The sequence below is a fragment of the Engystomops pustulosus genome, chromosome 5, assembly GCF_040894005.1.
Source record: "Engystomops pustulosus chromosome 5, aEngPut4.maternal, whole genome shotgun sequence".
Classification (NCBI taxonomy): domain Eukaryota; kingdom Metazoa; phylum Chordata; class Amphibia; order Anura; family Leptodactylidae; genus Engystomops; species Engystomops pustulosus.
Window position 1 is genome coordinate 172374638 of NC_092415.1, and position 144179 is coordinate 172518816.

Sequence of the window (144179 nt, forward strand, 5' to 3'; positions counted from 1 at the left end):
GTCGTCTGCTCCATTCATCTCAGGGAGTATAGAGGGCTGGGACCCCATCGGACCTCCCATTCTTGTATTCTATGGGGGTCTCATTACTGAGACCCTCTTGATCAGCAAGTCAAGCCCTATCCTGTGGATAGGGCCTAACTTTTTGGGTGGGAAAACCCCTATCAATGAAAAGTGGAGTGGGTTGCCGAAAAGTTGCAAAAAAGTCAAACATATGGCAGATGTGACAATTATTATACAATTTTGAAGACAGAAAACTGATGTAACTGAAATGATATATACGTCCTTATGTGTGTGTTGAGTTATCACAGTAAATCTTTGTCAGAACTGAAACCGAAGAACTGATTTAGAAAAACTCCTTGTTGAAACCTTGTTGCAGTGGAGTCACATGTGAGTCATGTAGACCATTTATTGCAGCAATAGAAGACATGCTTGCTCACATTCCTTTCAATGGACATTATTTGGGGGTTGACAAATAACTTAAACAACTGAGTATACTCCACACATCCGGCTTGCGTCCAGATTGTTCTAAAATGATTTCATTCTGTTGACAATTCCTTTTTAGACTGTGGCTTGTGGATGACAATTTTACTCTATAGTGGTTATTAGTCATTTACAGACATCGCTGTGAATATCTGCATTACAGGTTGAGTCATATTTCCCATAATGAACATTGATAAATCAGATATAAGATCTGATGACTCCAAATTTAGACAAATCTGCTGGGAAAGACCAGTCTCCTTCTTCTATTATAAAACACTTATATATAAACACAGATATTGAAGAGCCTAAAGGTTTGAGCATGAGTTTGAATTTCCTCGGGGATCATTTATTATCACCTTGTAAATGGAAAACTGGCAGTGGTTTTTTTGCCTTTTTGGCATCTTGTTCCTTAGTTTATGAAGTGTCAGCGCCACAATATTGGTGCAGTGACTATGGCGCAATTCTAGGGCAGATAGAAGAGAATTCTTCTCATTGGTTTTGATGATGATGAATACTAGTCTATAGCACAAAATGGTTTAAGCATAATACATTTTATTATCTCAATTTATTAGGGCTGGTATCCTTTATTTAATGTTCTTATATATACTATATATATTTTTTATATTATGTTGTTCTTAATAATCTTAAAGAGAACCTGTCATCAGAAAGTCATTTTTACCTAAAGACAGGTTCCAATAGCTTATGGCATGTTCACTCCAAAGAAGCCTTTGGCAGAAAATCTAATGTTCTCCCCCTTTTCCTTTGAGCATAACAGCGAACATTGATAATTATTTTTTTACTCATTTTTGGCGTTTTTTTGCACAAATTACTGGCACAGTTAATAGAGTTGTCTCTATTTTGTGACTTTTTGGGGTACAAGCAAAAGTCTGGGACTTTAGAGTCTCTGTACCTTATCTGATATAGTGAATGGCTGTTGTGCAGATCTTTGCACGGCATCTATCATTATTTTGCCTGAAAAGTTGCAAAAAAGTTTCAAAAATACACCTACTCTGAGCAGCTGCTTTTACTTTTCATTACTGGAAACAAAGGTCTTGGCTTCCCAAACGAAAAATTAACTGAATTCAACATGAAAAAATACTTCACCACAGTTTTAAAATGTAAAATGTCATCACCTTTCCATTAAAATGGCCTCAGGTAACTATTTTATCATTTTCTATAGGATGTCATTTTTTGAGTGGGATTATTGTCAATCTTTATGTGCAGGCTCAATTTCCTATACATTATAACAAAAAAGCAAGAAATTTTTTTTTTTACATATTTTTAACTTTTAGGGGGACATAATCATAGTGAGGGGCATTTATTAATTTTGTTGCAGGGGGGTGCTGGAACCGTGCTATATTTTTCATTGGGATATAAGTTTCTGGTGCAAGGGATAAACGAATTGGAGCACGGACTAAAAGTTTTAGAACTCCTGATGACATTTTACATTTTAAAACTCGGGTAATTTTTAATTTGGGAAGCGTTGACCTTTGTTTTCAGGAATGAAAAGACTTTAAATGCAGCTGCACAGAACAGGCATATTTTTGCGACTTTTTAGGTACTAAATAATGATAGATGCTTATTGACTACGGATTTGGACTGAGCGTGGGATTTAACTTTAAAATTGTGTCACAAGACAATGCACTTACATGCACCAGGAAGAAGATGGTGAACTCCGGTGGACCTGAGTGGGGAAGCAACAGGTGCAGGAAATCGGGCGCACGATCTTAGTAATTCGCGGCAAAGTTCATTCTTGTCGGACAACGCACAGCAGGGATTGAGCAGGACAGGGTAAGTAAATGTGCCCCAATATGTCGGATAAGGTGCAGACACTCAAAACCACTAAGTGTCGGACTTTTAGTTGCATCCAAAAAGTCGCAAAATAGAGAAAAATCTAATAGCTGCAGCAAGAAATTGTGCAAAAAAACTGCAAAAAACGAGCAAAAACAATGATGAACAATGTCCCACTTAGGCCTCTTTCACACTTGCGTTGCAGATCACATCAGAGTCTAATCAGAGTGCGATCAGGATTTGGTGAGTGAAAAACTGACATTTTTCATGAGAGTTCATTCAATTTTCAGTCAGAGTTTGTTCGGTGTCTCAGTTTTTCCTGCACGTTTTTTTTGGTGTTTCCAATACATTTTCAATGCATTTTTCATGCACAGATAACCCGTGTGAAAAAGACTCAGGACTGAAGTCTATCTTTTCTATGGCAATTGATCAGTGAAACTTGCAAAAGTAGAGCATGCTGAGATTAAAACACGCATTAAAAAAAACGTGCATGAAAAAAAATGCTAGTCTGAAAAAACCCATTAATTACAATGGGTCAGAGTGCAATACAAGTTCTGCACGTCAAAGCACACACAGAATATGTGCGTGAAAAACGTAAGTGTTAAAGGGACCTGGCGTAGAAATAAGTGCTGCGCAGGACCCTGCTTGGTACATTAAAATTCCGAAGCCTGATGCATCGGGCGGCGGGGCAGCTGCAGGGCTATCATATGCCGGCAAACGTCTCACATAGTATCTATTAGAATAGTTTTGTTTTATATTATATTGTATTGTTTGTGTTGATTCAGAGTATCTTTTATTCCCATACAACTACAGTATTTCTCTTTCTGCTTTTTATCAGATCTCAGAAAATGCAGTGTTTTATTTCCTCTTCTCCCAAGTGCTTCACCCACCACTATCCCACATCCAATGTTTGTGATGTCACATTGTTTATCCATTATGTCTTGTACTGAACACTCTTTTATAGTCGAATGCTCTTATTCTTAAGCCAATTTCACTCAGTGATTTTCTATTCTATTGAGTATTTTGCATAAGTTTCACTATTCCAAAACCAGGAGTTTATCCAAGGAAAGGGAGAAAATATTTCCTTTATATGACTTGTCCACTCCTGGCTTTGGCTTGCAAATAATGATGCCCATTGCTTTCTAGAATAAGTATGCTTGTGTGAAAGAAGCCTTACCCTGAAATCTAGACTGTAGAACATAGAGAACATAGAGGTTTTAGTTTATTAGAAGCCAATGGAGAGTGGAGTGACAGCATGCAATGTCAATCAGCTGCTTCTAAAGCCAGCATGTATCAAAAATGGTCTGGACTCTCGCGATTGGAATTTTATATTACTGCTGTACAAGGCGTTGGTTCGGCCTCACCTGGAGCATGCTGACCAGTTCTGGGCACCAGTCCATAAGAAGGTACCACGAAGAGCCACAAAAATGATAAGGGGTATGGAGGGCCTCCGTTATGAGGAAAGATTAAAACAACAAGATTTATTTAGTCTGGAAAAGAGACGACTAAGAGGGGACATGGTTCATTTATATAAATATATGAATGGTCCATACAAAAAAATATGGTAAGTTGTTCCAGGTTAAATCAAATCAAAAGACATGGGAGCACTGTCTCCGTCTAGAAAAAACAAGGCTTAATTACTAGAGGCGACAGGGCTTTGTTACTATGAGAACTGTAAATCTGTGGAATAGCCTGCCTCAGGCGCTGGTCGCAGCAGGGACAGCAGAGAGCTTCAAGAAGGGTCTAGATTCCTTTTTATATCTATATAACATTGGCAGTTATGTTATATAGAATTTTTTCCTCTAAATTCCTCCCTTTCCTAAGTGGAACTTGATGGACATTTGTCTTTTTTCAACCGTATGAACTATGTAAGTAGGAGCAGAATGAGAAACACAATATAATACAATACAACTTTATTGATCCCGTGTGGGAAGTTGCTTTTTACAAGCGGATCCAGCATGAAATGAGATTTAGATACATTATGCTACATTATGATACAGATGCATTAACACATACAAGTAGTAAGGAATATGAGGGTACGGTCACATGTTGCAGTTAAAACTGCATCACAATCAGCTTTGAGGGGGTTTTAGGTGCAGTTTTGTCAATTGAACAGGTGAAAGACAAGAACTGAACGGGTGAATGACATTTGTGGAGCAGGTTTTCCCTTCAAAATAAAATTCACTCGTTCAGTTCATATCTTTCACCTGTTTAATTGACAAAAGTGCAGCTAAAACCACCTCAAAACTGATTGCGATGCAGTTTTAACTGCAACGGGTGACCGTACCCTGAGGGACTATATTACTTGGTTGGGTTGTAACAAGGTTCAGCTTGTCACAACTTATTAAACAAATCAATAGATTTAAATATAAAGGAATTGCAAAACCGTTCGGTCCAAAAGTTCATCTGGCTGTAATGAACGCTAATTGCACTTAGTTGTTCGGCTAAGATTGGGAACATGGGGTGTGATTTGTTTTCTGTACTTGCTGCAAATTTGGGTAGGCATCTATTTTGCCTGATTGACCCAAACTGACCTAGGGGTAAAGTGATCTGGCCCTGTTCTTCTCTCTTTTTGATTAATCCTCCCCAACAAATGACAGCAAAAAAGGTAATGCTTGCAGTTGTGGTTTCATAAAACATTCTCAAGAACTTTTTACAGATGTGGAAGAATTTAAGCTTCCTAAGAAATCATGTTCTTGACAATTCCTTTATAAATACCATATCTCTGTCAGCTAACCCATCAGTTTGTGTGGATGGGTTAGCTAACCTTGGTATGTGTAGGTATGGTAACGCTCAAATGTTTGGCTTTTGATGGTGATAGCTGTGGGTCGGCATTTATTAGTTTTAGGGCCCGTTTTTATCGCTGATTTGTAATTTTACATTGTGGCACATGGCTTTAGAAGTTGGTAGACTTGCTTTTTGTTGGTCTTATTATGTACTAAAAAATTGCATCAGAAATAATTGTCAGGAACCTATAAGTGCAGGAAAAGTGTTGCGATTAAAGAGCTGCGCCCAAGTTGCACTACAAAAAAAAAGTAGTGAGTGTCGGAAAAGAACCTAAATTATGGGACCGGCATTTAATAAATATTGTGCAGCAACAAAGAGGAAAAACTGTTGCAAAGCCAATAATAAATGTCCCGCCATAATGTATGGCAGCTATAGATACTGTACTGTTGGTTTGTGCATTACATACCAAAAGATTAGCTAAGTGTTACTGTAAAACTGGTTAAAAATTTCCAAAAAAAAATGACAAATAATTCGGAGCAGCACTTGCAGAAAACAATGGGTGCAGGCCTTCTGCAGGTTTTACCAAACCATGTTGTTATCTAGATCATTAAAATATGAAGACGTAGCTCCCAGCAAGCAATGGCACTTTTATTCCACCAGTGTTCACCGTCATAATCAAGGTGATAATTGGTAATGCCTGCATTGAGAAGGTGAAACATTGCCTGTGTGAACACTGGTGGAATAAAAGACACGTTGCTTGAGGAGAGCTGCGTCATCATATTTAATTTACCTAGTTAAACATGTACATATCAATGGGGGAATGTATTATGCTTGTGCTCATTTTTGGGGCACACATCCCTTCTTTTGAAAGCTGTGTGGCATATTTATTATGTGTCAGTGCCCCAATTTCCATGTCTTTCCAATGCTCTCAGTGTGTTATGGATGTGGCTCTGTGTCTCCGACTCCTGTGCAGCAATTACTTTGTTTCTACGTCATTTCGTGGCACCTTTTGTGGTACAAAAATGTACCTGTAAAGAGCATGTCTGAAGGCTTGAAACACATCATTCATACAAACTTGTATTTAACCAAAAAATTATAAATATATATGTATTTTTATTGATTTTTATCATTTCATGCTAATAAAGCCCATATTGTCATTCATGTATCAAACATGATTTTCAATTAGATAAGTAATCTGTATTTTCTGTATTTTGCCAAGCCTTACTCCATTTTTTATTGTGTTTGACAAGAAAAGTTGAATTTGTATGTAAGTCGAAACTGTATATTTTATCATTGAAGTTCTAGACAAATTTTTTTCTTTTGTCCCAGTGACAATTGGAGTTTCAAAATTTTTGCCGTAATTGGACCAAGGATTATCAATAAAGCTTCATTACAGACACCTTACAGCTGATTATTACAGTCTGGGACTATAGTAAAGCTTCCAGAGAGCTTCACCAGAGGTCACAGTAGGCAGAGGGGTCCTTCTGTAACTATGGGTTGTCTGTAAGTCGGGTGTCCTTAAGTAGGGGACCGCCTGTACTTGTTGACAATGTCATCATTTGCCTGACTATTATATACTTCGGGGTGAATTAGATGATGGCATAACAATTGTGTTATTTAGGTTATTATTTTTCACATGTAAAAGAAGCTAAATTTCTCCACACGACCGATGTTGCTTGAGCTTGCTCTAGGATTTGGATCGGTCTCCATTTTATTTTGTGTTCTCCACCACACCAATAGTTGAAGGTGCTATTTCATTTAGGTGCACAGCTGTTTTATTAGTGCTGCAGCAAATTCATTATGTAGGGTGCTCCAAATGAATAAATGTAACCCAAAATGTATTCAATAAATTTGTGCCAAAAGAAAAACGGAATGCACGACAGACATGTCAAATTCTCCCAGTATGTCTACAGATGAGAAGTAACTAAATACAATTGCTATATAGTCACTGCATAATACTACTATTCAGTAACCATATACAGTATAGTAATAAAATACTACCGTTATGCAACTGTACACCAGGGACTAGCAATGTAATGACTACCAGCTCATGTATCTAGAATGTCAGAAACCTTATCACCAACTAAATGATTTTTGCCAATGACTGACATTCCCCATTTACATATCAACATAAGGCAATAAGAATGCCAAACTGTCTCACAAGATGTCATCAACTGAAAACAGAAGAAGAGAGAGAAGTGGAAATGAAAAGAAGTGTGTGTTTAGGTGAGCAAACAACCCCCCATTAAAATTCCACATTCAGCATCCAGCAGGTGTAAACATCCAGCATAGACAACATCACAGGGATATTCAAAGACCGTTGTGTTCTGGGTATACACACAATAAGGGTGGTAAAATAGTTAGACAAATGGGCTGCACCAATCTGTCTTCACTGAAGACATAGCACAAGAACAGCAAACATCTATTATCAAGAGGCAAATATCCATAAAAGGCTCATTCCTACACACGGGCTCAGATTTACTAATCCTGTGTAATTTGTAGACAAAGTAAATTTAGACTTTATCATAGAGGCAGATTCCACTTTCTGGTGCATCATGGGATTGCCTCATATTGTGTGTGTACATACATATATATATATATATATATATATATATATAGTTAGTTGGCTAAATCTGCATCACAAATTTATTGTGTGACGGAAAGATGTTTCAATGCACCAAAATTCCTAAAAGGGTTGTCCACTTTTAGCAAATAATTTATATTGTTTGTGTAAGGAGAAGTTATACAATTTTCCAAAATACTTTCTGTAACCGTGTAGCTCACGGTTTTCTAGATCTCCGCTTGCTGTCCTACAATAGGAAGTTTCTATGATTACTTCCAGTGGATAGAAATCTTTCCATGGTCATGTGATGTCAGACAGGTGAACGGCTCATATATCCCTGGTCATGTTATGTCACACAGGTGCACGGCTCTCTTATATCCCTGGTCATGTTATGTCACACAGGTGCACGGCTCTCTTATATCCCTGGTCATGTGATGTCACACAGGTGCACGGCTCTCTTATATCCCTGGTCATATGATGTCACACAGGTGTATGGCTCATATATCCCTGGTCATGTGATGTCACACAGGTGCACGGCTCACTTATATCCCTGGTCATGTGATGTCACACAGGTGCACGGCTTTCTTATATCTCTGGTCATATGATGTCACACAGGTGTACGGCTCATATATCCCTGGTCATGTGATGTCAGACAGGTGTACGGCTCACATATCCCTGGTCATGTGATGTCACACAGGTGTACGGCTCATATATCCCTGGTCATGTGATGTCACACAGGTGCACGGCTCTCTTATATCCCTGGTCATATGAGATCACACAGGTGTTCGGCTCATATATCCCTGGTCATGTGATGTCAGACAGGTGTATGGCTCATATATCCCTGGTCATGTGATGTCACACAGGTGTACGGCTCATATATCCCTGGTCATGTGATGTCAGACAGGTGTATGGCTCATATATCCCTGGTCATGTGATGACACACAGGTGTACGGCTCATATATCCCGGCTCCTGATTACTTTCTGGGATAATAATGGCTCATGCCCTTGTGTTCTTTGGCTCATTGGTTTTCCTGCTTTGCGCCTAATCCACTTTTGAACTTTGCCTGCTGGTAGATGTTGGAGCATGCTGATTTGTGCCTAAAAAGATGGGAAAAAAATGGGAAAAAACACTCAGTCCCCACCAAGCAAAGGCATCTGTTATCGGTATCGGTATGCCAGGCGTAGAAAAAAGCACAGCCCGCAACTCTCCAAGAGCTGCAGCGAATGCACAGGTGTGGGGACACCTCCCGGACAGCCACGCCCCCCATCATGACCCTCCATGGCGGATTGGGGAAAATAATCACAAGTGCTAGCATTAAGTGAGCATTAAGCGATTATTTCACCGCTTCTACACCAGTATAAGTTTGTACAATGCAAAATTTCAATGAAAATTACTTGATTTAAAAAAAGTTTTTTTCCTGCATTTTACCCCAAAGAGAGTCATTTCTCTAATTCAATACACTTCAATAAAATTGTGAAGGACACACTTTGTTTTTACTTGATTACCCTTGCCATAGTCCCCAAGTGGGTTTCAACGATTCCTGAAACAATAATTATAGTAAGATTGAAAAACATCATGTCCCTTCTGTCTGTTCTGTCACATATGTCAGATACAAAGCATATCTTTAAAGCATAACTAGACTTTTAAAAGAAAATTTGTAACTGGAGAAATAATAGAGCAGGTTATAATAGAAAGCTTTGAAATACTCTTTATTAAGTCAAGCAGCTCCTTAGTACAATTTTTCCTCTGCTCCTTCTTAGGACAAAGGTGAATTCTTTCCATAGAAAATATTTCATGATTTAAATCTGTAAGAAGATGAAACTATTCAGAGTTAGTCACTTTATCAGAATATTTTATTCCTCAGCTGTCAGTGGACACAGGACAGAAAGCTGATTTGAACAAACTGCTTAAATATGTAAGAAAGGCAGAGGAAAAAGAAGGACACACTTTTATGAAGAATATTACACAGTTTACTAATATCTGCACTAATATGTATGCAGTTTTGTCGGAAGTTTTGTTATGCTTTAACCCTTTAAAAACCATTTCTGGGTGACATTAATCATAGTGGGTCTCAGCTTCGCCTATTTTTGCGCCTGGTTTGTTCTTTTTTTCGGCTTGTGATTTATGATGGATCTAGTTCTGCCTTAGTAAATGCGCTTTGGAATTGTCGCTTGTCCTATTCATTAGCACCTAATTTGTCTCTAATTTTTACCCTACAAAGTAGATCTCATTTGAGACTAGTAATGGAATAAGATTCAGAAAAGATGACAGAACGTTCAGGGCTTAGTTTTTACACAAAACAGTCTCATTGTGATGCAACTGCAGGGACTAAAAGTTACAGATATTTAAAAAAAAGAAATTCTTGCTCAAATGAGTCTTTTCCTTTTTTATTATAATGTACATGAAATGGAGTCTGATAATATTCTCAGATCTGTACAATAAGACAATAATCGCTCACAGAGATGATCCCATAGAAAATGATGAAGTCTTTACTGGAGAAATTTTACATTTTCCATGTTGCATAGAGGTTATTCTGCCTTTGTTTTTAGTAATGTAAAGTGAAGTTTTTTTGAAGTGCACCTGCTCAGAGTAGCTGTATTTTTGCACCTTTAGCAAACATCTTTATAGCACCAGAAAATGGCGCATAAATGTGCCAAATAAAAAAAAAATGGAAGAAACTGTATAAAAAACTATGATTAATGTCCCCATCTGTTTTTCAGTTCTGCACAAGGCATATGGTTTGGATTCTTCCATTTACAAAGCTACTAAGGACTTCTTATATCTTGGACAAATTGTACTTTTTAGTGGCACCATTTAATATTCTGTGGCATGTACTGGGAAGCTGGAAAAAAATTCCAAATGTGGTGGAATTGACAAAAACGCAATTGTACCATTTTTTGTTTGTTTTTATGGCTTTTGCAGTGCAGATGACGCATCCCTTTTATTCTTTGGGTCAGTAAGATTTGCTGAATTACGAAAATGTGTATAATTTGGTTATATCTTATTACCTTAAAAGAATTCAAAAACTGCATTAAAAAAGCGTTGTGTTGCCATATTCTGAGACTCGTAACTTTTTTAAACTTTGATGTACAGAGCTGACCAAGGTTTCTTTGATAATGTTTTCATTGATACTATATAGACATATGTAGGACCTTTGATGACTTTTTACGACTTTTTGAAGGCGTAATCAATATTTACGCAGCGTTTGAGATGACACTAACCTTTTAAATAAGCCATCAATACTTAATTCCCAGAAAACTTCTTTAAGAAGCAGGTAGTTCAGCAAACTGTGAATTTCACATGTGCATAAGAAGAACTTTGCAAATATATATTCAGAGGGACAGCTAAGGCCTCTTGCACATGACATATGAAAATAGCTGTATGCTACCCATACTGTACTGTTTTCATATGGGTAGAATACGGCCACATTCATTTCAATGGGCAATACGGCCTTCCATTTACATGGCCGAATTGTCACCTTATCGTATGCATTTCCTATTTTCTCCAGTTTTTCCGTTCCATGCGCCCCATAGAAGTTTATGGGAATGTTTAAAATATGTGATGCATATGGCTGTATTCTGTCAGCAAAACATCATCTTCCAGCCCACCGTATTTCATACGGAAACGGTATGGATACAGTGACATAGGTACACATGTGGATGAAAAACGTTATGTATATACAAATTCATCTGGCACAGAAATACAGGACTAGAGAAATGTCCTATGTAAGAGATATGTCCGTGTAAGGCTGCATTCACACACTCCATAAACTGAAGAAACATGATTTATAAAGCCAGCATGCTTCCAGTGCTACACCTACCATGAGACCCTTCTGGTCGATTCTCAGGTACTTGAAACCTGGGGATGCCAAACCAGAACTGAGGAGGTTATTTCCCCATATGGCTCCACAGCTGTAATAAAACTAAAACCTTCATCATATAAATTAGGTAGAATTAATACAATATTCTATACTGTCACCAAAAATGTAGAATGACATACCACCGGATGAAATAAAAAAACATCTGTACACCTATTCAAAATATTTGTGCAGCAATTTATTTGTAATTTTTTTCATTCTAGCCAAGGGGAGGTAATATTTTGTTTTAATATCCATTTTCATGACTATTTTTTAGTGGATGGATTACAAAAAACAAACCCTATACTGGAGGTCCCCTACTTAAGGACACCTGACTTACAGATGACCCCTAGTTAAAGACGGACCTCTCTGCCCCCCTGTGACCTCTGATGAAGCTCTCTGGGTGTTACTATAGTCCCAGACTGCAATGATCAGCTGTTAAGTGTCTGTAATGAAGTTTTATTGATAATCCTTGGTTCCATTACAGCAAAAAATTGTGAAATTGTCACTGGGAAAAAAAAAAAATTTGTCTGGAAAAAAAAAGTAAGCAGCTCCTAGCCCTACCACAGTAATAGCAGTGTTAAATTCCTAGCTTTATGGGAACCTTCCGAGTACATAGCCCCTCCCACATCATAGGCCGGCAGTGACTGCCAGGCTTCATGCAACACCGCCTCCTCGGACCGCTCCCTCATGAAGACACTGGACCCTGTAAGCTTGAGGCGTTATGAGGCTATGGCAGTGCAGTGTTTGTTAACTTTATCGGAAGGTTCCAATAAAGCTAGCAATTTAACACTATTACTGGGGTAGCTTTAGGAGCTGCTTACTTTAGTAAGCAGCTTTTAGAGCATGTTTTTTTAGAGTGACAGGTCCTCTTTAAAGGAAATCTACCATCAGAATCCAGCATGATAAACCAGGGACACTTTCTCATAGAGTCAGGCACTGCAACTGTGGTAATCTTCTTATATTTGTTGTTCATGGCCACTTTCCTTCTAAAATCAACTTTCAAAATAATGCTGCGACATCGAGGGGCTCTGGTAACACCCTTTAGGCATACCCGTCAAATAATTTTAAAATATTGTACTTTTCCTTTAAGTGGCCATTACCAAACGGAGCAAAGGTGTGCATGCTCGACCAGCACTCACTTCACTTTTATAAGACCTCCTTACTTTTACAAACAACCAATTATGCTAATTAGTCAGAAGGACCCCCTCTGTGCTGTAGCTTCAAAGGTTGTTACACTGTCTCCACCTCCCCCTCTCCTTTCCCATTCCCCCTGCATGATGTAATCTCACTGCAGAAGATGTTTCAGCACATAGTGGAAGGGGGAAGTACTTCTACACACTGTAACAGCATGTGAAGCTACTCTATGCTGAAACTTTACAAGCTGTTATAGTTTGCAGGAGCAATTCAACCTTCCCATTGCTCCCTCGGGACTTCCCCCCTCAAGCTTTATGTGCTTAAACTCACTAATTACAGCAGGCAGATGGAGAAGGAAAGTACAGGGAAGGAGGGGCTCTGGTAATGCCCACCAGAAACATTTTGATTCGTTAGCATAATTTTTATAGTTGATTTTAGAAGGAAGGAGCCAATGGATAACAAATATAAAATTATCACAGTCACGGTGCCTGGATCTTTGAGTAAGTGTCCCCGGTTTATCATGATGGATTTGCCTGCAGATTTCCTTTAAAGAGATCTTCCCATTACAGCAAATTAATGTAATTGTTTGTATCATTAAAAGTTATACAATTTTCCAATATACTTTCTGTATCAATTCCTCATGGTTTTCTAGATCTCTGCTTGCTGTCCTTCTATACAAAGCTTCTACATTTCCTTCCAGTGGACAGAAATCTGACCATGGTCACACAGGTGCACGACTCGTTAGTATCATACGGAGTAATCAGAGCTGTGTGATATAACGAGCCGTGCACCTGTGTGACCATGGTCAGAATTCTGTTCACTGGAAGTAAACTTAGAAGCTTTGTATATATTGGAAAATTGTATAACATTTTATCATAAAAACAATAACATACCGTATATACCGTATAAGCCGACCCAAGTATAAACCGAGACCCCTAATTTTACCATCAAAAACTGGGAAAACCTATTGACTCGAGTATAAACCGAGGTAGGGAAATGCATTGGTCACAGACCCCCCCAGTATGTAGCCAGCCTGCCCCCAGTAGTATACAGCACTGCCCCCAGTAGTATACAGCACAGCCCCCAGTAGTATACAGCACTGCCACCAATTGTATACAGCCTGCCCCCTGTAGTATACAGCCTGCCCCCAGTAGTATACAGCACAGCCCCCAGTAGTATACAGCACAGCCCCCAGTAGTATACAGCACTGCCCCCAGTAGTATACAGCAGAGCCCCCAGTAGTATACAGCCTGCCCCCAGTAGTATACAGCCTGTCCCCAGTAGTATACAGCACAGCCCCCAGTAGTAGGACATCGGGGGAGCAGCGCTGCACGTCGGGGCCACCGGAGGGTGAGTATATAAGTTTTTTATTTTTTAAATATTTTTATATATTTAAGTATATATATTAAGTATTGACTCGTGTATAAGCCGAGGGGACGTTTTTCAGCACATTTTTTGTGCTGAAAAACTCGGCTTATACATGAGTATATACGATAAATTTGCTGAAATGGGACAACCCAACTATTTGATTGAACCACTTTTTCTTTGACCGGACCACCCTCAATAGGACCTTTTCTTTTACATTTTTTAAGATGTAGCTCTGTTTTATTCCCTGTGCTTTTGCTATATATAATCTTCCTGTTATGCATAAATCATTAATACCTACTTTAGGTGAATTCTCCATAGGGTGAAGCAGGATGACACCTTATTATTATAATGCTTTATGTCAGCCCAGGAAAGCCCAGGGGAATTGACAGAGCCCTCACCAGGAACTCCAGGCTTTCTACTTCATCAGGGACAAACTCTAACAGTCTGACTCCACCTAGTGAAGCCAGGGGGGATCTGCTGCGCTTGGAGGATGTCTGGCTACTCACAACATTGCAGGAACTGATCTCTCTATCTACCATACACATGCTGTGTTGCTATTCTTAGGGCCTTTAAACTGTGAACATCTGAAAATCATCTAAACTCATCTGCGTCCTAGAAAGCAAAGTTTTTGGAATAATATATAGCATCAGATCAACCTTAACTTAGATGAACTGCAGCATTCCATATGGAATGACAGCAAGAGGCAATTATCACACAGCGCTCCGTGTCTCAGCCAGAGACCGTTTTAATTAAAGGTACAGAAATGTTGCAGAATGTCTGTATAGGCCCCATGTGTCTCTCATTATACAGATTGTATCCGCATTGAAAACTTGCCTCTTTCTGAAACTACAGCGTAATGTAGATAAAATGAAAGCATGTGGGTATCAATTTATCATGCGTCCATGTTTGACATATCAATTACATTATGTGCAGTATTATTCTGTGTACACCATGACTATGCCTTCATGTCTATATAAACTAATAGTTGTCAAATAAAAGTACATTATATAGTAAAAACAATTATTTGTATTTCCTAGTAACGTCCCTTTAAAGGAAATCTACCATAAAAATCAAGCATGATAAACAAGGGGCACTTAAATCCACTTAGATCCAGGCATTAAATTTGTTATACATGGCCTCTTTCCTTCTAAAATGAACTTTTAGAATTATGCTGCAACACGGAGGGGCTCTGGTAACACCCCCAGGAGTCCTTTAGGCTCATTAGCATAATTTTAAAAGATGGTACATTTCCTTTAAATGCCCATTTCAAAATGGAGCAAAGGTGTACAGCGCCAGAGCACCCATCACTTTTATAGGACTTGTGAAAAATGACTAACAGGATAACTTCCCCACAAGTCTCATAGTCATAAAGAAGTGAACAGGGCAATTCAGTGGATTTTTGTTCCTCGCTGCTTAAATGGAACCCCACAGTTGGAACCCCAGTAAATAGACACATATCCCCTATTTTGTTGATTTCATTCCATGTGTCTCCAGCCATAAATAATATTATTTCGCACCAGGTCCATATACAAAATTAGACATTACAGAGTAATAAAATAGTCATCAGTCCACCCAAAAGGAGTGTGCTTGTGCAATGGTCTATTTTTTTACGTTTACTTTTATAAGGTATGAGAAATAAATAATGCTGCGTGATCCAATCACAGGCTGATAACTATATAAAGAGACAGTACAAAGTGACTTATAAGAAGAAATGAGGGATAACATAGAGGGGAAAAGTTAAGCAGAGAGGATTAGTTAAAAAAAGGAAATGTAAGATGTGATTGGCCTGTTCTGGGGGTTTTTAGAAGTCGTTATATTGCTTTTTGTTGTTCTTAAAGGAAATATACAATTTGTCTTTTTTTGTAATGTGTACCAACCATACCTGGAGAAAGCTGTAGCTATCCTGATGGAGAAACATATCTTGTTTTATCCCTGAACCGATTGGTAACATTCCTTTCAGAACTTCATCACATTATGCCATTGTAACTCAAAGTACTAAGTCAAAATGTCGCCATGTTAAGTTTTTTTTTGGTTATGGTATAGTTACACCCCTCTCCCACCTCCCATCCTTCCACCTCCCCCTGTATTATATCCTCCCTCCCATTCCCTTTCCGTCTGCATATCTTCCCTTGCTTATAATAGCAATGAAAACACTAAGCAGACCTTTACGAGATTGGTAACTGCAATTGATTACTTCTGCCGGTCGGCAAAAGAGTGACAACGTTCTCTGATGTAGTGCATAATTAGGGTAAGAGGAGAAATGCCGAGCCATGCACAGAGCCTCGTTGTCAAAATTTTTTAATAGTTTTTTCAGCAAAACCACTCAGTTCAGGGATTAAACAAGATATGTTTCTGCATCAGTATAGCTACAGCATTCTCAAGGTATGTTTGCTTCATAATGCAAAAAAGCAAATGGTACATTTCTTTTTATGTGTACTTTAATTGCAACAAAAAAGGTGACGGGAAACAAAAGCTGCGCCTAAATTAAGAGACAAAAATAGTTGTGAGTTTTATAAAACTAAGCTTTTAGTGGCGCAAACACATAATAAATATGTCAAACTAAGCGCAGCTTTAAAAAGGAGGGATGTGCCAATGGGCAACTAAGAATATTCTGACTTTCAGACAGCTTGACAAATCTGTCCCATTTTGTAGTTTGTGCTTATTTTTTGGTGGCAACCAATCACAGCTCCCCTTTAAAATATTCATGAGCACTGGTAAAATGAAAGCTGAACTGTAATTGTATTCTGACTTTCAGAAAGCTTGATAAATCTACTCCATTATATTCCCCCCTCCTGTCTACTTTTCTGGGTCCTTATCTAGATGGAACTGCTCTTGCTGCATTATATAAAACAGAACTTTAAACCCCCCCCATTCTAAATCTACATTTGGAAGGGTTTAGAACTTTTCCTTTTCTAGGAAATGTAAACTTGCATTCTTCCCCAAAGCCATCATTACTTTATTCATATCGTTTGTGAAACTTTCATTTGTTATGACCTTCAATATTTTAGATAATAATTTGTCATAGATTGGAATGTATCAACAAAAATTTAATTGTACTCAATAGGCTTCTTATTTCTTGTCTTTGGCATAAATTGTAGGAATCACTAACTAGCCCTGGCCTTGAAAATATCATCACGGTTTCTTTTTCGGTTCAGAGACTTGCACAATTGTTGATTTTTATGAGCCTGATGCTAAAGGCATCAAATGATGAAGGACTTTCCCTGGCAATATTATAATCAAGCCAAGGGCTGGGTGCTTTCCAGTACAGCAATGTGCTCACTCACTCAGGCGGAGGACAAGTCCCTCTTTGTCAGGTCTGTGATTAGTATCAGGATTTAGATACTGAAATAATCCCACATAAGTAAACCCACCCACAGTGTACACGAGGAACAAACAACACGGACACACATGATTTTGGATTAGTAAATCTCTACACTACATATTTAAAGGGCACCTACCACCACGAATCTACCTATAAAGGTAGATCGGGTGGTAGGTGGATGTATGGGACGTGAGGATAGCCCTTTTTAGAGCTAATCCTCACGTCCCCGCTAGCGTACCATAAACTTTATTGCCCTAATATGTTAATTTAATTAAGCGGCTACCGGGGCGTGGAGTAGCCGGACACGAGGCTACACGGCGCGGCTACTCCACGCCCCAGTAGCTGCTTTCCCCCGCCTACCCTGTGATCTTCGGCGCGCAGCTCCTGGCAGCTGCGCGCCCTCGTCCGAGAAGCCGGAGTTCTGCGCATGCGCAGTAACTCCGGCCAAGATGCGCGATCTCGGGAACGAGGCCGGAGTTACTGTGCATGCGCAGAACTCCGGCTTCTCGGACGAGGGCGCGCAGCTGCCAGGAGCTGCGCGCCGAAGATCACAGGGTAGGCGGGGGAAAGCAGCTACTGGGGCGTGGAGTAGCCGCGCCGTGTAGCCTCGTGTCCGGCTACTCCACGCCCCGGTAGCCGCTTAATTAAATTAACATATTAGGGCAATAAAGTTTATGGTACGCTAGCGGGGACGTGAGGATTAGCTCTAAAAAGGGCTATCCTCACGTCCCATACATCCACCTACCACCCGATCTACCTTTATAGGTAGATTCGTGGTGGTAGGTTCCCTTTAAAAGGGGTTTTCCCACAAAGAGAAGTTAGGCAATATCCACGGGAAAAAAAGGTTGGTGGCTTTCTATGTTATTTGCCACTAATGTGTTTAATAGTAATCAGTTTTTTCAAGGTTTTTTCCGGATGTACAGTACCTAAAAAACACAGCTTCTTTCTGCCTAAATCAGCATTGTATTTGACAAAGAGCTGTGCCTGGTATTGCACTGCCAGAATCAATTTCCAGATAGGAGTGAAACTTTTGGGGAGATAATATCCATGTTTTATCTTGGTTAAAAAATCAGTTTGTAAACTGACAGGTCTCACTGCTAGGACATGCTGCTGTGTGGAACACTGAGAGAGAGCACTGTTACTGGGCACTTCCTGTCACGTAACCAGGGTAATGTCATCTAAGGTCCAATTACTTTCACAACGTCTACCCCATGTATGTATCTGATCACATGAAATCACTGCAGCCTCCATGGAGGATGGGGAGGAGTAGAAGTCCATGGAGACAAGCTGTGATTTCATGTGATCAGATACATACATGGAGTAGATGTTGCAAATGTAACAGGACCTTAGATGACATCACCCTGGTCCCATTACATGCTGAGAAAAATGGGGAGAAGTAGATGGGAGGGATCAGCTGAGAAGAGCAGGCAGCCTCTGATGCCAGGTAATATAAAATATAGATGATTTATGGGGATGTGAGGAGACATTTTTAGCTAAAAGCAGGATGCTTGTTAGTAAATAGGGTTCTATGGAAACTTGTCACTAGCTGTATTTGTGAAAATGTGGTGACCGGTTCCTTTTAAGCTTATCCTAATACATAACAACAAACCATATAGTAGTCTTTGTTACAAACAATTAACCTGAACTGGAGGCAATAGAAAATCAGCAGAGAGAGGATAGAGTCATACAGGAAGGAATTACCGTATATACTCGAGTATAAGCCGACCCGAAAATAAGCCGAGGCCCCTAATTTTACCACCAAAAACTGGGAAAACCTATTGACTCGAGTATAAGCCGAGGGTGGGAAATGCATTGGTCACAGACCCCCCCAGTATACAGCCAACCAGCCCCCTATAGTATACAGCCTGTCCCCAGTAGTATACAGCCAGCCCAGCTTGCCCCCAGTAGTATACAGCCAGCCCAGCTTGCCCCCAGTAGTATACAGCCAGCCCATCTTGCCCTCATTAGTATACAGCCTGCCCCCAGTAGTAAACAGCTTGCCCCCAGTAGTATAAAGCCACCTCAGCCTGCCCCCAGTAGTATACAGCTTGCCCCCAGTAGTATACAGCTTGCCCCCAGTAGTATACAGCTTGCCCCCAGTAGTATACAGCCTGCCCCCAGTAGTATGCAGCACCCCAGCCTGCCCCATGTAGTATACAGCCCAGCCCAGACTGCCCCCAGTAGTATACAGCCTGCCCCGTGTAGTATACAGCCACCCCAGCATAAAAAAAAAATAAACTTATATACTCACCCACTGGTGGCCCCGATGTGCAGCGCTGCTCCCCCGATGTCCGTGCGGCTCGTCTTCAGGCTTCTGTGCCCGTCTTCCTTCTTCTGCTGGGCGCGCCATTGCTCTATCCCGGGCCGGCGCCTAGTATGACTCGCCACTGCTGACGTCATGCTAGGCGCCGCCCGGGGGAAAAACAATGGCGGCGCCCTGCAGAAGACAGAAGACGGGCGCGGAAGCCTGAAGACGGGGGAGCAGCGCTGCGCATTGGGGCCACCGGAGGGTGAGTATATAAGTTTTTTTTTTTTTAAAGTAATTTTTACTGACTGACTGACTGACTGACTCGTGTATAAGCCGAGGGGACGTTTTACAGCACATTTTTTGTGCTGAAAAACTCGGCTTATACACGAGTATATACGGTAGGGCATGTATACAACAGAAAAAGGCCCGATATTGAGCAAGACAGTGTTTTTGTAAGACTAGTACAGGCAACAGACAGACACCATCAGAGAACTGGTTTCCCAGTTTTTTTCTTTTAGCATTTATGATGTCTTGAGCAGTTTGTGCCAAAATCCCTGCCCGGGCAGTGATGAACCAGTCTGAATGAAATGGGCCGAGTAAATAGAGCGCAAGGAACAACTGGTACCAATAGAAAAAATAAAATGGTAAGCCCCATACGGATAATATACACACCACACTTGAGCCTCCAAATGGTACAATGCTATCCTATACCTGTGCAGATCATGTTCCTTTTATCTGCTGTGCCACCATTAGAGAAATCAAATACTGCAAAATGTGTATTAAAAATCATTGAGTCAATAGAAATGCCAAATACCCTAGTAGGAAAAAAGGAATGTTTTCAAGTTTGTTTTCCTTGCCAACTAGCTGACAAAGATCACCATAACTCTTAACTCAAAGGCCCTTTAAATGTATTCCAGGACTTTGCCACTGATCATCAGTTAGTATAGGTCTTCAATATCAGAATAACGGGTGCCTGACAACTAGCGCCACTGCCGAAGAGATGTATGATATGGATAAAAATTGTAATCATAAATCTATACAGTGGGTGAGATTTATCAATCTGTCTATGCCATAATTCAGGAATAATTTACTCCTACAAGGGCTTGTACCACATTTATTAAGGATTTTAAACCATTTTCACGAGTTTTCCAACTTGGAAAAAGGAATGTGACCTCAGGAAAAGGGGGGCGTAGCTTAGTCTCTGCTCCAGAAAATTCACTCACAAACTAGACCAACTAATAGCTGGTCTAAAGTGGACTCCACAGTCTAACTGTGCGCTGGTCTATTCACAACACTTTATAAATAAATTCCTTTATTTATATAGCGCACACAGATTATGCAGCGCTGCACAGACCTTTCATAATTAGTCCCTGTCCCCAATGGGGTTCACAATCTAATCAACCTACCAGTATGTTTTGGAGTGTGGGAGGAAACTGGAGGACCGGAGGAAACCGACACAAACATGTAGAGAACATACAAACTCTTTGAAGATGTTGACCCTGGGACTTGAACCCAGGTCCCCAGCGCTGCAAGGCTGTATTTCATAAATCTCCACTAATGTTTGTGTAAGAATTACAATGTTTTATGCTAGACCAGTGATGGCGAACCTTTTAGAGACCGAGTGCCCAAACTAGAACCAAACCTACTTATTTAAATGCAAAGTGCCAACATAGCAATTTAAGTGGTAACATGTTGCTACCTGTCTTGTCAAGGCTTTTAATTGTATCAGCGTCCTGAGGACACCAAAACAGTTGCAAGAAATAGGAGAAATTCAGGTTATCATTGTAGATTCCTTCCAGGGTCCCCTGAACAGGAAGAAATGCGGGTCCCAGAGCAGGAGCTGCAATAATAACGCAGCCTTGACTGCACCTCCCTGCTCCTCCTGTAGCCCAAGGCAGCTAAAGATGTGTAACTTTAAAATAGCACTGGTCACACTCACAGCATGTCCTGGATGGCCAGGGACTGCAGGAGGAGGTTTTGAGTCCTGTCTGGAAACTCTGTGCTGGGTTGAAGGCCTGGGTGCCCACAAGGAGTGCTCCGAGTGCCACCTCTGGCACCCGTGCCATAGGTTCGCCACCACTGTGCTAGACCAATAATCCCCCAATGTCTTCTATAAGAATATTCTTATTGTAGCCATCACCATCTAGGATTTCTGGAATGACCCCTTTCTTTTAGCTTCATTCTGTTAGCTTTTTCTCGTAGTCAATACTTTGCTATCTGGCTATACAATGTGTATTTGGAATGCTTTCTTTTCTTTACACCTTCTCAGTTTTCTTTTCTTTATCTGTGTGTTAATTGTTCCTCTGTCATCATCTCTTCTTTCTTCACTTCATCTGCGGTCAGACAAGATTTTCTCCTGAGCTCTCTCTGTCTCTCACCAGAATAGATGCCCTTTGAAGTTACAGTTCATTGGACATCTCTTTTCTTGTGACCCCCCCCTGTAACCCTGGACATCATACCTGGACCAGTGGCACCTAATCCAAATCAAACACTAGCAGTAGGCATTCATGGGTTTACCCCTTATTAGAGTAATTAGGACTATACATAGGGAAAGATGCATTCAGATATGACCACACAGTGACACAATATAGCACAAATGTGCCAGCTGCAGAAATTCCCTAGTATTTCATTATACATTGATTGTATTTCAAGTGTTGATAGTTAATAGCTTCTTGGTTGGGTCAATTTGACACAACCAAATTGCAGTAGCCAGATTTGACATATCAACTGGTGCTGAAGATGGGACTCCATGCATCACAGTGATGTCACCGCATAGTGAGTCCCTGCTTCCTCATTGTATTCAGGACTACATATCGACTTCAGTCCTCTCTTTTAGCCCTTAGGATAACTGATGGGCAAACCTGTTAGAATTCAGGTTCCAAAGAGTTTGTCATTTTGGGGAGGGTCATCGCTCACAATAAGTGCTGGCATGACCACAGCTATTTAAATGCCGCTGGAGACTTTGTCAGCAACATTGAAAGAGTTAACACCTGTGATCTGTGCTGGCACCATTAGCGGGTGTTAAAGGGAATCTGTCTTTTACAAAGGTGACAATTTCCAATAGAGAAAGAAAAGTCCTTATCGCAAATGTTTTTACATCAGCTCTAAGTTACTTAGTTTTAGTAATATCTGATTATAAAACTTACCTGGTTCCCTTCCAACTCGCGCATTATAATCCTGGGGGCTGTGCCTTTCATAGTGCAATGGGTACCTGCTCATTTCAATCTTTGCTCCGTTTTTCCCCCTGCTTATTAGTATTTACCCCAAACCCCCTTCCACATCCTCCCTGTATTCAGATTCAAATGAGCTGGCAAGGACCCAGGTAAATTTTAGAATCGGATATGTAAAAACATGTGTGATAAGGACTTTTGTCCCCTTTGAAAAAGAGCGCCTGACAGGTTCTCTTTAACTTCAGGGGTTAAGTTGAGGCGAACCCGGCCCCGGTGGTACAAACCTGGAACAAATCCTGAACTTTGCTGTTCAGATCTGCTCAACACTACTCAGGATTCATTTACACGCTGGAGTCATCAATATGTCATTATTTATCATAAAATCACTGAAATAAAAACCCAGGGGAACAGTGTTGGCAAAAAAGAAGATGACAACTGCAGTGTGTGAATAGTTCTCCAAAAAATGTTGTTGTAGTCAGATGTTACTTTGTAGTCAAATAACTTGCCGGTTAATACAATGCAACCTTGTTCATGCCAAGTTTTTTAGGGTCAGAGGTGTTTATTTTTTTTTATAGCAAGTTCTGTTTTAGGCATTTCTCCATAGCTTCCTCTATATAACTTGAAAAACAAAGCAAATTAACAGCAAATTAAAAAACAAAACTATGTAAGGCTGGGGACACACAAATTAAATATTAAGAAATGAAGCAGACAACACTTTTGTAGCCACCTCAAAGATTTCACCCTGTACACTGAAATAGTTAAAATCTGTTCTAAAAAGCTACGTACCTAAGAATCACCTGCTACAGCGCTTTCGAAGCGGACCCCTGTATTATTAAGCCTTCGCATCTACAAAAGGTTAAAGCTGCATTTTGACTCCAGAGTAAACAGCAATATGAAAATTATTTCAAAGTTGCCAGGGTAACATTAAAGGAAATCTATCATCAAAATCCATCATGATAAACCAGGGACACTTACTCATAGATCCAGCCACTCTGACTGTGGTAATCTTCTTATACTTATTAGCCATTGCCTCCTTTCTTCTAAAACCAACTTTTACAATTGTGCTAAGGGCTCTGGGGGTGTTACCATGCTGTAGCTTCACAGGCTGTTACACTGTGCAGTAGCACTTCTCCCTCCCACTGTGTGCTGAAACTTCCTCTGCTGTTAGATTTCATCAAGCAGAGGGAGGGAAAGGAAGCAAAGGGAGGGGGAGACAGTGTAACAGTCTTTAAAGTAGAGAATGGGGGCTCTGTTAAAAACCCCAGAATCCTTCTGGCTAATTAGCATAATCTTAGACTTTGATTCTAGAAAGATGGAAGCCATGGATAACACATATAATAAGACTACCACAGTCACGTGCCTGGCTCTATGATGCTGTTATTTCAGATCATTAGACCAATGTTGTATTTACAGAAGTCCTTTTTTGTCTCCAGTATATGCAGAGCCGGATCATAGGGGGGGCCCCCACCACTTCGCCTATAGTTCCCTGCTCTGCCATAGACGATCCAATGTAAATAAAGATGGCGGCGCCCTGCCGCTGGGTCACGTCGCAGAGTGTGACGTCACAGTGTATGACGTCACCGCCGCGCGACTCACGGCGCGGGCTGTAGCAGGGCGCTGCCATCTTTGTTTACATCCGATCTCCACCCTGACAACGCGAGGGAGGATGAAGACAGCGCGCATCGTGGGAACGATGGAGGGTGAGTACAATTTTAGTATTATATCTAGAACTGTATATAGTTATTATTGGTGGGGGGGTTGTATATATTTATTATTTGGGGGGGGGGGGTGTATAGCAATAATAGGAATCTGTATATAGTTGTTATAGGGGGGTGTATATAGTTATTATAGGGGGATTGTATATATTTAGTATGGGGGGGTGTATATAGTTATTATATGGGCACTGTATATAGTTGTTATAGGGGGGTGTATATAGTTATTATAGGGGTGTATATAGTTATTATAGGGGTGTATATAGTTATTATAGAGGGACTGTATATAGTTATTATAGGGGGTGTATATTGTAATAGGGGAACTGTGTATAGTTATTATAGGGGGGTGTATATAGTTATTATAGGGGGGTGTATATAGTTATTATAGGGGTGTATATAATTATAGGGGCACTGTATATAGTTGTTATAGGGGGGTGTATATAGTTATTATAGGGGCACTGTATATAGTTGTTGTAGGGGGGTGTATATAGTTATAGGGGGAATGTATATAGTGATTACTGGGAGCTGTACACAGTGGTTGCTGGGGGAGCTGTATACAGTGATTGCAGGGGGAGCTGTATATAGTGATTGCTGGGGGAGCTGTATATAGTGATTGCTGGGGGAGCTGTATATAGTGATTGCTGGGGGAGCTGTATACAGTGCTTGCTGGGGGAGCTGTATACAGTGCTTGCTGGGGGAGCTGTATACAGTGATTGCTGGGGAGCTGTATACAGTGGTTGCTGGGGGAGCTGTATACAGTGGTTGCTGGGGGAGCTGTATACAGTGGTTGCTGGGGGAGCTGTATAAAGTGGTTGCTGGGGGAGCTGTATATAGTGGTTGCTGGGGGAACTGTATATAGTGATTGCTGGAGGAGCTGTATACAGTGATTGCTGGGGGAGCTGTATATAGTGATTGCTGGGGGAGCTGTATATAGTGATTGCTGGGGGGAGCTGTATACAGTGGTTGCTGGGGGGAGCTGTATACAGTGGTTGCTGGGGGAGCTGTATATAGTGGTTGCTGGGGGAGCTGTATATAGTGATTGCTGGGGGAGCTGTATATAGTGATTGCTGGGGGAGCTGTATATAGTGATTGTTGGGGGAGCTGTATACAGTGATTGTTGGGGGAGCTGTATACAGTGATTGCTGGGGGAACTGTATACAGTGATTGCTGGGGGAGCTGTATACAGTGGTTGCTGGGGGAGCTGTATACTGTGATTGCTGGGGGAGCTGTATACAGTGATTGCTGGGGGGCTGTATACAGTGGTTGCTGGGGAGCTGTATATAGTGGTTGCTGGGGGAGCTGTATACAGTGGTTGCTGGGGGAGCTGTATATAGTGGTTGCTGGGGGAGCTGTATACAGTGGTTGCTGGGGGAGCTGTATACAGTGGTTGCTGGGGGAGCTGTATACAGTGGTTGCTGGGGGAGCTGTATACAGTGGTTGCTGGGGGAGCTGTATACTGTGATTGCTGGGGGAGCTGTATACAGTGATTGCTGGGGGGCTGTATACAGTGGTTGCTGGGGAGCTGTATATAGTGGTTGCTGGGGGAGCTGTATACAGTGGTTGCTGGGGGAGCTGTATATAGTGGTTGCTGGGGGAGCTGTATACAGTGGTTGCTGGGGGAGCTGTATACAGTGGTTGCTGGGGGAGCTGTATACAGTGGTTGCTGGGGGAGCTGTATACAGTGGTTGCTGGGGGAGCTGTATACAGTGGTTGCTGTATATGGTTATTGCTGGGGGGCGGTATATAGTGATTACTGGGGGAGCTGTTCCCTGTCTGGACTACATTCAATGGGGGCCTCCACCATGTTTTGCGCCCAGGGACCCCCACCAACCTTAATCCGGCCCTGAGTATATGGCAATTTCCTACAGAAATAAAATGTCCTTTTTAGAAATCAAGTGACATCTCAACCGTTTACGTTTCATATTTGCCTGAGGAGATTTGTTACATGTAAACAAGAGAGATTTCACATAAAAGAGGGAATTCAAAAAACTACTAACTCTGAGGGGGCTAGTAGTTTAATGTTGTAAAATCTGGTGACAGGTAGCCTTGAATGAGAGCTAGAAGATATATTGCAAACCCTTGGTGCATTGAAAGAAAGAATGTGGCTAAATTAACTTTTAATCTAAATAAACTGCAGTATGTTGCTTCAAGGATTAGTAAACGAAAGCATCATGTCACCCGCTGCTCATAAACATGACGTTGTCTCTACCTGTTTTGTTGTGGACTTTTCTGGGTATTTGTAAAGGAAAGTAATTCTAGAATCCCTTCGGAGATAAGATGGGATTTCCTGTTTATTTTTATACCTTGTCTCACCTGTCACCTTAGTTTTACTTTCTTTTCAGTTGTTGCTCTAGGGATAATAAATGACAGGAGCGATTGGTCAAAGGAAAACTCCGGCAGAAAGATTTCCCCATTTTAAGGGTTTTTTCACTGGGATAACAATTTTTAAAGGGCCTGAACAGAGTAAAAAAAAATCTGCAGTTTTAATCTGAGAGGGACCATCAACTGAGGGACAGTATTTTTCAAAGCCCTTCCCCTGGCATGACTGGAGCAAGAAATTAGGGCTGTCCAGGCAAATTTGGGACATTCAATGTATAGAAGAATGCATATATTATTATATAATATATATATACAGGCGGTCCCCTACTTAAGAACACTCGACTTACGTACGACCCCTAGTTACAAATGGACCTCTGGATATTGGTAATTTATTGTACTGAAGTCCTAGGCTACAATAAACAGCTATAACAGTTATCACAGGTGTCTGTAATGAAGATTTATTATTAATCCTGGTTCTTATGACAACCCAACATTTTTAAAATCCAATTGACACAGAGACCAAAAAAAGTTCTGGTTGGGATTACAATAATAAAATATACAGTTCCGACTTACATACAAATTCAACTTAAGAACAAACCTACAGACCCTATCTTGTATGTAATCCGGGGACTGCCTGTATCTATATTATATATAAATATATTACAAAGAAATGAGACTGAACTCCAAATTCAATGTGAAAAAAAGAGATGGGTGCTTTATGAACCAAAAGCACTTGGGTAAATAAAGCACCCATCCGTTTTTTTCACATTGAATTTGGAGTGCAGTCTCATTTTTTTGGAGTACATTTGCCTGGCGTGTCAAGACCAGTTTTGGGGTTTGTAACCACAAAGTTTTTTGCTATTGCTTTGGTGCTGCTGGACTTTCTAATGGATAGATAGATAGATAGATAGATAGATAGATAGATAGATAGATAGATAGATAGATAGATAGATAGATAGATACCCTGTTTCCCCTAAAATAGGACATCCCCCGAAAGTAAGACCTAGTACAATTTTGTTCAGGCTTAGAAATATAAGGCCTCCCCTGAAAATAAGACCTAGCGGCACTCATTGCAGCAGCTCCCCCCACACCATACATTAGTATTAGTAAATATTTTAGATGCTGCAGAAGGTTGTGACATGGGGAAGAATTCATGGAAGTAAATTACCGGCTGTTGTGTTGCAAATGTGATACCAGCAACTACCAGTCATTTATGGAAAGTGCTTTTACTAACGAACATGAAAGATTGGGGCCAATGATTCTAATAGAAATGGAGTCACAGTAAATACAGCATGAAATTCAGAGTTTGGAGAGTCATAAGGAGGTTAGAGAAGTTGATTTTTTGTTCAATGATAAATGTAAATTCTTGTTCATGGAAAAATAAGACATCCCCTGAAAATAAGACCTAGTGCCTCTTTAGGAGCAAAAATTAATATAAGACACTGTCTTATTTTCGGGGAAACAGGGTAGATAGATAGATAGATCTCATAATGGAAAGTGAATGACACTAATGTGATGAGGCCCTAAAGGTGAAAGTTCACTGGTCTATTCCATAGGTTCAAAAAAAGAGACATCCGTCAAGTTCAACCTTGATCTCGCTTTTTGATCCAGAGGAAGGCAAGAGGAAATCCCCAAGACAATTGGATGTCAAAAGGAAAGCAATTCCTTCCTGATCTTAAATGACAGGTTAATAATTGCCCTCCTTTAATAAAACAACAGTTTGCCATTTCTATTATCTAATGTCAAAATCTGTGTAAAATGTTATAAAAAAACAGGGGTCTTACCAAAGTAATACTATAGCTGTATGCATCTAAAAACTACCATCTCTAAATATGGCATAAAGCATACAAAAGATTACAAAGAGTTATACAAAAGGGAAACAAAACTTTATTGAAACATTCCATAAAATAACAGTTACAATCAGGGGCGTAACTAGGAGATGCAGGGACCTCTAGCAGATTTCTGAATGGGGCCCCTTTAACACTTAAAACATATACATATTTGTATATTCACACAAGCTAATTACAACCACACATTTATACACATAATACACTGTACAAACATACAGCATATATACATCACATATATGTTATACACATATTATGCTGTACAATGTGCAGTATAATATGTATATATTGGTGCCCATCCTCCACTTTTTAGTGTCAGGTCGGATGATGGTACTCTCTGACACTGTGGGCCCCATAGCCGCCGCTACAGCTGCTACCGATGTAGTTATGCTCCTGGTTAGAATAGGCAGCAAATATCTACAGATAGAAAATGTGTTGTAGACAGAATCCTGCAAGGTCATACCATAAAATTATTCATATACTTTACTATGAATACTTGTCCTAAACAGAACCTATTGCTTCTGCACAGACCATAGTATAAGGTAGAGAAATAATGGGGGTGGGGGGGTCTCATACCTGCCGATTTTCCTGCTTTTCTTCCCCAAATGCCATCATATTGGACATGAAGTAGTGAAGAGCAGGCCAGGGGGGAAGGGGGGGGGGACGCCATATGTACTGTATTCTTCTGGCCAAGACTATGGGGCACATTTACTAAGGGTCCAAATCGCTTTTTTCCGCCGGATTTCCCGAATTTTTCCGATTTGCGCCAGATTGCCCCAGGATTTCGTCGCACGCAATCAGATTGTGGCGCATCTGCGCCGGCTTTCTCGCGACAGAAATCAGGGGGCATGGCCATCAGAAAACCCGACGGATTCGGAAAAAAAACGGAATTTAAAAAACTAATTGTGTTGCAAAATCAATTACTCACATGCACCGAGAATAGGTTGGTGAATTCCAGCGGTCCTAGGCGGACTTCAGGGCAGCAGGGACATCTGGTGGACATTGGGCGCTAGACCTTAGTGAATCGCTGGAACGGAAGACCCGAATCCTCGTCGGAGAACGCGCCACTGGATCGCGACAGGACCGGGTAAGTAAATGACCCCCTATAAGTACAATCTCAGGTCTACAAACAGGAGAAGAGTTTCTGACCCTACTAAGAGTCAGTAGCTTCTAAGAAAATGGGGCCTGCTTTGTACCAGCAGGGAAGGGGGTAGATTACAACTGGCATGAAAAAGGGGAAGAGAAAGTTGCCACAGGTTGATTGAACTCCATAGAAATCAGCTCTTGTGAGCAGGTTCCTCACTCATTGGGGGTCATTTACTAAGGGCCCGATTCGCGTTTTCCCGACGTGTTACCCGAATATTTCCGATTTGCGCCGCTTGTACATGAATTGCCCCGGGTTTTTGGCGCACGCGATCGGAATTTGGCGCATCGGCGCCGGCATGCGCGCGACGGAAATCGGGGGGCGTGGCCGAACGAAAACCCGACGTATTCGGAAAAACCGCCGCATTTAAAAAAAAAATTGTGTCGCGAAAATTTCACTCACCTTCATCCTGGGTAGGCCGGTGAATTTCGAGGCATTCCAGCGGACTTCAGCGCAGCAGCGCCACCTGGTGGACGGCGGAGGAACTGCATTGATGAATCCCGGCCGGACCCGAATCCAGCGCAGAGAACGCGCCGCTGGATCGCGAACGGACCAGGTAAGTAAATGTGCCCCATTATGTTCTATATGACTGTTCTATTGGTCCCTGGGGCTCACAATTTAAACAACCTACCAGTATGTTTTGGAGTGTGGTAAGAAACTGGAGGACCCGGAGGAAACCCACGCAAACACGGAGAGAAAATATATACTTTTTGCAGATGTTGACCCGGTGGGATTTGAACCCAGGACCCCAGCGCTGCAAGGCAGAAGTGCTACTCACTCAGCCACCGTGCCACCAAACTACTGTAGTATTATAGTTGCATATGTCCATGTGTATTATTTGTAACGCTCTACAGAATATGATGGCGCTATATAAATAAAGATTATTTTTATCAACTATTTAGGTGCTTGGTACATGATCAAAGTTTATCATTGTCACAGAATAGGAAATAATGTAAATATGATCCCTGTGGGTCCTATCACTATAACCTCCACTGGTATGGACCCAGAGATTTCTTTATGGGTACCACTCCATGCACATCAGTGCCACAAATTGATTGGAGAAATTGTGACTTACAGACAAGCCCCCCCCCCCTTCCCTCTTGTGATCAGTTAGATGTCACAGGTATTGAACCCTCAATAGATCATACAGTATTTAGTAATTTACACAAGTTATCCTGCGGTATGCTGCCACAGGTGGAAATGCTGTGCTGTCCATTGAATCCACATGGATGTAGCCTAAGGCTGTGCACTGCCTCACATAATGTAAACTATTGTATATCTGTATGATGTGTCTCAGAAAGGTTAGTCCTACTTCCCAGCCTGAGCACTTTTTTTTTGCTAGAAATGAACTTTTTGCTTATAGTAATGGATCTATAGTGAGCGGGAGCCCTACTAAGGATCTACTGTCCCCTACTGAGATGATGTAGTAAGTACAGGACTTACTACACCTGTCCTCTTCTTTATCCCTATCCCGGCGCTTGTTTTCCCTAACCTTGACACGCCGAGATCTAATGAAAAAAGTTATAAAAAGCAGCCCGAAGCCCTAGAATGAGATGTCTGGCGCTCCGGGCTGCTAATTATTATTTACACCCCCTGCGTGATGTCACCTCCCTCTCCAGCATCTATCATTCAGGAGGCCTAGTGAATAATTAGCAGCCTGAAGCGACGGACATCTCGTTGCTGTGCTTAGGGCTGCTTTTTAGATTAGCGAAGACAAGCGCCGGGATCGGAATGAAGAGGATGACAGGGGAGTTTGTGTTGTTTTTTTTTACTTTACGGGAGTGATGCTTAAATAGGACCTATCACCCTTAAAAACGGCACTAGGAGCGGCTTACTGGTGCTAAAACAGACAAAGCAGTGTTACACTGCTAGCGTTAACGCTAACAAACACTGCTGCACTGTACACTAGAAACGCCAGACAACTCTCACAGCGGTCTGGCGTATTCATGAGGGGGCTATCCGAGGGGCAGCCTCTTCCCCGGACCGTCCCGCCCTCTCCATAGGCCAGCGGTGACTGCTGAGTGTCATGCCCCTAATCCCGCCCCCTCATGAATTCTATTGTACAGCACAGCCGTGTCAGTTAGCGTTATCGGAGAGTTCTGATAACACTAGCGGTGTAACACTGCAGGGACTATTGTAGCACTAGGATCTGCTTACTTTAGTACTTTACTTTAGTAAGCAGCTCCTAGTACCATTTTGGAGGGTGACAGGTCCTCTTTAAGTAGAATTTTTATGTAAGTCAGAACTGGTATATTTTTGATACGGTTTTTCCCTGTGAAAGGTGAATTTCAACAAGTCGATGTTGTCATGGGAACACGGATTAACAATAAAACTTCATTGCAGACATATTTGAAAACTCTGGTAATTGATCTTGGAGCTGAAGTTCTGTAAATTCCCAGCATCCAGACATCACGGTGGGCAGAGAGGTCGTTCTGTAAGAGTCGTCTGTAAATCAGGTGTAAAAAGGGAACCTGTCACCCGGTTTTTCCTCCACAAATTACCAGCTTCCTCAGGTAGGGGATGAAATGCCCTTTCTAAACTTACCTGTTTACCTTTAAAAAGTATTTTACTAATACTTATATAGTATTATTGATAAAATGAGAGAGTGCTATAGTGATAATGATACAGTATTATAGAAATAATGATATTATAGTGAGGATGATATATTATAGTAGTACTGTTATAGTATTATAGTAATAATATGATAGTAAAGTAATGATACAGTGTTATAGTAATAATCATGTGATATTATAGTAATGATGATATATTATAGTAGTAATGATGCTCCAGTGTTCTAGTAGTAATGATATTATAGTAATGGTACAGTGTTCTAGTAGTAATACTATAGTAATGATGCTCCAGTGTTCTAGTAGTAATGATATATTATAGTAATGATACAGTGTTCTAGTAGTAATACTATAGTAATGATGCTCCAGTGTTCTAGTAGTAATGATATATTATAGTAATGATACAGTGTTCTAGTAGTAATACTATAGTAATGATGCTCCAGTGTTCTAGTAGTAATGATATTATAGTAATGATACAGTGTTCTGATAATAATACTATAGTAATGATGGTCCAGTGTTCTAGTAGTAATGATATAATATTATAGTAATGATACAGTGTTCTAGTAGTAATGATATAATATTATAGTAATGATACAGTGTTCTAGTAGTAATGATATAATATTATAGTAATGATACAGTGTTCTAGTAGTAATACTATAGTACTGATGCTCCAGTGTAATGTGTGGGGGCTGTAGCACGTGTAACCTGCTGTGTATCCCCCCATGTGCTGTGGGGTATAGTGTGAACATTGCTGTATGCAGAGGCCGGGGCTCCAGCCTCCCCTCCATGAAGGGTCCCAGAACAAGGGAGCCTATGAGATGGAGCCAAGAGAAAACAAAGAAGAAAAGTGATTCGGTGACATCATGCTCCACCAATGCTCTCCCGCCCACACAGCCCAGGCCGGGGCTCCTAGCAACTCTGCCAGTCACAATAGGACGCGGTGCGGTAGTGCGTGTGTGCACGGCTCCCTAGCAGTGGCTGCGCTCAGCACCTCCGTGCGGCATGAGGAGACATGCTAATCACTTCAACTTTGTGGTGACGTGCGCGGAGGCTGTGGCAGGAGGTCGGGCTATAAACGCACCTGTGTGCATGGACCGCTGCGACTGAAGGCACGGGCAGCGGGAGATCACGGACAAGAATAGGCTCTTTGTGTGTGAGGTAATGGAAGCCGAGCCGGTCCCATTAGGCTGCCACTGCCTGTAGCGCCCAATGCACCGGGCCGGGACAAGAAGCCAATGCTGCGCATAGAGGAGCAGCCCGGGCATCTGCAGGAGGCGCTATGTGCGGCAGCCTACCCCCGGCCAGCGGGCACAGCGGAGGCGGCTATCCCCATGCTGCGCCCCACAGGAGGCAGAGCCCCCGGCAGCAGCCTGCTGGCACTCGGCTTACTGGCGCTTCTACTGGGACTCTGCCAGGCAGGTGAGAGAGATGGCACAGGTGGCATCGTATACTATGTATAGGGCATTGTACACTGTTACTGCTTATCTCTATGTATCCAGGACAAGACACTGTATAACAAGAGAGTATTCTCATATATTCTCCTTCATACAGCTCGTGTATATGTGTTGTGGCATATAGATCCTATATAGATACATATAGATCCTGTATTATATAGATCCACATGTACCTTGGGAATACACGTAGCTCCGAGACCCCCATGTGGCACTTTGTACAGTATACAAACATATATATATGTTTCTGTTTTATACAAATTGTGATTCACCTATGGAATCCATATAGAGTCCCCAATTTATACAGAATCTACATTGACAGCAGTTGTATCTCTATATAATACAGAGTTACTTGCTCTATGATTTATATCTAGTCGTTCCTATAGTATCCATACAACAAGCGGTCTATATAGGCTTACATCTATACAGTATGTACCTTACCTGCACATGTAGCAGTATACTGCTGTATAACTATAACATTTGTATCTGGATGTACCTATAGTATCCATATCACCTATGGAATCCATATAGCCGACTAGAAATATGCAGTAGGTACATTAGCTGCACCTATAGTGCTATAATTGATAAAATTCTTGCTGCATGACATATAGTAATACATAGTGTATCAATATAGCTGGTCATATAGGTGTTCTTATGTCTTCATGTAGCACACTATACGGTATATATATATATAGTTGCTGTATTGCTTAGAATTTGATGCACCAATTGAATCCATGTAGCTACCTAGATCTATACAATATGTACCAATATGTACAATGTATCAGCTGCCCAGGTAGCACTATATGCTACTAAGATCTGTTGCTCTGTGATGTATATCTTGTTATACCTATTGTATCCATATAGTGGACAGTATTTATACAGGTCTAGATATATACAGTGTGTACATCAGCTGCACATGTAGCAATATATACAATAAAGGTAATTTCTGTATGACTTCTATCTAAATGTACCTGTGGCATCCATATGAGCTGTCTAAATCTATACAGGATATTTATACACACACATCTTGATCTTGATGTATCTATGGAATCCACTATATACTATACTTGCTGTAAAAAAAGATAGTGTACCTATGGAATCCATATAGCAGCCTAGACTTATATAGTATATATGTAGTTTTTATATTATAGAGATCTTTATGTGCCTATAGAATCCACATAGCGACCAATATACATAGACCTAGATGCAGAATGTAAATTGGCTGGACATGTAGCACTATATACTATAGGGGTACTTGCTCTATGATATATAATTTGCTACACCTATAGTATCCATATAGGTGGCATAGGCATAGATGTATACAATTTGTATATTAGCTAAACATGTAGCGCTATATACTATAATGTTACTTGCTGTATAACATACATTTATATGTAGAGAATATACAGATTTGGTATTATTGTACAACCTACATATCCCAAGGTTGTTGTAGAATAAACATTACTATTTCTATAAGTGGGTTCTTATAGCTGCATACTGTATTTATGTATGTGTATGTATGTTTGAAATCACTATAACTTTTCATATACTGTATATGGAGCTAGACATACATGTGTATATACTTTGAGTGCCCCTATAGAAGTGTACACTGTATGCGCGGTGTGGAGAGAAATCTACCCATCTATATATGTGAATGTTCTATATAGCACTATGTAAATGAGGGTCCTGTATTATATGCAGGGGTGAACCTTGTGGGGTTCATATTGTACTAAACATATAGCGGGTCATTTGTCTTTTCTTTTTCCTTGCCGTTGGTGTTTTTGCGCCTTTTTGCTGCGTGATGTCTCATTTGCGCCTATTTTGCGTTTTTTAATGTTGCGCCTCAATTTGCCATGTGTTGTTGCGCCATATTTGTCATAACATTGCGCCTCTTTACAGATCTTTGCGCCCAATTTATTGTACTATTGCGCCTATATCGCCGCAAATAATTGCGCAATAACACGCCAGTCCTGACCGTGCTTAGAGAAGCCAATGGCATGATTTGCGCTACAAATTAGGCGCAAAAACCTGCATTTGACAAAGAGCCAAAATAGACAAATGAGGTGCAAAAAATTGACTCACAACAGGCGCAAAAAGAGCGCAGAGAAGGGGGAAATAAGATAAATGACCCCCATGGAGTAAAAATTCATTCTTTATTAACACAGAAGCTAAAGGAATTGTATTATCCTTATGGGTGACTATGTATAGCTGGATATATATATATATATTTATATACATTTAGCTGTGCATATATGGATAATATATGTCACATAGATATATCAGTAGCCCCTATAACGATTGCCCTTAAATTGATCCCTAAGGACCAGGTCAGGGACCCTTTCATCTCGGCCATATACTATGTAAATGTTTAGGGTGACTTTAAGCTTAGTAAAATAGCTGCGCATGTATAAATAACCTGGGACCGGTACAAAGGAAATATATTGGGTAACAAGGATCAGAAGAGATCCCCAGCTCTTTACAGGACATTTGATGTGGTGCCCAGTAAGGCGGCTATAGCTTCTCATCATAATGACATTAGTCACAGTCCTGATGCGGGCGCACAGCTTGCTGCCATAGAGCGGCTCAGCACCATGTGGACGGGAGCAGTCGAGTAAGAAGAAACCTCTTTGATGGCCCGGGATGCAGACAGTTGGCAAAATGACACTCACATGCTTAACTTTTGTCATGCTCACATATTTACTACAGGCCACAGTGATTGCTTCTTCTGCTCCATAATGGAGCCTGTATCAGAAGCTTAGGCTCAGCTTATGCTACTCCCATCAGTGATTAACAGGAACCTGTCACTAGATTTTACTCCACTACTACCCTCTGGTCCGGTATGAAATGTCCTTTCTAGAGTTCCCTCCATTATGTGAAATCTCACTCGTTAATCTATAAAAAATTTCCTGCAAAGTCATGTGGAAAGAGCAGAGAAGAGTCATATTTGCCTGAAATGAGTTAAGTTTAGATACTGGAACGCCTACAGATATCGCAGCGCTGCACAAAGCATGCTACAAGACATAGTTGGAAATGAGAGTTGCTGACAAAAGTATATAAACCAGAGGTGAAAAAATGACACCAAAAGCATGTTTCTAGGTATTAAAGAACCAAAGACAGAGGCATCTGAAGTGATTCCCCCTGCACCTCCAAACTTTTCTCATCTCATGCAAAATATGACTCTTCTCTGCTCATTTTCACAGGACCTTGGAGGAAATTTTTGAAGTAAATAGGTGAGATCTCACATAAAAGAGGGAATTGTAGAAACAACATTTCATACCCCACCTGCAGGGGCTGGAGGTTAAATGGGGTAAACTTTGGTGACACTTAAAGGGTACGTTCTCATGCAACAGGTTCACTACTCATTTTACCGGACCCGGAAAATCATTGGCTTTTAACATGTGGGTTTTAACTTCTGCATTACACAGGTTGATATCCACAGTAAAAATCTACAGTATATATTAACCTCAAGATAAAAAATGCTGCAGGTTTTTGTCACAACATGTGGATGAGATTTAGGAAGATCTCCCCTACTGGTCTTTGTTAGTACTGCACGTAAAAAAGATGTACACAAAACAAGCCCAAAACTGTTCAGAGGAAAGGTCATTCCTAGTTGATCAGTGGGGGTGCGATACCCTGCACCCCTTTCCATCACTAATTATACCCTGTGGTCAGAAGAGAAGGTAGACAGCTCCGTCCATAATGTATCAACCTTTCACCTCACTCCAGACACAACTCTCATTCAAGCGAAAGGATAGTTCATCCATTCATCAGTTTTGGACTTCAAAACCCCTTAAACCCAGTTGACTGGACTTATGCTGGACTGGGTTTTCAGGACTTTGATATTCAGTGGTTCTCCATAGGATAGGTGATGATTAGCGGACCCAGCCAGCAATTTGGTCCATGCCGAACATTGGTGGTTAGGGTCCCTGAACCTGTACTTCAGCCATAAGGTTGGGTTTGGTGTTTTGCTCACCCCAACCCTGCGCCAGTATTGATGGTGGCATTGATTGCAAGTATTAACTTTTTAAATCCTGGATTATCACTCCCCGATGATGAGCTTTGCCGGCTGCAATTAAAGGGCAAAACCGGTGTTACCGGTGGGGGTGAGCGTTCAGATTTGTTCGGTCCTGATATTAAACGGATTTGCTCATCCCTAGTCATGAGTATCAGAATTCAACAGATCTGTTACACTTTCCTTATTAACGCAGGTGAAAGCAGGTGTGAACAGGGCCTAATTCTGCTCTGTCACTAGACTGCTCTATAAGATAGGTTATAATGAGAACAGAGAGATTGGGCAGTATGTGTAGAGCAGGTTATAGCACATTATAAGAGATGTCGTCTAGAGAAAACTCCCTGACCACAGATTTGCATGGGTTAATCATGTGAACATGTCTCATACTTGTATGACCTGACATGGCACACCTACTGCTATCTGATGTGCATTCACACAGATACATTAACACATCTTCTAGTACAGTATACATATGGTGTATAAGCCAGATGGTATATAGACGGCTCATGTGGGATGTGAGATACACTGCCACAGACAGCTTCAAGAAATGGCCTTGAGAGATGGAGAAGGGTCACCTAGAAATAATAAACCAACATCTATCACTACTGGGAAATGCAGCACTTATAGGGGAAAAGTCACCAGAACCCCAACCCTATATATACCGGGATGTGTTATATCTGCTGTATATACAGGGATGTGTTATATCTGCTGTATATACCGGGATGTGTTATATCTGCTGTATATACCAGGATGTGTTATATCTGCTGTATATACAGGGATGTGTTATATCTGCTGTATATACAGCGGTGTGTTATATCTGCTGTATATACAGGGATGTGTTATATCTGCTGTATATACAGGGGTGTGTTATATCTGCTGTATATACAGGGATGTGTAATATCTGCTGTATATACAGGGATGTGTTATATCTGCTGTATATACCGGGATGTGTTATATCTGCTGTATATACCGGGATGTGTTATATCTGCTGTATATACAGGGATGTGTTATATCTGCTGTATATACAGGGGTGTGTTATATCTGCTGTATATACAGGGATGTGTTATATCTGCTGTATATACAGGGATGTGCTATATCTGCTGTATATACCGGGATGTGTTATATCTGCTGTATATACAGGGATGTGTAATATCTGCTGTATATACCGGGATGTGTTATATCTGCTGTATATACAGGGATGTGCTATATCTGCTGTATATACAGGGATGTGTTATATCTGCTGTATATACAGGGACGTGTTATAGCTGCTGTGTATACCGGGATGTGTTATATCTGCTGTATATACCGGGATGTGTTATATCTGCTGTATATACAGGGACGTGTTATATCTGCTGTATATACCGGGATGTGTTATATCTGCTGTATATACAGAGATGTGTTATATCTGCTGTATATACAGGGATGTGCTATATCTGCTGTATATACAGGGATGTGTTATATCTGCTGTATATACAGGGATGTGTAATATCTGCTGTATATACAGGGATGTGTTATATCTGCTGTATATACAGGGATGTGTAATATCTGCTGTATATACCGGGATGTGTTATATCTGCTGTATATACAGGGATGTGTTATATCTGCTGTATATACCGGGATGTGTTATATCTGCTGTATATACAGGGACGTCACGTGTTATATCTGCTGTATATACAGGGATGTGTTATATCTGCTGTATATACAGGGATGTGTTATATCTGCTGTATATACCGGGATGTGTTATATCTGCTGTATATACAGGGATGTGTTATATCTGCTGTATATACAGGGATGTGTTATATCTGCTGTATATACAGGGGTGTGTTATATCTGCTGTATATACAGGGACGTGTTATATCTGCTGTATATACCGGGATGTGTTATATCTGCTGTATATACAGGGATGTGTTATATCTGCTGTGTATACCGGGATGTGTTATATCTGCTGTATATACAGGGACGTGTTATATCTGCTGTATATACCGGGATGTGTTATATCTGCTCTATATACAGGGATGTGTTATATCTTCTGTATATACAGGGATGGGTTATATCTGCTGTATATACAGGGATGTGTTATATCTGCTGTATATACAGGGATGTGTTATATCTGCTGTATATACAGGGATGTGCTATATCTGCTGTATATACAGGGATGTGTTATATCTGCTGTATATACAGGGATGTGTTATATCTGCTGTATATAGAGGGATGTGTTATATCTGCTGTATATACAGGGATGTGTAATATCTGCTGTATATACCGGGGTGTGTTATATGTGCTGTATATACCGGGATGTGTTATATCTGCTGTATATACAGGGATGTGTTATATCTGCTGTATATACAGGGATGTGTAATATCTGCTGTATATACAGGGATGTGCTATATCTGCTGTATATACAGGGATGTGTTATATCTGCTGTATATACAGGGATGTGTTATATCTGCTGTATATACAGGGATGTGTAATATATGCTGTGTATACAGGGATGTGTTATATCTGCTCTATATACAGGGATGTGTTATATCTGCTGTATATACAGGGATGTGTTATATCTGCTGTATATACCGGGATGTGTTATATCTGCTGTATATACAGGGATGTGTTATATCTGCTGTATATACCGGGATGTGCTATATCTGCTGTATATACAGGGATGTGTTATATATGCTGTATATACAGGGATGTGTTATATCACCTGTATATACAGGGATGTGTTATATCTGCTGTATATACAGGGATGTGTAGTATCTGCTGTATATACCGGGATGTGTTATATCTGCTGTATATACAGGGATGTGTTATATCTGCTGTATATACAGGGATGTGTTATATCTGCTGTATATACAGGGATGTGTTATATCTGCTGTATATACAGGGATGTGTTATATCTGCTTTATATACAGGGAGGTGCTATATCTGCTGTATATACAGGGATGTGTTATATCTGCTGTATATACAGGGATGTGTAATATCTGCTGTATATACAGGGATGTGTTATATCTGCTGTATATACAGGGATGTGTTATATCTGCTGTATATACAGGGATGTGTTATATCTGCTGTATATACAGGGATGTGTTATATCTGCTGTATATACAGGGATGTGTTATATCTGCTGTATATACCGGGATGTGTGATATCTGCTGTATATACAGGGATGTCTTATATCTGCTCTATATACAGGGATGTGTTATATATGCTGTGTATACAGGACTGTGTTATATCTGCTGTATATACAGGGATGTGTTATATCTGCTCTATATACAGGGATGTGTTATATCTGCTGTATATACAGGGATGTGTTATATCTGCTGTATATACAGGGATGTGTTATATCTGCTGTATATACAGGGGTGTGTTATATCACCTGTATATACAGGTATGTGTTATATCTGCTTTATATACAGGGAGGTGTTATATCTGCTGTATATACAGGGATGTGTTATATCTGCTGTATATACCGGGATATGTGATATCTGCTGTATATACAGGGATGTCTTATATCTGCTCTATATACAGGGATGTGTTATATATGCTGTGTATACAGGGATGTGTTATATCTGCTGTATATACAGGGATGTGTAATATATGCTGTGTATACAGGGATGTGTTATATCTGCTGTATATACAGGGATGTGTTATATCTGCTGTATATACAGGGATGTGTAATATCTGCTGTATATACAGGGATGTGTTATATCTGCTGTATATACAGGGATGTGTAATATCTGCTGTATATACCGGGATGTGTTATATCTGCTGTATATACAGGGATGTGTTATATCTGCTGTATATACCGGGATGTGTTATATCTGCTGTATATACAGGGGTGTGTTATATCTGCTGTATATACAGGGACGTGTTATATCTGCTGTATATACCGGGATGTGTTATATCTGCTGTATATACAGGGATGTGTTATATCTGCTGTGTATACCGGGATGTGTTATATCTGCTGTATATACAGGGACGTGTTATATCTGCTGTATATACCGGGATGTGTTATATCTGCTCTATATACAGGGATGTGTTATATCTTCTGTATATACAGGGATGGGTTATATCTGCTGTATATACAGGGACGTGTTATATCTGTTGTATATACCGGGATGTGTTATAGCTGCTGTATATACCGGGATGTGCTATATCTGCTGTATATACAGGGATGTGTTATATCTGCTGTATATACAGGGATGTGCTATATCTGCTGTATATACCGGGATGTGTTATATCGGCTGTATATACCGGGATGTGTTATATCTGCTGTATATACAGGGATGTGTTATATCTGCTGTATATACAGGGACGTGTTATATCTGCTGTATATACAGGGATGTGTTATATCTGCTCTATATACAGGGATGTGTTATATCTGCTGTATATACAGGGATGTGTTATATCTGCTGTATATACAGGGATGTGTTATATCTGCTGTATATAGAGGGATGTGTTATATCTGCTGTATATACAGGGATGTGTAATATCTGCTGTATATACCGGGGTGTGTTATATGTGCTGTATATACCAGGATGTGTTATATCTGCTGTATATACAGGGATGTGTTATATCTGCTGTATATACAGGGATGTGTTATATCTGCTGTATATACAGGGATGTGTTATATCTGCTGTGTATACAGGGATGTGTAATATCTGCTGTATATACAGGGATGTGCTATATCTGCTGTATATACAGGGATGTGTTATATCTGCTGTATATACAGGGATGTGTTATATCTGCTGTATATACAGGGATGTGTAATATATGCTGTGTATACAGGGATGTGTTATATCTGCTCTATATACAGGGATGTGTTATATCTGCTGTATATACCGGGATGTGTTATATCTGCTGTATATACAGGGATGTGTTATATATGCTGTATATACAGGGATGTGTTATATCACCTGTATATACAGGGATGTGTTATATCTGCTGTATATACAGGGATGTGTAGTATCTGCTGTATATACCGGGATGTGTTATATCTGCTGTATATACAGGGATGTGTTATATCTGCTGTATATACAGGGATGTGTTATATCTGCTGTATATACAGGGATGTGTTATATCTGCTTTATATACAGGGAGGTGCTATATCTGCTGTATATACAGGGATGTGTTATATCTGCTGTATATACAGGGATGTGTAATATCTGCTGTATATACAGGGATGTGTTATATCTGCTGTATATACAGGGATGTGTTATATCTGCTGTATATACAGGGATGTGTTATATCTGCTGTATATACAGGGATGTGTTATATCTGCTGTATATACCGGGATGTGTGATATCTGCTGTATATACAGGGATGTCTTATATCTGCTCTATATACAGGGATGTGTTATATATGCTGTGTATACAGGACTGTGTCATATCTGCTGTATATACAGGGATGTGTTATATCTGCTCTATATACAGGGATGTGTTATATCTGCTGTATATACAGGGATGTGTTATATCTGCTGTATATACAGGGATGTGTTATATCTGCTGTATATACAGGGGTGTGTTATATCACCTGTATATACAGGTATGTGTTATATCTGCTTTATATACAGGGAGGTGTTATATCTGCTGTATATACAGGGATGTGTTATATCTGCTGTATATACCGGGATATGTGATATCTGCTGTATATACAGGGATGTCTTATATCTGCTCTATATACAGGGATGTGTTATATATGCTGTGTATACAGGGATGTGTTATATCTGCTGTATATACAGGGATGTGTAATATATGCTGTGTATACAGGGATGTGTTATATCTGCTGTATATACAGGGATGTGTTATATCTGCTCTATATACAGGGATATGTTATATCTGCTGTATATACAGGGATGTGCTATATCTGCTGTATATACAGGGATGTGTTATGTCTTCTGTATATACAGGGATGTGTTATATCTGCTGTATATACAGGGATGTGTAATATCTGCTGTATATACAGGGATGTGTTATATCTGCTGTATATACAGGGGTGTGTTATATCTGCTGTATATACAGGGATGTGCTATATCTGCTGTATATACAGGGATGTGCTATATCTGCTGTGTATACAGGGATGTGTTATATCTGCTGTATATACAGGGATGTGTTATATCTGCTGTGTATACAGGGATGTGTAATATCTGCTGTATATACAGGGATGTGTTATATCTGCTGTATATACAGGGATGTGTAATATATGCTGTGTATACAGGGATGTGTTATATCTGCTGTATATACAGGGATGTGTTATATCTGCTCTATATACAGGGATATGTTATATCTGCTGTATATACAGGGATGTGCTATATCTGCTGTATATACAGGGATGTGCTATATCTGCTGTATATACAGGGATGTGTAATATCTGCTGTATATACAGGGATGTGTAATATCTGCTGTATATACAGGGATGTGTTATATCTGCTGTATATACAGGGATGTGCTATATCTGCTGTATATACAGGGATGTGTAATATCTGCTGTATATACCGGGATGTGCTATATCTGCTGTATATACAGGGATGTGTAATATCTGCTGTATATACAGGGATGTGTAATATCTGCTGTATATACAGGGATGTGTTATATCTGCTGTATATACAGGGGTGTGTTATATCTGCTGTATATACAGGGATGTGTAATATCTGCTGTATATACAGGGGTGTGTTATATCTGCTGTATATACAGGGATGTGTTATATCTGCTGTATATACAGGGATGTTCTATATCTGCTGTATATACAGGGATGTGTAATATCTGCTGTATATACAGGGATGTGTTATATCTGCTGTATATACAGGGGTGTGTTATATCTGCTGTATATACAGGGATGTGTAATATCTGCTGTATATACAGGGGTGTGTTATATCTGCTGTATATACAGGGAAGTGTTATATCTGCTGTATATACAGGGATGTGTTATATCTGCTGTATATACAGGAATGTGTAATATCTGCTGTATATACAGGGATGTGTTATATCTGCTCTATATACAGGGATGTGTTATATCTGCTGTATATACAGGGATGTGTTATATCTGCTGTATATACAGGGATGTGTAATATCTGCTGTATATACAGGAATGTGTTATATCTGCTGTATATACAGGGATGTGTTATATCTGCTGTATATACAGGGATGTGTTATATCTGCTGTATATACAGGGATGTGTTATATCTGCTGTATATACAGGGATGTGTAATATCTGCTGTATATACAGGGATGTGTTATATCTGCTGTATATAGAGGGGTGTGTTATATCTGCTGTATATACAGGGATGTGTAATATCTGCTGTATATACAGGGAGGTGTTAATAGTCCCCTATCTCTTTGCACTATTGGAGATCATGACAATTATCTTGTGACAATTTATGACTCAGGTGAGATGTTCAGCAGGGCTTGGATCTCTTCCAGGCAGATTATTGCACTTCATTGTGACGTTCCCACCACAAGAGAATAAAAAGAATCTTGCAAATGTTTCATCTTGCGCACATGTAATCTTGGTTCTGCCTCGTCAGTACTGAAATGCCACCCTGCCACATAAGACAACTGCAGTATTACAAAAATTACATGGAGCAATTGATGGGAGAAGAATTGGGAGATGTTAGTTCCCCCGTATGCAATACTCATTTAAGGGGCCTTCCAGGGTTTACATATTGATGCCCTATTTTTAAGTTAGATCACTAATATCAACATCCACCATGATCTCCATAGAATTAAAAGTAGACAATCTCATAACTGAGCTACTGTAACCTACCTCTACAGTATGTACTTCTGGCTTAGCGCTTTAATATTAAGTATGTATCAATATTAAAATCCTGGAATCCCCACAATTTCTTAAAGGGAACCTGTCATCAGGGACCTCATTTTTACTAAAGACAGGATACAGAAGCCCATTACAGCTGCAGTGCAAATATGTCTTTTTGCTTTCTCTAAGTATTTGCATTACAATATAATTGTGTGTTATAACTTACCTGGCATCTTTACAGAATCCTCTGTGTAGTCCCAGGGGTTGGGCTTTGGTTTGGAAGCATTTAAAAAAACACGTGACTTGGAAGAAATACATATGTACATTGCAGCTGTAATGGGCTTTTGTAACCTGTCTTTAGTGAAAATTAGGTCCCTGGTGATAGGGATAGGTCCCTGGTGACAGGTTCCCTTTAAATGTTGTAAGACCCATAAGCAGAATAAGTAGAAGCCAGTTGTGATGTGATCAGTTGCCACAGCCTGTATCAGCACATGGAGATTGTCTGACCACAAAAAGAGCAATCCAGTAATAACATTTTATTAGGAACTAACAAATTAGACAATTTCTCTGTGACATCAGAATATATCCATACTTTTTATAATCCTGGTTTATACAATGGTCTCCAGTGTGTGTCAATAGGCTCAGAGAACAGAAATGAGGCCTTTCTTGTCCATAGAATAGATTTGTTTTTACCATTTATCCGTTGTGTATATAATAGGGGATGAATGTCTGATCACTTGTACTCCGACTACTAGAACCCCGGAGATTGGCCTGACCTTTCTTATAGTAGACACATTGGGGCACATTTACTTACCCGGTCCAGTCGCAATCCCGCAGCGCGTTCTCCGACGAGGATTCGGGTCCGGCCAGGATTCACTAAGGTCCGTGAGCCCGATATCCACCAGGTGTCGCTGCTGCGTTGAAGTCCGCCGGAGTTAAACTTCTTCGTCCTGATGCATGTAAGTGCTGATCTTATGTCACAAATTCTTTCCAAATCTGTCGGGTTGTCAGATGGCCACACCCCCCGATTTCTGTTGCCTGAAAGCCGGGACAGATGCGACAAAATCTGATCGCGTGCGGCAAAATCCCAGAGCAATCCAGCGCAAATCGGAAATCGGGGGGAAACCCGACAAAAGTGTGCGATTCGGACCCTTAGTAAATGAGCCCCATTGAGGCACATTTACTAATAACAGTGCAAACTGCACATAGTGCCATTTGCCTGTGTATAGTGCAGGGTGCACCAGATTCATGATTTCTGTTTCACCCTCTGTATGAATCTGGCGCCCCCTGTGGTGACCCAAAGTGGTGCACTCTGTTGGGGCAGTGCACCAGAAATCCTGAATCTGGCGCACTCTGCACTATACACAGGAAATATATATATATATATATATATATATATATATATATATATATATATATATATATATATATATATACTTACACTATATATTATATATACTTATTTTTAGATAGTGTCACTTACATATACCCCGGTAGCAGTTACGGTCTGACTGCCCTAATATGCACATATGGGAATCTGTATTCTCCAGGTAGATATGTCTAGTTATTATTGTAATATATAGTGGGATTATGTATTTTATGATATGCTTTATGTGTATTACTGTCTATTGCAGTATAACCATTTTATGGTCATGTTCTTAGGTAAAGGTCACAGGATTATTTTGCTCTAAAATTCCCCAGTTGATCTTTAGAAAGGTTAGATTTTTCCACCCTTTAGTCTGCAGAGGCATCTTCTTAGATTAGGGTGCAGCGAGGTGGAAAATAAGTATAATTTCTGACGGTAATATGCTATAGCTCCGCGGCAGATATCCATACAAGGTTGTGACATACTTTAGCCCTGAGCAATAGTCACTGCAGCAGCAGCCTGTGTATCTGGAGTCTACAGACTGAGAGACTGAACACGATGGAGTCTTATATTTACTACAACATGTAGTGTATCATACCTTTTTGACAAAAAAGGTCCAAAATCCCTCCCCAAAAAAACTAAAGACACCATAAGTCACCAATGGACTGGTTTTCAATTGGTGCCTTTCGAAACACAGGAAATGACCCCTCAGTTAGTGATTGGCTGCGGTGGTGACCTGTGTCAGGCATTGATTGGCTGGGCCTCATTTCCTGCCTAAAACAGGAAGTAAACCACTGCGGCCGATCCAGGAAGCATCACAATGCGAGTAATGGGGAAATCAGTGGGAGGATCGATTCTTTTGTAGTTCCTTTCATTGTCCTCCTAAACCTTGACAGGAATATATTGCCCGCAAAATCCCTTTAAATAATGTCAGGTTTGCCATAGATAACTGCATGACTCTTCATCCTTACCTGAATACACCAGGATGATAGAATAGAGGGGTATATGACCCATATATATATGACCCATAATGACTTGCAGCCCTCCCCCAATTCTCACAGGTTTGTCTTTATTTTCTTAGCTGGAATATTCCATCTGTATCTCATTATACGAGTTCTTTCCATGAAAAATGACATAAAACAGGCAGGGCCTTTCATACAAGATTCTCTCTCCAGTTTCCAAAGTGGTGCAGATGTTTAAAAAGTTGCAGGTGCCTTTATTTTTTGGCAGAATCCGGCTGGTAACGCAAAGTGCGTGTACACAGCGGGGAATCCAGTAGCATCACTCAATTGTCCAATCCGTGTAGTAATTTGCCAGAGGAATAATAGAGGATTTCACTAGGAATACAAGTGTTCACTATGACGGAGCTGCCGGCAGAGGTGACAGCAGCCCTTTAACCTCCGGTAACAAATGAGCTAAAAATAACAGATTGATGGGACAGTCAATAAATCACATTATTGATACTTGGCCCAGACAGCCCATTCATTTATTTATCTAGTTGACAGGATCCATTATGGGTTAAAGAGGTCAAATGCGTCTCCTTGACTGTGGTGATACCCTGTTCTTTCTTATCACAACTGCATCTGAAAAAAAAAAAAGTAAAAAAACATTCAGTTTTGCTCGATGCGATTGTTCGCATGACTTAGTTTTTTCAGGCATTTTGTAAAGGATTCTGTATAGGGTAAAAGAAACTTTTTTAAAAGCGCTGCGAAATATGATGGTGCTATAAAAACAAAGATTATTATTATTAAAACATGTCAAAGGAATCGCAATGGAAAACCCCCAGATCTTATGACATTTTGGTGGTCAAAATCTGGTGTACATTTAAAATATATGCCCCTATGTGTAGAGGGTTATGTGTGAAAACACCCCACTCATCCACTCATTACCCTAATAAGCTACCAGCACCCTCATGTTGGGTATTAAATATCCTCTCTAAGATTCCCTCTTTTATGTTAAAACTTGCCTGTTTACCTATAAAACAACATTGCTTACAAAGTCATGTGAGAATGAGCAGAGACGAGTCAACTTTTGGCTGAGATGAGTCACTTCTAGAGGCTGAAGGGGCAGTGTAATTTCATATGCCCCTATATTCAGTTCTGTAGTACCTACAAGCATACAAGTGGCACTACACATAATGGTTGCCCCTTGCACCTGTCAGATCTTTTAGAAGGCTCCAGCCTCCTGATAAATCCACAGGGAGGCAGCGCTGTGACGGTGGAGCACTTCTACGCCAAGTCTAGGCTGATGTAGAATAGCACCATAGCCTGCACCTGAATGGGCTCAGACTATATAGACAGTGCACAGGTGTGAGGCAGGAATGCCCCACGCTGGCCCATTGAGTCGCCAACTGTGCCAGCTTTCACACACTTCTACGCCATCATAAGGGGGAAAACTAAACGCAATTCCGGGCTGTTAATTGGGAATTTTCCCAATTTAAGGATTTCAGAATTCTATGCACAAGCCCTGGTAAATGATCCCTATAGTACCTGGAAACATAGGGGATCGTTTATCTTAGTCTTATGTTTTTTTCTCTCGCATATTTGCATGAAAATTTGCAACTTTTCCACTAACCTCAGAAAAGTATTGTGCCTGATAGATCTTTAAATCCAGATATGGACATAGAAAATGTCACAACTGCAGTAAAAAGTCACAATTGTGGTGCAAATAAAGCACTCCCAAGCAGTTTTTGAAGTTATAAAAAAAACCCATAAGATTAATCAAACAAGTCCAAAACCTGGGGAAAGAACTAACAAAAATGTCCAAACAAAAGATAAATGACCCTCAAAGTTCCCCTAAAAAAGACCAATTTGTTTACGCATTTATCATATTTTTACAGAATTTTTGTGATTTTTAAAAAATATTATTATGGCAATATCTAGATTTAAAAGAATTTAGAAACCTGAAGTTCATATTGCATCACTTAACCCCAAAGTAGTCTGACACGTCCTGTTTTGTAGAGATCACTTTTCAGCAATCACCTTATTATCAACACAGATAGGATTTTAATGTCAGATAATATAAAGATTTTAAAAAAAGCAACCCTGCTATAACCTGTGCCAGAATACAGGTGCAGGTTATAGCTGAAATCTACTCCAGCACAGATGAGGAACCTGCTGCCGGGAGAAGGAGTCCAAAACATTGCATGCGGACTTCCACATCTTCTTTTCTGAGTAGTAACTGGAGGCAGGATGAAAAAGCCCACATCAATACACGCCACCCTGTCTCCTGTTGTCAGCTTGCCAAACTGTATTTTTGTAGTTTTGTAAGCAAAACAATGAAACTATTAAAAGATTTTTTCAAAAATCCCCCAGGCCCTGAATCAGTTTCTGGTTAATTTACTCTATGTGAGAAGTAAGGGTGTTGCAATAACATTGGAGGCTCCATTCATAGACTAATTCCCATGTTCTGTTAAAACACATATGATATATTGGCACTGGAGTCCTGTGTAACCAGATCTGTGTGTGTTGTATGTAGCAGCAGGACTGTTAAAAAAGGACTTATATCCCAGGATTGTATCACATTAATCACTCTGGTGCAAAGATGTGTGTGATCTCTTCAATGTACTTCTGCACAGTCCAGCTGTGCTACTACAGTTCTGCTGCTAGTAGGAACACACATAGGTTTGGTTATACCAGGGACAATACTTAAAGGGTTATACAGGAATAAAGATAATTCATACTCAAATGAGTCATTAAAATATAACCAATATATAATAGTTGTTATTTAAAATCCCCCCCCCCTTTGATCTTGTTCCTGTGTGAGGAGACACAGGTCAAAATATGGCAGCCAGTCACATGTCCACATCACATGTCATGCACATGCCCGGGCTGGTCATGTGATCACCACTCGATTTGGCTGTGGTTGGTTTGTTGCAGTGCATCCAGTATGGCCGGTGTTGTGGTGAGACATCATCTGATTGAGGCAATGTGCAGTGATGGCAGTTACTCATCATTACTCAGAGCAAATCAGTCTGTGAGCACTGATAGAGGAGCTTTTACCGAGAACTGAGGGGTCATGAGACTTGTAGTTGTTGATGGCAGCCATCTTGGAGATAACTCAACCCATTAAAAAAAATCGTAAAAGCAAACTATTTAAGCTCTGTTTTGTAATTATTGACATTGAGTTTTGTCGTATTCATTTATTTATAAATTCAGACATTCATATACCTGGAATACCCCTTTAACACTGTCTGAAACTTTGCATGGTTAAAACTGCAGGCAGATTCCCTTTAATTAACTATCTAATTGCTTATAGAAGCTCAGCTAAACTATAAGGAATGAGCCAGATTACATTCATGTTGACTCTTTCCATTGTCCACCAGCAGAGCTATAAATGCAGATTGGGAGTACGATCCAGAGTGTCTTTTAGGTGTACACTGGGTACTGTATCTATTTCAATTTCATTGGAAATAGTGGTTTATTTTACAGTCATGACCTTGGTGGTATACAGACCCTCATGAGATGGGCACATGTATTTTCATGTATAGCGCCGACATATGATGAAATCCCTGTCCCCCGGCACTGCTGGAGGCTCCGGCCTTTGGTGGGCAGCTGGGTTGGAGGGCAATTCTGTTCTTGCAAATGTCCTTAATGTCCGCAATAGAAGGGCAGGAATGTCCCGCGATGGCTGCTGCGCCCCCTTGGTGTGGAGTTAAGGAGGCAATAATGACAATTTGTGGCACTGCACACGTTTTCTGGTAAATAACCCCCTAAAAAGTGGAGACCTGGGGAAGGAGGGGGGTGCAGGGTTCTTCTTTGAGAAGATGGACCACGTGTATAATATCTGGTGGTGTGGAGATCTCAGAGAGGGGCACTTGTGGGGAGGTTGTGCTGTGTACATATATCAGCAGATGGTGTGGAAATGATTAGGAATACCGCAAATCCATTAGAAAAGACACAGAACATGAGTCGCCGGGAGCTTTTCAATCACAAACTTAATGGCTGTGAAATGTCTGAGACAACTGCGAGTATTTCCAGTAGTTTGAGGGTATTTGCCACTTTTGTCAAGTCTGCAGTGTTTGGCTTCAGTGCTGCGAGCTCTCCAGCCTCATACAGACGCCGTATTGTTCCCGAAGAATGTGCTATTTAGGGAGAGGGCTTATGCGGAGCGCGGAGGGGCTCTGTTTGTACTGATTTGTTTTACATATGCCATATCAGATACTAATCAGCCACCCACTAACTCCCTGTAGTATCTCTCCTGCCGCGTCTACACCCACTGTTCAATGCACTTCCTTGTTTTTCTAAAATGACATTTATGGAAAATATGGCCCTATCTATTTACATACACATTTTCAATCACTTTCATTTTTTTTTTTTTAACTTTCTTTCAAAGAAAGACTACAATGTCTGTTCTTTCTCACCGTGAGGCTGCTCTCAGCCCGCGCTCTGATGGATTGGATACCCTTGTATAAATCTCAGTGGAAACGAAATGAAATATCCTGCCGGGAGTCCACAAATATTAAATGTTTAATGGCTTCCATTCACTTTCTTTTAGTAACATGTTGTAATTATTAATTTGGATGCAGTTATGGATAATAATAACAATCTTTATTTATATAGCGCCATCGAATTCCATAGCGCTTTACAAATCTTTAGATTCAGTCAGAATCAGGAGCGTATAGAGGGACAGTAAAAATGATATTATGTAAAATCCAGGAGGACACCCCCCCCACAGCTATGTGATGTGACATTGCTGCGAGAGACAAATGATTCTGAATGAAGTACTCAGAAAGAAAAGTCCTATAGAATGTAAATATGGGCCCCAACCCCAACCGGCGGATTCCAATAAATGGGCCATGTTCTATAGTAAAGCAGACAAAAGACCTGTTAATACTTCTTCATGTCTGTTTTGGTAAATAATTGATTTCCACAAAGAGATATGACCCGGATCGTACTATTCCACTGGTATTCCTCCTGGGAATGTACGGGCTAAATCAAGCGTTCCAACTCGCCCTTGTTGGAGGAGATGGTTCCTACATAGATATAGGGCTCATAGTCAGGACCGGCGTGTTATTGTGCAATTATTTGTGCTCATATAGGTGCAAATGAATGTTGAATAAGCCGCAAACATCTGGAAGCAGGAGAAATACAAAGACAAATTAGGCGAAAACCAAAAAAAAAATTGAGCAAATACCCCATGTGCTCAAGAAGTCACTAAAATACAACCAAAAAATGTGCATCAGAATAAGATAAATCTGCCCCCCCCGTGTGTCATAAATCCCATCAATAAACCTGATTGCACTTACTATGGGGGATTATGTGTAGGATTCAGATATCTAAGATGTGATGAATATGATTTATAGCAGCTCTATCATTATCTGGAATAAGAGGTCATAGATTTCCAACAAAAGAGCAAACCAAATAGATTACAAATAAGAATGTGGGAAAGTTATATGACTTGGGGCTACATCACGGTGACAGGGAAATGTGTGGTCACACAATGGAGGAAGTATGTCCCGTCAATAAGAGTGAAGAGAAAGTGAACTCTTCTGTGTCTGTTATATCTTCATGTTAGATATTTTAGAATCTTGTTTTACTTTGGCGACATATAAAATAATCTACAGACCTGGAGATATGGGCAGGTAATGTAATAGTTGAAAATATGAACTGTAGATAAAGATACATTCTATTTTTTTTAATAACCTATATCTCCGGTACAGTAGATCACAGAACCACATTGATGGAATCTGAAAGATGAGATACTTACCTTTAAAGGAAACCTTCTATCAGAAATCTACCTATTGATGTAGGTAGGTTTCTACTAACCTACTAAACCCTAATGTATCTTTAGCTAACCCTATAACGCTTTCTATGCTAAGCTAAACTTTAGCTATGTAAATTCTCCCGAGATGTTACTCTGGTGTGAGTTAGCCAAAGAAAGAATAGGGTTTAGTAGGTTAATAGGAACGTAGCATCAGTTGTACCTTAATAGGTAGATTTCTGATGGTAGGTTTCCTTTAATAAGGCACCAAAGCAAAATATTTTTCTAGATACTATAGAACTAAAGGGGGGCGTCTGAAGTGACACTCTCCCTGCAGCCTCTAAACTTTTCTAAGACAAAATATGACTCTTGTAATTTTCAAATGATTTCTTTGGGTAAATAGGTGAGATTTCACATAATAGATGGAATTCTAGAAAGGATATTTTATACCCTACCTGAGGGGGCTGGTAGTTTGATCAGGTAAAATCTGGTGACAGAGTCCCATTAAGTATTAAGCCTGCCTAGAAAGCTCTTAAAGGAAATCTACCATTTGTTTTTATGCATTTTTATGCATACCTTGAGAATTCTGTAGCGACACTGATGCAGAAATATATATTTTTGAATCCCTGAGCCGAGTGGTTTTACTGAAAAAGCACTTATAAAATGCAGGACCTTGGGAAAGTTGGTTGCCTACATAAACGCGTTACACATGGAGCTTCCTGAACTATCCAGACAGGACTAATCAACCTGAGCTGGGTGACTCAGATTCAGATGGTGCAGTGATTGTTTAATTCTGCCTGTCAGGGACAACACAGTGATTACAGCATTCTCGGCTTATGCTGGACAGGACAAGGCTGGAGCAGTGCATAATTAGGGTGAGAAGAAGCGTTGAGCCAGCCAAAGGAACGAGAGAGCTCAGGGATTAAACAAGATATGTTTCTGCATCTGTGTAGCTACAGCATTCTCAAGATATGCTTGGTTCATAATGCATCAAAACAAATGGTAGATTTCCATTATGTTCTCTCCACTCAGATTTCGAGCAAATGCTACATTTCTAGCATAACATACAGAAAGTGTAAAATGCTTAACATCCCTGTCAATATTACTACTAACACACATATATCAGCCTCCATATTCCTACATTATCTCTTTGTGCAGTCTTGTTCTGGGATGGAGCCAGGCATATGCTGAAACTTGGATCTTTGTGGTTGAAATAAGTAAACTATTTTTTTCCAAATAAACTTTGCCTAAAATATATCCAGAGGTTGGAATCTGGTGGATTTGGATGCCAATGTTAGCTACTACATGTGACTTGTTTGAAGTCTTGGGAAAGCATGCTATGAACTTGCTTTAATTTCTAAATAAAACTCTGCATTGCATATTCGCTTGGAGAAAAGGAGAAATATGTATCAGTGACTGTGGGTGAGATGTTATTCTGCCTGGGATATAGATAGAGACTCCTCTTCCCTATGATGTCATGTAGTGTATACGTACCAGCCTGCATCCAATGCATCATATACATAAGCTGACATGTACCGTATATACTCGAGTATAAGCCGACCCAACTATAAGCCGAGGCCCCTAATTTTACCACAAAAACCTGGTAAAACCTATATTTTTTTACTCAAGTATAAGCCGAGTTTGGGTTTTCGGCACATTTTTTTTGTGCTGAAAAAGTAGACTTATACTCGAGTATATATGGTATTTGTAGAATAGGCTTATTCCTTGTATTATAGTGTGTCTACTGTACTTTACCAGCAACCTGTAGTTTGGATGAAATAAATAATGAATAAAAATATTTGTACCAGGTAGATAATTGCCCAATGGATACAAATTAAGAGTCCTCAGTTTCTGACAACCTTTACTTGGCTAACTAGAAAGGTTAATAACAAATACAAGCTACTGAGACTATCCAATGCTATAGACAACTAGAAACTTGTTGCTTTAAAAAATGTTTAATCAATCCTAAATATTGAAGTAAATCCACCATCAAAATCCATCATGATAAACCAGGGACACTTACTGATAGATCCAAGCACAGTGACTGTGGTAATGGAGGGGCTCTGCTAATGCCCCCCAAAGCCCTTCTGACTTATTAGCACAATTTTAAACGTTTATTTTAGAAGGAAGCCACCTGTCACTACACACATTGGTGACAACAGGACCCTTGGATTGCTATTGCCCATCCAGTGCATAGAGCAGTGGTGGCGAACCTATGGCACGGGTGCCAGAGGTGGCACTCAGAGCCCTTTCTGTGGGCACTAAGGCCATCACCCCAGGACAGAGTTCACCAAACAGTACCAAATCCATCAAATCTTCCTGCTGTCCCAGGCAACTTGGAGATAAGCTATAATTAAAGTCTGAATTTGCCCTCCTTCTTTCAACTGTATTAGTGGCCTCAGGCGGCCGATACAATTGGAAGAAGTGGAAGAACAGGTAGCAATAGGTTACTGCTTAAAATGCCACGTTGGCACTTAACGGTAAATAAGTAGATTTTGGTTGTAGTTAGGGCACTCGGTCTCTAAAAGGTTCGCCATCACTGGCATAGAGGATAACATGCACACGTGGTACAACCCCTTTAATTAGGTGTTTCTTATAGAAATCTGCTCTAATCCAGCATATTCACACAACTTTCCAATACTAAATAGTCTTATAGGGAGAAGCACACTGGACCGGCTCTCACGTACATGCACAATGGACATAGTGTTAGTTTCTTTAGCGCTCAGCAGATGTGACAGAGGTGACATTCCTCATGTTGTGTTCAGAAATTCATGTCCTACTAAATAAATCCACTTCTATTCCAAGTGATAGCACAGATAACATCGCTCAGAACAAAGGAATAGCAGCGATTCTTTAGATAAGAAAGTGCCAACCAGAGGTCAAGTCTGGGCCCCATGTCATGTCAGATGGCTGTACAAATGATCCTGACACTTACCCCTGCCGAAACCTGTGTCCCATTAAGTGCTCTCAATTCTCATGTCTATTTCCAGGGAAGATGATGTCATACCTAGCCAGCATTTATAATTCATGAGACACGGTCTTAAACTGGAGGCGATGATGGATGATGGCTAAGGATTTGTGGCATGTACGTATTGTTCTGGAGGGGTTTTTTTTACACTTGACCTGTTAACACTACTGATAGTCTTCCATAAAAGTTTTTATTCAGACGAAAAAATAATTTAACTCCCTGTCATCTGTCAGTAATATGCTGGATGTAAGCTGCACCCTACGCGTGCGCTGAGGGCACATAATGATCACAACCCAAATTTGGGCAAATGTGGTGCAGAAATACACCTAATATTTTGAAATCTTTACACAGAGATCTCGTTTTTCTGGCAATCTTAAAGAGTAATAGAAGAAAATAGAAGTTCTCTTGGTCCATAAAGTCCAAAAATGACTTAAATGTCATTAACGAGGTTTCCCAGGTTTAGCACATTTTTGGCCTTGGACTAAACTATACTTTTCCATTCTGCGTTTTGATCAACAACAGTCTCTCTATGGGGGATGCATACAGTCAGTTTTTTAGAACAACTTTCTCCCTCCCTAAAAGCGCTGTGCAATTTTTGTTTTGTTATCCACAAATTTTATGAAACTGCATTTTGAACATCCATCCTGTTGCTCCTTTCAGTATTACATGGGTGGCGACAATAGACAAGCACAGCGCCCGGCTATCTCCGGCACACCTATATACTGTCAATGAGAGTGCCAGAGATATCCAAGCGCTATGCTCTGCAATTTCCAACAATCCTATACTTCTGGATAGAGCAGCAGGACGCACGCTCAACCTGCCTCTCCACCGATTAGTGAGAACGGGACCCCATTTTTCAGATTATTGGGGGTCCATTCTTGTGATCGGTGGGGATAATTTTGTTATCCCCTATGCTCTGGTCAAAGTTGGTACAAACCCTTTAAATGCCGGCATATTATCTACCATCATCACCTCTAGAAGTTTTGTGTATGATCCTCACTCATACATGTAAATGAATCACATCAAAGGTGACTTTTCCTTTTCGTCTTGGTTTATATCTCACTTTTGAATCCTCTCCAGCTCTCCTATATCTTGCGGAGCCTAAAACTTAATCCCATATTCGAGGTGTGGTCTTATGTGGGATTTATAGAGGGCTAATATTACATTAAGATGTCTGGTTTTTATCCTTCTTTTTATACACCCAACAATCGTATTTGCTGTTGCAGCTGCTGCTTGACGTTGAGTGCTGCTGCTTAACTTACTAGTCATGGGAAGACCTAAGCCTTTCACATGCTCCATTGTCCCCAGTTTTATTTCATTTACCGTAGTATGCAGATGTAGAAAAGCTTAACCATAAATGCATCTACTAAACTAGAAAAAGAGAATAATCTGAAAAGTGCTGTGCATAGACTAGGGCAAGTCAGGCAGAATAATGGAGTTGTCAGGAGATGAACATTATAAGTGATAAAATGTATTGTCAGCGCTGCTTCTATCAGTACCATGGACAGTAAATGGGACAATATCATGTATATCAGTGATGGCAAACCTTTTAGAGGCCAAGTGCCCAAACTACAACAAAGACCCGCTTATTTATCGCAAAGTGCTACCACAGAAATTTAATTTTTGATTTATACTCCCTTCTCTGTCACAGTTTTCATTGATACCAGCACCTGAGGACACCAATAAAGCAGAAAATAGTCCCAGGTAGAGCTGTCACTTTAAAATAGCTCTGTGCACATCATGTCCTGGGCTGTCTGAGACTGCAGGAAGATACCTGGAGTCATCTCTGGTGATGGCCTGAGTGCCCACAGAAAGGGCTCTGAGTGCCACCTCTGGCACCAGTGCCATAGGTTAGCCATCACTGATGTATATTATCACATTTTACAAGCAGATTTGTTTCAGTCTTGGTTTTTTTAGTCTCTTTCATCGGGACTGGGCTTCCAATACTCATAGTGGGCAAATATCTGTGACCAGCAGAAAGTAGAGAGGAAAAAATCAGAGACTGGATATCAAAGCATAAGAGCAAAGGTAGTGTAATTCTAAAGGGGATGTCCAGTTCTGAAACTAAATTTCTATTGCTCTAGTGCATTGAATAGTTCAACCGTTAAAGTGGCTTTGAAATAGTCTTGCTTAGAGGGGTTTATACCAGTGAGGTAAGTTATCCCCTGTTAAGCAGCTACTAGTGCCATTTTTGAGGGTGATAGGTCTTCTTTAAGGTCTCTTGCCGACCTTTACACTGGGGGGCATTTATTAATTTTGTTGCAGGGTTTGTGTTTTTGGGCCGCAAATTGTGCGGTATTTAAATAAGGATGTGGTGCAAGGGGTTAATGATTTAGAGCGCATCTGAAATTGGTCTGAACTGACTCCACATTTGTACAGGTTGCCATGGGTGCTCCTGCGACCCATGTCCTGGGTCGCAGGTGCACCCATGTGCCCCCTCATCTCAGCAGAAGCTCAATTTACCTGTCTGCGTTCCTGCGGTCTCCTCGTTACGATGCGCGCACCACCGCCTCTTAAGATTTAAAGGGCCAGCGTGCCGATAATTGATGCTGACCGGCCGCCTTCTCTGTTAAATTCCCGGCCCCTTCCTGTGTCCCCTGCCGACTCTATGTGTCTTGTGCCTCTGAGAAAGTGTTCCTGTTGTTATTCCTGCAATTATTGGGATTTTCTGACTTCCTGTTTCTGACTTCGATCCTGTGCTGCTAGTCCTGAACTCCTACCTGACCATGACTCTGCCTCACGATTCTGTACTTCGCCTTGGCCGCCTTGAGCAGAGTCGCACCTGTGGAGAGACCTAGTGGTACCACGCTGTAGCAAGTCCAACCCGCTTTGTGGCGAGCTCTGGTGAGAACTGTGTGCCACTTAGACTCCACTCCCAGATGTCGGCTTACGTCATCCCTCGCGGTGGTTCAGTGGGTCCACTACCCCAGAATCCTGACAAAGGTGAAGTAGAACTTCATAGACCAGCTGTGTGCAGCCATTAGTGTGCGCCCAAAAAATGTGTCAGGAAACTAGAAACGCAGGGAAATATGTTGGGAGTGTTGGAAGTTGCACCCAAATTGTGCGCCAAAAATATAAATGGTGTGAGTGTCAGAAAAAGGATCAATATATACATAATGAACTTGTGTATCTCTATTGTTTCAAGTGATGGGTGCATGAGATGGGACTACTGCAAGATTGCGGTAACCTAAGGGCGACCTATACTTCCAGACACTGGGAAACATAGTATAAGTAATGTGCAGCCATGTACTGTATGATAATACCAGTGAGGACCATGATATACACAAGGGTTGCACCAGGTACCTCGTGTTTGTATTGCAGCCATTGTCTAGCAGATCCTGTGTTATGTGGAGGGACACGTCGATGGTTTGTCTACACAGTATGGCATGCGGAAGATACAGCAGACTATGGCCAAACACTTCATTGTGGAATGTGCTGGCAGCTCCTCAGTGCTGAATCAATAATGGCATTATGTGGGAAATGACATTTTTTCCCTGTAAAGTAACAGTCTGTTTGTTTTGCATTATAAACTAGAGATACTCCAAGCTGAAGGCAATTACCTTTCTCACCAGCGACTTATTCTAGCTTTTACAGTGGCTTTTTTTCACAGTGGCTCCCACATAATATAATGCCTGCTTCCAGTGACACTCCCAACTTATGATGCCCCCTTGCCTGTAGCACCATCCTTATTAGGTTCTCTTTTCTCCACTGCCTCCTAAAAAGAAATTTACAATTCAAATCTAGCATGATAAATCAGAGACACTTAGATCCAGATACTGAGACTGTGGTGATCTTATTATATTTGTTATCCATCACCTCCTTTCTTCTAAAATCAACTTTTAAAATTATGCTTATGAGTCAGAAGGACTGTCAGGGAGTTACCAGAGCTCCTCTGAGCTGTAGCTAAACAGGGTGTTACACTGTTCAAGGAGCACTTCCCCATCCCACTGTGTGGGGGGAAGTGCTGAGGGAAGGGGGAGGATGAGACAGCTTAGAGTTGGTGATGCCAGAGCACAGAGTGGCTTCAGTAGCACCTCCCAAAGCCTTTCTGAATCATTAACATAATGATAAAAGTTGATTTTAGAAGGAAGGAGGCCTATGATAAGAAATATAAGACAATTTCCACAGCCATGGAGCGTGGATCTATGTGTAAGTGCCCCTGGTTTATACAATGCTCGATTTTGATGGTAGATTTCCTTTAACGCTCTTAATTTTCTCTAGCCCTATTTTACAATGAAAAAAAAAATCAGATACTTACTTCTCCTTGTTCCCCAGCAGTAGTCCTCCTCTCTGTCGAGGCTGTAATGAGCCGTATACAGCCATGGCAGAGAAGAGGAGAGGACTGCTGCGGGGGAACCGGGAAAGGTTCTGCACTCACAGCCCACTGGTTGGGGTCCATTCTGTACACGGCCACAGGCAGAATGTCTTTCATTTGTCTTTTTATTTCATAAATGAATGGAACAGGTGATAATAGTCATCTTTGTTAAACTTTATTAAGGAAAAAAATTAGTAAATCTTGTCTGAAACCTTCTGAGGTCCGTCCACTTCCATGTGCAGAGAATATTTCCCTTGATAATCTCTTTGAGGAGATTGGACTATCCAATGACCGTCTGTAAAGAACAAAGTTATTAGACACTTTATCAGACTCCTTTATCTCTCAGCTGTCAGTGGATAAAGGACAGAAAGTTGTGTTTACCCAAACTGCTCCAATAAGGAAGAAAGACGGGGGAAAAAGAAGGACATAGGGACAGATTTGTATAATCAAGTACATGACAGAGTTTACTATTATCATCTGCTCTACTCATTTATTCAAGCTTAGTAACACTTTACGCATAAATGTACATAGAACTATATAAAGGGGGAGATTTGTCTCCCCTTTTTGTAGTCTTTTAATATGATGCAATGTTTCTAGGATGGAGGTCTAACCTCTGCAACTATACTTTAGGAGGATGGAGGGGGTACAGTACTAAATCTTTATCTATTTTCCCTGCACAGTCAGGTGGCCAGGATCCTGACCTGTTCACTGTTCTGCATTTTTTAGTTTGTGCATTCTTTTGTTTCCTTCTTGGTGGCTTAGTGGTTAGCATTACAGCCTTGCAGCGCTGGGGTCCTGGGTTCAAGACCCAGGGTCAACATCTGCAAAGAGTTTGTATGTTCTCTCCGTGTTTGCATGGGTTTCCTCCGGTTTCTTCTCACACTCCAAAACATATTGGTAGGTTGATTAGATTGTGAGCTCCATGGGGACAGGAACCGATTTGACATGCTATGTGCAGTGCTGCACAATCTGTGTGCACTAAATAAATAAAGAATTATTATTAAAGGGGTATTCTCATATGGACATTGGCAATTAATTTAATTCATCTGCTATATACATACATTTCTTCAATTTGGTGTTATTAAAAAAATTTACCTGTTTGAAGATAATTTGCCATAAATGTAGCCTTGTTGTCCATTAGAAACAAGTTTGCTGTCCTTGGAAATGACCACCACCACTGCTGGAGTGATCACACAAAGAAACAAATTGAAATGTCCGGGAGATGCAGCATGTCACACAGCCATCTGGTGGTAATGAACGCTGAATCCAGGTGATCGGGGGCCTCAATAGAGTATGTGTGCTCACTGCTGCCAATGTGCAGGGGTGGTCGTATCTTAGGACAACAATCTAATTTTCGACGGGACAATATGACTTGTTGTATGAGAAATTATCTTCACAAAGGTACATTTTTTTAACAACATCCAAATGAATGTATATATTCGGCAGATGAATGACATTGAATGTTAATCCCCAAAATAGGAAAACCCCATTAAGGTTTGCCACTGAATGTACTGGAATAGCTAAATGCCATCACTTTATAGAAAACTCCTTTAAAACCATAGGCAAGCTATAATATGTGTACCAGTACTCATCGGCTTCTGTATTGACATGACATATACCGTACATTAGGACAGACTCCCTTGGTTTAGGGGATGCATTAAACACTATAGACTGGTTGGTTCCTGTGCAAATATTTCCATATTTCTGAAGTATTTATTATTGTGTTTGGGAAAATGGAAAATGGTTTCAGGAAAGCCGTATTTCAGGCAGCAAAGTAGGTGTGATTTCCCACATTCCAAAAATGATACGGTGACTGCTTTCCGCTTGTTTTTTCCACATCAAACATTTATTAGTGAATGTTACATTCTACAGATAGGCAGCCGCTAATCCACCTTCACATTCCCCTTACAGGTAGCAGACACATCACAGATGACTGATGGAAAGACAACAGGATCCTGCTTTGTAGTACATTTATAAAGGGGATAAGTAATGGGATGAAAACTTCTCTCCCCTCTGGAAGTTTGATGTTAGACAGATAACATGTTTTTGACATAAATGTATTCTTGGATGGTTATGAAATTCCCAACTCTTCCATCGTAATCCTTAAACCAAGAATACCAGAGCAAATAAGGCAAGTATAGTGTCTCCGGCAGACAGCAGGGTTTGCTTATCTATGCATATGCACAGAATGTATAAGCAGCCTATAGACAGTGGGGGACATTTATATAAAGTGTCGCTACCTCCACCAGTTTGGTTTCTGACTTGCTGTCGGTAATGAGGTACATATTTAATTTTGTGACGCTTAGCAGATGATATTTCTATCCATGGGACCACTTTCTGCCCCGAGAGCCACAAATGTGTGCAGCAGTCGGAGAATTTGCTGAACTGGCAAAGTTGGTCTACTCTCTACCACTTTCCAGCGGCAAAAAAATAAAAATTAAGAAGACTTTTATTAATAGTGTCAGAGTTTCCACACCGCGGAAAAAGCAGGAGGAGACGGAAAATCACTTTTTTTTCTGGTGCCTACCACTAACAAATGGGGCAGAAAGGAGAACAGGCAGCGGGAGCACCACAAAAAAGGGGGAAACCCCATGGTAAATGTCCCCCAGTAACTTTCATTGGAGGGATAAATAGATGGTATGGACAAGGAATTCTGCAGGAGGATATTTATCTGACAGTAGCCAATAGGGATATGAGATTTGAGTTGGTGATTATTCTAATGACTGTGGCTTGAGCAGATCATTGTGTTCCAAAGTTAGAAAGTTGGGACCTAGGATCCTACTTCTGGGATTCACAAGACGCAACGTTCAGCCATCCGGAGAACTGGGATTCTCACTAATAGGTCAAGCATGTGTCCTGCTGCTCCTTCCATGTCGGAAATTGTTCTCCCATACTACAGATAAGTTATTTAGTACAACCCCTTTAGAAAAGGCCTACTGGTAGTGACACCCATATACCTTTATAGAGAATATGGATGACCTTATGGTACCATCCTGAATAACAAAAAGTATCCTCTTCTTAGCTCTCCTTTTGGGAAGAATGCAAATAAGTTTTCCAAGGTGATAAATGGAAAACGATACCTCCTTTTGCTACCTTGAAAAGCAGCCCCCTTAACACCAAGTATGACCTACAAGAAGTCTAAAAACATGGCGTGGGATTAAGCCAAACCAGTATATCTTTTCCATAAGGAACAGATTCCCAAGAGCTCTGCTTTTGGCAGCACATGCTGCAGCGTGTGACTTTTGCATGTTCTATGTATGTTCTTTTACAACTTGTGCAAAGAGCTGCTTTGCATACATGTGCTGTAGGTACTTGGTGTGAGCCATGGCTGCTGGTAGAGTGCAGGTATATTAAAGGAAACCTACCACATGTATGCAACCGTGCTTCTAAGCAGCAAATACCGTGCAGCAGCTCAGGTATCCTTGTTATGTTCTTAATCCGTTGTAAAGCGTTTAAACACTTTAGTAATCTTTATATACAAAGCAGCTCCGGCGCACGGTGGTACGCGCTCGGCGCACCATGCGCGGGACTGTGCATGCGCCTGAATAGGAAGTGGTTGCGCACATGGTGCGCCGAGCGTGTAACACCGTGCGCCGGAGCTGCTTTGTATATAAGGATTACTAAAGTGTTTAAACGCTTTACAACGGATTAAGAACATAACGAGGATATGCTCCGGCACCGGCTGACCCTGAGCTGCTGCACGGTATTTGCTGCTTAGAAGCCCTATTGCAAAGTGGTAGGTTCCTTTAATGTTCATGGCATGGAAGCCTCTGGGCACTCACAGATTAGTTCTAAGTGATCCGGACCCTCTCCATTGAAGCCATTTGGGTCAAAACCTTCTAGATGGATGACCTGAACTAACTCATGGAGCTGCAAAAAAATGAATCTATTTTTTTCTGAATTTCCTGTATTTTCTTGGCTGTATAATAAGACATAACACACGGCAGCGTTTCCCACACACCTGCTTCTTTCTTCTCAGCCCAGGTTGGCATCTGTGGTATTTGGCTCTTGCACAGAAACACAATGGGACAGTAAAATGCACAATCGAGACAAACCTTTTGTCATGCCACTTTCATTCCATTGGCAGGAAAATCTTGTTGTTGTCATCCTGCCAGTATTAATAAATACCACAGGCATTAGATCTGCGCTCGCTGTGAGAGGAAAGAGACGAGTCAACACCGACTTTACTGCTTTATTTTAATAGGGTTTTACATTAAGCTCAACTTTTATACTAACTTAGCATTTGTTTTTCCACTTTCCACTTTTCTTCTGAACATGGAATATCTAATGTGCTACACACTTAGGCTAGGTCCACGTCTGCCTTATGCTGTCCATTTTTCCGACTCCTCAATTTTCCAAACTTCTAAGCCAAAATGGCTACTGACTCCACAGTCCTGTTTTCCTGGTTACTCTAGCAGTGCTAAGATAAATGCGCCAATCCTTATCAGTGCCTTATTGCTCTAATCTGTAGCTGAGGAGCTTCATTTCTGAGCATGTACATAAAGTGCAGCACACATTCATCTCAACTAAAAGCGGGATCAGGCTTGCACAAACTGCGCCAACAGACACTTGCAGCCTGACAGTCAGAGACCAATGATCACTTCCATAAGTGCAGGAGGCCGGGCAGTGTTAAAAGAAACCTACCACTTAAAAGTGGTAGGTTTATACACATATACATGGCACCAGCTCAGGGTGAGCTGGTGCCAGAGCATATTTTTGTTAGGGGAACAAAGCCCCTATCGCAGAATTATAAGTTATATTAACTTATAACTCGGCGCACCACACTTGGGTTCGGCGCACCATGCGCGCGCCCGTGCGTGCGCCGGATACTGAAGTGCAGGAGAGCCGGTGACGTCACCGAGCTCTCCGGCACATGCGCGCCTGTGCAACTTAGCACGACCTGTTTCCCCGTGCTAAATTGCGCAGGCGCGCATGTGCCGGAGAGCTCGGTGACGTCACCGGCTCTCCTGCACTTCAGAATCCGGCGCGCGCACGGGCCCGCATGGTGCACCGAGCCCAAGTGCAGTGCGCCGAGTTATAAGTTAATATAGGGGCTTTGTTCCCCTAACAAAAATATGCTCTGGCACCAGCTCACCCTGAGCTGGTGCCATGTATATGTGTATAAACCTACCACATTTAAGTGGTAGGTTTCCTTTAAGTGCCGCTGAGAAGTTCTCACTGTTCCCGCGTCCTCCCCTGACTCCTGATAACGGTTGTATGTGTTGAGGTCAGGACCCAGAGTAGAATGCCTGCAGGAGAGGGCTCTGAAGTGGTAAGTACTTGTCAGCTGTACTGCACTACTCCTGGCGCAATCCTGCTTCGGGTCCTGATGCTGCCGAATACTACAGGGGACGCAGAGTGGCACATGCAGTGCGGTGCAGGGAACCAAAGAGGAGCCAGGAAAGGAAAGGAATTTAGTTATTTTTTTTGTCTGCTCTGAGGGTCTCCTGAATTATTCGTTTTATGCTCTAGGGATCTCCATTATTTTATACCTACTATGTGGTCTCGAGTACAGGCAGTCCCCTGGTTATGTACAAGATAGGGTCCGGAGGTTTGTTTTTAAGTTGAATTTGTATGTAAGTCGAAACTGTATATTTTATAATTGTAGATCCAGACAAAAAAAATTTTGGCCCCAGTGACAATTGGAGTTTAAACATTTTTTGCTGTAATGGGACCAAGGATTATCAATAAAGCTTCATTACAGACACCTTACAGCTGATCATTGCAGTCTGGGACTATAGTAAAGCATTCAGAAAGCTTCACCAGAGGTCAGAGGGGCAGTCTGTAACTATGGGTTGTCTGTAAGTCGGGTGTCCTTAAGTAGGAGACCGCCTGTACTACTATTATTTGCTCTGGGGTCTGCACTATTATTGTCCGCTCTGAATGCAGTATTTGGTTTCTGGGGTGGTATTTATTGTTGTCCTGTGGCATTTATAATTTCAGGGTTGGCATTTGGTGCTGTACTATGGTTGTTTCTACATCTAGGGTGCTGGTTACTGGTGGAGCCGTATGACAGTATGGCCCTTGGACCAATAAATGTTGCTCACCCCTGGCCTAAAACCTTTAACCAGGAATAGATGAGGCATTTAAAGGAAATTCTGAAATGTTCATAATTTCTTAGATGTTTGTGGAGTCAGTCCATTTTATCTTATCACAAAGACGACTCCACAAAAAGGTGACACTCATCCGTTGTCGGTCTGGAAAAAATGTACTGTGCGCTGGCTGAATTTCACAGACCGACAAAGTGCAGAGGATGGGACTCTTAGCGTCACATTGATATAAAATCATGAAATTACAGTCCGGCGATGCTGCTATGCAGAAAAGAAGGGGCTCTGCATTATATATACTGTATATACTGTAGTGGACAGTACAGGTTACTCCAGGTAAGCTCCCATACATTTGAAGCACAGCTACAGTAACTTGGTTCAGACACTACACTGAAACGGAGCGGTCCACTTTCTGACCCATCTATTTATCAGCGGATCTGTGGCAGTGCTGGGTATTGGACCCACACCAATGTGAATTTAGAACCTACAATTATATTGTTGTTAATACTTTTAATTGTGATATTTTATCTATTAATGAAAAAACTTTGATCAAACTTTTGTTCTAAATGCTCTTTTGCTCCTTTTTATATTTTCCAGTTGAAAACAAGTGTTCCTCTTCCAATGCAGCTACATGCACAAAATGCCTTGCACTGGGCCCCGAATGTGGATGGTGTACTCAAGAGGTATGTGCCGCCCTCATTACTGCATGCCCTACCCATAAAGTCACATGACAGATATCTTGCAAATGTTTCACTCACGAAAAAAAAAAAAAAAAACACAGAATATTCTTGGAATTGGTTACCTGCCCACTGGCCGCAAACAACTCAAACGTGGTCCTCTGTCACCAGGGGTGTAACTAGGATAGGCCGGGCCCCATAGCAAACTTGTAAATGGGGCCCCCCTTCCAGCTGAAAAATATATATAGACACATATACCTATATAAATAAACATACAGTTCTTCACTCACACACATTTATACACTCTTAGGCATTATGCCTGCCCAGCCGTAGCTGCTCACCCCCACCCCTCTCCATCGAAAATGTTGTGCTCACAGTACCGAACCATAGCTGTCCATGGGGTATATATGTACGACCCCCAGTCGGTTGTGTGCATGAGGCCTTACCCACATATGCACACATAAAGAGCATATACACATCACGTATACACACATACACACACATATGGAGCTTGTACACCTCATATATACACATACAGTGCCATTTGGGCGGCACAGTGGCTGAGTGAGTAGCACTTCTGCCTTGCAGCACTGGAGTCCTGGGTTCTAATCCCACCCAGGTCAACATCTACAAAGAGTTTGTATGTTCTCTCCATGATTGCATGGGTTTCCTGCGGGTCCTCCACTTTCCTCCCACACTCCAAAACACACTGGTAGATTGTTTAGATTGTGAGCCCCATTGGGGACAGGGACCAATGTGCCATGCTTTGTGCAGCACTGCGTAATCTGTAGGCGCTATATAAATAAAGAATTATTTTTAGTATATACAAATCCAGCATATACTTATCACAGATACAATATATATACATCACATATATGTTATATTCATATTATTTTGTACAATGGGCAGCATAATATATATAAAAAAGTGAACATCCTCCATTCTTTAGTGTCAAATTGGATGATGGGGCCCTCTGACATTGTAGGCCCCATAGCAGCTGCTATGACTGAGTTTTGCATCTTGGGCACACACACAGATTCCTGGAAACCCCGACTATGTGCATGATCCCATAGAAATTAATGTTACTACTTAGGAAAGAGCAGAACAGAACTGCAAAACTTGATCTGGACATTCAAGCACCATTGACCCTTGGTCACAAAGGGGTTAAAGCAGAATCTGACCTAATAAACCATTACCAGTATCACCCAGTGTGGTGGCATCATCTAAAAAAAAATCTACTTTGAAGTGAGCGGTAAATTTTTTTGTTTGTCCAGTTTATGAAGCCAAATCCAGAGGATTCCAAAGGAATGGGAAATAGGAAGTAGAACTTGTACTTTTTCTTCTGGCTTTAGCTCAAGAAGGCAACAAAAACTACAGTGAGTTAAATGGAAGTGTATAAGCAGGAGGAGGGGGGGGGGTGCTCACTAACCCTAAAACACGAGTCTCTCTAATAACTTTTCTAAAAGTAATCCCTGACAGATCTGAAATAAATACGGATGTGAAGAATATACCAGCTCTTTTATATACACCGCAAATATCATTTCCTTTTTACGTAATAGCGTAAGTGACAGTCAGTTTATAATAACACATTCTCAGTAACAAAAATATTTCTCAGAGGTTGGTCTCATCCACAACATGATGTCACTGTTTTTGGAGGAAATAAGAAAAAGGTAACAAGCTGCGCGTATCTGATAACAGAATATTGATGGAGGCTTCATGGCACAGAAATAGAACCGCAGGTTTCTATATCGAAATGTGGAATTTATATGAAAATGATAATCTTCGGCTGCGCGGTCGCAGCTCCGGGGCTGGAACTACTGCGCATGCGCAGTAGCCGGGGGACTCGGACGAGGGCGCGCAGTTACGAGGAGCTGCGTGTCGAAGATTTCCTGGTAGGCGGAGTAACGCGGCTACTGGGGCGTGGAGTAGCCGCAACTAGTAGCCTCATGTCCGGCAACTCCACGCCCCAGTAGCCGCATAAAAAAATTTGCATATAGATGTAATAAAGTTTTGTAAAAGACACCCGGGACGTGAGGATTAGCCCAAAAAAGGGCTATCCTCACGTCCCATCCATCCACCTACCACCCCTTCTATCTTTATAGGTAGAATCGGGGTGGTAGGTGCCCTTTAATATGACACACAGTAGAACTCGGTTTCTGGGTACCAAGGTCCAGGAGATGACTGAAGTATGACACATATATATAGCCTATGGCAGTTTTGGAAGGGGTAAATATTCTTCATTTAGATGAATCCACCTCGGTCTCTCAAGATGTATTGTCAGTTCATCATGTCATGACTGTTCATAGTTTACGGACAGGGCAGGAGAGGCCAAGTGAGACTGAAGATGAGCCACAAGAACAGACATAGAGATGGATTATGATTTCTATCTCACACCTTCCTTCATTCAATGTTACACCCTGCCCCACCGACGCCGCTGTATACATTAGGAGTCTCTGGCCTGCCGGTGTATTAATCTACTCTCGACCATGCCTGCTGTAGAATTGTGCCATCATCTGCAAACTTTCAGCTTTCAGGGTGAGTTCACACGTGGCGTTTACATTGCTTTTTAAAACGCATCACAACAGCCAAGAAGTGGAGATTTTCCTAATTACATTGCATCTACAAAAAACATGCATGAACTCGATTTTAACACATGCTAACGTTGCGTTAACGCTTGCATTTAAAAAAGAAATCCTCTTCTCAGCTGCTGTAACACGTTTGAAAGCACGTTTGTGAACGCCATCCACAGTCATGAGACCTAACAAGCCATAGTGAGTGTGCGGGTAAACACTCCGGCCCCCTTCTCCACAGGCCGCATGCCCCTCCGCACCAACTAGGAGGCAGCGTAATGGAGGAAATTACAGCAATTACTGGTGGCTGGCTATAATAATAATAATAATTGTGACTATTTCAGGGCTTGATTAGGTTACAAGCCCTGATATATCTCCTCCTTGGTATTCAATCATATCACAGCCTAGAACTTAGAGTTGAAGATGTAGCCAACAGAGGGGAAAACACTGCTAAAATGCAGAAATTCATTGCTTATAGTGGACAAAAATAGTGCTATTTCTCATGTACTGTACACACTGCCGCTTATCCTGGAAAGTCATCTGAAGGGTTAGGTTTGCCTAAAGGACTCTAGTTTCCCACATAACAAATTTGGGACAATATTGCAACGTGTTAGTAAAACCCTTGAGAGGCTGCAGTTATCATAGTTTCTGGGCAGCCCAAACGCGGACACAAAGGTGAGGAAGAACCCATCTGCTCATGTGACAAGTCTCTACTCGTATATATACGTCATCTGTGTGGTATATTAGAGAGAATTACTATGTAAGCGCGCCCTATGGCACAGGCGGTCACACAAGAGTTAAAAGCTAGAAAAGTGTAAAAGTTTCCTTCATTAAACCAAAGACTATAATGGAAAAACTTAGACATACATAGATTTTACGGGAGCTATAATAAGCCGAAAGCTATAAAAATCTGCTTCTGACCTATTTTTGAATTTTTTAGACATCAGACTGGAAAAAGGAAACTTCCATTAAAGGGGCAGTAAAATCACGTGCGACTGCTGCAAACCTCGCGTCCAATACCAGTCCTCGCGCTGTGATATGACTGTCCCTTTAATTTGGAGGGGAGCTCACTGACACCTCACAGCTGGGACATATTCCACCGGTTTTATGGAAATGCAGCCACGAAGCAGTGGGGGCTGGACCCGGATAGTTCATTAAAGGACACATACTTTAGTGCAGTAGTTTTTACTTACACAGCTGTTTATTTCATAATTTTGACTTTCATACAGTCACATGGGAAGCAGGTGTAGGATCTGGACGGATTTCAATGTGCAGCGCGTAGAACAAAACCCTTGCTGTGTGTTTATCTCTATAGTAGCCGGCGTTACATTGATAATGGCATCCACACAGGGAGAGGCCGCCATTTCTAGGCCTTAAAGGGAATGTGTCATCTCTTATCACCTATCCAGGTATGTGATGGGACATGGGAAGGTTCCTATATCTCTGACTGAGCAAGTGATCAGACATTGCCTCACCACTTTCCCCCTGCAGCCATAATCCTTGGCACCAGCCATTAGGTTATCCCTATAGAATTGGCTTGAATCCATGCCAGGTGCTCTGCCATTGCTTGCTTGTATCCTCCTTATTACAAAGTTCTGTAGATGGAAAGCCTTGGAAACATGGCCGAACACCCATAGCTTTGTGGGTTATTCATGTCTATTATGTTGTGGTTTTCGTGATCGGTCTTTAAAAAAAAAAAGGGAGTTCTGAGAAAAGTTCCAGGGTGTAAAAACCACAATCAAGTTCTCGACACATGTTCTCTAGTAATGATGATGATTCCAAGGTGCAGTCAGTAAGGAGAGACCAGCGCTGCAGAACCGCAAGCAGCAGAAAAGTTCTTGCTCATTTTTAGAAAGGCATTTCAAGAGCTTTACGTATTCCCAATTAAATTTAAAAAAAAAATGTATACTTACCTAGATGTGAGTCTGATGATGCACTGCAAACTGAAGATCTTGGGGCCGCCGCCGACTCTTGTGTTGCTTGAATGAAGCCAAGATAATGGGGCAGATTTACTTACCCGGCCCATTCGCGATCCAGCGGCGCGTTCTCTGCGCTGGATTCGTGTCCGGCCGGGATTTAATAAGGTAGTTCCTCCGCCGTCCACCAGGTGGCGCTGCTGCGCTGAAAAGCATCTGTACGCGCTGGAGTTCACCGGCTCGGGCTGAGTGAAGGTAAGCGTGTCCTGAGCGACACATTTTCCGTTCTTAAATGCGGCTGTTTTTCCGAATACGTCGGGTTTTCGTTCGGCCACGCCCCCCCCCCCCTTCCCGATTTCCGTCGCGCGGATGCTGGCGCCACAATCCGATCGCGTGCGCCAAAATCCCGGGGCCATTCAGGTACAATCGGCGCAAATCGGAAATATTCGGGTAACACGTCGTGAAAATGCGAATCGGGCCCTTAGTAAATGACCCGCAATGCTTTGCTTCATTGCGCATGTGCAGTGAACCCGGGGCGTACTAGCACCCACTAGCGCAGAGATGGTGAACCTTTTAGAGACTGCGTGCCCAAAGTACAAGCTAAATCCACTTATTTACTCTGAAGTGCCTACATGGCTTTTTAACAGGAGCTCATTGCTACCTGTTCTTCCACATCTTTCAATCGTATCAGCCTACTGAGGCCACCGATACAATTGAAAGAAGGAGGGCAAATTCATACTTTCATTATAGCTTCTCTCCAGGGTCTCTCTGTACAGGAAAAATGGCCTGGCCCAGCAGGAGGACCTCCAAAGATAATGCAGTTCTGTAAATGCCTTCACACTTTTCCTGCAGATCCAAACAGCCAATGAAGTGTTGCTTTAAAATAGCATTGAGAGCAGCATCTCTTAAGTCGCCTGGGTGACTGGTGAACTGGGGCAATGGTCTCAGTGCCCACAGAAATGGGTCCGAGTGCCACTTCTGGCACCCATGCCATAGGTTCGCCACCACTGCACTAGCAGGATTTCCTAGAGAGTTTTTCTCAGACTAAACTCACTTAACAGGCAACCCGCCTTATATTGCTCCATACTTATCTCTGTGCCTGGTGCTGTATGTAGTATGAGACTGGCTAGTCTAACTCATCTTTGTCTTACTTTAAGCCCCTTTTGATAAATCTGCCCCATTGAAATCAATGAAATACTGCCATGTCTTTTTTCTGCGAGCAAAGTTGACCACTCGTATAAAAAAAAGAATCAACATGCCCTTTATTCCAGGCAGAATCTGAGCAAACGCTACTCAAAATATAGGCCACGTTGGTCAAAATCCATGTCAGAAAGCACAACAGAAGATTTTGACATGGGATCTGACCTGAAATGTGCAATATTTATCAGGTACTGGTCCGCTGTAGCTGTTGAGTGATGATGGACATAAGGCTGGGATGATGTGAGGTTCCACAAACACTTCTGGCATGGCATGACATGGCATGGACAACATTGATAACTAATCCTCGCCTCCTTCAAGATTTCCCAATATTCTCTCACAATATAGGAGCAGAGTAACTGAAAACCCAATGTTACCACATCTCATAATAGAGACACAAATACATGCAGGACTATTTCATTAGAAAATAGACTCTCCATCACAGATTTAAACATATACATATGAAACCATAGTTTCCACCAGAAGCTCATTTTGGTCTCCAGTAATGGAAATATCCATATAAGCACAGTGACATCACCGCGGGGACGCCCTTAACAGCCTTACCAGCCAATCAGTGCCTGTGGCCGATCTTACCTCTTTCTCCCGATTTCAGTGGGAGTGGGAGGAATTGTATGCGCATACAGTGGGATACGTCTTAGCCCTCCCTTGTAAGGATATGTTGGAAATCCATGCCAATTCCCCAGGTTAATGTTTCCTCAGTCGTCTATTAGAACTTACCAGGGTATATAAAAGCAGCTTCATGGGATAACATCATTGCCGCAGTACCGATCTGTTCAGCACCACAAGGATCAATGACGGTTTTTTACATACAGGGACAGATTATCAAAAGTCAGAATATTTCTAGTTGCCCATGGCAACCAATCACAGCTCAGCTTTCATTTTACTAGTGCTCATGAATATTTTAAAGGGGAGCTGTGATTGGTTGCCATGGGCAACTAGAAATATTCTGACTTTCAGACACTTGATAAATCTGCCCCACAGTGTATCTTTCATAACTCTCATTATATCGTTGGCTTATGTAACAGCGCAGCCTGATTTGGTAAAACCGTAATATTTTAATTAGTAAACCCACTTTATAAAAACAAGTCTTCCGCAGACATGATGCAAAGCAGAAATGTTGCGCTCCCTACTACAGTAGCCGCCTGTTTGGCACAGTTTCTGTGTCTCTGTGAAGCCCCTTCTGCTAACGCTCAGACTTTTTTTCTTTCTTGTCTCCTAACAGGATTTTATGGCGGATTCTGTAGAAAGTGAAAGATGCGACACTGTTTTTAATTTAAAATCCAAGGGCTGCAGAGCAGACGCCATAGAGCACCCATCAGTGCAGCTACAGGTTGTGAGCAGCAAGGAGGTGAAAAGCCAGGTCACCCCCGCAGAGGTGTCTGCGCACCTGAGACCAGGTGAGTCCCGGGTACATCTGGAATTTATCTTTTACTTGATTGTTCAACTTTCTACTTTTCATTCTTTTATTAATCCGGTCTCTGTCATTAATGACCAAACATAATAATGGATTTGTATTTTATTTATAGTTTTCGTGTTTTCTCACAGTGATACATGGAACTTAATTTTTTATGCAATAAAAGAGGAGAAAAAAGGGCCCGTTCCTGAGTCCTGCCCATACCCTACTTCTCCGCACTACCTGGCCTGGCATTGATAACTTGATGCAGGAGCATATGGCGCTGCAGCCAGTCACTGGGCATAATGATGACCTGCAGCAGCTAGAGATTGTTGACATTAGTCACTTTCCCCTGTGTTAAGTTACCATCACCATTATATGCCATCCCGGCTACAGCCACCTGCCTACCACAGTATTAGTTTCAGTGTGCAGTAGGCAACCGGGACAGTAGCACCAGGCTCTGCCGATAAACAGAGACTTGGCACCACGGTAGAAGGGTAGCACCGGAGGAGATGAGTACGAGGTGTTTATTGTTTTATAGCTCCCCCAGCCATATATCATTTTTTTTAAGATCCCGGACAACCCCTTTGTCAGGGAAGTGCCTTCTTCTCCGCTTCTGTAGCTCACAGAACAACAAATGTGATTTGAAAGATGAGATTCTTATCTGAAAAGAACTTGTCAGGGTGATTTGGGCCACTCAACCACCCACTGGTCCTTATGGTCAATAAGGCCATGACAATTCTTTTTTTTTTTATCAATTTCACTGCACTTGGAATTTTTTTTACAGCTTTCCAGTACATTGCATGGAATCTTAACGGTTGCCACGAAAAAGTCCATTTTGCCCCAGCAGATAACAAGCCTAATACATCTCATACAAAATAGTTATAGCTTTTTGAATGAAGGGAGTAAGAAACAGAAAGTGCAGCAAGGTGAAGGATCGGCCAGTGTAGGTAACAAAATGGCAGGGATCCATCTACTGGCATGGCTTTTATTATTTTTATATGGCCATCTTGTTCGGATGGAAAAAAGTTTACGGCAAGGATGCACAGAAGGTTTATCCGCATTGTCACTCAATAGGGCTAATCCTCACATCTCCTGCCTAAAATAAATGACACCCTGGAAGTCTATATAGATGTTTTCCTATATGTGTGAACAGGAGTTAAAGGAAACCTACCACTTGAAGTGGCAGGTTTCAGAAGAAAACACCGAGCACCAGCTCAGGGTAAGCTGGTGCCGGAGCTTTTTTTGTTAGTGTTTTAAACCGCGGTATCGCGGTTTAAAACACGTTTTAAACTGTATAGCCGGCACAGGGAGGTACGCGCTCGGCGCTTACCATGCGCGCGGCTCTCCTTCACTTCCTATGTAGCCGCACGCACGGTCGCGCGCATGGTAAGCGCCGAGCGCGTACCTCCCTGCGCCGGCTATACAGTTTAAAAAGTGTTTTAAACCGCGATACCGCGGTTTAAAACACTAACAAAAATAAGCTCCGGCACCAGCTCACCCTGAGCTGGTGCTCGGTGTTTTCTTCTGAAACCTGCCACTTCAAGTGGTAGGTTTCCTTTAAAGGAGTTGTCCCCTTTATGTCCACAGGATAGGGCCTAACTTGTTGATTGGTGGGGGTCTCAGTGATGTGACCCCCATTCATCATGAGAACCTCACACCCGAGATAACCGGAGCTGCTGATCACTCATGCGCAGGCTGCTCTCTATAGAGCTGACAGACATTGCCAAAGGCTGCAGTTGGCCGTCTCCGTCAGCTCCGTCAGCCCGCCCATGTGCGATCAGCTGCTCTGGTCATCAAGGGGTGCAATGGGGGTACAATGTACCCCTATTCTTGTGATAAATGGGGGTCCCATCAGGGAGAGCCCTACCGATTAGCAAGTTAGGCCCTATCTATAGGGTAGGGCCTAACTTGCTTCATGGGACAACCTTTTTAAATATTTATCTACATGCATGGGTTAAGGACTTTATAGGTGATAAAAAAAATCCTATGTTAACTTAGCCCATGGGTCTTTATTGCAATCCCGTGTAATACCAGGGCTGGCATTAGGGTGTGGCAAACTGGGTATTTGCCCAGGGCCCTCTGTCTTAAAGGGGCCCCCTGCATGTAGACTTATGTGGACAGAGGACGTATTGCTCTTGGTTGAATTCCTGGATGAAGATGCTTTTCATCTCTCTTGTCTATACATTATTCATCTATCTGTCTAGTTATTAATCTCCTATCTATTACCTATGCATTTATCAATCTTCTATCTCTCTTCTACTCTATGTATTTATCTTTCATATCTATAAATCTATCATCTATCTATAACTCTATATCATCTCTCATATTTATCTTCTATCATCAATCTATCATCTGTCTATCTCCTATAAAAGTCTCCTACAGTCCTATATTACAGATACTTACTACTGTGTATAACTACAAAGTGTTATTATTGTGCAAGGCTACAGGAGCCTCTTACTGACTGTGACTGTCCATATAATAATTATATTTTGGAGCCCCACTTTCAGTTCTGCCCAGGGCCCCATGCTTAAACCATACATGTGTACTGCTGTGTGGTTATTCCTTATTCTCTATGTGAATATGAATGGTAAAAGTACATAAGTATATAGAGGTACAGTACAGATGGAAGTGTTCCCATCCATGTATGAGGCGCAGCGCCTCCTCTCTCTCACCTTCCACGACATCAGTATTGTCTGTGTGATACACAGCAGCGCCTCAGCACCGCGGCCTTGTACTACTATACTCTGACTTAACTCATACCATGACCTCACTTTCCAACTATGCCAAACAGATTATATTGTATTACAAGTTCCAGGGTCGTGAAATGCTCAGAGATATAATGACCATGTAGTTTATAATTGGATATTATAGGGTAACAAATATCAACCTCCATGGAAATTGTTAGCTCATTGTGTTGAGTGAAGTGCACCCTCCGGAGCTTTTGCTATAAGGAAGGGGTGCGTATATCTATCTATATCTATATATAAGTGCATATCTAAAGATCATAGAAAATCCACACACAAGCCTTGGTATTGGTCGGTGTCTCAGGAGCTAAAATCCGATAGAAACGTATAACTACTCAAAAAAAAAAACTAGAAAAAATAGATGACTCAGTACTAAATCAACACATGTAAAAATCCCCTTAGGTCTGAAATCCTACTACAAGTGATGGCTGGAGATTTATGCTTAGCTTGTTTTTATCGTGTCAGGCTGACATCAAAGAGCGGCGTTAACGTCTTTTTGTAACGTTTTGATGTGTTATTTTGTTATTGAGTTTTTTTTCTTAGTCACGTTGGCCGAGTTCCCATGTTTGGTGGATTCAGTATTTACTTTCCTTTAGATTTATTGTGATCCTTACTTCACCTTCCTTCTTTTTTGGGGGGGGTTTATACCAAGCTGAAGTATTTTTCATCAGATCAAGAGAAATCAGATCTCCTGGGGATATGCCAGTACATTGCAGGTTACTACACTCTCCCAGGAGAAGTTTAGACATATAAAACGCCCTGCAGCTATGCTACTCTGGATACAATTCTCAATCACATCTAAGGGATTAATAAACTCATTAATGGGGTGATGGGGTGTGACGTAATTCTTTTTATTTTCTGCAACATCCCCCACCGGGGTCTGGCCTTTCTTCGGCGGCTGTGGTCAGCCAGGGCCCAGAATACCGGAGTGGCTGCCTTATGTCGCCCTGGGCACGCTGTGGTCACGGTGCTTAGTATGACTGGATGGCTGAACTACAGCCTGGCTGGTCTCCAGCAGGTGGTATGTGCAAGAAATATGGAGGGAGAGGCTGATGCAATAGGTTTCTTCCTGGGGCAACCCCTGAGGTGTATTTTGGAGTCCCTGGATGATGGAGGTTGGGGAGCCCGTGTTGGTGATGCAGCCTGATCCGGGGATCACACGGAGGCACGTTGTGTAAATCAACTTACAGTTCTTTATTCAACTTCAACTGCAGGAAACAGCCTTAACAGTAGCAGCAGATTCAGCAAGCTGGAAGGTTGATGGAGATAGCTGGTCTACAGGAAGGTTGCTCACAGCCTGGTAGTAACTTCAGACTGGGCTGGTAAAGATGGAGCAGAATCCGGATGGTGGACCTCTGCTCTGGGACTTAAGTCACCTGACTTGCCCTAAGGTAGATAGGTGATAGCACCCTCCAACCAGCTTCCAGCTTGCTTTACAATATTACAAAGAATATCATTGGACAATAACATTTGGCTGCAATTACTAAGTTCTCCTAGCAGTAGCTTCAGTATGAGTTGCGCAGGCTCACCACATAGATCCTCACAAGGGGAGGGGGCTATTCGCAACTACCACCTTGCCTACGCATCGGCAGGAGTGGTGCACAAGCTTTTTATGTATTTATATATTTACATCTTTGTAGAAACAATATTCCTTTCCAGGTGATATGTAAGGTCCTAATATACTACAATGGTAATGTAATTATATTCTATTGATGGTTTTAAGGGGAATCTATTATCAGTTTTGTCCATAATAAACTGCAGACAGTGTTAGGTATAGGCCCTGAAGATGTGTGCAACAATAATACCTTTGTGGATGTAGTAAGTAGCAGCAGGACTGTGAAAAGTGGAGTTGTAATCCAGGTTTGTAACTTGTACAAGTGCTCTGGGTGGCTCTTTTAGCCTGAAGAACTTTCTGATCTGTGCAATGAACTCTTCCATAGCCCCTTCACTCCCCTGCTGTAAGTATCCAACCAAAAACCTATTAAAGATCTCAGAATGGGGGATCGGTGTAGAGCTGCACAGTAAACGAGAGCAGAAAGCTCTTCAGGCAGATGGACCAGCCCAGAGCTCTTGCAAGAGCTACAGAGCTGAATTATAACCACACTTTCCACAGTCCTGTCATCAGCCTGTCACTATCAACACACTCAAAGGAATGATTGCACATCACTCCAGGGCTGCTGATTTACACAGTCTGCACTTTTGTATGGCCAAAACTGCTGACAGATTCCCTTTAAGGTATGTGTTGGTAGTTGGTTAGCATTTTGTGCAGGCTGCAATCTTTGTTTTCATCCCCCCCCCCCCCCATCCTATTTTTTCATTTTGCCGCCTGCTCATAGTTCTTGAGAATTTTGTCCTGTGAATGTGCCCCTCCCTGTTATCAGCAGTTCTCATTCATCAGCACAGCTTATTTCCTGTACTTATTTCACCTTTCAGTATCTCCGGTCCCCTGTACAGACTTGCTGACATGATACAGAGGGGCGTGGGAGATCTGATCTCTCTGATGCTCTATGTGTGACCAAGAGTATTAGCTGTGTTAAAATAATATAATAAAAACATTAAATTAACTAATAAAATAACTAATTCTGCAACGACTAATGAAAGGCTGCCCCATTATACCAACATAATTCATAGATTAAATAAAATAATCCCATCCATTAGTGCTCCAAAGGCGGATAACTGAAAACATAAGGGAAAGTCATGACGGCACAAAGCACACAAGCAATGGAGATTGCAATCCTAGGGATAAATCTGTAGAAGAGTCTTAATAATAATAATAATATTATCAATATTAATAATTTATATAGCACACAGAGTACACAGCGCTGTACAGAACTTGCCAAATCAGTCCCTGTCCCCAAAGGGTCTCACAATCTAATCAACCAACCATTATGTTTTGGAGTGTGGGAGGAAACTGGAGGACCCGGAGGAAACCAACACCGAAACGGAGAGAACATACAAACTCTTTGTAGATGTTGACCTGGATGGTACTTGAACCCAGGACCCCAATGCTGCACAGCTGTAGTGCTAACCACTAAGCCACCACGCGGTCCATACACCTGGTACCCCCACCGATTTTCTGCAGCAGCTGAGAAACTGACTGAACCAAATACCTGATCTGACCACTAGTCAGAGAAAGGAGCAACAGTATCTGCTTCCTGTTTTATCTGCTTATCGTCTATTGAGAGCAGATCTTCTATAAGCATGATGGGAGTTGGACCCCCATCTATATGATATTGTGGGTATATGACTACATTATCAATATCTTATGCTGTGAAACCCCCTCTAAAAAAAAAGTTGTGAGCTCAGCAGAAGTTAACTAGTTAATTACCGCTCATTTACTAATTTAGACTTCACACTACAAATTGCCTAAAGGAATATGAGATCATAAAAACAGCTTATTAAAATCCTAAAATAACACGTCAATGAAATAGTGGAAAATATGCACTCAAATTATTGCTGTTGAGTCTTGTGTAGCCTGAAACGCCGTGTACTCTAGGTAATGAAAAGTCTAGACTTTTTGGGGCCGAATTATCAAGTGCTTTGAGCAGCGCTACTGAAACTGTAGGAGTGGGTACATTGGCAGAGGGGTGCTGGCCGTATATTCTCCCGGCAGGACTCCAGCCCATTTGTGCTCCTATTAAATATGTGCTGCAGGTGACAAGTTATGAAGGTCAGGACGGTAAATATTCACCCATTGAAGGAATTCTTTGAAATGAGACTACTGTATGCGCACGGAGGGCAAGGCCGCCAGGTGTTCAGTGATGCAATCCAACAATTATGCTAAAATAACCCGATTTTCCGTGCCAGTAAAAACAGTCGGCCGTCAGATGCCCAGCCGGAAATTCCACTGTGTGCAAAGCTCCTTAATGTGAAAACCCGACCTCTACAAATACTATTATAATTCAATTATTTTAGCTACACTTGTCTTTATTGCATTCATTCCTCTGGATGTTACCTCCTTTATAAACATTGGGGGGAGATGTTAATGTGTCAGTCTTTGGACCAGTACAGAGTAGAACTAGACGGATTAATCCCTGAGTCTGATGCTGGATAATAAATTAGGTGCAGTACAAGTTGTACTTTGTACCTCCTATTACCGTATTTTTCAGACTATAAGGATTATAAGGCGCACCTGATTAGAAGGATGAATGACCAGCAGGTGGCAGATCTGTGCACAGTTCAAGGAAGCTGTTGTCTGTAAGTACTATTCATATATAAGGCGCACTGGACTATAAGGCGCACCTTTGATTTCTGAGAAAATCAAAGGATTTTTTGTGCGCCTTATAGTCTGAAAAATACGGTAGTTGGTCTAGTTTGCCGCAACACAATATTGAATTTTTTGACACACGGGTTATTTTCTGTCTGGTCATGCCCTCTAGTTACCGATGACATGCCCCTTTTACGGAGGAGACAGAAAACAGCCTAAAAATGGTCTAAAACTTTACATCAATTTAGTGCACGGCATTTCAGGTCCAAATTATTCAGGTGCAGATTGTTATTCTGCAACAGAATTTAATATAGATCCAATATGATTTTTTCCCCCATTGAATCCTGATGTGTGCCTAAATTCTGTTTTCACTGGATAAATACAGTAGATGTAAAATATTAACTATATTGTGATCCTATATGGCGCTAATTTTGGACAGAACTATATAGTTTCATTTACCATATAGACAGGACATTAAGCAACGTGTCCATGCTCCGTCCCATTGTAACCTCCATACACTTCCTACTATCTGTCATGTCTCCTGCTGTAAGTATGAGGTTCAGAGGAAGGCATGGGTTAAAATCCTGGTATCTGCCCTTGACCTACCCCCCAGCTGATCACTGGCCAGTCATATTTCTTTCCAGAACTGACTGAGGCGCAAGTTAGTTACCCAGTTTTCTAGTTCCTGGCTTAGAGTTCATGTGCTGCTGGATTGATCTCTGTTTGGACCTTTGTCTCTATTCTGACCATTCTTTGGACTTGCAATTTGGACTTTGTGACTTTTGGGGTGGATTATTTCTTAGCTAGTGATTTGCATATTGAACAAACCCGGTACTGACCGTGGCTTTCCCTTCACTTTACCTAGTGCGGTGTCCAGTTTGGTTCTGTCATATATGGCGGTCTTGAAGTACGCTAAGATACATCTAACCAGCAAAAAGCCAGGAAAAGTCTCAAAAAATTTACTCACAAAGCCAGACTTATGATACAAGTGCCCCTCTGAGTAAAGACACTTTATCAGCTTCTTCTGCTTTTTATCAGTGGACTCAGGACAAAAAGCTGATTTATAAGGAAGAAAGGCAAAGGAAAAAGAAAGACACAGGAACAGATTTCTTTAATAAAGTATATTACAAATTTTACTATTATTATCTGCACTATTCATTTATAAAATGTTGTTTAAGCCATCAGCAGGTGACTAAGGGTATCCCATACTTTTGAGCTCAGCTGACATACAAGTAAGGCATTACCAGCTCTCCGAGGTTAAATCCTGGACGAAAGACGCGCAAGTCTGGGCAATTTTTCATCTGGTTCTTCAGACCGTACCTCATACGCACCATTAGTATAATATGTAAGCAGACAACACAACCTCCAGAGTTGGGGATGACTACCTATAGATTGTATAATGCATCTCTACTCTACGTGTGGAACATGTACAACTACTTTATTGTTCCAGGCTTTACAAATTGCTTGTGTCTAGAATGTGTATTAAGCTGTATTAAGTTGTATTGCTTTCTCTCTTTTTTGACCAGGGGCTTCTGTGAACTTCTTGCTTCGAATGCAGCGCTTGGAGAATTATCCACTGGACATTTATTACTTGGTCGATGTCTCTGCTTCAATGATTGCAAGTATAGAAAAACTTAACGCCATTGGTTCGGACCTGTCTCAGAAAATGGCAGAATTCTCTCACGACATTAGGTTTGGATTTGGATCCTTTGTGGATAAGCCTGTATCGCCATATATTAGCATTCAGCCTGAGAGGTTAAAGAATCAATGCAGGTGAGTGGGGAAAGGTTGTACCCAATGCCATGTGTGGTCTAATACTTCATAGATTTGGTTCTATAGCAATTAGGGTGCATGTAGATGACAACAGTACTTCAAGACCACTACTTACTAAGGAGAGACCTAGGCCTACCTGGGTGCTGTATATACACAACAATAGTATCTTCACCATTGTAAAATGTTTTCATTTTACCATATCTTTTTATGATCCTAGGGGTCATGTTTACAGTATATCTTGGCCAGAGGCACCAAAGATGGGCTATAATCTTCTTGCACCTAACCTTTTATGAATTTTTAAACATTTTAAACAGTTTAAATATGTAATAAATTAATATTTTTTAAATTAATATTAGATTGTGTGGTCACTTCTCACTGCATATCAAGGGGCTGAGCACAGCGCCCCCTGTATTATTTACTGGATACAGCTATTTTTTCTAGTAGTACACTACTACTACTGTGATCCGCGACCCTTACTAAATGAGCCCCTATGTGTCATTGAGAGTTTTATTGTTGTGACCTTGTCTTGTAGACACATGGGGGGGAGTCATTTATCTTATTTCCCCCTTCTCTGAGCTATTTTTGCACCTTTTGTGAATCTATTTTTTGCACCTGATTTGTCTTTGTCAAATAAAGGTTTTTTTTGTGCCTTATTTAAAAAAGTATCATTTTTAAATAAATGCCATTGCCTTTCCTAAACATGGTCAGAACTGGCGTGTTATTGCACAATTATCTGCGCCCATATAGGCGCAAATCAATGATAACCCCTTCTCGACTTGTGCCGTACTAATACGCCGCAAGCAGGGTCCCGGTGCATGGAGAACGCCGATAAGTCTTTGCTGCATGCTGCCGGCGGCTTCAAAAAGATGCACATGCGCCGCCATTTTGCCACAGATCGTCGCTCCGCGTGACGTCATCAGGGAGCGGTGATCCGTCGCCACAACATCCTAGGGTCTTCCGAGGCCACGACAGGTTGTCTTGTTTTAACCCATTCATTACAATGTGCTATCAGCTGTATCATACTGTAGTATGGCAGTATATGGGAGGATCGAACAGACAACCTAGGGTTAAAGTACCCTAGAGAGTCTGAAAAATAGTGAAAGTAAAAATAGCCATGAAAACGCCATCAAAAGTCGCAAAAAATGACACCTCCCACAGCTCCGTACACCAAAGTATGAAAAAGTTATTGGCGCCAGAAGATGTCAAAATTAAAAAAAAAATTTGTACTGGAGGTTTTAATTTTTGGAAAATGAAAACTTTATCAAACCTATACAAATTTGTTATCCCCGTGATCGCACCGACGCAAAGAATAAAGTAGACATGTCATATGTGGCGCACAAAGAAAGCTGTAAAATCCAAGCCCACAAGAAAACGTCACAAATGCGTTTTTTCACCATTTTCACTGCATTTGGAATTTTTTTTCCCGCTTCCCAGTACACGGCATGGAATATTAAATACAGTCACTTTGAATTGCAATTTGTTACGCAAAAAAATAAGCCATCATGGAGCTCTTTATGTGGAAAAATAAAAAAAAGTTATAGATTTTTGAAGGTGGGGAGTGAAAAATGGAAGTAAAAAAACTAAAAAGGGCCAAGTCATTAAGGGGTTAAATAGGGCACAAACATCTGGAAGCAGGAGAAATACAAAGACAAATTAGGCGCAATCCAGGAAACTAGATGGCTACATGGCGAACTCTGGCAAACTGCTGAAAAAAGGTGCAAAAAATCCCCCAGTTCGCTCAAAAAGTCACTAAAAAGGTGCATCAGACTAAGATAAATGACCCCCATGGTCTTGTGTGGTAACTATGTGCCCATTACATTACAGTGAATATAACAAGGACTGCATGCCGCCCCATGGATTCATTCACGTTCTCTCCCTAACAAACAATATCACACAGTTCAAGCAAATTGTTAGTAAGCAGAAGATCTCCGGGAATATAGATGACCCAGAAGGTGTGTTTGATGCCATGCTGCAGGCAGCGGTTTGCCATGTGAGTGTTTTAAGAAATATTTTTTCCTTTTAAACTAACATCAAGTAATATAATGGTAAACCAGGAGGGGGTTTTATTTCCGGTATTGTATTCTGCGATCAAACTATTCTGTCTGCGTCTGCCGATTTAGACCCTAGCTGCACAATGAATGAGAATAGTTACACCATCCATAGGAAGACATTGTAATATCAAACAGTTCTGCCTTCATTTATACAACCACTCTTTATAAATGTATAATACCAAAGTATATAAGAGAATTTGTTGAACAACTTATTTCAGAAAAAGGCTTCCTATGTATCTGGATGCATTCCCCCTTAAAGGGTTTGATCACTTAAACTAAACTTTAACAGGGTAAGTATGGGACCCTTATGGAGGTCACCCATATTATTCATACACGACTAAAGTTACCGTGAGTAGGGGAGGATAAGGAAGGCAAGAGGCCCTGGGCTGTATGAAAATTGTGGGCCATTACAAGTCTAAGTATATTCATATTTTACAAAATGCTCAGCAGGAAATAAATAAGTAATTCACCAAAAATATCCTAGGACAATGCAGAAAAATCCATCCATCCACAAAATCCAATCCATATCGGCCCAGATATGGATTTTTTTGGACTGTCGTAGGATAGTTTTGGTGAATTTACTTCCTTCATATTGTACTAAAATCAAGCTACTTGGGAAAGGAGGTCTCTTCTATCCACTTTTAATTTTGCAGTTTGACGACCTTTGGAGGACCTTGTGTGTGTGTATATATATATATATATATATATATATATATATATATATATATAGATAGATAGATAGATAGATATATATAGAGATATAGATATATATAGATAGATAGATATAGATATATATAGAGATATATATATATATATAGATATATGTGTGTGTGTATATATCTTTATCTATCTGTATATATAGATGCTGTTCCACAGCATCTTGCGGTTTGAGGGGTCGTGCGCTAATTACTTAGCATGCCCCCTACAAATACTACTGTATTTTTTGGACTTTAAGGCGCACCGGATTATAAGGCGCACCATCAATAAATGCCTGCTAAAACGTCTAGGTTCATATATAAGGCGCACTGGATTATAAGGATGAATGACCAGCAGGTGGCAGGCCTGTGCACAGTTCAAGGCAGCTGTTGTGTGTAAGTACGGTTCAGATATAAGGCGCACTGGACTATAAGGCGCACCTTTGATTTCTGAGAAAATCAAAGGATTTTTTGTGCGCCTTATAGTCCGAAAAATATGGTAATATAAGAGGAGAGCCATGCATACCGTTATAACTGCATTACCCCTGCAGCTCCCCCAAGTCCTGCTACTGGCGAGTCCCAGTTAACTTTACCAAGTTAAATATATAACTATAAATATGCTTACCCTGGTTTTTATTTTCATTCAAATCTGGATCCAGTGTTTTATAATTACAGGTACGCGTTAAGCTATCCACAATTCTGTACTTATCCCTAATCTTTCCTATCTGTATTTCTAATATGTATACCATACTGTGTTGTGTATAGTGACTTAACTCCACTTGTCTCATGGTTTGACACTTACTGTATCTACATGGTAAAATTTGAGACTTAGTGTTGGTTCTTCATAGTTAGATGAGCAGAACGCAGCTTTGTAACACATTTCCTATTACGTTGCAGAAAGAAATTGGCTGGCGTAAAGAAGCAAAGCGCTTAATTATCCTAATGACAGATCAGACGTCTCATTTAGCACTTGACAGTAAATTAGCCGGAATTGTGTCCCCGAATGATGGCAATTGTCATCTCAGAGACAACGTTTACACCAGAGCGTCAGATATGGTAAGCATGTGTCTGTAAGTAGGGGATCATTATGGGATTCTCAGCTTCCCGGAGCAAGTGATTGAGGCGATTAGAAAAGGTGTCGGGAAGAGGGAATTGGATGTACTTGTGGTTGACATACACATTCATTGGATTATTCTGTAGGTTTAGCTTTGCAGACACTGACAGCTGGTGATGAAAGCCTCTGGTTAATGTAACCTCAACCTGCCATGTTCTGGAATCACTGAGAGCTTAGACTAGTTGGTATTTTAGAACAAAAATAATGAAGTGAAAACTATACAGTGGTAAATCACATGGGGAAGATTTATCAGAAATGTCTGAGATAACACCGTCAATGGAAACCAATCAGAGCTCAGCTTTCCGTTTACAAACAGCTGTAGTAAAATTAAAGCTGAGCCCTGATTGGTTGTTATGTGCAACTAGAACGGTTTTGCTCTTAGACACTTCTGATAAATCTCCCCATAAAGTTTATGATCGATGCTGGATGATAAATCTTCTGTATCTTTTGCCTGTCTAGTCTGAGCCTATTACCTAAATTAATTGTTGGATTATGTCCTGGGACATATTGTAACATCTTAATACATGTCCTTTTCCCACTCCCTCATAAGATAAGGCAGGAAAAAAGGTAGAGCAGTTTTTGACACAAAAATGTGTTTTTGTTTTTATAAATTTGGAATTTTATAAGGAGAATCTACCATCAAAATGCAGCCTGATAAACCGGGGAAACTAATAGGTCCAGGCAGTGTGACTGTGTTAATCCTTTTATACTTGTTATTCATGCCCTCCTTCCTTATAAAATTATGCTAATGTGCCTGAAGGGCTCAGGCCACTGTGTGTTGAAACTCCATGCTGCTGTGAGATAACATCAGGTAGAGTGATGGGGGAATTTCTCCTGTACAGTGTAACCAATCTGTAAAGCTATAGCACAGAATAACTAGGGTAAAACCCCTGAGCCCTTATGGCTCATTAAAATAATTTCAAAAGTTGATTTTAAAAGGAAGGAGGCCATGGATAACAAATATAAGAAGATTAGCACAATCACAGTGCCTGGATCTATGAGTAAGTGTCCCTGGGTTATCCATGTTAGATTTTCTTTAATCTTAAAATTTCTATAAATATTTTTTCTTCGATAGAAGCACAACCTTAATTATACAGTAAACTTCATAAGAAATTTAGATCACAGGGTTCATGGGGAAGTGAGCTCAGTCACAACATCCTGTGATGTGTAGCTGCCCGCTTCCAATTTATAATGTCTGAACATAGAAAAACACTCAATGTAACATGTAAAGAGACTACACATAATACTAGACAGTTAAAACAATACACATTTAAAGGGAACCTGTCACCAGGAGACCCATTTTTAGCATTCCCCAGTCCCCACAGAGCATAGTACATACACTGTCAAAGTGTTTTTGTATTAAAAATAGGTTTTACAGAAAAAAAGATATGTTATATTGTACCTTTCATTAGCATCTGCTGTGTGACTAGGCAGTTGCCCAATAGGAGGGGCTGGAAAGGAGCAGTCCCCCCCCCCCCATGGGAAACATGTGAATAACATATGAATAACTCCCAACACTTGGGATTGGCTGTAGAGGAGCAGGGGGCGTCACTAAGCCCAGTGATGGGTGTTTTCATATATTTGAAAAGGACACATGGAGGAGCAGTTTCCCAAGGGTGTGGGGGGAACTGCTGCTTTCCAGCCCCTCCCAGTGGGCAACTGCCTAGTCACACAGCAGATGCTAATGAAAGGTACAATATAACATATCTTTTTTTCTGTAAAACCAATTTTTAATACAAAAACACTTTGGCAGTGTATGTACTATGCTCTTTGGGGACTGGGGGAGTTTCCTAGTGACAGGTTCACTTTAAGAGACCAATTAAATGCTTCTTTACTTTCAACACATCTTTTACCTCTTCAGACCAAAGCATTGTATCCGATTTATTGCATAACTTTCTTATATGGTTTATGAGGGCTGAAGCTAGACTTCATAGGTGTATATATTTGACAGATTGTGGAGCGTGTGTCAGCTAGCATGCATCTATGTGATCAATTTCATCTAGTCTGGACTATATTAATAAACTAGTTGTAGTTCCTGGCATCGCCCAGGATAGTAAATATTGTAATTGCGGCTTGCCAAAAACAGAAGTATACTCCTATATCAATCGGTTCACACTACTTTTCAATAGTCCTGTAGCCTGGCTATTTCACCTGGTGGGGGCGCTACAACAATTTGTGTCATTAGATGGCAGCACTGCAGTGGCAAGATGTGTATTCCACCATGTGTCCACATGTCAATCCTCAAGATATGCTCTACAAATGTGTCCCCTGGGAGGAAGGGTGTTGCTGTACACATCCCCCCACAGAGGGGTATCATCTCTGTGTCTAATACCTATAATATTGAAGAAGAGAATTAAAGAAGAACTTGCATCTCTGGATGTGACTGGAGTATTATAGATGATATAATGGCAGATTGATATTCCAGTCACATCCAGAGCTGCAGTCATCTGAGATAGAGGATTGCAGTGTTTGATGTGACTGGAGAACAGGAAAATATTTAACAATATATAGATGATTTCAGCTCTGGATGTCACTGGAGTATCAGATATTATATAATGGCAAGGACATAAGACTGCTGCTCTGGAACTGGAGAATGAGAGATGAGTGATACTCGAGTCACATCCAGAGCTGCAATTCTTGGAGCTGACATAACTGTAGATAGATTATTGTAGCACTGAATGCGACTGGAGTATCAGAGATAATCTAATGCCTGTACAACAATGTTGGCTAAGCGTTGCAATCAAAATTAGATGAAACAGGTTTGCCACTTTTTGTCATGTTTTCTGTAATGTCTGTGTAAGTGTGGGAGTCAGAATATTAGGTAATTTACCAAGCTAATATACAAAGCTGAGTGTATGAATGTATGAGTGGACAGACAGAGACTCATGTTTATATATTAGATATCTGCTGGTATTAATATCCATAACAATGAGATGATAATAGTAGCTGTATACTACACAGGAGGGTTGGCTTGTAATAGTAAATTGAGCTAATGCTACTACAGTGAAAGTTATCAGACTGTGTCCATATTAGCATTACTTTATATTTAGAAGAAACACAAACTTCCCTATGAGAATAGTTAATGAGCTTTTATTTCTTTACAGGAGCACCCATCACTAGGTTTGTTAGGGGAGAAATTAGTAGACAACCATGTTTATGGACTGTTTGCTGTCAGGGGAAATGCCTTTAATTGGTACAAGGTAAGAATATTGTTGGGGATTCGGGACTGTGGTTTGTGAATAGATTCCATCCCTTTAAGTTGTGAATGACTTGTGCCATTTTCTATTTCTCAGGATCTATTACCATTGCTGCCAGGAACAGTTGCCAAGAAACTGGATGACACTACATCAAACATTAAGAATGTGGTAGTTGAGGCTTATCAGGTCAGTGTTACAGAATAATACAGAAAAAGAGGGGCAATAGTATGCATATACAGGCGGTCCCCTACTTAAGGACACCCGACTTACAGACGACCGCTAGTTACAGACGGACCCCTGTGACCTTTGGTGACCTCTCTGAATGCTTTACTTTAGTCCCAGGCTGCAATGATCAGCTGTAAGGTGTCTGTAATGAAGCCCTATTGATAATTCCTGGTCCCATGACAGCAAAAAAATCTGAAAATCCAATTGTCACTGGGACAAAAAAAAAAATATTGATAGTGTAGATATTACAGAAAAAGTCTTTCAGTTATTTATTATTTCAGGAATAAATAGAGCAGGTAATAATAGGAAACTTTGTGATAAAGGGGTTGTAGGAAACGGTAAAAAAAACCTAGGTGGCCAGGAGGGGACTGCTTAAAAAATAAACATTTACTTACCTCCTGGTGTCCTGTGGTGCCATCTCTCTGGTCCATGCCCTATGTGAACAAGCAGGGGCACGGAAGCCGCACTGCGCGCTGGCCGCCCAAGCCCACCCGTACCGCATATACAGCGAGAGATGGCAGCGTGGGACATGGGGGGGGGGCACCATTTTTTTTTTATTACAGTCTTGGACAACCCCACTAATTAGGGAGCTTCTCTGTGCCCTTTTCTCTGCTTTTTCTCCTGTAGTGAGCAGTGTATCTGAAAACCCTCTGAGCTCCATTATAATACATACATAATAAATACATTTATTTTTAATACATTTATTATTGTATAAATATGTCTACTACTTTACAGATGAGCAAACTCTTTAGTAGTTACATTTATACCATTACAATGAGCACTTGGTGGGTAACCACAAAGCTAAATAGATTGTCAAATAATATAATATTTTCCCCCACATTTACAGTCGCAGTACCTGCCCCACAGTAACCAGCGGTAACACTCCCTGCCCACAATAGCTTACAGTCACAGTGTCCGCAGTAGCTAATAGTTACATTGCCCCTCATGTAGTAGCCAGTAGCCTCACAGTGATTGCTGCAACCCATTTCTTACTGTGTCCCGCCATTGATAAGGGTGCCTGTGTCTAGGCTCACTGATTCTCCTCCCTCCTACTTTACGCAGTGGAAAAAAATCAAAAACCGCGTACAAATGCTGCACAAAGGAGAGGAAGACGATGGCTGATGCTTCGGGGGGAATAGGGAGAATGGGGAAGGTCAAGGTGACAGATAACTTGTGGGTGCTGTACAGTCGTAGTCAGAATCTAGTACCTTTCCTCCTGATGAAGTGGTGCTGTGCTGTTGTAGGACACGTGTCTTGGTGCAGCTACAGAACAGAGCTCACAGTGCATTCTTTATCTATAGGAAACAGTTCATCCATTGTGACAGCCTCACACAAACAAGATGTTCATTACCCGGGGCAAGTAACGATGGACGATCCTCTAGATAAAATATAACACATAACTTTGATGTATTTTTTGTTAGGCACTTCTCTCCGAAATGAAGATTCAAGTGGATAATCCCATGAAGGGCATTTATGTAAATATTACTGCTATATGTCCAGATGGAAGCAGACATTCCGGGATAGAAGGATGTCGTAATGTACAGAGTAATAATAAGGTACAGTATATCTAAATATCCTCCACAGCTGCAAAAATGCTCAAATAACCTCATTCTGATTTCCCAGTCTTAAAGGGACAATATCACTAGCTTTTATCCCACTGAGCTACTAGCACCAACAGGTGAGAAGTGTTATCTTTAGCCCAAGGCGAGTCACTTTCCGTAGGTCACAGATCTGAAAGATAGGACAGCACAAGGTTTTGTGAACTGAATATACAGGCATCTGATGGGACCCCTCTCCCGCAGCCTATAGACTTATCTCAGGCAAAAAATGACTCTTCTCCTCTCATTTGCATGTGACTTTGGGGGTGATTATTTAAAATATGTAAAGGGACGAGATTTCATATAAGAGGGAATTCACATTAAATTCCCTACCTGGAGGACTAGTATTTTAATGGGGTAAAATCTGCTGACAGTTTCCCCATAAAGAGGAACTTACACCTGTTCCAACTCTAGACATCCTTTAATAGATGCTGCTTCAGTGTTAGACTGGGTTCACATCACATTTATTGTATACGCTCAGCTTATATGTCATGGAAATCCTCACGACTGATATGATGAGTGTTTAGATTAACGTATAGCGGCAGATGGTGGTATAGATGCCTTTGTCTGAACACTATACGTTGTGTCCTGCAAAAAATTCAGGATGGAAAGAAGTAGCAAAAATACGTTTTTCCATCCTGCACCCTCCTGTTTAGTGACGCACATATTGATGGCTGCAGAGCTGCTTGATGTGGTAAAAGGTAAGTACTGCCTTATACTGTGCAAAGTGGAGAAAGTTATTATTTACGTGATGATATTGTATAAGGTGACAATCACTGTCTATATGGCCTTAGAGAAGATATATAAGGTCCCCAATTCAGGATAGACCATGCGTGGCCCCTACTCTCGGGAGCGTGTATTACCAGTAAAGTGTCTCTTCTGAATACTGCAGGGAAAAATGCCTGCTGGGCCATGGCCTCCCTCACATATGAGATGTACTGGGAACAGAGATAAATTCCATAGCAGTTCACTACTTGTTTAGATACGTTCTCTCATGTCATACTTTCAGGGGCCCAGAAATCTACAATAGATATAAAATAGGAAGTTGCTATCAGGATTCTTGGGGTAATCTTATATTTGTTATCCATGGCCTCCTTCCTTTTACACTTTTACAATTATTATAATAGGGGGCAGTGCATGCGCAGTACTTCCATGCTACAGCTTCACAGGCTGTTACACTGTCTCACTCCTCCCTCCCTCAGCACTTCCCCTGATGTTATCTCACAGCAACAGTGGAAGTTTTAGCACATAATGTGACGGGGAAGTGGTTTATCACAGTGTAACAGACTGTGAAGCTGTAGCATGTAAGGATGTACAGTCCTGCCATGCTACTGCTTCACAGGCTGTTACACTGTCTCACCCCCTGCTTGATAAAGATTCATTGTGAATCGAAACGTCACGCTCATCATGTTTGGATGCACTTGTAAATAAATCCTTTTGAAATTTGACCTCTGGTGCTGTGGCTCCCTCCTCCAAGATTGCTGACTCCTGGTTTCCGGGATCATCAGAAACTTTGGCCGCGGGCACCACCATAAATCGATCCACACTGCAAGACCCCCCCCATTCCTACCCTCATGTAATCTCACAGTTACAGAGGAAGTTTCACCATATAATGAGAGAGGGAAGTGTTCATCACAGTGTGAAAGATTGTATATCTGCAGCATGGAGGGGCTCTGGTAACACCTCCATTATCTCTTCTGGCTCATTAGCATAATATTAAAAGTTGATTTTAGAAAGAATGAGGCCATGGATAACAAATATGAGAAGACTACCACAGTTACAGTGCCTGGATCTATGAGTAAGTTAGTGGTAAATTTATTCTTGCTTTTGCCAACCCTCCAGAGCAAGACCTGTGCCTCCAGAAATTCTTATTCCAATATTATCTAGACTTGAGTATACTTTGGGAAAACAGCAAGGACCACATATTTGCATTTAATAAAGTCTTTTATGGTCGGCACTTGTAAATCAGACAATAGGACGGGTTGTCACAGGAGGGGAGTTATGGCTCTTGTGTGTTATAAATTCACTCTACATGTTTGGATTGAACGTTTTCCTGTGTTACTAGGGTCTGCTGGCTGATAGGGTTTTGCTATGGATACTGCAGTCCTGCATACGATGGGAAACATGGAGTAGTGCGACTGCAGTATTTTACCCTTTTTTTTAGCGATTTTTTTTTTTACATTTTTTTTCACGTTGCTATAGTAGCAGCACATTTAGCGTCTCATCCATCCCTGACTTTTTCCTTTCATAGAGTTTGAGCTCGTAGCCTCACCTATAAAACTTTATCCCGAGTGTTTGACCCTAGTGTGACCCGCACATCTGTTATGGGAAATGATTGCACAAACTAGAGATTAAAAGTGTCAAACTATTCCATCTGCGCTTCCCACCTCCACATAGGGTTTTCATCATTACACGCTGCTGCCAAAGTGCCTGACCGTGTCACCGCTGCGATCCCAGCAGACAGTCTCCATGGTGGGATATTGTTACCCTAAAGATAGTCCCTCGCTTTTGCAGGAAAAATTGGTTTCAAAATCCAGTGCCCATTCATTTCAACAAAGGCCATCATGTGGAATGGGCCCGAGGGTCATAATCTGCTCTAGAAAACCTGGTGGGATCATTTTGAAATTGAAATTTGGTGTTTGAATATTTGTACAAAATACAATGAACAATTAAAATTAAAGGGGTTCTCCAGTGTTAGGATATTTCTTACTTTTCCCTGAGTGCATCCTCCCCCCTCAGTGTCAGTCCTCTTTTTACAGTATATAGATGCTCGGCAGTGGGGCAGCATTGTAGGGAGACTGCTACAGCAGCAGATGTCAGCTGTAGCTGGTGTGTGGCTCTCAATACAATGTTGCTCATTTACTAAGGGTCCCGCTGCTCACTTTCGTCGCATTTTGCACCTTTTTCGGGGATCACGCGGTTTGCACAGATATATAACAAGTGTCTGCGCTGGGATTTTGGCGCACGGCACTGGGTTCCATGCGACACAATTTAAGGGGCGTGCCGTCAGCTGATCCGACAGATTCGGACTGAGCACGGGATTTAACATTGTGTTGCAAGCCCAAGCACTTACATGTGACACTAAAGAGAAGGTGAACTCTGTCGGACCTGAGATGGAAAGCGACACATGCAGGATATCGGGCGCACGATCTTAGTGAATCACGGCACAGGGCATTATCGCCGGACAACTCTAGCGGACGTGTATGTAAATGTGCCCCATATCACACTGCTGAGATCCTGGACAACTTGCTCTCCAGTAAAGCACCTCAGCAATGACCAACATCTTCATACTCTGCCTATACCAAAATCATATAAATGCTTTTAGTGTACCACAGCTGTGCTTGTACAAAAGATCAGTGATGACCCAACCAAGATCATGGATGATATCATATAGTTAAGTGACGATCACATGCACAAGACATCCATGGTGTAAGCAGAAGTTGAAGATGTCAATTACACGATTATAAATCATCATCCATATCAATGTTTATGCATATTTACCACTATTCAGACCAGGTAAGATGTACATATCATACATGTACACTTAGTTCAGAATAGGGTGTGTGCACATCAGAGCCTTGCAGTAGTGCACCCTCAGGCTTTGGGCCTGTAACATTAAGCAGTTAGATCTCTTCTGTGTCCAGTCCAGTCTACCATTTGTGATGTAGTAGACCTTACATTTCATCCAGCAGATCTTCTTTAAAGGAAATCTACCATCAAAATCCATCATGAAAAACCCTGGACACTTACTCATAGATCCAGGCACCGTGACTGTGGTAATCTTCTTATATTTGTTAACCATGGCCTCCTTCTCCTACGTGCTGCAGTTTACAGGCTGTTACACTGTGCAGGAGAACTTCCCCCTCCTCTCTGTCTGATGGCAGCAGTGGACAGTGGGAAGAGGGATGTACTCCTGCACAGTGTAACAGCCTGTGAAGCTACAGCACGGAGGAGCTCTGGTCAACCCCTTCTGTCTTATTAGCATAATCTTAATAGTTTATTTAAGAAGGAAGGAGGCCATGCATAACACAAGGAAGGAGATTACCACAGCCACAGTGCCTGGATCTATGAGTAAGTGCCCCTGGTTGATTTTCATGGTAGATCTCATTTAAGTGAAAAAAAAAAAAATTCTGTATTTACTAGTCGACTAACGTCATCTGACAGGTTTTATTGTATGTCTAAATTTCCGTGCCAGAGCCAAGGCCAAGGAACTAAATGGGAGAGATATAATAAAACAGAATGGTTTAAGCTTAAATCTGTATTTGCTGTGCTGCCAAAAGGACAGAGTGTGGCTAAGTAGAGGGCTTATGTGGGATGGTATGTACTTTTTCACTAGCCAAGTAAGGTGTTAGCAGCTCATGATGGTGTTTTTTTTAGGAGGTCCTACATATTCCGCATATGGTATATAGCCTCCATGTACAATAATCTGCAGCCTCTATCGCTCGCTGCATTGCTTTCTAGCATCATAAAATATTCCAGGAGGATGTGTTACATCGGACATATCCATCCTTGAAATCATAGTTCTACAGCATTTTAAATCTAAGGCGCAGGCTAAGAAACTTTTCTATTTCCTTAATGCTCTTAAAGTGATCTTGTTTTTAAATCAAGTGCAACTCAATTCAACAGGACTCCATTTTTAACTGTTAATTAGTTAATTTCAATGCCAGGTTCTCTTTAAAGGAAATCAACCACTTGTCTTTTGTAGTCTTTAGGTGAAGTCACAGACACATCAGTGTTTTAATGCATATGCAGGATCTTCTTTTCTTTTTCGGCATACAACTTTATTGTTCCTGAGAAAACATAGTTTTAAAATTATGCTGATTAGCATCTGGCACTCCAGGCTCTCTAAACGAACCTAAACTCCTACTTTCCATCATTATTTACGCCACCTTCCTTCGCTTAATACCCCCCCCCCCCCCCCCTCTCACTGAAGACATCTGCGGTGCATGAGGCTTTCCGAGAAGCGGCTGATGTCACCAGCTCTCGAAAGCTCGGAATCAGTGGGAGAAGGAGGAGATAAACGGAGGAAGGAGGTGTAAATAATTATGGAAAATAGGGCTGCCGAGCAGCTTCGTTTAGAGAGCCTGGGACGCCAGATGGTAATTAGCATAATTTTAAGACTAAGTTTTCTCAGGAATAATAAAGTTTTATGCCTAACGAAAAAAAGATCCTGCATATGCATTAAAATGCTGATGTGTCCGTGACTGCGACTAAAGACTACAAAAGGAACTATACAACCCAAGATAGAGGAGTCTGAAGTGACACTCCCTCTATAGCCTCTAAAAGTGACCCTTCATTTTTCCATATCTTTGGAAACAATTTTCTTCTAGGTAAACGGATGAGATTTCATATAAAAATGTAATTATATAAAATATATTTCTTACCTTAACTGGTAAGTTGTGGTATGTTAGTGGGGTAAGAGCTCTTTACATTGTCCCTTTAAATAAAGTCATAATACAATAGTTAGAGGATCAAAGTGAAACATTGTCAGGAGGTGAATCTCCTGTCATGTTATGTGTCTTAGTCCTTTTCTGATACCTATGTCTTTTTTCTTGTTCTTTAGGTTCTATTTAATGTAACAATTACTATGGACACTTGTGATGTAGAAGGGGGACATAACTACATCATTCTTAAACCTATTGGTTTCAATGAAACCGCCAAAATAAAGATTCACAGAAGTTGCACGTGTCAGTGTAACAGTCCACAAAGACATAAAGACAAGTGTGTTACCAAGGTCCATCCAGACTGCCCAGGAGTGCCATGTACAGACAGCAACTGCAGCTCAGGGGACCGGGACCATCAATCCGAAAACTGCAAGCGATCCCCATCTGAGCCTGAATGTAGCGGAAGAGGGACGTGTCTGTGTGGAAAATGCTACTGCGCTAAAACCAAACTGGGAAAAATCTATGGGAAATACTGTGAAATGGACAACTTTTCTTGCCCATACAACCTTGGGAAACTGTGTTCTGGTAGGTGGCTTAGCCATTAGATGGATGACACTACTTTTCAGACTTCCATTATTTGTGCCAGCAAGAATAATGTTATAGACCGCACTTTACCTCTGGATAGAAACTCTCCAGAGACATGAAGCGGATAAAGTTACTGTAGATCCGAAGGTTTTATATCTACACGTGACTCTCTCAAGATGTCTACAACACATGGCTCTTGTGATAGTCCAGCTCCGAGGAGGCTGACACAACTAGATGGGAGCTTTTACTGTAGAAAGAGAGTCGCAGTTTATGGATAAAGGGTTTTCCTAGTATACAATATTATATAATATGTCATATGCACACTCACCCCTGTCCTCAGCGTGGCACTGCCTGTCACTGTCGGCCTCTATTAGTACGCAGAGGCTCCGCTGTGTCATCAAGAGGCACACATCCACTACAGAGGCCGGCAGTGATGGGCAGCACCAGGTTTATATGAGTATACAGTGTTTGATGTATTTATAAACCCCCTGGCCCTGGCATCTGATCCTGAACAATCCCTTTAAGAGAAATCTGATGAGTAAGTATTTAAGTTACATTTACACCACATTGTAGTTGTGAGGATTCTCAACGTGCCCTTACAATGATGGACTAGAACATATCTCCTCCCCTTCACCCTGAAAGTGGTTGGTGTGAACAATGGCAATAGCCAAGCCAGAGATTGTCTGCTATTGCTGTTTAGGGCGTTACCCCAGTTATGTAACATCACAGGGGACTTCCCAAAGCATTCGCTCAGCGGAGGCCAGGGTTGGATACAATACTGTTGCATCCGTCCTTCATAGGCTATTATAGCTTCTGCTCACAAGGTCACAGGATGGAAAGACATAGCCTGCTGCTTCTTTCAATCCTGTTTTTCCTACTGGGTGCAATGTACACAGAGTAGACGGAGCCAAATGAATATGTCTATGGATACACCCCGTATAATCCAGGGGCTTTCCTGATACACTTCTTATGGAACATATCCATATAATGGGTACATAAAGTATCCAGACTCCTTTACATCTTTAACTCTTTGTTTTATTGCAGTCAAAAGGTAAGGTCTTTTTTTTTGCGCTCAATAAAGGTGTTGTCCAAGAGTTACAAAAAAATTAGGAGCCGGGCTGGTTAAGGCTTTTAAAAAAAAATAAATGTGTACTCACCTCCTTCGTCATTCCCGATGTTCTGTGCCATGGTCTGTCTGTAAACAAACTGGGGCACGGAAGCTGTGCTCGGGGAGCTTTCAGCCGGCCAAGGTGGCCAAGAAAGCTCCACTATGGGAAGCTCCCTGAACGCAACTTCCATGCCCCTGTAAACAAAAAGTGGCACAGATCAGAGGGACAGCAGCATGGAACATTGGGAGCGATTGGAGGAGGTGAGTACATGCCCTCCCCAGCTCGGCTCCTACTTTTTTGGAACTCTTGGAAAACCCCTTTAATGTACACTCTCTGCATCCCATCTTGACTGAAAAAAAAACCTGAAATGTAGATATTTTTGCTATAAAGAGAAAAACGGAAATATCACATGGTCATAAGTATTCAGACTCTTTGCTCAGTATTGAGTAGAAGCAGCTTTGGAGCTGGTACAACCAAGTTTCTCACACCTGGATTTGGGGATCCGCTGCCTCTTACTTGCAGATCCTCTCCCGTTCCGTCAGGTTGGATGGTGAACATTGGTAAAAGCCATTTTCAAGTCTCTCCAGAGATGCTCAACTAGGTTTAGGTCAGAGCTCTGGCCGCGACAGTCAAGAATAGTCACAGAGATGTTCTGAAGCCTCTGCTTTGTTATTCAGCTGTGTGCTTGGAAGGTAACCCTTCGGCCCAGTCTGAGGTCCAGAGCACTATGGAAGAGGTTTTCATCCAGGATATGTCTGTACTTGGCCACATTCATCTTTCCTTCAATTGTAACCTGTCGTCCGGCAGAGCTAACCCTCCCTCCCCCCATAGTATGATGCTTCCACCATCATGTGTTGCTGTTAGGATTGTATTTGGAAAGTGATGAGCAGCGTCTGTTTTTCTTCACACATTCCACTTAGAATTAATACCAAAAAGTTCAATCTTTGTCTCATCAGACCAGAGAATCTCATAGTCAGGGAGTCATTCATGTGGTCTTTTGCACGCTGTATGCAGATTTCATATGTCTTGCACTGAGGAGAGTCATCCATCGGGACATCTGCCATAAAGTCCTGACTGGTTTAGGCTGCAGTGATAGTTTAGTTTGTGGAACTTTATCCCATCTCCCTGCATATCTGAAGCTAAGCCACAGTGATCTTGGTTTTTTTTTTTACCTCTCTCACCAATGCTCCCACCATTGCTTAGTTTGGCTGGACGGCCAGGCTGAGGAAGAATTGCGGCCGTCCAAAATTTCTTCCATTTAAGGATTATGGAGGCCACTGTGCTTTTAGGAACCTTGGCCCCAATTCAGTCTTTGAGCTCATTGGGCAGTTCCTTAAACCTCCTGATTCTTATTTGCTCTGACATGCACTGTGAGGTCTATTATAGACAGGTGTGTGCCTTTCCTAATCAAGTCCAATCAGTTAAATTATTCACAGCAGGAAGACAACTGAAGGAGTAGAACCATCTCAAGGAGGGTCAGAAGTAAATGGACAGCATGTGAGTTAAATATGAGTATCACAGAAAAGGGTCTGAATACTTATGACCATGTAACATTTCAGTTTTTCTTCTTTAATAAATTAGCAAAAATATCTAAATTTCAGTTTTTTGTCAAGATGAGTTGCAGAGTGTACATTAATGAGCATAAAAATTACTTTCTTTTGATCTAAACAATTGGCTGCAATGAACCAAAGAGTTAAGTGTAAAGGGTTCTGAATATTTTCTGTATGTAGCCTAACATACAAGACTTTGTATGGATAGCTGTGCCATTTTTTAAAAATAAATGCCTATGTCCTCATAAGTTCTTTTCCGTGAGTAGCTTGTGTTTAGTTTTCTCTGAATGCCACTGTTTTTCCGTCATCCGGTAACAGGTCGGGTGCTAGAAGTGACCTGGGTTTATAGCTCACAACACTCACTCCCTCACTCACTCAGGAAATGAAGCGTTGTAGCTCCTCACTGATCGCTACTAAATCTGCCCGGAGCTCGCAGGACCCCCCTCTGCTTTTAACTTATGTTTACTGTGGACATGTACGTTATTCACAGCGTGTGAAAGGCATAAACTTTTCGAGTCAAATGCTGTATCGCCAATGATGTGGTGTGTTTGTTATCTTTAGCAGAAGTTCCTCTGCAGGGGAGCTATTAAATACACCACTGAATTACATTAGAATTTGGAATGTTTTTCCTAGACACCCCGAGAACGGGATCATTTATCCTGGAATGTTCACGGTTTATAAAATACAGATCATATTGTTCACTATTCTGGAAAGCATTGCTTAAAAAACTTGAGTGTAGGCGAACGTTTCTTAAAGTTGTACATTATTTTACCCAGCAAAAGAGTTGAGGTATATTTGATCCATTTTAGGGAGGATAGAGAGATACATTACACTGTGTGGTCATAGGGTGGTCATGATGCTGTTACGCAGTCACTGTGACACCACAAATCGACACAAAGGGCACATTTACTTACCCGGTCCTGTCGTGATCCTCGTTGTGCATTGTCCGACAACCGTGGTCTCCGGAACGATTCACTAAGATCGTGCACCTGATATCCTGTGTCGCTTCCCCAATCAGGTCCAACCGGAGTTCACCATCTTCTTACTGGTGCATGTAAGTGCATTGTCTTGCGACACAATTTAAATGTTAAATCCCGCGCTCAGTCCAAATCCGTCGGATCGTCTGACAGCCCACCCCTCAATTTCTGTCATATGGAAGCCGGCACCGATCCGATCGTGTGCGATACAATGCCCTTCTAAATCCTTGTCCTGGTGGAGCGATCCGCGAAAAGTCGGAAAACCTGACAGGAAATGCGGCAGCGGGACCCTTAGTAAATAAGCCCCATAATTCCAGAGTATTTCTAGTTAATGGCTGTTTTGTAACCTGCAAATCCTAGTAACTGATTCTCAGAGTGTCATCTTGTAGGTTTTCCATGGCGGGAAAGCCTCCAGTGCTACTTTAAATAAGGGAACTCCCTCTACATCAATTACACAAAATATTTGGAAAACCAAAGGAAAACCAAAAGGAACAGACTCCCAACTCCCTACTGGAAACACATGAAGTTAAAGAAATAGTTGGGAATGTAAGCAGTCGATAAAAATTTAACTCCTGACATTTTCTTTAACTACCTGTATCTCCAGTTCTATAACACCCAGAATCACAATCCTGATGCAATTTGAAAGATAAGATTGGTATCTAAAAAGGACACCATAACCTACAAATCCCAAGATAGGGCACTGACCCTCCAGTCTCTAAAAGTGACTCCTCTCATCGATATTTTAATTAATTTTTAATCATTGTCTTTTTTTTCTTTTTGTATGATAGGTAATGGTGATTGTAACAATGGGGACTGTAAATGCCACAGCGGCTGGGAAGGTGACCGATGTCAGTGCTCCTCATCAAAGAAACACTGTATGGACTCTAATGGACTCATATGCAGCGGGAGAGGAACCTGCACGTGTGGCAGATGCGAGTGCACTAATGACAAAAGCTTTGGTCCCTTGTGCCAATACTGCTCTGGATGTAGCAATACCTGCACAGACAACTGGTGGGTCCTCATTTTTTCATCAGCTATCTGAAGTGTTGTAATTGTATTTATCCATGACATAAATGACGTGGATTATATACCATTTTCACTACAATATAATTGTATAAATGAAACCTAAGGCTTTCAGGGAATGGTAAGACTTGCACCTTTCCATAAAAGCCATTTGTGAATTTAACCCATTCTGAGAACATGGTCTGCAGGACAACCGCTATAAATGCAGGAAAGTATGCAGAGTGGTGGAAAATGAAAAATAGTTAGGGCATGTGTCATGGCTTGGACTGGGTTCCTTTGTTCCATTCCAGTGATGATTTTGAAGTTTAATGAGCTGCACAGAACCTTAACTAGAGCTAGAACCATAGAGAGGTCCTAGCTATGAAGAACCGCAAGACAAAAGCTGTCCACAAAGCTAAAATGCTCCTTATTTGGCTGACATCTAATCCTTCTGATCCTTCTCTACACACAAATGCTCGCCTCTGCATCTGTTCTCAGTCGGAGGAGAGGATTAGGCTACTGTTAGACACTCGTCTGCCCTGAAAATAAAGGATAGGTCATGTTAAAACCCGACTACCTGTTCCTTATTTCTCTGGTGTCGAGGGAGTCGGGGAACACCAGCAGGTCCTGCCAAAATGTGAGGTTTTGCTGTCAAATTGCTAACTCCAGCCAAAACCAAAGTTATGAAAGTAACATTTGAGTTTGATTGTTTTTTGATACCTCAAGAAACAATCCCAGGATCATGTGTTTCTTGCTCCTGGCTTCCATGTACTGAGTGACTATGATGTGGGGGTCTTTGTGCTGCGCTATATAATGCCCATAGTTCTGAGTAGAGGTCCGCCTGCTGGGGGCCCTGTGCTCCGGAGTAGATGAACAGCAGCTGGGAATCAAACCCAATCTTATTTCCCCAGACCTGTTCTTAAATACTCTTTAAAATAATTTTATGTTTTTGTGGTAAACTATCGTTTTGGTATCAAGAGTTGCTTCCTATTATGTAAACTGCAGCATGTCGTTATGTTTACTATGTTTATTATGATCTTTCTTTTGTAGATTTATCTCAAAGCGGTGTCCCAAGATCCTATGATATCTCCTATCCCCTGTTTTTATTGTGGCCCTCACTGATCTCCATAATGGGGTTTCAATGTCCCCTCCAGAAATGGCTCGGTACAGTTCTCAGCTATCTTTGGCGGTGTCCAGGGCAGTAAATGGAGCAGAGGACTAAGGACATGGGACGTCCATTCTTGTTACTGTCCATCATTAGGGGTGATCGGACCTGATGGTTGGGTTCATCATTCAGGTTCGGCCACTTGACCTGGACATATTGCCGAATCGGTAACCAAACAGCCAATCCAGCAAATTGCCGCCCCAGAAACTAGCCTTGGCTATGATTGGCCAGGAGGTGTCCGAACAGCCAATCAGGCAAAATGTCCGGGTAAGGTGACCAAACCTGACCATCGGGTCCGCTCATCTCATCCACTCTCCTGTGAATAGGGGATAACATAGAATCTTTTTGATCTTAAATGGTTTCTCTTTGGATGTTTATAGGCAGTGATGGGCGAGGTCCAGTCATACATGAGGGGTTGTCTGTCACCAATATGGACTGGTATGAGAAAGTGTTTACATACAGGTCATGTAATACATTCAGTATTTTGCCCATTCTCATTCTGTGACTTTGATGTTTTCCCCTCATAGTTAAACATTTTAGGAACATATCCTGTTTGCTTCAGCTACAAATCCCAGCCTCCATGTGTTTATACAGCTACTCCCTTCTATCCAGCATGTAGAAGATGTTATTGTAATACTACAGCAAAGCTTTTACACGGTTCATGTCCTTTACAGAATAGGAAACCCTTGTTCACAATGTTCTGCCTCTGCGCTGTTATCTTAATACATAGCGGTACCCGTCACACACCCGCACATCCTCCATAAACACCATCCTCCTCCATTAAGGATTATTAGATTGACTCTAGTCATGCTGTGTACATGGGACAGGTGGGAGCAGGGGTCTCCTGGGGGCAGGACTGTGAGATAATACAGGGAAGAAGATGCTTTGTATAATAGTGGGAGTACCAGGAGGATGTGATGGAGGGGATACTAGGTTCAGTCATGCCGGCTGGACTGGCTATTGGGAGATTTTGGGTTTGTTTTTCTGCACCGTTCAGACTCCATGACCTGCTCCCAACCACATATTGATGCTGCAGATCATTTGTGGCCTCTATGGTAACAAGTGGTCACTTCTTTGTTATCATTTGGTTCAAGTATATATTTTTTGTGGATAGAAATGTATTAAGGCAAGAGTTCTTTACCCACAAGGAATATTTCTCAACCAATTTACAAGGGCAAATAGCGGGGTGAGAGCTATAACTACTGGAAAAAGAGAACTGCGGAAAGTATGAACTTTTTAACTTACTGTATGTGTATTCATGCCCTGGATTCCTAAAGGGAATCTGTCATCAGTTTTGACCCTACAAAGCCACAGATTTATGTAGAAGTACTGGAAATCAGTGTAACCATACCTATGCGTGTGTTGTTAGTAGCAGCAGAACTGTGAAAAATTCAATTACATTCCAGGATAGTAGCTGGAACTAAAGCAATATGGTGCACTGATGTGTAAGATCTTTTCACTGAACATAGCATAGCCCCCTTGCCTTGTTTAACTGCTGTAGTATTCCAACAGAAACCTGAATCAGCGGGAGGGGGTGAGCTATGTTCAGTGAAGAAATTTCACACACCAGTGCACCAGTATGTTCCAAGTCTAGCTGCAATCCTGGAATATAAATAAATTGTTTACCGTTCTGCTGCTACTAACAATACACATTCAAGTATATTTACACATCTCTAGGGTCAACACCTAACAATGGCTGCAGCTTTGTCTAATCAAAACTGCTGACAGATTCCCTTTAAAGGTAATACCATGTTATCCCAATATGTTGTAAATTATACACTGAATATGTTGTAAATTATTCTTATGTCGTGCCTGTGTGAGGTACAGGTCTTTTTAAGGTCTCTGACTACCTCTTTAAGGCAATCATGAATCATGATAGATGTTATAACATTGTACCGAGTAAGTTTACCATCATCTAGACATAAAGCTCAGTTTAAGAAAAAGTTCAGACTCTTTAGTTTTAGTATTACTACTTCTTTTTTTGTTTCTATTTGCCTGCTCCCACGCATTAAGTCATCTTGTTCAGAATCAACAGATTTCAAAGCACTTAAATAACTCTGTGACTAATCGACTCTGTTTATGTAATACACAGGAACTGTGAGCACTCTCACGGCTCACTGAACGGATCTGTCGCTCCGATGGATCCCTATAAAACCAATTGTAACACACTGGTGTACTATATGGATCAGACTTCAGGTAAGGACCCTCCAAAAGAAACATTTGTCCCTCTATTAACAGTTTGGGGATTTCTCACACATTTTGGTTATGATTATTATGCACAGCTTTAATGGATGTTATAGAGCATGTTATAGAGCAGGAGGAACTGAGCAGATTGTATATAATGTCCCATCTGCAGGCAGCATGTTATTTACTAGGAGGAGCCGAGCAGATTTAACTTAAACTCCTAACTAATAGTAGGCATATTGTTAAGTAAGAAAAGATGACCAGATAACACTTCTATCTGCAAGCAGCATGTTATATAGCAGAGGTGGCCAAGCAGATTATACATACCGTATATACTTGAGTATAAGCCAACCCGAGCATAAGCCGACGTTCCTAATTCTACCACCAAAAACTGTGAAAATCTATTGAATTGAGTATAAGCCGAGGGTGGGAAATGCATTGGTCATAGCCTCCTAGTATATAGCCAGCAAGCCCCCAGTAGTATACAGCCCGCCAGCCCCCTTTTAGAATATAGCCAGCCAGCCCCCTCTAGTATACAGCCGCCTCTGCTATACAGCCAGCCAGCCCCCAGTAGTATACAGCCAGCCCCCTTTAGTGTATAGCCAGCCAGCCCCTTTAATATACAGCCATCCCCATGTAATCTACAGCCAGCCAACCCCCAGTAGTATACAGCCAGCCCCCTTTAGTATATAGCCAGCCAGCCCCTTTAATATACAACCATCCCCATGTAGTCTACAGCCAGCCAGCCCCTTTAGTATACAGCCAGCCCCCAGTTTGCCCAGCATTTAAAAAAAATAAACTTACATACTCACCTTCGGGTGGTCCCCATGTTTGGCGCAACTCCCCGATGTTCAGCGCGGCTCGTCTTCTCCGCGATGCTCCAGTCCCCGTGGCTCATCTTCTGTCTGCTGTAACAACCGGCAGAGAAGCAGCCATGCGCTATGCTGGCCGGCACACAGTTTGATGCGGCCGTTGATGATGTCATATTATGCGCCTGCCGGCAGAGCCCATGACCACGTCTCCGTCAGCTGTTAAAGCAGACAGAAGAGGAGCCGTCCCGAGCATCGGAGGCGCCGAAAGGTGAGTATGTAAGTTTAGTTTTTTATTGACTTGTGTATAAGCTGTGTTGAGGTTTTTCAGCACATTTTTGTGCTAAAAAACTCGGCTTATACACGAGTATATGCGGTAGGTTCCTATCTGTACACAGAATGCTTTAGAGCAGGAGGAGCTAAGCAGATTGGACATGTTGTAGGGCATGAGAGGCTAAGCAGACTGTACATAATGTCCTATCTACAGGCAGCAATTTATAGAACACGAAGAACTGAATAGATTGTATATAGGGTCCTATCTGCAGGTAACATACTATAGAGTAGAAGGAGCTGGACAGATTGTATATAGGGTCCTATCGGCAGGCAACATGTTATAGAGTAGAAGGAGCTGGACAGATTGTATATAGGGTCCTATCTGCAGGCAACATATTATAGAGTATAAGGAGCTGGACAGATTGTATATAGGGTCCTATCTGCAGGCAACATGTTATAGAGTAGAAGGAGCTGGACAGATTGTATATAGGGTCCTATCTGCAGGTAACATGTTATAGAGTAGAAGGAGCTGGACAGATTGTATATAGGGTCCTATCTGCAGGCAACATGTTATAGAGTAGAAGGAGCTGGACAGATTGTATATAGGGTCCTATCTGCAGGTAACATGTTATAGAGTAGAAGGAGCTGGACAGATTGATGTAACATTTTCTATGATAAGATCCAGTGATTCTTTTTATATTTAAGTTCCTTCTTAAGTCCTGGTGTATTGGGCCTATCATAGGGAAGTGGTTTTATATCACTATCCACATCACTTCTTACATCCTGAATGGCTTGTGTAACTGCTCTGTTGCATATGGGACTATATTGATTCGGATGGTGATTCAGATCCATATTATATCCTATGACAGCACTTAGGGATTTGAACAAACACAAAAAGCATTGTATGTTAAAGGAAATCTACCATGAAATTCTAGCAAGATAAACCGGGGCACTTACTCATATATCCAGTCACCGTGACTGCAGTAATCTTCTTATATTTCCATGGCCTTCTTCCTTCTAAAATCAACTTCTCAAATTATGTAAATAAGCCAAAAGGGCACTAAGTGAAGGTTACTGGAGCCCCTCCATACTGTAGCTTCACAGCTTGTTACACTGTCTCACCTGCTCCCTCAGCACTTCCCCCTCATTCTGTCTGCTGTAATCTCATGGCAGCAGAGGAACTATCAGCACATAGTAGGAGGGGGAAGTGCTCATACACAGTGTAACTGCCTGTGAAGCTGCAGCACATAGGGGCTCTGGTAATTCCCCCCATAGCCCTTCTGACTCATGATCACAATTTTAAAAGTTGATTTTAGATAAGATTACCACAGTCACAATGTCTGGATCTAGAAATGTCCCTGGTTTATCATGATGGATTTTGATGGTAGATTTTCTTTAAAGGGGTATTCTTATACATGTATGGTCAATCCACAAGACATGTCTGAGAGATAAGAAATGGCAAATAGGTGAAGAACCCAAACTGATTGTTGAGCTGCCACTTTTAGACAGAGAATGAATAGAGAAACATCTGTATCTGCAACTCTCATAGCAGAGAGACATCTGACTACAGGTGGATGATGATGCCAAGACAGGGGACCCCTATTTTCCACCTCCCTCGAGGATATCTTTACCACTAGGATGAAGGATTGTAAACAAAGCACACTGACATACTGGCGTGTACCCCATCTTTTAGCTTCTTATGCCCTAGTTTTTACAAAGAAGCTTCTAAAATGATGCAAATGAGCCTCAGAGCTCCATAGGTGTTAATGGAGCCTGGAGCCCCTCGGGTTCATTTGCATAATTTTAAAAGCCTTTTTCTCTTAAGAACAAGGGCATAAGAAGCTTAAAGAAAAGCGGATCCTCCCGGAGGAGACACACACCAGTTTGTCAGTGTGCTTGGTTTACAATCCTTCATCCTGGTGGTAGATGTCCTTTAAAGTACCACATATAGGGTGTGGCAGAAATAGCTAGGTTGACAATTCTCCTTTAAGAAGCAGCGTTCCTATTAACAAAATTAAGCAATTCAAACCACCAAAATAAAATTAGGGTGAAAGATAAACATTGTAATACCTATTTAACTACATGCAAAAGTTTCCGGATACTAATCTTACACTGGCTAGGAATCCATCAGTAACATCTCTGACATTGTCCGTGACAGGGAGAGAATGAAGCAAGTTGTGTTTACCTAGTCTTTAACATCAAGATAGTTGTGTAGGCTAAGAAATGATTTTGTCTCGATGAATTCCAGACCCCTAGTACACACTTCAAAGTCACAGAAGGTCATCGCCAATGGCAAGGTCATACCGTCTGATAAACTGAATGTCTAGTAATTTGTAGACTTCCAACAGCGTAATATGTCATTTTTCCAAATATGTTAAGGTTATCATAAGGTCTCCCTGTATCAGGCACGGGCTGTTCCTCCTTCTCTTTATTAACAACATTCTATTGTGTTTAGGAAGTAGGAGGAATTGGGACAAGTCATTAAAATCTTACAAGTCGATGAATGATGACTTGCAGTCTTTGAGAATCTCTTAGTGCTGGGTTCTAGCGAGGGTCATTATCAAACTACCTAGTGAAAGGCCGGCAGACTGTGCTACGTTGTTGTTAGCTTTAGAGAAGTGAAGAATATCACAGAAAATGAGAGTGAGCTGCAATGTTTCCATATATTGTATACAGTGTATCCATAGCTCACATTGACTTCTTTGGTAGCCTTCACACCAGTAATATTTGCTGGTAAAGGGTTAAAAGTCCTTCCCATATCACCTAAAATAATCCGCCACTGAGGCTCTGTTCCTTAATTACAGCAGTTTTTTTTTTTTTTTAATAAACAACAGGGTTTTTTTGGGATGATAAACTAGGGAATATTTTAGGGAACAGTAAAGTTTTAGTTTCTGAATTTTTAATGCTGCCTCATGAGTTCACTGTTAAGGGGCCCACTGAGGCTCTGTCACCCAGGGGCCTTCTGAAACCTGGTGCTTGGCCCTGCTCAAGTGACAAGGAATTCCCAGATAGGAAGCATAAAATAAATAAGGTAATACTCACCGACTTTTACAAACTAGGGGACTAGGGATATGATGAAATGGGGGGGATCCGCAGAATGTCATGTTGTCTCAAACCAGATGCAATCAGAATTTTTCTATGCTCCACTTCCATGTAGTATAAGAAGTGCGTGTTGTGCAGTGTAATTATTTATCGCAGCATTCCTCCGAGGGAAATGTCAAGGCCTTGTAGTTATCATGTCTTCTACATTTTTCAGTTCCCAAAAGTATTCATGCCATACTTGGTGATCCTGTGCTATTATGAGCTTCTTATTAGATGAAAACCGCTTTAATACTTCTTCAGTTGCACAGATATGTAAAATACTACTGCATATAAAAGCACAAGATGAATTACGTATTTAAAGGAAACCTACCACTTAAAAGTGGTAGTTCTAAGACACAGATACATGGCACCAGCTCAGGGTGAGCTGGGGCCGGAGCATATTTTCATTAGTAGAATAAACCCCCTATGGCCGATTTATAAGTTATATTAAAATTTATCTCGGCGCACCGCACTAGGGCACGGCACACCATGCGTGCGCCTGTGCGTGCAGCGGATTCTGAAGTGCAGGAGAGCCGGTGACGTCACCAAGCTCTCCGGCACACTCGCGCCTGCGCAACTTAGCACGGCCTGTTTCCCTGTGCAAAGTTGCGCAGGCGCGTGGTGCACTGTACCCTAGTGCGGTGCGCCAAGACAAATTTTAATATAACCTGTAATCGGCCATAGGGGGTTTATTCTACTAATGAAAATATGCTCCGCTCACCCTGAGCTGGTACCATGTATCTGTGTCTTAGAACTACCACTTTTAAGTGGTAGGTTTCCTTTAAAGGGGTTGTACCAAGTGTGCATGTTATCAACAAGTCAGCTCACCTAGAAGATCCTCGAATTCAGAAGACAGGGAACACCTGGGTCCCAGGAAACAAATGTAGATTTTGAACAGACAAAAAGTTCCATCTTCCGCAGGTAGAGTAAGTAGTTACTAGTTGCTACACCTGCGGAAAGCTGGAACTTTTTGTGCTTTCAAAATCTACATTTTTTGCCCCCCTCCCCCACCCCCCAGAATAGGGGATAACAAGCTGATCGGTGAGGGTCCAACTACTACCTATCACAAGAATGGACCCTTTATTTATGGATTATTGAATTGTCCTTTTTCTTCTTTTCCTCTTCCCAGAATGCTTCTCTGACCCCTGGATCCTGAAGATATTTTTCATCATCTTTACAGCAACCTTCTTGATCGGCTTTCTTTCTGTGCTTATCATTAGAGTTTGTATTTTACAATGCAATATCAACAGGAGGACCTCTTCATCTGACTACAGGGGGACAACCTCAATGAAGGTAAGTCTCCAAAAGCTGCTTCCTACAAGTGTCCCTGAGGATGTGCCATAACATCTTATCTCCCCCTCAGGATAAAAATGGCCTACATAATGTATACTCAAGGACGGTAACATATACACGGGAGAAACCAGAAGACATTACCATTGCCATTGGAAAACTGGCAGTCCATGAAGCGTTGAAGTACAAGTTTTAAGAAGATGTTTGCATTAGTTGACCCACATCAACCTTCGTGGTTTGCATTCGGTGACTTTTATGCCTTTTGCTATTAGATATTTTATAGACATTTTTTTAGAAGGAAACTAATGTCATATAAATGGGCAGGGCCTGTTTATACAACACGTGCCAATACATAAACCACCAGAAGTGGTGCCATAGATGCCATAGCTTTCCTAGTAAATCATAAAGGGTAGCATGGCATTCTCCAAGTGCTGGCATCCAGTGATCGATTTTTACTACATCATGGTTTTTTCCCATCTTGTAAAGATTTTGGGAAAGGACATAACTACATAGAGTTAATATTTGGCTGCTCTAATAGATTCATGTGCATTACTACTGTACGGTACAAGATTTGAATGTAGCACTTTATTTTTATTTTTTTTTTATTTTTTGTATGTTTTATACTAAGCACTGATTACACTTTAGCTATATTCCATGTGCACTCCACAGAGAGGTTTGTAACCTTGTCAGAATACAGATCCAGCTTAGCTGAGTGTGTCATTTGGCACAATGCCTGGTTCGATTGCCATTTCACAGGGTGAATGAAACGTTCATCTCTGCTACATCCCTAGGCATGAAAAAGAAACAACTTTCGAGTGCTTGAACTGCTGCAAGGGAAAAATGTAGGTGGCCTTGATTAAATTAATTGTGACTTTATTAAGTACTAAGTTTTAACTCATACAGAAATTTACATAACATTAAGCCATTAAATGACATTTATAGAGAATCGAAGGTGTAACAAAACTTTCAGCAAAATTGCGTACAGCAATAGTGTAGATGATAATAGTAAACTTTGCTACATATTTTATAAAATAAATCTGTTCCTCTGTCCTTTCTTCTTTATTTAAGCAGTTTATGTAAATCAGCATTCTGACCTATATCCACTGACAGCTGAGAGATAAAGGAGCCTGAAAAAGTGTCTAATGATTAAGTGCTTTACACAGCTGAATCATCAAGGTATATATTCCCAAGGTAGGCAATGAGTTAATAATTAGCCTCCTTATCTGTCTGAAGTGGAGTAAACTCAGAAGGCTTTCAGATACACTGCTCACTACAGGAGAAATAGCAGAAAAAAAGGATCAGTTAAGCTTTTTTCCTCAATGAAGTATATCACAAAGTTTACTTTTATCGCCTTCTCTATTCATTTCTAATTTAGTTACATTTCAAAAGTGAATTAAAACAAAGATTGGAAAAAAAAATATTTAAAGTTGCTGTTACTGTTATCAAAAACTTTATTGTTTCAAACAACCTTACCAATTAAAAGCACTTTCATAAGGATATTCCTATAGATGGAAACAGTGCACACAAATGCATGCTGATACAGATATCACCTATTGAGTATGAAGCCACTGCAAATGTTCGGATCAAGTTTAGATCTATATACCAATTTGACGAGCGTCATCCTAAGTGCCAAAAAACCCTTGATAAAAGTAATTTTGGAGAGAATCACTACAGTAGTTTTGTATAACTGTACCTACAACTTTATCTTGACCATAGAAGTAGCAAATGTTTGTGTAATATGGCAAGTATTAAGTACCTAAAGTAATTGTAAAATTGCATTCATTTACTGGACTGAATAGTCTGTGTTTGTTTTCTATAACGCAATATGTCATTTCGACAGACATTTGAAACATTTAAGGTTGGCTTTAGTTGAGCAAGTATATTTCATTAATACATGATGGGAATGTTACTCTCTGAACTATATGATATTGTGATTGTGCATTGCAGCAGCATAAAGTGTGTACTGGCGCTTACACCAAGGATTCCTTAAAGAGGACCTGTCACCCTGAAAAATGGCACTAGGAGCACTAAAGTAAGCAGACGCAGCAGTGTTACAATGTTACCGTAGCGTCGGAAAGCTCTCAAAGTGGTCTCTTCCCCAGACCGCCCCGCTCACTCCAAAGACCGGCGATGACTGTCATGCGGTAGTCCCAACCCAAATGCCGCCCCCTCATGAATACGCCAGACTGATTTGAGAGCGGTCCGGCGTTTCTAGTGCACAGCACAGCAGAGTTTGTTAGTGTTATCGGACCTGTCACCCGTTTTTCCAGGTGACAGATCTTCTTTAAAGGAAATCTACCATCGGGACATGATCAACCAGGAACACTTACTCATAGATCCTTTTTAAATTATGTTAATCAACCAGAATTGCCATGAGGCTCATTACGAGCCCCTTCGGAATGTCTGATGTGAACATGGCCATACTGATATGACAGTATGAGTGGATTGTATGCATGGATTTTACCATACTATCCTGATCCTGGTGCCAGCATTGCTGTGCAGCCAGTGATGATGTACATTGCCAGTTGCTGATGTAATAGTGGGTTATATGTAACATAATAACAATTATCAGTCATAGACTGCCAGTAATATAGCGAAGGAAATAATATTATATGTCAGATATTACATTGTTGCTAAAAGTCCTCATTTACCATAACAACCAAAGTCCCAGCGATACAGTCCTGACCGTGGTGCTTCTTCTCTTGACGTGAAGGGTCAAGGAAACTGGACAAGATTTCTATGTTGTCACTGTGCTCCCTCAACTTTTACTTAGCAACTAATGGCAATAATATTGGTCTGATTTGGCTGGAATTTCTCTAGTTTCCATTCAATTTCAGCAAGTTTTTTTTTTTCACGCTTGACTTCTAATGGGAGGGCAGATAAAGTTGGGCTTCATGTGTCTTTGTGATCACTGCTCATCCTTAATGCACTTTGGGGTCTGTAGCTGATGGTAGATCTGAACATACAGATGTTTCATAACCCTCATAGTCCATGTGTGTATTTGGTGGTAGAAATAATGGTGGTTTTTCAATATTTGTAATGTTTTATTGTTATACTTTTGAGATACTGTGCTAATAATCTATGGGGGATATTTTTTAGGGTAATTCTCTGACGTACAGGCCGAAATAACCACATTCCTTGCGCAACGGTCAAGAATTGTGATTATTTCCCCCTTTACACCACCTCCATGCCAAATGGGGGTGGAGGGGTGCGAAAGTGGGCATGCTGCACCCCCATTTGACATGGAGGTGGTGTAAAGGGGGAAATAGAATTAGGAGTCAAGTAGGGAAATCCAAAGCAACATGAGAATGCAGGGCTGATGTGACAGGGTAGATAAAGGGACTCAGGGAAGGACTAAAGGACCTCAAAGTTATTATCTCTTCATATCTGGAGTCCTATTTCACAGAAAATATGGAAGCAATGATCTTCCTTCTAGTTCATTACTACGTAGCATCTTAATGACATAGTTTCAAAGCTTAATGGTGTTTTTATTGCACAGTTTTCCATTAAGTTAACCAAAAGCATGTTATAATGTTTGTTTAGGGTGGGGTATTATTTTTTTATGGGTTACATTTACAGGGAAAATAATTGTGGAAATAAATTGTGCTTTCTGTAGTGCATATCCTGATGTCACTAATGTGTTGTTAGGATTTCAGCTGAAGAGCAGTCAACATAGAAATGAGCCCTAGAGACTATTCCATACTAACTAAAATGATCATCAAAAAGACACCTATAGTAAACTTGCATTGTTTTAGGAACGCCATGTTACAGGTCCTGAAGGATGCAGGGTACTCTACGGTTCTTGTAGGTGTTCACCAGCCGTAACATAGTTTTGCTTGGACTGATCCATTCAGGGATTACTCTTATTTTTCTCAGTTATACAATTTATATGGCAATCCAGACTTGTTTCCCATATAGGACCTAGTTGTTGTTTTTGGTAGCCCCCTCAGGTGAGGTTCCAAATGGGCCAAGGCAGTACCAAAAAGATCCGGTCACAGCAGTATCATGCAGAATAGCTTTCTGGGGTTATTAATAGCGTTTTAGGGGCACAAAAGGCCTGAAATACCTATTGGGAGTGGAAGAAAGTGTATGGAGTCAGTAACATGTAGTGGAAAAGTACCACAGATCTGGTTTTCTGTACATGTTCCAACAGCAACAATATATGTCAAAGTTTCCAATCGCATGTCTATACTTGGTTATCTATTACATGTCACGTGTCTCTGCCTTTTCGACTTGACAAATCTTATATCACTTGTGAATACTGCTTCTCTTTGGCTTCCTCCTGTACACATTGGGACAGATTTACTTACCTGGTCCATTCGCGATCCAGCGGTGCGTTCTCTGAACAGGATTCGGGTCCGGACGGGATTTATGAAGGTAGTTCCTCCGCCGTCCACCAGGTGGCGCTGCTGCGCTGGAAAACGTGCCGGAATACACCGAGCTGGACCAGGTGAAGGTAAGCGCTTCCCAAGGGACACATTTTCGGTTTTTAAATGCAGCGGTTTTTCCCAATACGTCGGGTTTTCGTTCGGCCACGCCCCCCGATTTCCATCGCATGCCAGCGCCGATGCGCCACAATCCGATCGCGTGCGCCAAAATCCCGGGGCAATTCAGGTACAATCGGCGCAAATCGGAAATATTCGGGTAACACGTCGGGAAAAACGCGAATCGGGCCCTTAGTAAATGACCCCCATTATGTCACTCGGCTTATTGTAAGTCATGCTTGATGAAAAGGGGGTTAACTTCAAGGCAAAATTTTTCTTATTCCGCCCCTGTGAAAATATTTGCGGAGACCTTGAGGAGTTTTGTTTCTACTCCTACCTATGGACAACCTGGTAAATTAAAAGTACAAAGCTGCAATACTCAGAACAACCACTAGACAGCGTATGTCATTCTGAGCAGGCAGCAACCTGATGTACACAGTGAAGAGGCCGCGGTGCTTGCATGAACCCCATGGTCCCTCCATATGTCATTAGTGGGAGCGCCTACTGCTGGTCATCCAACATGCTCCGATAACCTCTTTCATTCTGAAATGTTAGAATGGGTCACTGAGGTCAACAATATCCACACTTTATTCTAATAGAAGAGATACATCTTCCTAACATTGAGCAAAAGCCAGGAACATGAGCTGTAGCCGGGCTGTCCAGTATTAGGACGAGTATAATGTAGAGATAGATAACAACATAACCCATCAATGTAGCATTTATTCACTGCATGGAGCAGTATAACACATAGTCTACAGCTTCTTAGTCTGGAATACAAATGTTGTTGTTCACCAATAGACTCACTCCCCAGAACATGCTTCTCCCATTCTTATCTTATATATTTTACATCATTCTTTCAGGTTTTAGAAGGAAGACATCATTCTGATTCCTAAAATAATTGGCTTAGGAGTCGTGCAGATAAACCTGACTGATTAGTCTCCTGTGGGTCCCATGGGGGGAGATGACAGCTTTTATAGAGCACATGATTTTGTGATGCGCTGTCATGAGATGACTATGCTGCATGTGTGGCCACATAGTGGTTGTCATTGGAGTTGTAGCTTTGTAGGGGCTTTGTTTGGATGTTGCGGTACAACTCAAAAACGCTGCAGACAATCTGAATTTAATATATATAATATATGTGTTCAACACTTTTTGGTCTCTGGGGTCAGTTCTGCACTCCTAGAGCCCAGTTACAGGTCACTGCTGAGGCCATTGATAATTTGCAGTAGGGACCTGAACACAAACAAAAAACTACCATTTCCAGTACAGCAAAGACCAAAAAGTGAGCAGATTGACCGCTCTTATGCATTTTTACTTCTTTTCTGTTTTATTCAGATATACTGTATCCCTTATTGAAGTTTTTTGGGGTGTGGGAGAGTTGGGGTGTCAGACAATTCCTTTAAACATCTGCATGTAACTGGCTGTGCACACGTGTGAGGTGTCCACATAGTGAAAATAGGGCTAGCACATGTCCAAAATACACGTATATACATGCATGTAGCCTAAGACAAATTCAAGCCAGCGTGGATGTACAGCGTGTGTACTGAGCCCTGTCTCAGTGTAGTGGGTCTTCCAGGGACACTAGTTAGACGTTCTGCATTGTGTACAGCAGGACTGTGGGATGAAGGACACCGGATACTTTAATCTAAGTGATGATATAATTGAATCAACTGGAATTAATCTGCATATTGTGCTGTATGAGGACAGGGAGACTTGCGTTTTGTGCATTCCCAGTAGTAGGCAGTGAGTCTGGAAGCAGAGCCGCTCCGACAAGACGGATGGAATTCCTATTGGGTGACAAACTGTGATATCTTCTCTGTGTTAAGTTCCTTTCTCACAAGAAACCCCATACACTCATCCGATCAGGGCATTAGCAGGACGTCCTTATCACCCAGCCTCAAATCTCCTTAATCTGTGTCATATAGTAAAACAGTTTGGATGCATAGAAAAGTGTCCCGGATAACCCTTGTTTAAATTGGTGCATGTCTCCTGCCATCACTGTTTACACCCGTCTCCCCCTGTATTACAGGGCAAACATGAGCATGAAAAAAATATTTCCCCTCCCATTGAAGGGAAAATGTCAGATACTGTATTGATTTATTTGCTTTGTAATTAAATTATATTTAAGTTTTTGTAAAGCACAGAGGGGTCTTAGACCAATAATAATGGTATTGAAGTATCACCAGCTTTTCATGAAATTTAAAGGGGTTGTTCACTTTCAGAAAATAATTGATAAGACACAGCTCTGATTGCTGTCTGCATGATATAACGATCCATGTACCTGTGTGACATCAAATGACCAATGATATAACGAGCCATGCACCTGTGTGACGTCAAATGACCAGGGATATAACGAGCCGTGCACCTGTGTGACATCATATGCCCAGGGATATAACGAGCCGTGCACCTGTGTGACATCATATGACCTGGGATATATAACGAGCCGTGCACCTGTGTGATGATACATGACCATGGATATAACGAGCATTTCACCTGTACGTCACATGACCAGGGATATAACGAGCGTTGCACTTGTGTGACATCACATGACCTGGGATATATAACGAGCCGTGCACCTGTGTGACATCACATGACCAGGGATATTACGTGCTGTGCACCTGTGTGGCATCACATGACCAGGTATATAACGAACCGTGCACCTGTGTGACATCACATGACTAGGGTCTGGTTTGTATCCACAGGAACTACATAATGAAGTTTCCTATAGAATGACAGAAAGCAAAGATCAGAAAAATCATCAGGAATTGATACAGAAAATATATTGGAGATCTATAACTTTAATTACACAAACAATATGAATTATTTACTGAAAGTGCTCAACCCCTTAATCCATAATATACGGGAATATATGAAATTGTGTAATATATCATATATCATCAGGGGAAAATATCCTTTTCTCCATTTATTTAGCATTTTTTCTTCTCACAAAAGTTATTTCACTCTACAATATCATCTTGTTTGGGCAAGGAAAGCAGAAGGGTCATATTACAGCTCACCATTGAAGTCTATGGAGGGGGAGAAGAGAAGATGGGAGGTTTAGGCGATAGACAGGCGAGACTGCAAGCAGCAAAATTAGAATTTATTTTACTTCAAATGCTTAGAACTTAATAAACTTATTTCTATTCATCCCTTAGTAGTCCTGCATATCTTGGAACAGCGGTCAGTAACCCTCGGCACTCTAGATGTTGTAAAACTACTACTCCCAACATGCATACTGACTGATTATCTGGACTCCTGAACTACTGGTAGCAGAGAAGTGTCTTACATTATCAGTTTTCACGCACCATTGCCTTCTCTTTCCTCATAATGTCACGCATAGTTACATTTCTTGTTCTCTCTTTTTTTCCCCGGAATATAAATATGGACATACAGCATTGGGATAATTACATTAGAGCCTTGAGACCTCAATGGCACGTATACTCACCGGATTTGCATCGTCATGATGAAATAGTTTCCTTTTAACTTCCAAACTAAATATTGAAATCTTTTTTGTTTTTGTTACATATTTCCCAGTACAAAATCTGCTTCTCATTATATGCAGTCATGTATCGCGCCAGCTAATATTGCACTGTAATATACAGAGTTTAGTTACCTTCTTATTTTAAGTGTTTTACATTGGGATTAGCACCTATGTTCCTAATATATTAAATACATTTAAAGGAAACCTGTATGAGAAGTAGATCTGATGGTAGATTCCCCCTTCCTGCCTTTGCCATAATCTGTAATTTAATAATCCTGGAACCAAATCTAACTTGTCAAAAACATTATTTTAGTAATATGTAAATTAACTGCAGAGGCTACTGGGGCGTGTACCAGCCTGTCTGGGCACTGAGAGCTGAGACTACTCCACACCCCAGTAGCCTCTGCAGTTAATTTACATATTAATAAAATAACGTTTTTGACAAGTTAGGTTATGTTCCAGGATTATTCAATTACAGATTAGGGCAGAGGGAGGCAGGAAGAATATAGATCTACTTCTGACCCACCATAATAAGGCTATAAAACCACAAGACCATGGTTGGTTCATGAATCATGGACTGTGCGTTGGCCAAACACTGAGCTGGGGATGGGACTCCTCACATAGTATAATTGTTTGCTTGACCCCTGGGTGGTATGCAATAAGATCAGTCTCTATCTCTCTCTTACATAAAAAAAATTTCTTACCTTCTACCCCTCCCCTAAAAAACTGAAATCTATTTTTGCATTTTTGGTAAGGCCATGACATTGGGGATGCAGTGGTTACATTGTGATAAACAGAAGTTAAGGGGTTTTTTTTACATTTTAATTTTTAACTATTTTTTTTCTGTGTATAAAATGGTTTGTATTCTTGATTTTTCATCCAATTTGAATTCCTGGAATGTTTCAGTTCTTGTATATATTATGATTTTTTTTTTTATTTGTTAATTTAATGACTACTAAACTTTATGTTAATATATTTATTAATGAACTGACACTGTAGAGAATAGTGTTTATTTTTTTTAATAAATATGCTGTTTTATAACGGTATTGCATTTGTTTGGAGAGTTTTTTTTCATTCATGCGTGTATGTGTGCCTTCTACGAGAGCCACTAGGTGTCACTATATTGTTACAATATGTAAACCAATCCGGAGGTGAGAATTACAAAAGAACAACAAAATATACAGCAAACTTTATTATTATTATTATTATTATTATACTCCACATCTTCTATTCATTATAAAATAAGAAGGAGTTTAGCAGTTCAATAGTTCATCCAAACCTACAACTACTTCATGTTCCATTTGTAATTCTACTTTTTTTAAAAAGGAAAAAAAACTTAAAGGGGTTATCCGGGTTTAAAAAATTTCTTATGGCCGGGCTGGGTAGGGCTAGTTAAACATAATAAACCTGTACTTACCTCGTCTGGCGCTGCTGATGTCCCGCGCCGCGGTCCCTTCGATCCGTGCCCCTGTTTGTTTACAGGGGCACGGAAGCCGCGCACAGGGAGCTTCCAGTCCGCGATGTGGACGGCTCCTCCCATCCGTCCCTATCTCTCAGCGTTGTAAGCACTGGGAGATGGTGCGCATGGGAGCATCCGGACGGCCGGAAGCTCCCTGTGCTCACTTGTAATGAAACCGGCGCACAGAGAAGACCGGCCACGGGACATCGGCAGCACCGGAGGAGGTAAGTACATGTTTATTGTGTTTAAATAGCCCTCCCCAGCCCGGCCATAAGAAATTTTTTAAACCCGGATAACCCCTTTAATATATGCAGGAGGCACTGACGTGGATTAAGAAGCCTAAAATAGTTGCATGCAATTTGGAAATATGGACTATTTGAGATTGTATTTCTATGATACAGCAGTGGTTTTAGGCACATGGTTGGCCACACTAAAAAAAAAGAATGATAAAACTATTTAAAACCATCGCTCTGTGTTCTATAGGTCAATACAGAGATACAGTAAGTATCTCCATGACCAACAAACAAGCCAAAGTCTCTTTTCTCTGCTCCCTTCTTACTGAAAATCAACCAAATATTTGGCAACAGATTGAAGTGTATCTGACTACACAGGGATTGTTTGTAATCTGTAACCACGGTGACACATAGGTCTTTATATGAGGTATAGATAACAATTTGCTGCATCTTCAGCCAAACTGATGCCGTGACTTGATAAATTTGTTGAAGCTCATTGACTCAATACATGATGGAATTAAATTCAACTCTTAAAGACTTATATTTTAAAAAAAAAGAGTTGCCATGAGAAAATAATAAAAATGCTTAATACCGTACATTTTGTGCACAACATAAACACAATTTGTGAAAGAATTCTGGAACATTTAGTTTTGTTATTTAGAGAGTTAGCAGTTAGTTTAATTATTACAGTATATAATGGTTACACTTTATTTACTTGTAATGTTCCCTCTAGTAACTTTTAAGGCACAATAGTGACTACTATCTATACTATAAGTACACCTATTGAGGAGATTTAGGCTGAACTGAAGGGTGTAGTTTAGGGTGCAGTTTGTGGGGCCAAACATGAAACTATTATGGTGATGGTGAACATATGGTACGGGTGCCGGAGGTGGCCCTCTCTGGAGGTACTCAGGCCGTTACCCCAGCACAGAGTTTGTCAGACAGGACTCAAGACCGCCTCCTGTAGGGAGGAGCAAGTTACTGCTTGTTGGCACTTGAACAAGTGGGTTTTCATTATAGTTTGGGCACTCGGTCTCTAGGAAGTTTGCCATCCCTGGCAGAAGGTAAAATGTCCCCCATTTAAAGGGGTTTCCCAATAAACAAGTTAGGCCCTATCCACAGCTTATCTTGCTGATCAGTGCGGGTCTCAGTGATGGGGCCCACGCAGATCACTAGAACATGGGGTACAATGTACCCGTCAGACCCCTCGTTTCTCCCCGAGATTAGCATAGCGGCCGGACACAGATGGCAAGGCTGCTCCATTCATCTCAAGGAGTGACAAAAGGTCCAACTAGGGTACATCAACCCCCCGCTCTCGTGATCTGTGGGGGTCTCATCTCTGACACCCCATTGGTCAGCAAGTAAGGCCCTATCCCGTGGAAAGGTGATTTGTGGGAAAACCCCATTTAATTATAAAACATCTCCCCAAAAGTCAGTAAATATGACTCTTCTCACTGCATTTTCACATGAGGTGAGTCAAGTTTAGTAGTGGCAGGGAGAGTGTCAGTTCAGAAGCCCCTGTCTTCTGTACTATAGCATTAGAAACAAGCATTTTGTGTTGTATTGAATGTAAGAATCCAGGAGAACCCTGGTGGTCCTTTAACCTTTGGATTGGTTTTCCCCTAAAGATTTCGAGCACTGACGCCATAAGCAGTAAGCTCTGGTCCTAACCTGTCACCCCCTTCTTGTCAACAGAGATGTTTGGATTTGAGCTCTTGAAGGTTTGCAGAATTGGAAGAAGCAGGGGCTGAACTGCTGGCACTCCCTGCAGAGGTCATCCTCCAGAGCTTCAAAGAGGAGGAATGCTTCATAGAAATTTTTTTTTTGGTTGAATAATTGTTAAACCGCACGGTAACAACACTGGTAATATCCAAAAAAAAGAGAGACTAAATGAAAGCAAATGATGGGAAACCTGCATGTACACAGGTCATGCAGGGCTAAATGTATAAAACATATGTGGTATATAAAATAAACAACCTGCAGCATCACATGCTCTACTTTAAACATGAAGCAAAAAGGTTAAAAACAGTCCAAATATTAAAGCCAGAATATTAGTCCTCTGGGAGGCTGAGAAATGTAAACAAATTCTGCAGAACAGGAAAAGATCCTGCCTGAAGCACATTAGTGACAGTGTACAGCCAGATCCCAGGATGCCGCGCTCCAAACAACTCATCCACTTTCCCAAACTCTCTAAGACTTCACTCATTCTGTAAACGAGATCATCTTTTATAGCCCCAGAACAGCCCTCTGTCACATGTAGTGGAATAAAGAATTCATGACATCTGATACTCATAAACTCACCGAGCATCCAAGCCCTTTGTTACAATATTGTTTGTAGCTTATTTTTTTATATTGTGCATTTTTATATAGTACCATGAACACAACTAAAAGCATTTGTAACAATCTCAGTAATGGTCTGTATACAGTCACCAGAAGGTGTAAAGACTTTATTTATTACACACTTCTAGGCAAAAAGTTAGTTTTATTTGCCTTTCAGTGAAATTTTAGAGTAAACCTTAAAGGACACCTACCACCACAAATCTACCTATAAAGGTAGATCGGGTGGTAGGTGAATCAATGGGACGTGAGGATAGCCCTTTTAAGGGCTAATCCTCACGTCCCCGCACTGTTTTATAAACTTTTATTACATTAATATGTTAATTTACTTATGCGGCTACTGGGGCGTGGAGTAGCCGCATCTGAGGTTACACGAGGCGGCTACTCCACGCCCCGGTAGCCACATTACCCCTCCTACTCACCATGTTCGGCGCGCAGCTGCTCGTAGCTGCGCGCCCTCGTCCGCCGATCCTGCCGTCTGCGCATGCGCAGAACAGCAGGCCCGCGCCTGCGCAGCCCCGGCTTCAGAGCAGTGACCGCGCAGGCGCGGGCCTGCTGTTCTGCGCATGCGCAGACGTCAGGATCGGCGGACGAGGGCGCGCAGCTACGAGCAGCTGCGCGCCGAACATGGTGAGTAGGAGGGGTAATGTGGCTACCGGGGCGTGGAGTAGCCGCCTCGTGTAACCTCAGATGCGGCTACTCCACGCCCCAGTAGCCGCATAAGTAAATTAACATATTAATGTAATAAAAGTTTATAAAACAGTGCGGGGACGTGAGGATTAGCCCTTAAAAGGGCTATCCTCACGTCCCATTGATTCACCTACCACCCGATCTACCTTTATAGGTAGATTTGTGGTGGTAGGTTTCCTTTAAAGGGAACCTGTCACAAGGGACCTAATTTTTACTAAAGACGGTTTGGAGAAACCTATTACAGTTGCATTGCAGAAATGCCTCTCTGCCTTTTATAATCATTTGCATTACAATATAATTGTGTGTTATAATTTACCTTGCACCCTGACAAAGCAGCTGTACAGGAGCACAAAGGTGGGGGCTAAGATCTGAGGAGTGAGTAACACAGACAAGTCACATGTTGTTTTTTGAAATGCATCCAAACCAAAGCCCAGGTGTGATGGGCTTCTGCAATCTGTCTTTAGTGAAAATGAGGTCCCTGGTTACAGGTTCCTTTCAAAGGGAACCTGTCACCAGATGTTCACTATAAAACCTAATGACAGGTTCCCACTGAAGTCTTCACACTGTGTCCTATGCTTTTACTGTATAAAAATCAATAGCCCAGATCCAGTTATAACTACTACTTGGTGCCATTATAACAGGATATGGTAGAATTCAGGTTCTCTGGTACCATGTGTTATAATATTAGCAGGGAACCAGGTAGAAGTGAGATACTGAGCCCAGGACAGCAGTGCAAAGCAATGGACTTTCTGCTCTGCGAATTGGAGAAGAAACGTCATCTCTCAGTCATCTCTTACTGAGCATAAAATAGCAATTCTACCGCTAACTTGTATAGCATTTCCCATACAACTGTCTGTTTCCTACCCTGGGTGCATACCACATATATTATGGCTGGTGATCCTGAATCTTCCATAGGGCTTTTAAGTGAAACTTAGGGTACATTCCCAAGGCCGTGTACTGGCCAGGACTGGATACTTAGCGAGCACAGGACCTGGAGGGGGAGGGGTGAGCGATTTTCACCTCTCCTCCCTCCATATCCAGACGAGCAGCTGCCCAACTCAGTGGTGGTGCGGTGACACATTGGGGGTCATTTACTAAGGGCCCGATTCGCGTTTTCCCGACGTGTTACCCGAATATTTCCGATTTGCGCCAATTGTACCTGAATTGCCCCGGGTTTTTGGCGCACGCGATCGGATTGTGGCGCATCGGCGCCGGCATGCGCGCGACGGAAATCGGGGGGCGTTGCCGAACGAAAACCTGACGTATTCGGAAAAACCGCCGCATTTAAAAAAAAAATTGTGTCGCGAAAATTTCACTCACCTTCATCCTGGATAGGCCGGTGTATTTCAAGGCATTCCAGCGGACTTCAGCGCAGCAGCGCCACCTGGTGGACGACGGAGGAACTGCTTTGATGAATCCCGGCCGGACCCGAATCCAGCGCAGAGAACGCGCCGCTGGATCGCGAACGGACCGGGTAAGTAAATCTGCCTCATTGTGTGCTCACCATCACCGGGAGCCATAGAAGTCAATGGGGGGGGGGGGGGGAGCGTGATCTGGTCGGGGGGGGGGGGGGGACCAGATCATGGCCCCCATAGCAGGACGTGTAAATAAGCCCTTTGGTAAATATCTTCTTAGGGAGTGCCAGAGGCTTTATGTTGACTGTGGTAAGTAACCAATTAACCAATCCTTTACTAATGCTTTTTTGTTGCTTCTCTTGACACAACTAACTTCAAGGAAAATAAGCATCATACTTAAATAAATACTAAAAAAAACTCAAGTGGGAATTTATCATTGGGGCTTTTGTCTGTGTTTGGCGTTGTTTTGGTGCAGTTGTGGTACAAATGAACATAGGACAGTGCAAAGTCACATTAAAATGAACCCAGCTTGCGCCATATTTATTATTTGTTTAGACTAATTTTCACAATACTGAACTAAATTCATGATTTGGGATTTGGCACTTATTATCATTTAAGTGCATGTTTTGGTACAAAATGACTCCAGTCACCCCCTGGCATAGAAATAGGACAAAAACCACTACCAAATTTATCAAGAGCAATTTCTCCTTAGAGGGACATGTGTGCCAAAACAAAAAGACATTTTGCGACAAATGCAAAAAAAACTAATATCATGAGACAAAAAAAAAAAACAACAAAATACATAGAATCACATGATGAATTCCAATAAAACAAAAATAGAATTGACCATAGAAGACCAAATCAAAGACAAATTATAATGAGAAATTTCCCCTACTGTACACAGGCTTTGGCCCTTGATAAATCCGTTGGCAGTGTCTCATTCTATGTGGGTTGTTTGCAACTGTGGAATAAAAAGTGGCAAAAAAACATAAAAAGTCACATCATATATATCAGGTTGGGGACAAGGGTTTGGTGTTTGGGCAGGGTCAGCTCTAGGTTTCAGTAGGCCCCTGGGCGACAGAACCTCAGTGGGCCCTTTGCAGTGAACTCACGAGCAGCATTATAAATTCAGAAACTAAAACAGTCTCCTGTTCCCTTAAATATTCTCTAGTTTATCATAGCAAACAGCCCCCCATGATTATTTTATATAACCCCCCAACTCTCTATGGATTCATTAGATACAGCCCCCCTCACCAGCATAAAATTACTCACGTACAGCCTTATGTGGGCTCCCCCAGCTGCTATGTGCCCCAGCACTTGCCCAGGTAGGCCCAGTGCTGGCGCCAAACCTGTGTTTGGGGGCCTTCCTCCTGACCCGGAGATTGGATAGTGTGTTCCTTTGACCAATCATAGCCATGGCTAGTTGTTATGGGCATTAACTTGCCGGATTGGCTGTTCAGCAGCTAATAGCTGCAGCCAATAGAAGAAGATAGCTTCCCAATAAGTCAAGGTCCAACCCATAAACAGGCTGTGCAACTTAATTTGCCATTAATTATGTGTTGTAAAGAATAGGGAAAAGAGATCATAAATAAGAATCCATTAGTCATGCAAGTCCTGATATGTTTATCAGCATATAACACATCAACAGACCCATGTGATGGTTAACCAAGCTAACAACTCATTTCCTGAGCTAAGTCAATTTTACTCCAGCAAGCAACACAAATTTCTTTGAAGATGTAAGTCCCAAAAGTATTGAAAAGGAAATGAAGGGAGCAGGACAGCACGTCTCTCATTCTCCGCTTATGGGACAGCACTCCTCCAATATTTTCATTATGTTCTATACTGGGTTTGTGCATGAAATTGCTTTATAGTTACTTGGATAAAAAGTAATGTGGCCCTGGCATGCCAACACTCAAAGGGATTTTCCACTAATACGAAACGTTCAGAGGGTGAGTATAAGACACTAATAGGGTCTTGGTAGTCAGCAGGAGTTGCTGGTCACTTGACCTCTGGGCAGCAGGACTCATGACTTTTTTTTGACATCCTGTATGCTACAGGCTACCCGCAGGTAAAGGGATAGTGCAGCCTGTCATTACAGACAACCGTCTATGATAACCACTTGGTTGGAGGGGTATATGGCTGTTCTTGGTATGGTTCTCCAACCACTGGGAGTGGTCAACATGGAGAGGGCATGCATACAGTAATGGCCACTTCCAATCAGTGGTTGGAGGACAATGCAGTTGGGAGTGGTCATTACTGATAGGGAGTGGTCAACATGGAGAGGGCATGTATACGGTAATAAGTGCACTGCCCCCTTGTTATCTACCACATGGATACAGTATTGTACACCAAACACACTTACACACTGGTGTGTGTCCCTCGGAACAGGATCCATTCTTCCTTTATCTTCTAATAGCCTAGTTTTGGAGAAAATTGTCTTTTTAATTAATCTACATCACAGAAGCCCCTTCTGGCTCCGTCTTCTGCTAATTATGCACGCCTCTGTACATCGTTACTGCTCGCCTCTTCCCACCCCTAAGCAACCAGAGAACCAGTGCTGTCAGGCGGAGCAAGCATTGGTTTCTGTGACATAAAGGGAAGCCCCTGAGGTTCGTTTGGATAATTGTAAAATATGATTTACTCCAAAACTAGGCTATTAGAAGATAAGGGAAGAATGGATCCTGTTTCAGGGGACCACCACCAGCATGTAACTGTGCTTGGTATACATTGCTGCATCCAAGTCCTTTAAGCTCCCCAGGGTGTTTAAACCCTAGGGAGTCTGATCATTCACAGTATGTTGCAATATAACTGTTAATTGACACCTGATATGTATATACTGGTGTGGGCTGTATATACATTTGGGGGACTGTATATATATAGAATTTTGGTGGGGCTGTACATAAACTGAGGTGGCTGTATACAGACCATGGGAGGGGGCTGTATGTAAACTCTAGGGGTGGGGGAATCGGTATTTTAATAGATTCTGACGGCGCTGTATATGCAAAGAATAAAGGGGATATATATTTTGGACTGCACAGTGAAAGCCATAAAAACAAAATGTGTAAGAAAATGGTGCAGGTGAGTTTTCACTATAATTTTTCCGCATTTGGATTTTTTCCAGCTACTTAGTACATTGCAAGAAATATTAAATGGCCCCACTAACAGTATTTGTCCCCTATATAAAATGCCATCATCTTCTCTGTAAAAGGAAATGAAGAAGAGTCCTCTATCAGTTAAGGACACTTGGGATTACCAGATAATAATGAATGGTATGTATGTGTCAATGTATCGGTCCCTGCCTCCTCAAATGGGTGAAACAGTGTTCTATCAGTTTCAGACTACACAAATGTCATTACTCAGGGCAAGATTATAATTACCATTTAATGCCCGCAATGATCTTTGGATTTCAGTAAAAGTGGATAGATGAAGTTGCTCCCATCATAGATAATAAGTGTCATTTACAAAAGGTTAGTGAGGAAGAGGAAAACATTCACATTGACTACAAACAGTTGTCGCTCTTCCCATTAATGAACAAGTACGGCTTGTTTGGAATAGTTGCCAGGAGAAACCCCAATTAGCAACAGTTTAGAAAGTTGTATCTGAACAAACCACAAGACTTCTGGAATAGTATCCTCTGGACAGATGAGACCAAAGGAAATCTACCATCAAAATCCAGCATGATAAACCAGGGACACTCATAGATCCAGGGACCGACCGTGACTGCGGTAATCTTCTTATATTTGTTATCCATGGCTTCATTCCTTCCAAAAATCAACTTTTACAATGATGCTAATGGGCCTGAGAGGCAACCCTAGACCCTCTGTGATCTGGCTTTACAGACTGTTTCACTGTCTCACCCTCCCCTACTCCCTCAGCAGTTGTGCAGGGAGCAGGAAGTGATGAGAGCAGAGGGGAGGGTAAGATAAGGAAACAGTCTGTAAAACCAGATCACAGAGTGGCTAAGGTAGTCCCTCAGTCTAAAAGTTGATTTTAAAAGGAAGGAGGCCATGGACAACAAATATGTCACAGTCATAGTCAGTAAGTGTCCCTGGTTTATCCATGCTTGGTTTTGATGGTAGGTTTTCAGATGTTTGAACATAAAGCACAGTTTTGGGTGTGCTCAATCACAAGTAGGGGAGAACAGATCATCCAAATATTATCTATATAATGTTTAGCTCTTTGTCTGTGGGAGTGGTGGGTGCGAGGTTTCTGGTTTATGAGATGAGAAAGAGTTGCACTTAAAGGATATATACAGTGGGGGTGGAGTTGGGATTGTGGTATCGGTAGGAGATCAGTGGGGGTCAGGTTTTGTCTTGGAGGATTTTTATGGTACTGTAGTAGTCAAGGAATCTAACAAGCATTTTATGTGTAGTCAACATCATTAACCTGTCTCACCGATATGCATTCAGATGTATCCACTATTAAATTTGACAATACAGAGCTGCAGGCGGTGTCATGTAGCACCTCCCTTTCATATAAAAATAAACCAAAAAATGATAAGCATCTTAGGTATCGCTATGTCCCAAAATATCCACTCTATCAAAGAATAATACTATCCCACATGCCGTGGAGGCCGCACACTGCTCAGCCTCATTTCCACTGAAGTTGGATCAGCCAGAAAATTGATTTTCCACTTTGATTTTGAGAATCATTCCACATCCAGCAATCCATGGGCTATTATTATGATTTTCATTGATCATTTTTATGTTTTATCGTTCTCAGGGTATTCCACTGTCTAATGAATAAAGAACATTGAGATCTAGAATATGAACTATATCTAGATTATTATACTGAATATCTCATTTTTAATCATTAATTTTTATATAAAGTTTATATGCATTGTGTGAGTATTTATAGTGCCGCAGTGGTGCAAACATTTTATCTTGTTAAGGCTACATTCAGACGGCCGTATGGGGGACGTTTACATGGCTGATGTATTTATGGCCGATATATGCCCCCCATAGACAGCAATGGGCGCAAGGCACCCTACCAGAGCGGTACAGAGGAGCACACCTGCGTCACCATACCGCTCCGTACCCCGTGAAAAGATAGGACATGTTCTACCTTTTCACAGCATACGGCGCAGTGCACCATATATCTCTATAGAGAAGGGTAGGGGTGAGCTGGCGCTCACCTCCTCCTCCTTTCCCCGCGCACTGACGTGCGCCCACCGTGCTACGGTACGGCGGGCAATGGACGCCTGAATGTAGCCTGAATGTTAGTTCTCTTCCGGTTGATATACCAGGTTTTTCAATAGAGAGCTCTCTAGCTATCATATTGTCTTGTGCTTAATAATAACATAATAATTCCTTTATATATATATAGGGCCAACATATTCCGCAGCACTACACAGAGATTTCCAAATCAGTCCCTGTCCCCATGGGGCTCACAATCTAATGAACCTACCAGTATGTTTTGGAGTGTGGGAGGAAACCCACACAAACACGGAGAGAACATACAAACTCTTTGTAGATTTCGACCTGGATGGGACTTGAACCCAGTACCTCAGCGCTGCAAGGTTGAAGTGCTTAGCACTGAGCCACTGTGCTGCCAAGGTGCTTCACTTCAGGTGAGCTCCAAATATAGGGATAGTTGTTTAAGAAAGCTGGCCACAAATATCTGAACATGATCATTCATGGAAAGAGGAAGGAAAACACTAGATTCAACTGACCCAAGTTCCCCGTTGCTATGACCCCATATAGTATTTACCACTTTCTAATTTCCTGGCTCCTCTACATTCTCTCCATTGACCCAGCCCCATTATAGTGGTGCAAGCTGGGTAGTCCATATCTCCTAAGCATGGTAGCTCCTTTGGAATAGGCCATACTAGCGCTGGATGATGGCTATGTATAGGTGAGGGAACAATTGTTACAAATGTTCTCTCTTTTAGATATACCTAATAAAAGTGATCTACATATGTATCTCCCAACATTCCATGATTGTCACCTAGCTAAGGCATGTGGATACCAAGGGGCTCATTTACTAAGAACAGTGCAGTCTGTACTATGTGCAGTGTCCTGTGTAGTGTGCAGGGGGCGCCAGATTCATGATTTCTGGTGCCCGTTCTTAATGAATCTGCCGCCCCCTGCACTGCCCGGACAGAGTGTGCCACTTTTTTTTTTTGTGCACCTTTAAAATGGGGCATGCGAAACAACTCTGTCGGACTTTGAATGTTAAATCTGGAACAGTCACACTGAGCGCTGGAACGCCCCCTAATTTGTGTCACATGATGACTAGTGCGCCACAAAAATGGTCGTGTGTGACACAAATGTCGCCCAATCACTTCTTATACCTGTGCAAGCAGTTTCCACTAGAAGTAATGTGCAAAGTCAGACAGAAAACGGGTGCACAGCCTTTAGTAAATGTGGGCCAATACCCTGGAATAAAATCAAGTGACTTCAAAATAAGTTAAATACTGGAGCTAAAATGCCTTCATCACAAACAAGTCAATGGATTCAACATGGTTTAAGATAAGATTAGAAGTAATAGAACAACATAAAATAAATAAAATAACATAGTAATAGAACAAAAAGCAACTGTCCAGACCACACCTGGAGGAGGTCTCCACCTTGTAGTTATGTACTCATCATCTTGTGTGATATTACTGTTGAGTAACAACAGACACGTTGCCTGTATAATATATAAATATATAGGAAATTGGGCTTTTTCCTTCTTGAGGTAATGAGATTGGTAATTGGTTTCTGTCTTCGTATTCATCTCGCTTGCCTCAGTTGACTGTGGAGGAGGGAAGCAGCAGAGTTCTCTGGTTTCTTGTCAGTTGTGGGATGTTAGATGTGTGGGTGGTGAGGAATGTATTGATGTTTAAAAAAGAGCAGATTGATGTATTAATATGCCATGAACAGGGATTTATGGATGACGCCGTGTAATTTTGTTTACATAAAACTGTCTTAAATCGGAATGTATCCAATATACGTGAAAACTTTCAGCTAGAAAGGCTTGAGTGAATATTCGGGGGAGACTGTTTGGTTTGGGACACTTTGGTTCCTCGGTGTTCATTATTCTACTTTCTAGGTGGCTTTATTTTATATTGCAAGAACATCAAAAATAAATGAGATCTTTTTGATTTTGAAGGCCTTGGTGGGTTCAAGTATAAAGGATTTGTAAAAGAGCATATACATCCAGGATTATCATGGATACAGTTCATCAATATGTGATCAATAATTGATAAAAAAAAGATTTATGATTGATCATAAGTCTCTTAGAGCCTATGGCAACCAATCAGAGCTCAGCTTTCATTCTCCCACAGCCATTTATAAAATTAAAGTTGAGATCCGATTGGTTTTCATGGGCAACTAGACCAGTTTTACCTCAGAAACTTGTTGATAAATCTCCCCCATGATGTCTATGAAATCGGGGGTGGGAAATTTATCATAAACGGTAGGAAAAATGTTCCCAACACAGATCAACAGTCATAGAAGGTGCAATTTTCTTTATTGGCGAGTATAAAAATACAAATATCTACGTAAAAAACAGAAAACAACCTACACGTTTCTGCTAAAGATCCTTATTCATTCAAAAACCATGAATAAGACTCTTTAGCCAAAACATGGAGTTCCTAGTCGTACGTCAGGCATTGCACCTATTTCAGGGCAAGAGACCTTAGCATGGGAACATTGTGCCTTTTTCTGTCAGGCTGGAATTCTGTCAGGCTGAAATTTTTTTTAGATTTCAAACTCCAACATTTCTATTAATGAAACTTCAGTAGCCTTCATAATGCGTGTCTGGGCCCATTGGAGAATACTTTGGCAGTGTGACCCTAACCCAATGCTCCAGAGGTCCAGCAGAAGACAACTCATTTTGGAGGCTATTGAGATCTATTACATGGTGATAAAGTAGGGTGAAGATTTTCTAAAGTTGATTCAACACTGCCATTGGCATTAGACACAGATAAACCTCTCCGCAGCTTAGGCCTTAGGCCTCCATATTTCTCCTCTGTTGAACACGGTTGTAGCTTGCAGAAGCTAAGGGCGGGGATTCACACCTGGGGTAAAAGCTTTTTCTTCAAGGCTAAGCGAAGTCTTGTATGCCAGCACATGGCAGTGATAGCAGTTCTCCAATCCGTGAATTCAAGAAATCATCTTGAATTGACTTCCTATGAAATTGGAAAGTAAAGCATTCTCTAAAATGATGGGGGATATATTGGTGTCATAGAGGAAATAATAAATAATTGTGGAGCCAGGAACAGACCAAGACTAAACATGTAAAAAAAACAACCTTTGAGGCTCAGGAGCAAAGCTCTATGTATGACATGTACAATGTTAGTCATCAAAGCTTCATTGGAGAACTGTTTGCATTCACATTTATTCGGGCTTTTGTGGTTAAACATCTAAATAATGTAAATCTACCATCAAAATATAAACCAGGGACACTTACTCATAGATCCAGGTACCATGACTGTGGTAATATCCTTATATGTGTTATCCACGGCCTCCTTCCTTCTAAAATGAACTATTAAAATAATGCTTATGTACCAGAAGGGCTATGGGGGTCGTTATATTGTCCAAAGAGCGCTTACCCCACCCACTCTGTGACATTACAGCAAGCAGAGGGAGGGGAGAAGTGCTGAGGTAGCAGGGGAGAGGGTAAGACAGTGTTGCAGCCGGTGAAGCTACAACAAAGAGGGACTGGTTGGGCCCCCCCAGAGCCCTTCTAAATCATTAGCATAATTGTGGTGGCTAGATCTATGAGTGAGTGTCCATGGTTTGTCATGCTTTATTTTGATGGTAGATTTCCTTTAACTTAGTCTTGACATTAAGCAATTGGGATAATTAAAAATGGGAAGATCTCCAGTTTCACGATACGGCCTCATGCCCACAAATGCGTGTTGTTTGCAGCCCAGTCCGTCATCGTTGTTTAATAGACAATAGACAATGACTGCCCTAACCTCAAAGTGGGCAGGAATAGTGTCCGGACTCGGGACCGGAATCTACTGTAAGTGGCACATGGTCTTCACCAGAGGTTCCACAAGGTCGTTCCACAGGTGTGACTAGCCCGCGGTGGCAGCCAAGGTCGAAGTACAAATACAGCAGGCAGTTTCGGAGTCAGGCACAGGCAGACAGTCAGGGAAGGTTGAAAAGATGCAAGGTCAGAGGCCAAATTCAGGGTCACAACAGGAGATCCATGCAGAAACAGGAACAGGAATGGAAACGGTAACGAACAGCAAGGGAACGCAATGGAACCTTTCTGTATGGCATGAGAAGATCTGGCGGGAATGTTGGGAGAAGCCGCCTAAAATAGGAAACCCGTAAGTGCCAGCGCCAATCAAAGGTGCGCTGGCCCTTTAAATCTTCAAGACACTGCCTAGCTGGAACGGGAACATGAGCATGGAGAGGTGAGTGCGAACTATTGGACGGGGAGCCACAGAGAGGGGCACAGGTGTGCCTACGATCCGAGATGTGGAACGCAGGGACACCCGTGACAAATAAGACCTGCTCAAGAATTTGCCTATTCTACTATTTGCCCAAAAATCTTTAACTTGACATCTATCGTTTCATACATAATTTTTTCACACTTGTCCTATAGACTATTAATTTGCAATCACTAATTAGGATGTTTTGCAAAGTAAGTGAAGCTGTTTGGATGGAAAATTGCACAATTATCCTTAAAATGTTTTTTTTTAACTTAATACCAGTAACTGCATGTCACGTATAATTATCATCAGATATTGCACATACTGTACATACATGGATGGGATCTGTTCCTGTAATTATGACAACATGAAGAATTTTACTAAACTATGTTAACTTTTATTATGGAGCTCTATGCATCAGTTATCCACTCACTCAGCAGTAATTGTCTTGTATTATTCCTGATCTACAATTTCATGGTGTACATAAACCCTGTGCTACATTGTATAATATGTACTGTGACTATGTGTATTATCGCTGTTATGTGACATCACTGCATTATCACTGTACTTTGACATCACTGTGTGTATTATCCCTGTACTGTGACATCACTGTGTGTATTATCCCTGTACTGTGACATCACTGCATTATTACTGTACTGTGACATCACTGTGTGTGTATTATCCCTGTACTGTGACATCACTGTTTGTATTATCTCTGTGCTGTGAACTTTTCTTTTTTGTTCTTCACAATTATTAGGCCCCTTCCACACTTGCGAGTGTGATGCGCTGAACTACCTGGACCACCCGGCCCGAACGCTGCAAACCAGAACTGAACTAAGATGCTGAGTTCAGGTTCGGTTTGCAGCGTTCGGGCTGGGAGATCCAGGCAGCACTCGCTGCGAGTGTGATGCGAGTTCAGTTAATCACACTCGCAAGTGTGGAAGGGGCCTTATAGAAAACCAATAAAATAATTGGTGCCCTAAAAATCCCCATTATTAGTCCCTACAGATATATAATATTATTATATTTAAACAGGTGCCCCTTGTTTAATGAAAAAAAATTTTTCATGGAAATAACCTGAATCTGACAAAAGTAAATTTTAATTACATTTCGATAAAAATAAACAAATGAAAGGCAGATGTTGCTTTTCAGCCAGGCTTCAACAGAATTTTTTAAAAAACGAATGAAACAGGCCGGGACAGAAATGATGGTTTCCTTTACTTAATATTTTGTTGCACAACATTTTAAGGCAATCGCTGCAATCATACGACTTATGTAACTGTCTATGGTGAGTCTGGTACGGATTGTCCAACATCCACGCCCCCAACGTCTTCACCAGAGCCCTCCGCACAGCAGGATGGTCTTGCTGTGGAGAGGTGCCACAAGGTCGTTCCACAGGCGCAGTACAGGAACGGCAAGCAATCTCGTAGTCAGGGACAGGAAGATGGTCAAGGCAGGCGGCAAACATGCAAAGTTGGGGACGGAGCAGAAGGTCAAGACAGCGGAGGAGCGAGGTCAGGGTCAGGTCTAAGGACAGAGGTAGTGGTTCTTAACTGTGATCTTGATAAGTCCGCGATAATCAATGCAAGGGTGGAGGGAGCCATCCTTTTGGTCACGAAAAAAATGCTGCACCAGCTGGAGAGGAGGACTTGTGTATGAACCCTCTCTGCAGGTTCTCTTTAATATACTCCGTAATGGCAGTAGTCTCTGGAACGGAGAAAGGGTACACCTGACCCCGGGTAGGAGAGGTACCCAGCAACAAATCTATAGGGAAGTTGTAGGGACAGTGTGGTGGCAATGTCTCTGCCTGCTTCTTAGAGAACAAATTGGCAAAGTCCTGGTAGCAGGTTGGTAGGCCCTCCAAAGGCTTAGGAGTCACGGAGGAGGCCAAGACGGGTACAGGCTGAGACGCCACCATATGGTTGGACTGACACTCTGGACCCCAACGAAGAATCTCCCCCATCATCCAGTTAAGGACAGGTTCATGGAGCTGCAACCACGGAAGACCCAACAGGAGGGGCGAGGTAGAGCGTGAAAGCACATAGAAGGACAGTCTCTCCTTATGCAGCGCTACCGACTTGCAGGGAAATTGGCTCAGTGCGATACCAAACCAGATCAGAGAGGACTTGGCCACTGACCGGGGAAGTGATGAGGGGCTGCTTGAGTGAACCACCGGAATGTGATGCCACGAGATCAGTGCGGCATCCACAAAGTTCCCTGCAGAACCGGAGTCCAAGAAAGCTGAGACCTGAATCAAAGTGCGGGTGCCGAAACTGAGGAGCACCGGAATAGTCAGGCATGGAGAAGCTTTGCTCACACCTAGGGATGCTTTTCCCAAGAACACTAGGTGCTGGCATTTCCCGGACGTTGGGGGCGGACTGGACAAGCCCCAATGAAGTACTTCGGACTGGCACAATAAAGGCAGAGGTTCTCCTGACGTCGTGTGGAACGCTCCTGGAGGGAGAGTGGGGCTCTGAAAAGAGAAAGAGTTTCGGATCCAGCTTTATGCAGAATATAACCGCCTTTATTTCATTTTCAGGGCATCCAACAGGTAAAATACAGGTGGCATGGTCAAATCGTCAACGCGTTTCTAGCACAAACAAGTGCTCTTAATCATGACTGGGGAGTGTGGTCGGCCCGTGTGTTAAATACCTCCACTATGGCAATCAACCACTCACTTCCCATCATTTTTAGCCAATACAATATAACCATAATAAAATACATTGTTAATAGTAATGACTTCATTTATTTACATAATATCTAGTTTGCTAGATATTCAATATCCACCAGTTTGCACAAAAATCGCTTGAATAACAGTCCGTAGTTTTGTTTTAATATACTGCACGGCACTTGTAAACCGTTGCCAGAGAAACCCGACGCTATTCTCGGATCCTTGGTCATGTGACTTATCATGGTCATGTGACATTCTATGATCAGTAAACAACGGGGGACATATTTATTTACATTGTTTGGAGCGTTTCCTGGTGGACAGCAAATACAGGTCCATCGCGGACCAACCAGCCTGACATTCCTCATGTTATCTGTAAGTATTTTATTTTCTTAAATAATATCCTGTAGAGAGGCACCTCCGGTTGGTCAATCGCTAGATACCGATTTGCCCGACAACTGCATATAAAGATATTGAAAGTAAAAGATGTATTAAAAACAAGATTATAAATACATGAATAAGATAGGAATGAAAAAATATACATATATGTATATATGCCCATTTGAGGACAATGGTTGTGACGGCATACATATACAAAGAAACACACGCAAAAGAAGTTATTATTCGTTAAACACGAGCATCTTACGGCATCCTACAGCATAGCATTACATTACAATATACTGTATAGATACCATTGCTGGTCAATAATGGTACATTACTTGGTTTTTGTAGTTCATTCCCAATGGAAACATCTGTGTTGATTTTAGCTCTTTTCAGCGTCCAATCTTTATAGCCCCTAGATTTTAATCTGCCTGTTATTTTCCTCACCTCATTCTCATATTCTTGGTCCCTACTGCAATTACATCTCGCCCTTGTCATTACTCCCACTGGAATTGACTTGATCGTATGCGATCTTGAAGGCGGCACCTTGGCGGGTCCATGGCTGGATCTTGTCTGAGCTCAGGGTTAGTGAACCCCCTGGACTACCGCGGACAATGACACAAGTCGATGCCTGGGACTGGAATCTAAGTGGCACCCGGTCTTCACCGGAGCCTGCCGCAAAGCAGGATGGTCTTGCTGGGGTGAGGTGCCACCAGGTCGTTCTGCAGGTGTGACTTGTCCGCGGTGGCAGCCAAGGCTGAGGTACAGGAACGGCAGGCAATCTGGTAGTCAAGGACAGGCAGATGGTCAAGGCAGGCGGCAGAGATGCAAAGTTGGGGACGGAGCAGAAGGTCAAGGCTGGCAGTAGAGGAGCGAGGTCAAGTCCGAGGACACAATGGGAGGTCAATACACATAATTACTCACAGGAAACAGCTTTCTCAATGGCATTAGCACAAAGATCCGGCAGGATGTGCAGGAAGAGGCAGGCTTAAATAGTTTTCTGAAAATGGCCAGTGCCAATTAGCGGCGTGCTGGCCCTTGAAATCTACTGAAGCCTAGGAGTCGGAAACGTGCACGCCCGGCCGTGGGAGTTATGACAGGAGCTGGGACAGGTAAGAAGCGGGGGCGATGCGCCAGCAGAGAGGGAGAGGCACGGATGAGCTTGTGACCCGCGATATGATTACCAGTTCAATTGTTCAATTGCTCACATTTTTTCAGGGCAACCATAATTTCTGTATGAGTTTTATTTTTTTTTTTTTTAATTCTGTTGAAGCATGCTTAAAAATCAATGGCTGCCTTTCATTTGTTCATTTTTATAGAAATTTTATTTATTTCTACTTCTCAACTTGTTTCTGTGACCATTGTGAGTTTTTCTTACATTAAACGAGGAGGACCAACAATTTTGTCAACGTGTGTATATGGTCACATGTGCCATACACTATCTGCTTGCCTACTTTTCTCAAAGACTCCTGGGAGCCTCATCATTATGTTTAGCCTCCACAAATGCCTCGCTTGTGTTTGCCAACCCAAATACATTCAGCCGAAGTGCTTTGAATTTTAAGATTTGTATGAGTTCATTGCGAGTATCATTACATAAATAACAGGAAATAAATGAAAAAGATAGCAAAATACTAGAAATGTGCTTATCTAAGGAAATATCCTGTAGATAAAAAAGAGAACCCCTAGAATTGACCCTGAATTCTATGGGTGTGAACTCTCCGTATAGATTATCATTCTAGTCACTTTCCTAACTCTTAGCTCACCACAACATGACCACAAACATTATGTATGTTTGGGCATTGGGACAGATTTATCAATAATGGATGTATGGATTTGTTGGAGTATAGTACAGAGGGCAAGGAAAGTACTCAGACCCCTTTATATTTTTCACTCTTTGTTTCATTGTAGCCAATTGGTAAATTAGATCAAAACTGTTTTTTTTCTCAGTAATGTACAGTCTGTACTCCATCTTGACAGAAAAACAGAAATGTAGATATTTATGCTAATGTATTAAACAAGAAAAACTGAATACATCCCATGGTCATTAGTATTCAGCCTCTTTGCTCAGTAGTGAGTAGAAGCACCTTTAGAGTTAGTACAGCCATGAGTTGTCTTGGGAATGATGCAACAAGTTTTTCGCACATGGATTGGGGGATCCTCTGCCTTTCTTGCTTGCAGATCGTCACCAGGTCCTTCAGGTTGGATGGTGGAAGTTGGTGGAAGCCATTTTTAAGTCTCACCATAGATGCTCAATTAGATGTAGGTCAGGGCTCAGGCCGGACCAGTCTGGAATGGTCACAGAGATGTTCTGAAGCTTCTGCTTTGTTATTTTAGCTGTGTTCTTAGGGTCATTGTCTTGTTGGAAGGTGAACCTTTGGCCCAGTCTGAGGTCCAGATCACTATGGAAGAGGCTTTTTTTCCAGGATATCTCTGTACTTGGCCACATTCATCTTCCCATCTTCCCATCTGTCCCTGCCCTGATGCTGCCACCACCATGTTAGGATTGTATTTGGCAGGTGATGAGCAGTGCCAGGTTTTCTCCACACATACCGCTTAGAATAAACACCAAAAAGTTCAATATTTGTCTCATCAGACCAGATCTTATTTCTCATAGTCTTGGAGTCCTTCATGTATTTTTTTGCAAAAGGCTTATGTCGGCACACTCTGCCATAAAGCCCTGACTGGTGGAGGCTGCAGTGATAGGTGACTTTGTGCAACTTTCTCCCATCTCCCTGCATATCTGGAACTCAACCACTGTGATCTTGGGATTCTTCTTTACACCTCTCACCAAGGCGTTTCTCCCATGATTGCTTAGCTTGGTTGAATGGCCAGGTCGAGGAAGAGTTGTAGGTGTCCCAAACTTCGGCCATTTAAGGATTATTGAACCTTGGCCGGATCTGTGCCTTGCCACAATTATGTCTCTGAGCTCATTGGGCAGTTCCTTAACCCCCATGATTGTCATGTGCTTTAACCGGTTCGCGACCGCCCGCCGTGTATTCACTGCGGCGGTCGTGTTCCGATGCATGGAGAGGGCTCGCGGGCCGAGCCCTCTCCATAGCCGTTAAGTCTCTGCTGCATATTGCAGCAAAGGCTTACCGGTAACACCCGCGATCGGTGCCAGCACCGATCGCGGGTGTTTTCTTGCTGATCACCGACGGCAAAGCTGTCGGCGGCTTCAAACAGATGACGGCGCATGGGCGCTGCCATCTTTCCGAGGAACGCCGCTCCCCGTGACGTCATCGGGGAGCGGCGATCAGTTGCCATGGTAGCTTCGGGTCTCACGAAGACCCGAAGCTACTTCGGGTTAACCCATTCATTACAATGTGCTATCAGCACATTGTAATGTATGAGGAGTAAAATCCACATCAGGATCGATCAGACAACCTAGGGTTAAAGTACCCTAGGGAGACTGAAAAATAGTAAAAATTAAAATTAAAAAAAAGTTAAAAAAAAAAATTATAATGAAAAAACCTAAAAATTCAAATCACCCCCCTTTCCCTAGAACTGATATAAATATAAATAAACAGTAAAAATCATAAACACATTAGGTATGGCCGCGTCCAAAAATGCCCGATCTATCAAAATATAATAACGTTTTTTTACTGCGTTTAAACCCGTAACGGAAAATCGAGTCCAAAGTCAAAACTGGCACTTTTTTGCCATTTAAAAAAAATTTAAAATTCTATAAAAAGTGATCAAAAGGTCGTACAGTCCTAAAAATAATATCATTGAAAACATCATCAAAAGTCGCAAAAGATGACACCACCCTCAACTCCATACAATGAAGTATGGAAAAGTTATAAGCACAAGAAAATGGCAAAAAAAAAAAAAAAATTTTGTTCATGAGGTTTTAATTTTTGTAAATGTATGAAAACATTATAAAACCTATACAAATTTGGTATCCCTGTAATCGTACTGACCCAAAGAATAAATTAGATGCGTCATTTGTGGCGTGAAGTGAAAGCCGTAATATCCAAGCCCACAAGAATACTACACAAATGCGTTTTTTCACCATTTCACTGCATTTGGAATTTTTTTCCCACTTCCCAGTACATGGCATGGAATATTCAATGCGGTCACTATGAAGTGCAATTTGTTACGCAAAAAACGAGCCGTCACATAGCTTTTTACGTGTAAAAATAAAAAAGTTATAGATTTTTGAAGGTGGGGAGTGAAAAATGGAAATGAAAAAACGGGAAAGGGCCCGGTCCTTAACCGGTTAATATTCACTATGAGCTCTTATATAGACAGGTGTGTGCCTTTTCTAATCAAGTCCAATCAGTTTAATTAAACACAGCTGGACTCTAATAAATAGTAGAACCATCTCAAGGAGGAAGGAAATGGACAGCATGTGAGTTAAATATGAGTGTTACAGCAAAGGGTCTGAATACTTATGACCATGTGATATTTTAGCTTTTCTTGTTTAATAAATTAGCAAAAAAAACTACATTTTTGTCAAGATGGGGTGCAGAGTTTTTGATCTTGCTAACTGGCTGCAATAAAACAGAGTGAAAAGGGGTCTGTACTTTCCATACCCAATGTAACTGTTTAAACTCAGATGGTAAGCTCTTGTGAGCAGGCCCTTACTCCTGTTCTGATGACTGTGTATGTGGTAATGTCTTATGTTTGTATATGTACCGCATAATCTGTGTAGTAGAATGATGGCACCCTATACATAAAGATTATTGGTACGAGATGTAACATGACTGTCACTGTTCGTAATGATTATATGTGTGCCAACTTTGTACTAAGCTAATGAGCCAGAAGGTTTTGCGTTACCAAAGCCCCTATGCGTTACCAAAGGGATGTGTTACCAAAGCCCCTATGCCAGACCTGGCGAAGAGGTGCCCTGCCAACGCATCGCTGCTGCCCACCAGGATTTAGCAGGAGGCAGGAGCCTTTTGATCAGGTTGCCGGGGGAAGGGGAACCATCATAGCTAAGCTAACTGCGCCATTGTGCCGACAAATGTGCCCCCTTATGCCAACTTAGGTTTCTGCACACACAGTGTAATGGTTGCTGGATTCACCCCAGCAGTAAGTCTGCATCCATATCGATCCATGTGCTAATACATATATGTATCTTGTTTCTGAGGAACTGCTCTTCACAGGACTTTTTTTTATCATAACTCTATATGACTCTATAGGCTTTAAAAACACGAAGCTTATGCTAATCAGTCTGAGTGCATTGGGCCACATTTATCACTTTTGTGCGCCTAAGTGTAGTAGTTGCGCCCAAATTCTGGCGCACTGTTTTGCCAGAATTATCACAAGCTACAACCATCTGTGATAAGTATATTTTCTGCCTCTTATTAATCACTTTACTTTAACACAGTTTAGGCGCAGTTTAGGCGCAATGTTAGATTCGGGCACTTACATGTCATTCTGCTACAAGCTCCACTCTGCTTCTCCCACAGCCCAGAATGAAGATAACACTCACAGCAGCACCCAGGTGTGTGACACCCTGCACCCAGTGACCTCCTCAGCAGTGGCTTCTCCTGGAGGAGATCCCCCAGTGCTGGTCTCCTGCTGCACCCCTGTAATTCTGCACAGTATCCCCCTTAGACACTGTGCAGAATTACATGGGGGACACTTGTTTGTAGTATCTGCAAACTTGTGCAAAGTTCTCTTCTCTCTTGCTGTGAGCTCAGCGTTTTGCAGAATGTTTTGTAAATAGAAGGTGATGAACTGTAAATAGAGTCTGCAGCCTCTGTCTGCAGAGTATCTAATGTATCTATTATCTGTTCTAGTGTCTGGTTGAGCTCTGCTGCTAGAAATGAGCTCTTCTGCAAAGAGGCTTAGTGCTTTCTTCTCAGATAACGCCACCTTCGGGCTGGAGTGTTTTTGCGCCTAAATGAAAACGTTGCAAGTGATGAATATCATTAGGCGCAGCAAAACATCTGGATTGGTAAGATAGATGAGGGAAAGCTGCTTATTTTTGCTGCGCGCCTAGTTTGGCGTTTAATCGCAAAAATGGCGCAAAAACGGTGCGCCTAAATGAAAAGGCGCAAAAACAACAGAAAAAACGAGTGATAAATGTGGCCCATTGTCTTTTATTCACTCCCCCATTAT

The 144179-nt window shown here is 41.5% G+C and overlaps 1 protein-coding gene across 1 annotated transcript; it reads left to right on the forward strand.

Annotated features, from left to right (window-relative positions):
* Positions 1–33183: 33183 nt before the first annotated feature.
* ITGB8 (integrin subunit beta 8) lies at positions 33184–113137 on the forward strand. The gene is made up of 14 exons (XM_072153816.1): positions 33184–33671; positions 67460–67545; positions 74466–74640; positions 83117–83363; positions 85188–85353; positions 87007–87165; positions 90328–90423; positions 90517–90606; positions 92067–92201; positions 97807–98212; positions 102637–102859; positions 106108–106211; positions 111492–111655; positions 111726–113137. Exons 1-14 carry the CDS (start codon positions 33488–33490, stop codon positions 111846–111848), a joined length of 2358 nt encoding a protein of 785 aa, XP_072009917.1. The 5' UTR covers positions 33184–33487; the 3' UTR covers positions 111849–113137.
* Positions 113138–144179: the final 31042 nt, after the last annotated feature.

Bases quoted from the DNA above. Each gene is read 5' to 3' on its own strand.
- ITGB8 (XM_072153816.1), top strand. From the start codon at position 33,488: ATGCTGCGCATAGAGGAGCAGCCCGGGCATCTGCAGGAGGCGCTATGT. The intron at 83,364-85,187 runs GTGAGTGGGGAA...ATTACATTACAG, and splicing joins AGGTTAAAGAATCAATGCAG to TGAATATAACAAGGACTGCA. The intron at 87,166-90,327 runs GTAAGCATGTGT...ATTTCTTTACAG, and splicing joins ACACCAGAGCGTCAGATATG to GAGCACCCATCACTAGGTTT.